We start from the raw sequence: 105805 nt of genomic DNA on the forward strand, positions 1-105805 counted from the left end.
CAGACCCGAGACGCTGCCCCCAGCGAAGCACCCGGCACCCCGCGAAACTAGCGGGGAATTTCTTCTCGGATAGGAAAGGAGCCTGGGGGGAAGCAGGGGATGTGAGGGAAATCCGTTCCCCCTCAGGGCTTTCAGCTGTGAATTTTCTCTGGATGTTTTCCAGCTGGGTTTGGGTGGAAGTTTGAACGTGGGTTCAGCTGGGTTTGGGTGGAAATTTGAGCGTGGGTTCAGCTGGGTTTGGGTGGAAATTTGAGCGTGGGTTCAGCTGGGTTTGGATAAAAATTTGAATGTGGGTTCAGCTGGGTTTGGGTGGAAATTTGAGTGTGGATTCAGGTGGGTTTGGGTGAAAATTTGAACACTAGTTCAGCTGGGTTTTGCTTTAAGTTGGCAAGAGCAAAGCATTTGTTTTGGTGTGGTTGCACCATGGCAGTTTCGTGCTCTGCCTGTTGTGGAAGGTAAGCGCTGTGCTAGGCTGATAAATGCTYGTTACTGTTCGTTTGTTTTAACCAACATCTGGAAGGAGAAATCGGAGGCTCCAAACAAAATAATTAGTCTGGGTTTAAAGCRGAGTGAGGTGAAGCTGTGAGTGAGTTGGTTGGGTCTTAGTGGGCGCTCRTGCTGGGTTGGAGGGTGAAGCCATGGCACTGCTTTCCCTTGCTAAGTCAATCTTCTCTAACAGGAGCCCCTAAGTGCAGCTATGAGGAAGCGAGTTTCTCTGTTGAATAGTGAGGTGAGAAAGTGTCTCAAAATGCCTGGASTTGGGAAACCTTGCTGCCTTCTGGGAAAGGCAGGGCTCGGGTATCCCCCCTCAGGGACAGACCGAACAAAGGAGTTGCTGTTTGGAAGTCCACTTTCATAAAGTATCTTCTCATCACCCAGCTTCTGTGGCTTTGATTTACATGCTGCTTGCTGCAGAGTTTTTTGGGGTCGGTTTGCTTGTGGCATRGGCTGGTCTGTCCTGCTACCGTGTCTGTGTTATCCTCGGTCTCGTACAGAGGCAGGAACCAACACTGCTGTAAATCGGCTCTCAAACTATGCTGCACCCTTGCTGCRCAGTGGCTTGGATTTAGTGAGCACACTGTTATGAACCCACAAGTACAGCAGCTCTTTATTGCTCAGATAGGAACAGATGTGTTTATCTGTGGATATGTCCGTTTAGATGCAGCTTGTACCAGCAGAGTTTTCACTCGTGTTGTTTATTCCATGCAGTCGTTGGCCTCCATGTAAAGCTGGCTCCGAAGGCTGGGTTTTGTCTGAGTAGCTGCTGCTGAATCATACCTCGTTCCTGCGTGATATCACCGCGCTTGCGGAGCCTGCAGAGTAGGCTGGCTGTGGATTTCCTCGCTGGAGCTCAACACTGAGATTTGTCTTGTCGTGGGCTGGAGGAACAGTTTGTTCCCTACCTTTACTGATCTTGCTGTTTGGTGATTAGGAGTATTTCCCCAAAGGGCTGAGTTAAAATACACATTAAAAATGCAGTATGTCAGCTGGAATCTCCTTCCTCTAAGGAGGAAAAAGAAAAATTATTTTCTGTAAAGGAAACTTTAGGTTTGCTGGAAAGTAGCAACAATAAAAATGGAGAAAAGGAAAAGAAAAGAAAAAAATTGAGTAGACTGGACTTGGAGACTTTCTCTTCAAGGCATTTTAAATGCTCAGCCTAGTTTACGCCTCGTGTAATTTCAGGCTTGTCAGAAAGCTAACCCAAGTAAAATACAGTTAAAACTTTTAAAAATCACTTTAAACTTGTGGATATGCTTATTCCATATTAAATTACTTTCCAAAATACATTAAACTGAGCTGAAGTAGAGCCAATATAACTGTGAGTAAAACTATCTGAAGTCAGATTGGTCCTACTGGAAAGCATCTATGTGTAGATCAGCCCTCAGATTTCAGAACTACGTCAGGGATTAATTTGGCACCCCTCTGTCATTCATGGATGGTTTTTCAAGCATTTAGGGAAAGAAAATACTAGCTAAAGAACCCTGCATTTCATAGGTGTCCTATTCTTTTTCAATTGTTCACATGCTTTTTCACATAGCCTGCTTTGAGCAAAGCAGGTACAGTTTTGCAGCCTGAAAAGGACTCAATCATCCTCTTTTGTAACAAAAGTAGATTCATCAACTTATATTTTTTGTCTTTGATAGCTTGAGAAATTTTTAAATTATATTTTTAAGTCATTTCCAAAAAATCATTGGAGTTTTCTTTCTGTTTCTGGAACAGATATCAACAGAAGAGATAAATCTTGCTGTGGGAGCAAGCCTTAGCATTAAGGTAATGATACAGCATCTCAAACATGCTTATTCTTCYGCTGAGTGTTGGGACCAAAACTGTATAGTAAGCTCTAACAAAGAACTGGCATTATTCAAAAGAAAGGTCAAATGTGTCTGTAAATTCAATCTTATCATTCCATCCCCCCCCAGTATTTTGCTGGGTATTTGTTTCCAGTATTTTTCCACTCTGAAGTCTTATCACCTATTTGCTTCTTTTTTGAGTGTTTCATTCTGGCGCTTGCTTGCCGCTGATGAGACTCTATTTCCTTCCTTTGTTATCACAGCATACTGGGTAAACTACGGATATCCAGCGTTATGTTCCATTTTGAATGAGCATTCAGGTTTTCCATTTGCCCCCTACCAAAGTTCAGTTTTAACGAATGTCCTTATCTGGGAGGCCTAGTAACAACCCTCCAGTGATAGTTTTGAATGCCTGCCCGTGTGAGAGTCATTTCAAGTTTGGTTATGGCTTGATAACTCTTCTCGAAGTCAGGAGGCTTTCTTGCTCTGCAGACTACCACCTTCTTCTGGACTTGGGCTGTTTATCTCTAGAGCTGGAAGGCATCAGGAGGCTGGAAGTTACCTGTTGGTACGTTATAGCAGGAGGCTGAGTCTAGAAGAAGTAAGATTTTTTTCTTTTTTTTCCAGCAGTAACTTAAGGGTAATGAGTTGATGTATGGATATGGAAGTTACTGTTCTATCTACTCTGAACTATTATGAACATTCAGTGTGTTCTTAYCTATCAGGATAGATGTCAGTCATTCATAAATTGCTGAGAGAGAGGTAATTTGACTGTAAATCAGTTATAAATTGTTCTCCCCTTTGCACTGTCCCCAGGCYCTTTATAAAAGATTTTATTTTCAGTCAGGAGCAGGGTGAGGGTGTGGCAATAAATGTCATAAGTTTAATAAGTTACTATATTTGTCAGAGATCTGTAAAAAGCTTGCTAAATTAAACCTGCCCACTTACCCCCCAAGATTAAGGTAGAAATTAGCTCTATACRTTTGTTTGTTTGTTTTTATGTGGGGGCCTGAAAATCTGTAGCCATATAACTGTTTGGKTAAATGCCTGCTAGCACAGGGACATCTGTCTTGAATCCATACAGTTCAGCTCCTTATTTTTATGCACTTTGACCTTCCTCCTGACAGGGATGGCTTGGGTTTTGAAGTGGCTCCTTTGCATGTGCTGTTTATAACTCCACTGCTCCGGTGTTGTCTTCGTGCAGAACAGCCCGGATGGCATGGAGTCCCCAGCGTGGGTGCTGGCCCTCCACTGCCTGGTAGTTACAGTGGCAACCTTTCAGGCTCTTGCTGGAATATGTTTCACTGCATAATTACCTACTCAACAAGAGTATGTGACCTGTAACTGGGAATGTGTTGGGAATTACAGTTTTCACTCATCCATCAGTCATGCCTAATTTATCTTTCAGAAAGGATACATTTGGAAACACTAATACAATGCATTGATGGAATGGCATTTAAAGAAGTTGCCATCATACGTTTTGGGCTAAATAAAGACATAGAATATCTTTAAAAATGGATTATCTAAAACATGGAAGTTAATGGTTGTATCGGGAGTGTCCAGCTTATTCTTAAACAATAAGTCAAGATGCAGTGTCTCTGTTAAACATAGCAGCATCTCTCTACAAATGCCCAATAAGCTCAAAGACATCCTTCTGTTATAGGCCAGAATGATGAGCTCCCCTTATTGCTCATTTAAGTAGCAAACACTTGAGTAAGTTCATTTTAAAGCAACATTCATCAAATTTGAAAATATTTCTTGCAGTTTGTTTACCCAGATATTCCAGATGGATGACTGCTYTAAAAGAGTTTTTATTGCACTTGCCTCTAATGTAGCAAGTGTAAAATCCAAAACTCCACTTAATTTTATCACCTGAGAATTAAAATACTTCTATCATTAAAGTAAGGAAAATATTTTTATAGTCCCCTCTCTTTGGACTCATGGTGGGTATGAGAGCTTTCTCTTTCAGCTTAAATTGCYGTTGCAAATATTTTAAACCATGTACCAGTTATTTATATTTTATTTTTACATGAARCTGGGAGAATAATGTAGTTAATTGTAGAGTAGAACAATCAATAAAGTCCTTTTAGACCATTTGTGAGCAGTTTAATAGAGACTTAACATTTAAAAGTAGCTTTAAATAGCAAACTTCATATATGAAGTTGTGGGTTAGCCTTCCTAGTAGTTGCAGTCTTATTAAAAACAGGTTTCAGATTCATTGGCTTGTGTTCTCTGTTTGAAATTAATTTCTTGTGATCTTTCAGCCATAGGTTTGAGCACTGGTTGTTCCCCATACCATTTGTGATTGAAAATGCTCCCTGCAAATGATGCTACTTAAACAGATTCTACATTCTTGTGGGAGCAAAGACTCCCAAGCAGTGGTTCATGGCATTTGTGCAGCTGTAGTTTAATTCACCCTTCTCATAATCGGTGTTTCTCGGAGTATAACTTGTTTTCCTTTCCTACATTCATCAGTAATCCTTGACAGTTTCATCCTACTTTCCATCTCCATTGCCTAAATGAGTATTTTCTRGTGCCTTTCTAATCCCTCTGGGACATTTTCCATATTCAACAGATTTTTGGTGGTTTCAGTTTATTTCTTTGTGTAATGRTTTAAAAAAGGAAATCCCCAAACCCAAGATTCTGTGAAAACATTTAATTTTGAAAGTCATTATTTGGATTAAAGTCCAGGCAAATCAGAACCCCGAGGCAGATTTAACAGCAGGTTTGAAAAAAGATTATTTAATTTAGAGACTCTGCAGAATTTCTCAGATCTGGGTTATTATTTTGGCTTTTGAAAGTTTTCTGGAATGTCCCCAAGTGTCAGAAGCTGTCGTTCTGAATTCTGCTTAATTCACTTGTTTGTCTAAATCCTTTATAAAAATTTATCTTGAGCATCTAAGCTTCCCACAGAAAGAAATCAAGCTGTGATACAAATCATTAGGTTAATGAAAGAAATCTAGTTGATCCAGTAGAATTTCTTACTTTGCAGTCACCTTTGGCTGATGAAGACTGCTGGCTCCTCGGGCTTCAGAGCTCTGCAGGGTTACTACACGGAGATCTGCATGGGAGAAGCAGYAGGGTGCACGGTTACTTCTGCCTTTGATGCTCCTTAATGCTGGGCGGCAGAACCAGATTTGCTGTAAGGGCTGGTAGATCCATGTCACTTTCTTGTCACTTTTAAAGGTGCTTGGARGGTGAAAAACCAGCAGGGCCTGCAAGATGCAAAATGGGGTTTGCTCCTATGCTCTGACAAACCTTACTGAGGTAATATTTGCACGTTATTCTAATCCTAGCTCATCAGACTGTGAGTCACTTACCCAAACTTCTTCTGCTTCGGGTTTTGCAGACCGCTGGGCAGCAGGCTAGCTCCTCACCTCAGAAATCGTATAGACTAAACACGAGATAAGAGCCAACTGACAGATTTTTCCGAAGGAAGCAACGAAACAATATTGCTCAATACTGCTTTACCAGAGCACAACAACAGCTTGTTCTCCACGAAGGACGACCTTGAGGGCAGGCGTGGAGGAAAAGGACAAGGCAGYTCTTGGGGGCCCCTCGCGGAATGTCCTGTTGCACTATTTAAAACCTAAATACTGTTTTTTAATACTAATACTTCACTGCCTTCTATCAATTTTGATGAAAAATGAATTTGCTCCCATGCTGGGAGCAAGAATAGAAGTAACTGTTGCTTGTTTGCTCTTTATATGGCTTGCCTGTCCTTGCAGGCAGTGCTGTGGCCTCTCATGTGACTCTCAAACAACAGTTGAGAAAATAGCAAGAAATATTGGCATAATATTGTAAACTGAAGATGAGATTACAGCGGAGATCTGCTTTTCCTGTAAGGCTAATTGTTCTCATTATAGGATTAAATTGATTGATTTCCTGTCAGAAACAGTGCCTGAAAGAACAAAGTCAAAACCTCTGGCGTAATATGAGTCAGTTAGCTGAGCAGCTGAACACTGAGCTGTCTTTAGATTATTTTCTTGTGAACGATGACAGATATCTGCTGTTAATGCATTCTGCAAACAAATTTGRTGCATTTTTCTTATTACTTCACACAGTTGAAAACCAGCCGCTATACTCATTCAACAGGATATGTTTCTAGCTTTTCCTTGAGATTTTAATGTTTAGTGTTTATCATCCTAATTATTGACTCCRAATAGCGATGCTTCCTTTCTTTGGGTGTAGCACAGCTACAGCATGAGGACAACTGGAGAGGATTAAGCTGAATGTTCCTAATTTATGCAGGTCAAGGAAAGTTTGCCTTTTATCATTCAGAGATAAGTACAGCAAGCTCACTTTTTTTTTGAAAGGCTGAGTTCCATGAGTGCCGTTACTAAGTCTCAGTAATCATAAAGGTTTATGTGGGTGGATTTCYCAGAATCTTTCTAATTTATTTCAGACTATTGCACAGCCTTATACTGATAGGAATAGAGAGGCAAAGGGTATGCTGAGAGAGAGAGAGGTAAGCCTGTATGCTGTCTTATCCATGATGTTCAGTCTGGCAGAACTAGTTTGCCCAATTCATCAGCAACTATTTTGCCCCATGTAAAGACACATCTGTGCAGAGGATACCTGATACACTGCCACAGYGGGGATCTGGAGTTAGCAGTGCTCTGGAGAGATGTTATGCTGTGTAAAATGTGGCATTCTGCAAATTGTAAACTACACTCATGGATAGGGCAAACCAATCTGGATAAAACTGCTTGAGGTGGGAGAATAGAACATAAGATACACAACGTAGTATTTATTGTAGATACTTCTCTCCCCTTAAACTGTTCTTTATCTTTTATAAATATTCATGTTCTTTATATGCACTGTTCTCATACTAAACAGATCAGTGATTTTTAACCTTTTTTATTTGTATATTCCTGTGTTTTTCCAGTGGAAATGGAGATCCTGAATAGCAAATTTAAACCTAGTGAGACATCTGCTTGCTTTCCCTAGCTATCTGTCACAGAAGTTACATACAGAGGCACAAGCATCTTCATACCACAGGTGAAAACCACTAATATGAAGAAAGTCACAATATCCCTTTTTTTCTTTGCCTTGTGTGAACTGAGACAAATAGACCCTAGAATTAGATGCAAAATGCAGAGCATGTTTGACATTGTTTATCCTGGGTATGAAAGGCATGCTTAACAATTCTAATTCTACCTGTTTCCTGAGCACATCAGATTGCTGGAGGAGGATGTTTAAAAAAAAAAAAAAATCTTATGAAAAAAATACTTCACTTAAATTCTGTCTCTGAGGTAAAACTCTAAGAGATGTTCAAGCTAGACTGCAGAATAAGCATCCATTTTCCATTAGCGTTCAATGAAGAAATCACTAACAGTGTCTGCACATGTGTGCTCACAAGACAGTCCCATCCAGCACTGGCACTGGGCTCTGTGCAGGCAATCACCAGTGAAGAAAGACTGGAAGCCTCAGGATAGATGGATTCAGGCGGGGGGAACAGGGTGCATAAGAACAGTTGAGGAAAAGTCAGTCTGATCCAAATTTCAATATATACATAGGAAAATTCCTAATTACTCCAATGGGCTTTTGTTCAGGCCAGAATTTTTGGTTGGTATAAAGAGAAAGATGGTCTAAGCTATTCTCTTGCTATCAGAGCCTGCAGGCTGTAATTAACWGTGTGTAATGTCCAGGTCCTACCATTTCTGGAGGTGAATTCCCTGGATACCACGTCAGACCTAGGCCAATCAAAATGTGTGCAAATAGAATTTTCAAGATGGTCATAAAGAACCAAGATTGTTCTTTTGAATTAATAGGTCCATAGCTTATTTCTCTGTTCCCTAATTCAATTTTCAACTGGAAAGGAATGAAGGCAGTAATAAGACTAACATTAGTAGAATGAGAATTGTTTATAAGCTAGTAGGCAAATTGGAACATCCTGTGTTATCACCAGGCAAATAGGCATGCTAAGATTTGAGAGATTGTCTAAAATTGTTTAAATTATATCTCATTGAATACAATGGAGGAGAAGTTTAGAGTCCTTCAGTTCTGTAATTCTCCCGATGTCTTACATAAATCTTTGTATTTTAAATCCTTTATGCTTTGTGCACACAGACTTTCTAAAGGCTTGGAATGTTACACAAATGAATCAAACTCTAAATACAAGCAGTAATTTTCCTGAGTGGGCAAAAACTAAAGTAATTGCCAATATTTGCATTCTAGCATGAGTGTGATTTCATGAATGCCTGCTGGAACATAACACATCAGCCTCCGTAGACATATCCTATTTCTTTTGTTTCCTTTTCTGCTTTTGCAGGGACTGTTTCTACAAAGCAATCCATCACTGTTCCCTTCATTTGTCAGCCCCTACAACTSCCTGCCTGCAGGTTTGTACCTGTGTTTGTAAAGAGTTAGAGCATAGGTGCCCATCCTTCTCAGCTGCGGCTSTCTGGGCCAAGAAGTTGCTGCCTGCAGTTCCTCACCACTCTTGCCTTGCCTGCTCATCTGGTTATATGAATAGGTTTTGGTCAAAATAAAACATCTTAGTTTTAAGAGGGCTAGTATTGAGTCATTCTTACCTGTAACGGAAATTACAGGTAAGATGGGCATAATGAAGACTGAGACAGCGAATGTGATGGCTACAGTTGGAGGAAAAGGTATGTGACATCCAAGTTCAAACACAGGTTTGTTCATCCCCTTCCTATTGTATCGTTAGGTTCTTGTCACATAACTATGTAGCTGGTAACCTACCAGCTTCTGCCACTGAAGACATTTTGGTCCTCCTCTGATGTAGGCCATTACATTAAGATCCTTTAATTTTATTTTTTCCCCTCATTCTAGTCATGTAGTTACTAAAACTTGGAAAAGCTGAGCCTGAAACAAGCTCTTAAAATACATTGAAGGAATTGTCATTACTCAGAGAAATAGGTCTGAAATTTACTGGCGTGTAAGGAAGTGAAAAAGAAAATTGTTACTCAAACTGTATTTGCCAGACCAAATTTCTGCCTTTGAATGCATCTGGGCAGCTCATTAGATTAAGAGTTCTGTGCAGAATAATTTGGAGTAGAATTTGCCCTCAGAGTTCAACTGGAATAAAAGATATTTAAGAACCTGTAAGGCTGTTAGGTGACATTGTACAAAAACGTCTAACAGCACTGCAAATTTTGATCCAATATTCAGTGACACCAATAGAAAAGCTCCCAGAAAAGATGGTGGGAATGTCATTTTAATGAGCAGCTTAGAGAGTATTTATTTTGAGTGTTAAGTGGTAATTAGGATAATCGGAGATTCTACCTAATAAAGAGGCAAATCATGCTATTTCTTTCTCAACATATGCAGCTCCTTTTGTTTCTCAGCCTTATGGCTTTCCTAAGAGAGGGTATGAACTGACTATGAAGTAAAGATGTGTTATGCTCTGAAGAATTAAAATTCAAGGAGCATGGTAAGCAAATGCTATGAACATATTGTAAATATTTGCTTCGAGCACAATATTATAGTTAAGAATCTATGTCTGATCTTTAATTTATTATTAGGAAAATAGTCCCTGTCTGCTTCTCTGACTGAGGCATTTAAGGGACTTCTACAAACATTGTCTTCAAACTTGTCCTTGCAGATGTGATAATGTCTTTTTACAAATGAATAAGACTGTAGCGTCAAATGGTTAAATATCCAGCTCCAAGGAAAACAGGCAACTTGTGCTAGAAATTGTATCCGATCTAATTTACTCTCTCATGATTTAAGCAAAAGTCATATGTCTGAAAAATGCATTCAGAGCTGAAGGCACTGTTCTGCCTGATCATTGGCTCAAAGATCTATTCGGATAAAACACCAGTTAGCAGGAGAAATTAAAGGTGTTGCATCAAAACGAAACTATTTCACCTTTTAAAGATAACGTACAAAATAACATTTGGTTGCCAGAGAATATGGTATTTTTATGGAAGTTTAGGAATGCAAGGTAAGGTGTTACAAGATCAAACAAATACTGGTAGTTTTGGGGGTCTCATAAAATGTGAAGGAAGAATGAATTGTTCAGGTTTTTTAGTTCCTCTGTGACTCTTTGAAGATTTAATAAGTTTTTTGATTGGCTTTAAACCTAAATGGTGCTCTAAAACTTGTTGTTTTTTCCCAGCAGCACTAATATCAGTCTATTGTTGGCTCGTTTGAGTTTTGCCAATTAACCGTGCTCTGGTCTGGCTGCTCCTGCGATACTGCTGCACTGCTCTTGTTGCACAGGAGTGTCAAATTGCATTTTGTTTCCTGTTTGTCAGGCTCAAGCTGCATAGTTTTTTTTCTAGTTCACCCCAAGAAACTTCCACTGCTTCTTTCAATATTTGAATTTCTGCACTACTTTTAAAGCAATCAATGTAGCTGCAGAGGGAAAGCACACAAATATTTGGCACAGATTGATATTTACTTTTTTGTTTTCATGGACTCGGGTTGATTGTGCCTGTTCAAAATGTCTCAGGAGAAACCTGAATAGTTTAAACATATGTTCAAGGAAATTTTTTAGTTTATGGATCCCCAGGTATTTTTCCAGGTTGTGCTTTTGTAGAATTTCTTAAATAGATGTACTTYCGTTATTTCGAAAGAGACTGAAAAAGTAAATCTTAACAAAAGTAGTATACTTTAGGCAGTACTTTGCAAAGAAAATTAGGTTGTTTAGTTAGTGCCAGGGCTGGCCGAGCAGGGCATGCAGTTCAGCTGCCTGTTCTGGGATGTTCCTGCAGCCCTTGCAGGGAGGTGCAGTTGGGCCCCAGCCTTACGTTCCTGTGTCCTGCTGTAGGACATCTCCTGGAAAACACCACAAGTCTCTTTGTGTCTTTCAGTCGAGTATTATAGCAGACAATATTTCTCACATACCAGTAAGTACAGGACAATCTAACTTCTGAGGAGAAAAAAAGGTCATTTAATTCAGAAGATGGGAGATGTTTAGTGTCCTTGAGCCACTGAAAGGATCTTGATGGCTCCTTTGAAAAAACTAGAGCTGGGATGGACAAGACATGTAGCTGAGGTCAACAGCAGAGAGGTTTCTGTGCATTTAGCAGTTGCCGAACATCGGCCGCTGATGACTCATTTGAAACTGAGTTATTGCCAGCCTGTCYGCAAACAGCATATGAACATCATCCAGCTGCTCACACAGACTTCATCACTGTACATGCCATATTTGTGCTATAGGCAGGGATGAAATCTGTCTGACAACAGCAGATCCCAGGAARAACATCCCTAAGAGCCTCTGATACTGGAAGGGATCTTGCAGAGGAGAGTTCCCCTTAGCTGGACTTGGCAAAGGACTGTGGATTGGAATGTCAGGAAAATATTCTTCACTGAATRAATGAGGTAGTTTATTAGGTCTTTTCTCTGTTTCTGTGACTATGAAGACAGAATTTATGAGTAAGACTGTTATAGCCAGTGTCCAGCTGAGTATTTACAACATGCTTAGGAAAGCATACTTTTTTTTTTTTTTTTGGACAGTCAAACATGTTATTTTTAGTCCTGGATGGTGCTTTCTCCTCTTTAATGGTGTAAGGTTCCTGTTAACTCATCAGATTGGGTCAACCCCTGTAAAAAGCTAGCAAGAGACATAACGGCACCCTTGGTGGAGCCTGAGCTCTGGGCAGAGTGATGAGGAGACTTTCCCCTGCTGAATCGTGCCCAAGCTGTGGAGCAGGTGGGATGCAAAAGCCCAAACAAACTGCAAAGCCTGAGTCTGGTTTGAACTGAACTCTTGTTAATTTATCTCCATTTATGGAATTATTTTATGTTAGACAAAATATTATGCTACTTTATGGCTGCTTCATTTGACACAAAATATGTGATGACCTAAACAAATACTGAACCCACAAATTATACCCAGGTGGCAAGTTTATTTTAAGTTAAAATTTTTTAAAGACCTTTTTATGTAATCCTCCTAGTGGGATAATAAGCAAGGCTGGATCTTCGGCTGGTGCAAGTCTGCTTAGCTATGTCCAARTCTGTTAATCTCATCTGCTTTTTTGCCAGCTAACAACTTGCCTCATATATTTTCATGTTCMTGTATACTGAAAAAAGTCATAACTTTTGTTTCACTGCTGATATTTGCAAAAAGAAGGCTTAGTGAAGCTGGGATATTTGGTGTAAGTGGTAAAGAAATACTTGAATTTTATGAGGCTGTTGAGTCTTGGGGGAGCGGGAGGCTGGCTGAGCCGGCGGGGGCAGTGCAGGCTCTGTCCCTTCCCGTGGCCTTTCGGGGCTAGAGCTGCAGCCCGACCACTCCCCGCTGCCACGGACCGTGATGCACAGTGTAGCTGCGGCTCGTACCAGGCGTTTCAGCTCAGCCTCTGTGCAGCCAGCACCTCAAGAGTTGCATAACTCTGCTACAAAAAGTTTCAAAGAGTTTTTTTTTTTTCCTCATTCTCTCCTGTTTTTTCCTTTTCATAGGCAGTCAAGTGACATTTGCCTAAAGTTTTCCTGTGTAAGAAGCTAAAGCAATTTCCTTTGAAGGTTCATTTGTAGCTTGTTAGTTTATAAAGAAATTTGGTTCTGCTCCATCGCCCTTCCCAGACACTTCCTCTGAATTCCCGAAACCACTTGCCCATAGGAAATAGCGGGTGACTTACTGTTGTGTCTCTGCCATATGTAGTCTTGGGAGAACAAAAGTAYAAATCTGTGTGGCCTGAACCATCAATCTTTGATTCCTAAATCTTTTTAGCACAGAAAGCTCACAGGTCCTAGTCAGAGATGTGCAGTACTCTTCTTAAAAGTCTTCCTATGGATCTATAAAAATATAGGGCCAATTCCTCACATGGTGTGAATCAGCTTAGCTTTGGTGACTTGAACAAGTCACCATTACATTGGCTTGTAATGTGCACTTTCACAGTACTTTGTATTACTTGGGGTTTGCTTGTCCAGCTGAACCACCCATTAAAGCACTGGGAGTCTTTGGGTGTTCGATTCACCTGTAAGACACAGGTGAATTACAGGAGATTATAGGGGAATTACAAGGGATTATATGAAATGTAGGTGTGTACATACAAATGCATCCTCCCTCATATTTATCGTTTTGGCTGGAGGTAAATCAGTTGTACCACAGTAGAGTTTTGAGGAAATGGGATCCCCTTTCACAGCAGATCCCTGCCCGTGAGCTCGCGCTCTCTGACCACACTGGATCATGGGACAAGGCTTGTCCTGGGCGAAGAGCCCCAGCTGCAGCTCACGCGGGAGCCTCTCGCAGCTGCTCCCTGAGGATGCGCCAAGTTGTGGTGGAGCGCTGGGGTGAATGGACTGCGCGAGGAGGAGCACGCGAGTGATTTTGGGGTGTAGAAGAGGCCTCGTGGTGTTGCAGACTGGGCTGAGCCACCATGCCTGGTGCTGTGACCTGCACCCAGGGCACCTCTCGCCTCTGCTGCATAAATGGTGCCTTAATGTGATTTATTTTTGCTGAATTCACTAAGCTGCCCTAAAATTGCATGTGTTGATCTGAACTGAATCATGTGAGCTTTTATACTGATGTGGCTTTTTGGATCAGGCCAGAAAATGGAATAGATTGCTTGTGATGTTTCCCAGGTATTTGCTTTATATACACCAAACATAGTTTCTAATGAAACAGGGATGTTTCTAATCATAATGAAGTTCATGTCTCTGTTTTGCTTTTAATAGCCCAGCATTATATGACATACAAAACCACCCCATTTGTTTTGCATTCCGTGTAAGTAGCTTCTCCTATAAGACCACCCTGGGTGGACTATTGCTAAGGAAGTCAGGGGTGTTGGCAGAGCTGCATGTCCTGGGCTCGGCCGGACACATGGCCCCGGCTCAGCTGGCCATGGGGAGCTACCACAGTGCATTAGCCCTCGGGCTGTGCCCAGTGCACACACGTGTGCTGAGCTTGCAGCGTGCCCCCGTGCAAATACAGCACAGGCTGCCTAAAGCCGTGGCTCACGCRTGAGCACAACACCTTATTGCTACCTTGAGTGTTTCACTGCTGTCCCACAGCCCTGCTGGATGAGCCTTCACAAAAACATACTGATTTCCTAATTTCCATGAGCATTTTTCAGCCAGATACACTCAGGGCAGCTGGAGCAGTAATGCATTTGCCCTTGCAGAGAGTCAGTGTGAATGTGCATGTCTTGTTGGGAATGGTGCTTTGCCTCTCCCAGAAGTGAGRTTCAGCTGCATCACAAAACACGCTTGTAAGAGACTAAAATCACGTGGCGGATGTCAGTAGGATACTGTGGTTTTGGCTTTCTTTTAGTGTGAAGTTTTTGTGGCAATAATTCCTGTTTCCATCGCATCCGCCACACAGTGATCTGCAAGCAGAGCCATAGTGGCTCCAGCCATAGTCTGGGCACCAGAGCAGCCGCCCAGCTCTGCTGGCTGCTCCCATTCCTCCGGGGCAAAGGGGGCTTTTCCCTCTGCCCTGCCTGGCGCTGCCCCCAGCAAAACCAGCCAGCACGATTTGGCACCGAAGAGGAGCAAGGATCCTCCCCTCCTCTTGGTATTCCCGAGCTAATGGCTGCAGACTCGAAATATTTCTGTGCAGGAGGGGGAACAGGTGGCTTTTTCTTGGGTTGGAAAACAGGCRTGTGGAAATGAAGTGACCAAATGGAGGTCTTTGGGAAGAAAGATAAAATCCATGTCTTAAATTGCAATCTGGTGCTTTCGTACAAAATTCTCCTCTCTGTTCCTTTCTGGCAGGGGCTGAGAGTCTGTCTGTGGCATTAGGGTAGCTGACACCGATCCTGAAAGCTCCTTCAAGGGGTCGGAGGGAGAACAGCCGGGGCCTAACCCAGCCTCAGCACAAGGTGACACTAGCATGGCTTCAGGAAGCCCCTTCTTCGTAATTCAGTGCTCTCTAGTTTGCTATTTTGAAGGCATGTGGAAGATCAAGCCTTCTCCGAGGGACTTTCTCCGTGTGAAGTCTACATGCCCGAGCTTTCGTACTGTGCTGGGTCAGCTTCCCTCCGGTGTCTGGAAGTCACATTAGGAGCACCACCTGCTTCTCTGAACGGCACACACCTACCAGGCACTTCTGGCTTGCTTTTGCATTTAATGGAGCAATTACTCCCTAAAGGATTCAGCACAGTTCCTGTGTTGTCAAAGAAGCACCAGCATTTCCTTTGCAAATCTTTGGTTCCCAACAAAGTTAGTGGAACAATATCTCCAAATTTGCTGTAGCTGGAYTGGGGCCCTAAACTGAGTTCACTTTGGGATAATGCAGAGGAAATCTGTTGYTTCTGAACGTGGAAGAAATCGTATATTCCACCTGCTGTGATTGCCAAGGAAGAGAAATATAAGGAATCTTTTTAGCTTTAAGCTTTTTGCTTTTGTGCTCTAGGACCAACTGCTGGGGCAGGAGCTTCRCTGGAATCGGTGCCTCCGGTGGGTTTGCCCCATTTCCGGAGCTGGCTCCATGCTGGTGGTCTCGGTGGTCCTCAAGGTTAGGGGAGAGAACAGGCCCCGCGTCGTAAGGGGAASGGCAGACGTCCAAGAGAGAAAGCGATTGCAGTCAGCCCCTGGAAGAAAAGTTTAAATCTGAGTGATTCTGATATTAATAACATTGTAACCTGCAAAAGAGTTTGATTCTGGTAAGAAAATATGTTTCCATAACTCTTAGTGCATCTAGTGTGTTTTTCTTAGTTTTCTTAGTTGAACTCAGCTGATCAGATACCTCAATTAATTTGAATGGGACTACTAAATACGCTATTGGAACTAAATGCAGGATAATACTGTATGCAGTGATAGTACTCTACAGAATCTGGGTTTCCAATTAATTCAAACAAATGTTTCATTAAAGTGAATGGATCTTCCACTTGTACATAGCAGGTCTTATTTATCRCAGTGCTCAGTGAAGCAGAATATCAAGCTGTTGAAATCCAATGTACATTTGCAATTAGTGCCACAGATTCATTCTCATGAATGTGAGGGTTTTTTTTTCCAGATATTCTCACTGCAATTCGTTTATAAGTGATCTAATTTATAAATTAACTTTCTACTGTTCCAGAGGTCGGTCAGCCCTCTGGATTAGGGATGTCTAATGAATGTCAGCTGCTCTTGTGCTGAGCATCAGCCAATTCCGAATGTAAAGAAAATAAAGACACCCCTCAGRCCTGCCCATTTCTGAACAACCCACGTAATCTGTGAGCCCTGAGTTATTAAAATGAGAGGATGAAAGCCTCGAGCTGTTTAATATCTATGTAGACTGACCTGGCAACCAGTGCAGCCTGGCAGGCTGTGCACGGGGACCCGAGACCACGTGGCTCTTCCCCGGCTCTGCTGCCAGGGGTCTCCTTCCCGCCCGGAGCAGGGGTGCTGCCGCCGGCTTCCTCTGAAAACCGCTTTGAAATCCACAGGTAGTGAGCAGGGTCTTGGACTGTGGTGCTGTTGTTACTTCCTCAGGGCATAAAAACCTCTCTGAAGCAGCTTCGTTCTTTTCTGGATTCCTTCCCCAGGATAACTCTGGATTATTAGCTCATTTAGAAACTCCACAAAGACACTGTGTTTCAGAGAAGTTTTTAAAGAAATTACACTGCCTTTTGTTGTTTAAAAGGCTCTGAGGATCTTAGGGATGTTTCTTTATTTACTCTTTGATCGTAACCTGCAATTTTCTCCCCTTTGTCTATGCAGCTGCAGCCAAAAAGGCCATTACAAGTCTTGGACCGCAGCTTTTGTGAGTCACTGTCTGGTTTTACAGCAGAACGCAAGCTAGAGTTACCGTCGGGGTGGTTTGCATGGAGCGGTGCTCGTTGCCGAATTGCTGCTCTGGGTTTTCGTCGCTCCGCTGCTGCTGGGCTCTGCTCGCCCTGGTGCGGCRCTGTGCCTGGCGGGCAACGAACGGGGGCTTCTCAGCCCCAAATTCCCRTCACGGCCGCCGCGGCTCTCGCAGCTGCGCGTCCGGCTTGGGAGAGCAGCCCAGGGGCGGCTGGAAACACTGGCGCAAASGGCTCTGGCCAGGCCCAGCCTGGCACCCCGGCCGCGCAGGACCCGTCGTTTGGAAAACGAGCAGGTTTCTGAGGCTCCTTCCTGCCCGGCCCCACGGRCGGAGGGCGGTGACAGCTCGGGCACCCCGGCGCGACCGCAGCAGCGCCGTAAAGGGTTTTATTGCAGGATTTCAAGTGTAACGGTGCAAGGTCTCCCGTGTGTTCGGGGTGACGCGTGGAGGTTGCCGCCAGCCGTGAGCGCTGGCGTTTGGGGCTGCTGCAGGCAGGTCTCCCGCCCCGGGGGACCCTGCGGGGACAGCACGGAGCAGCGCTGCGCGGCGAGCCCCTGCCTCGCCGCCTCGGCTCCCCTTCCCTCGGGCAGCCCTTGGCGTCGCCCGTTGCGGACGGAGCTCGGGGGCGCAGCTGCCGGCGCCTCGCGGGCTCCAAAGGGCTCCCCGCTCCTTTGCGTGGAAATGTGCTGCAAAATGCTTCTCTTTAAGGGCAGGAGGGTTTGCAAGCTACCTCCCCGCTGGGTGCTGCGCCGCGCGAAGAGCCCCGGGATGCACTCCGAGGCGCCGGGCGCGCGGCCGCTGCGGCGAGGGGCTGGAACCTCCCTGGTCCCCTGGTGCGGTGACGGCGGTGGCGAGGCCCAGGCTGCCGGCCGGCCGGCGATGGACCTGCAGGGCCTGGCCACGGGCGCCCTGAGAGCCCGAGAGCGGGCTGGCCGGCAGGAGACGCGCTCTGCGTATCTAACGGCCTTAGCGCCTTAGGCGTGTTTATCACCAGCTCTGCTGGCTCCGTTTGCCGGTCTCAGCTGCTCCCTGCTATTTGGCACGTTGTCAGGATGCCGCAGAAATGGGGAATTTTATTGCACCGGTCTTAAGAAAGGGGGTGAAAGAGGGAAAGAAAATCAGCATAGGGTATTTTTTTTATGATGTTTTAATTATGCAAGCAGGCAACTTTGATGGATTTTGTGCAATTTTTTATATTCCCTGGCTACCGAGAGGGGGTGTTTTTTGTGGAGGAAAGTGTTCTTCAAAATCTCTGCTATTTTTCTCTTTGACCTTTRAATTGCCCCAGCTGTAGCCGGGAGGGCAGATGTGTGTACGTGGATTTGGAGCRGTGAGGTTTAAAGCAGAAGTGACTCATCCGGTGTGAAAGCCATGGGGAAARAAAACGCCCTAAGATGGGAAGAGGGGTCAGAGAGCGGCTTAATTTCGGCCGCCTGCTGCCTCCTCGTCGGACTGATCAGCAGCTCGGGCGCTCTGCGGCTGGTTTGTCTGCTCTGGGGCTACCCGCGTCCAACTTCTCGCCTGAACTTGGGTCGCCCAGGAAACAGCCCGTCTCCGSTGCAAGCGGGGAACAGAAGCGGCCTCGGCCTGAGGAGACCAGACGCGGGTTCCTCCCGTGGCTGCTGCCCGCGTGTTCAGCGTGAGGAGCAGACGCCCCGGCTCGGACCCGCAGGTGACCCAAAGCGGGAAGAGGCGGCAGGACCCGACCGCGTCGGACAGGGGAAACTCTGCAATGAGTAAGACCCAACTCGGCGGGAACAGGCGCCAAGTGCCGCGACGGCGCATCGGCGAGGGGAGGAACTGCTCGTCGCGCCCCTCGAGGGTGGGCCGGGGTCGCTGCGCGGGTGCCCCGCGGCTGGGGAGGCGTCCCCCTGCCCGGCCCGCGCCGGGGACCGGGGCTCGCAGCCGGGCGTCCTCGCAGCCTCTCCYGGAGCACGTCCGGGCCGGCTCCGCTTCCCGGCGTGCTGCGCCGGGTCTCGCGAGTTCTGCYGCTTGCAACTGAAGTTAGAGAGCTGACTTGTCCTCGTGCTCTGGGTGTTAAACAAGAYCCGTTCTTATTTACAGATACTTACACGTGTCCGCGTGTCTTTCTGTAGCCACCCTGGAACAGACTTGTCTCTGTGCCGCCGCCTGTGCTGCGGGGGTCACCTAACAGCCCACCTGCAAAGAGCACCGGGGAGGCAGGGGCGGCTCGAGCTGCACGGTCCGCCCCGATCTCGGGGCGCCGCTCGGAGGATTTCCGATGCTGTTCGGGAGCTGACTTAGAGCAGCGGTGTAAGGGCAGGGCAGCGCCGCAGCCCCTTGGGGCTGCTTGGCACCGCTCCGGCTCCGCCGATTTCAGCCCTTCTCCCGCCCCGCGGATGTCCGGCAGCCGGGAGCACCGCGGCCCACGGGCGCTACGAGCGCGGGAAGCCTCCCGGGCTCTGCCGGCTGCCATCGGCGCGTTGGATTTTTCTAGAGCTGAGCCTCAGTAGTTTTTTTTTTTTTTTTTTTCCTGCTTGCTCCAACGCTCTCGCAAATACTTCCCTGCCCACGTGCTTGGATCCCCTCGGAGGTCACGCGGCCCGCTGCTCYCGGGCAGAGGGGAAATTGCATGATCGTATGGAAAATACCAATAATGGTGTTGAGTTTTGTTACCATGGGAACGGCAGCTTGCACCAGAAATACAGCCCATCGAAGAGAGGAAGGCTGCGTGCTGCGGCGGGCGCACGCTGAGCTTCGACCCYGAACAACGCCGCCGCGGAAGAGTTACGCAGGAAAGGCCGAGTGCTGCCGGAGCTGAGGGTCAGACTCTTATTTCTCTCGGACCTTTAACCAGTAAATTGTCCTTCTCACGATCTCATAACGTAGTGCTAGTTYGTTAGCACTTGAGCTATCTGCTTCGAAGCTCGTATACGTAATAATCCTACACTGCGTTAAATAAAAGCTCTGAGAGATCAGCATGGTAGAAGTTGGTATCATGTTAAAGATCGCTGATGTGATGTATAGAGAAATATACTGCTCACGTGTGTAGCCACAACAGGTTGGCAAAGTGCAGATGTAACTGCGTCAGCGTGCTGGGAGGCAGCAAGCACTCGCRCCTCTCCAGTTCTGCTTCCTTGGCCGCTGAGACTCGTCCCTGCAGGGCAGGAACGATTTACCCCGGCCGTGCTGAGCCAGCCCAACGGGCAGCACGGAGACGGGCTTGTTCTGAGCACCTGTAGCAAGACAAATGTTCGTTATTTCAACGCTCAGTTTCAACCATGGAAACGTTTATGTGGGAAATGGATGCACGGAAATGACGGGCTACAAAAGACATCTAGTCTTTCGCTCTGCTTCCCAAGGTGAAAGACTCGGTTGATCCCGCTGTTTTCGAAGATGCCAGCCCAGCCCCTCCGGGAGCTCGTACCGGGGGCCGCGATCTCCGCGGCTGCAGCGCRCGGCCCTCGCCTCGCTCCGAGTCCCACCGTAGCCGCCACGGCCGTTCCTGCGGCTYGGCAGGAGCGGTCCGGTTCCCGGCTCGTCCCCGCTGTGAGATGCTCCCGGCGCCTCTCARAGGGGATCAGCCTCAGTGTTGCTCCGGCTCGGCGGCAGAGAGCCGCGGAGCAGCTCCCCGCCTTGCAGCCTGCAGCCCGGCTGCTGCCGTGCGGAGCAGCCAGGCCGGCGCCGCGCTGGTCTCGCGTGCTCTCTCCTGGCCGCGCCGGTAATCACAGCCCGAAAGCACCGGAGCATCCGGCGAGGCCCCGCTGCCCGCGGGCCCCGGCGCCGCGCCGGGAGCAGCCTGGTGCCCACGCGAGGGCTCCTCTCTCCCGCCCGGGTGCCCCAAACAGCACCGGCGGCCGAAGCRGCAGCTTCCAGCACCGCCTGGGCCGAGCCGTCCCCTCGCTCCCCCCGTCGTGCGCCGCGTCCCCGGGTGCCGCAGCTCTCCGAGGGCGGCCCGCGAGGCAGCTCCTCCRCGGGCACCAAGTGTAACGGGGCCGGGGGGGCAGAGGAGCCCTATTTGCAGCCTGCCCGGGGGAGCGGGAGGGCGACCCGCGCTCCCGGGAAGGGCAGGGAGCTTCCCTGTGCCGGCGGTGCCCTGTGCCGGCGCGGGTATGTTTTCCAGGCTGCAGCGAGCGCTAACGGGCCCCTGAGGAACGCAAAGCTGAGCTGTTTGGTGGCCCTGGGGTGAAGATTAGTGCCGGCTTGCACAGAGGCGCAGCTCCGAGAGGCACAACTAGTGAGGAGCTAATAAAGCATTAGGAGCTGTATTTGATTTTACACCGTGAAAATAGAAAGAGGCGTTTTGCCCTCCGGGAGAGGGGCGAYAGGCTGCGCTGGCCAGCAGCCGGGGCCTGGGGGAAGAGCAGCTCCGACACCCTCCTCGGGGGAGGAAACGCGGTGGGGGCCGCTGGCGCTCGTTTCGGAAAGCCCAGCGCTGCCTTGCGCGGGTAGCGTCGCCGCAGCACAGCGAGGGCGGCTGCTTCGCCCAGCCTAAGGGCTCCGAGGGAGCCCCCCAGCAGCGCAGGGGCACCCTGCGATTCCCCGCGGCGCCGGGGCCCCCGGGGCGAGGAGGACCGCGGCTCGTGGCACGCGAGGTGCTCGCGGAAGCGGGCGGCTGCAGCCGGGCTCCTCTGCCGCGTTTCGCTGCTGCGCGTCCGGCCGGCGGGCCTCGCGCTGCAGCGCGAAACCACAGCTGCTAAACTGTGCYGTGAGTCACACCCACAAAGAAAACCTAGGGCAAGTACTAGTTTTGCCCAGRGTGATTCATTTAATACCTGGCTCCTCAAATCACTTCCAGGAAAGCGTGTCAGGCAATGGTGCCGGGATCTGATCCGCAGGGGATTAAAAAGAGCTGCGCCTCTTGATGCGTAGTGGAGCTCCGCTGGCTAAAGCATTCATTCTCCTAAAACTAATAGGGGTTCACAGTTTGTGCTAGYTGAAAATTTGTCTGTTGGGCCAAACATTTTCTCATTGTAGTTTTTTCCTGTCACATGCATGCATGTAGTAAAAGCAAGATTCTGCAGCCTGGAAAGGTTAATGAAGGCTGTTTTCATGATATTTTAATATGTTTGTTGAATTACAAAAGAGAAAATAGCATTTCATTTTCTTCTGAGTTTCCAAATAGCTCTAGAGAAAGTGAAAAAGCCAAGGGACATTTTAATTTTTACAGCAGATTTTGTTATTTAGCATCTTTGTTATTTTTTTCTACCTATTGGTTGTATTTTCCAAACATACTCTTTTTCTGCATTATGCATGAACCTTTAAACCTTCATTAGTCATAATGCCTCAGCTCAGTGCTTGCTAAATAGAGCTGAAGTAAAGACTGTAAACAACATATAACAAAGAGCAAGCTAAGAAAAAAAACCCCATGCTCATATCACCATAATTATTTCAGGAATTATGAAAATTGCTATAAAATAAAGAACTCTTGAATCTGCTCAAATTTCAGAAATTTTTAAATTTATTTGCTCTTTAYGGATATGGAATTAGGTTTCCTGCAGCAGCAATTTAAACCCTTTGCCTGTCTGCTTTTTTATTTCTTTTTTTTCTTATTCTGATGCTTCTGCAATATAAGGGAAGAACAGCCCCCATCCTGTTTTAAAGCTCTTTGGTTTATTCAGATTTACTTAGGAAATGAGAAGCTGTACGCTGTTTCCACCACACACTATTTACTGTATAAGCAGGTCCTTCAGGAGAAGATTTAGATTTCTACACTTCCACTAGATTACACCAGAAATGAATTGGCTTTGTCCTAACATGGCCAGAGCAAGGAAAAATACTTGCTCTGAAATAACTCTAGCAAGTGCACAGTGTGGATTTACTTGTGGAAGTGGAGCATGGAGCTGTGCAGAAGATGTGCTTTCCCCTTCCAGCAGCTCAACTGAAAGGAATTCACTGCCTTATTTAATACCTCTTTGTGAATGTCCATGCTCAGGCATTCACTGTTTACTTATGCTGAGTATACAGTGCGCACGGTCTTCTACTGCCCAGGAAGGAATAAAGATCTACTGTTCAAGTCAGCCAAATATTCTTAAAATCCAGTGACATGCCAGAAGGGATTTCTGGAACTCTAAAAGTTAGTAATTCCACCACTGCATTTTGCTGTGCCGATGTGACTGCACAGAGGAGGGGCTGAGACCCACGCGGCCAGGGTGGCAGCGCTTCAACACTGAAGAGGGAACTCAGAAAAGGTCCTTCGCGAGAGCAGCTCCTGATCCGCAGGGAGGGGAGGGACCGCTAGGAAAAAACTTACGCGAGCACCTCGCTTCCTAGGAGGCTGTGTGAGAGCTACGAATGATGCGAAACACAAATGAATTCTCACAAATGTGTGAGCATGATGAAAAGCTGAAGGACGAAATGCTCTGCAGACGGAGGAAAGACGTGTTCCCGCTGCTGATGGACCCAGAGGCTATGGGTAAACATTGGTGCATCAGTGTGGAAGTGACACCTGTGGCCAGTCCAGTTGAGGAAGGATGTTGTCATACTGATCTGATTTCTCAGAGCTTGCACAAAGCTAGCGAGTCTTTTGCATGAACATATTTTTGATCAGCTGAGTTTTCCTTCTGGGGCGTCTGTAAAATATGTTGTGTGCAAAGAAGGGGTGTGACAAGACAGCACAGGCTGATGCAGAATGAGTAAGAGTGTGGAGCTAATAGTTAACCCTGTAGCTAGTTGACAAAAAAAYCCAGCAGAGCTGCTAGCAATGCTTGGCTTGGCTAGTCTAGTATAAAAAGAGAGATGCAATGACCCTTCCTTGTTTACGAAATCACTTCTGGAGAAACATGCCTCAGCTCCGTGTAGAAAACCCACGCAGACAAAAAGACTTAAGCCCTAGAGAGAATAGCCACATACCCCACAGCGATTGCAAATTATCCTCTGTCTGGAGAGAAAGGTTTCTTTCTGATCTGACATCAGCCTGGTTCAATATGTTTTGTTAAAGCCTGGGTTTTCTTTTCATCCACTAATCAGAAACCTAAATAAAATGCAGGTTGGGCTTTTTTTGGTTTCTCATGGTCTTGTAATGTCTTTTACCCACATTTCTTAACTACATCTTTCCCTGAACCTAAAAAGAATAGTGTGGCCAAGCAGCCTTTCCTATTTCTGGATTTGATTTATGCTGGAGTCTGCAAAAGAATGACTCACAGAGTCTGTTTTACATTGGCTGCACAGTCATGTATGAAATCTATGTTAAAACCCAGGGTAAGTGGGGAGGGAGGGCTGCACAGCACTGGATTGCAATTCTTTTCCATGCTCCTCCTTGGATTTTCTCTGTTCTGTGTCAAAATGTGCTTCACCTCTCCAAACCCCCAYGTCAAAGGTGCTGCAAGGCTAAACCTATTGCAGGTTGCTTTCCGAGCTTCGGCTGGAGGTGGCCTGGCTGCGCTGCTTCGAGACCTTTGTTTCTGTGAGTTGTTATCAGTGAAAGTCGCTATTACACAGCAAACACACAGCTCAGCCAGACCATGCCCTGCGCTCCGCAGCTGCGGGCCTGCCAGCGGCCCAGGTACRCTTCGTGCCACTTGAAGCCCCGTGTGCAGTGGCACAAGGGGATGGGAAGGAATCTTTCTGCCACAGCTGGGGCTGCTGCGGAACTTTGCTGCAGCGGCTCCCCCCGAGTTCAGATGCCTAGCGGTATTTTCCCCTGAGTTCAGGCAGTGGGAACACAGTGATTCATCATTCCGGCTAGCCAAGTTCACAAAAGAGCTTACTCATTTGCTAAGGAGGAGACTAAACTTTGACTTAAAAAGAAAAATGGGTAAGATTTAGAAAATGTTTCAACCTGGACAGTGCTTGCTGCGCACGTAAACTATCTGCAGTTGCTCAATGCTTCTGCAGTGCAGTCCGCCTCTTTGTGCCTATTTACAGACTTAGAGGCAGAATATTAAGAACATCTTTTATAAAAGCTGCCTTGCTCCCTGCAAGCCTCAGCAGTGCATAGTGAGGGCTATGATTTGCATCCCGAAATCCCTTAGCTCTTTTGGGCATCCCTGGGTAGTTTCAAAAAGATTTTTAAAATATGGCAGTGTCATTTAAAATAACAGAAGAAGGAGAATACATGTGTCTTTCCCTTCCCTGTAGTCAGACACTTCCAATTTTGTATGGTTGCATTTAGACTGTTTAAAATAAGCTGGTCAGGCAATTGCTGGTTATTTCTATGTTTCCAGAAGTTTAAATGACCTTGTAAACGTGCAGCTGGGCACGGTTCAGAGCACTGCCAGCGCAGCCTTGACTGTACCATAATTACATTAAATAGGAACACGAGCCGCCGGATTGCTCCCTTGGCTTGTCCTCCCGCTTCTCCTAGTGAATCCGTCTTCAGTTTTCCAAACCTGGCACAGAGACAGCTGGAGTTATTGCTCTGCATGACAGACCTTTTCCATCTGAACACTGTCCGTTTATCTCAGATTAATTTTCATCTAGTTTATCTGCAGCAGAATTTAACAAATAAAATCCGGCTTTTCTTCTTTTTTTTTGATTGCACTTTGGTGTCCTCAAGGGGTGCAATCCTGAACAACACTGAACGCTGTCTGCAGCATCCCTGCATCCTCAGCTYGGCTGCACACCAGTGTCAGAGAGTTTCAGGACCTCACCGGACTGAGCCTCCAAAGTGGTGTAAGTGCAAATGGTCTTTTGCCCATGCCAGGAATCCCTGGTGCAGATTTGACTTCTTGGAAAAGCTCAGAGCAGGGGGTTTGTTCGCAGCAGAGATCTCTGAGTTCTGTGAGAGAACAAAACCTGACGTATTTGACACATCGTTGTTTCATACACYGTGGGTTTGTTTAGACTATGCAATGCAGCACTGTACATACCTGAGCTCTGTCTGAACTAGCTGTTGGACTCATTTCCTTGCAGCGCAGAGAGCAGCTGCAGAGGGGACGATCAGAGTGTTCACTAGRAGCAGTGTGGCGTTTGGGCTGTAGCACTGCTCCGCGCATGTGCAGGAACCTGGGGTAGCTTTCTGTTGCTGCTGTACACATACATTATTAGAAGAGGAAGTTAAATTAAAGGGTGTTCATAGTAAGGTGTGTATGTCTTGCCATGCAGCCTCTCCTCTGGCCAGCTTTGGATCTTATCCATCCACACACCTTTTCCTAGTGATGGCTCATGTGTCTCTCACGCTCAGGGCTTATGGCTTGGGATGGCTCCCTGACAAATGCCCGCGGAGCAGAGCAGCGCCTGTGATTGCGCTATCAGATGGGTATCAGACAGTGGCTGAATAACACCAGCTGTTAAGCTTGCAGGTGCAGCCAGAGCACAAGGGCAGTTTTCARAGCAGGAGGCTTGTTTGAATACTATTCCAGTGCTCTCCCTCATTTCAGAAAACCTCCTGCTTCACATCATCCACAATGGGATTTGCCTACATTTCCTTTAGTGCACCCAAATCCTCACTCTGCATGCTCTGAAGTAATGCTCTGACCAATAATTAGATGATACTTCAGTGGACACCACTTTCTTGGTGTAGTACAATCCTCAAGTTAAGGTAGTTATAAAGACATTGGTCAGATTTTTGGCTGGGTTTTTGAACAGCAGAGAGATGATGATGGCATGCATTGGCTTCTATTCCCACTCTTCTAAGATGTAATGTGATTTTTTTTATTCATAAAAAACAAAGGAAAAGCAACAGGCACACAGAAAAATTTAGAATTTGTTCTTGTACTAGCCCTTTTTACAAACATGCTTTTTAAACTATGGTTTCAGTGAGAAACCTGAGCTCTACTGAGGTCAGAAAGAGTTCTGTTATTCAGACATGTCCTTGCTTCCTCAATTTTGATTCACCACATTGTTTTATGGGAAACCCTATACCRTACTATGCATGTACTCTTAGGCAGCTTTAATGTTTCCTCTGCTAAGAACTCAGACAAAAGCCTYGTAATATGATAGATAAGGAACGCATCTAAAAATATTTCTGAGTGCATCTGGCAGCTAAGCTCTCTGCAAAGTGATTTTTCACTCTACTTTTAGGGAAAGTAATGCCTTGAAACACTAGCAGGATGTTGATGCGTCTGTTTTAAAACCAGATCTCTGTGTCTCAGCTCTTTAGGTGCCAGCTGGGACTGTACTAAAGGGAGATCAAACTGGATCCAGCCATTACTCCCTCCTCTCCCTAGACCTTGGCTGAGTGGGCAGTGTCTACTCCTCCAGAAATATCTCACACTTGTTCTTGGGGCAGAGGCAAAGGAACTGTTTCTAGCTTGGTGCATGCTCCTGGTCCCAGCCCTGGCCATGCTGCAGGCTCAGGCTAGCTCCTTCAGGGTGGAGTGCTGTTCTCCAATTCAGAAGAGAGCTCACAAAAAAACCTCTAAAATGAACCTGCCTTGCTAGCGCTGAGACTTGTTCCCATGMCTGCCTGTCCCCCTTAACGAGTTCCCTGGCAACTCTCTCCCTGTCTCAGACCCTCATCTTAAACCAAGGCAGAGATACAAAAATTCATGTAGAGAATAAAACTGTAAAAATTTTGAATACTTATTACTAGTCTATCTAACACTATACTCTGGTTTCCCCAGACATGTAAGTCCATCAAGATGAGAATTAATTTGTAACATGCTGTAAAGTACATACTGACTATCAAAGTGCACTGCATATATGGAATGTTAATAAAATAAATCTGGCCGCTCCCACATCCTTAGAGTAGGTCTGGAAATTCACACAACTGCAGACCATCCAACATTGCATATCCATGGTGATTTACCTTGAAAACCCCCAGTTTCCTAAAAGAGTACATTACGTGGATGATAACTAACTAAATTTAACTTTGTTTTGCAAAATTCATTAGAATTCATAAAAAAGAATTACAAGGCAAACATAACTAAAGCAAAACTGGTACTTTGTATGGACAATCTTTCATACAGTGCTTAGAAACACGAAGTAGTCAAGGCTATGCCAATATTACATCATATGGTCTAGACATACAGTTAACTGCACGACTGGTTATTCACATGAGCAAATACTGCAGATTCATGTCCTAATCCCTTTTAAATCCCTAAACCCGCTTTTAGCCCTTTCAACTAAAATAGAGGAGAATACCTATTTCTTTATTAATAATATGAAAGCAAAAAGTCTATCATAAAAATAGGTAAAAAAGAGCATCAGAGCTRTATAAGAATTCTGTCTCTGTACTGTCTTTTAAGATATTGCTATTATTGCCTCTAAAATGTGCTAGTATCTTTAGGGCTGTCACAGACTTACAGATTGTTTATATCATTGACAGTGATATAATCCTTTCTAAACAGGRAATAACCTTATCCAAATGAATTGTGACGTGTAAAGTATACATATGTACGATGTATAGAATTCTGCTGGAAGCTCTGGTGACAGATGACTGGACCCTTTGATTATGGTTCATGATATTCGTAGCTGCTAGAAGCTTCAATGCAATTATATCTGTGGGTTAGATASTTTTCTTTTTTTCCACTTTCTCTGTGAATTCTGATATGACTTATTTCCATAAATCTTGCTCTCTCAGTGCGATATATTGTATATACAGTTTGCTAGATCTCTGTTCAGTGAGTTGCTCTTGTGATGGTGGAGTCTTCAATGTAAGAGATCAGCCGTTCTTCGTGTCTTGCACRGTCTGCTTCAGTTTCTGATCCTACTTCATATTTAAAAGATGTTATTTTTCGGCTGAGAGAATCATTACCATGATGTGTAATGAAGGTGGTCACCGTTAACCTGTGCGTTTAGGGGAAAGAAATCAGAATAGATGAAAGTCCTTGGGGATGGGGGGGCTTATTCATGCCCTCCTCATCGCGTAGGGGTATTTCAGTGTAGAAATAGCCTTTTAATCTACCTTTTAGACATCGGCTTCCTCCCCCCGGCGGCGCTAGCGGCTGCTCGAGGCCTGGGGGGAGGCGGGCAGGGAGTCGCCCCGGGTAACGGGCGGCGGCGGCGGCGGGATCCTCACATGGAAACCGCCGTTAGCGAGCTGAACGGCTCCTGCCAGCCCGAKGGGGCAGCGCGCCGGTTCGCCGTCCCGGCTTTTCCCTCACGCTTCATTTCCCTGTGAAATTCGCTTCCCAGCGGGGAGCCCCGGCGGAGAGCGGCGGCAGCGCTGCCCAACGGCCGCTGCCTCAGAGGGGGCGCCCGGCGCGGCGCTGCAAGAAGAGGGTGGGTAGAAGGGTGTCTGCTTGCGCAGCTACTCGCGGCACTACGGCGTGCCCGGGCGGCGCCTGGCGGGAGGCGGCGCTTCCGACGTGGCGGCGGCTCAATAGGAGCGGGGCCGGGGGGCGGGGCCGGCTCGGCGGCGGCGGCTGGAAGGGCCGGGGCGGTTCTAGAAGCGCGTTGAGAGGGGTCGCGCGCGCCGGTGGTGAGCGGCTGCATGCGCTAGGGCGGGTGGCGGGAGCGGCGCGCGCGGGGGTCTCGCCTCAGGGGCGAGTGGCGGGAGCGGCGCGCGCGCGGGTCTCGCCTCAGGGGCGGGTGGCGGGAGCGGCGCGCGCCGGGGTCTCGCCTCAGGGACGAGTGGCGGGAGCGGCGCGCGCGGGGGGTCTCCCCTCAGGGGCGGGTGGCGGGAGCGGCGCGCGCGGGTCTCCCCTCAGGGGCGGCGCAGCCACCGCCCGGGGTGCCCGGCCGTTAGCGCAGCTCTGTGGCGCGGGAGGAGCCGCCCGGCGCCGCGGCAGTGCACGGGGAAGGAGGGCAGCGGCGGGAGGGAGGAAGCTATGTGGTGCGCTCGGAGCCGGCGGTGCCGCSCGGTGCCCTCAGGGGTTTTCTTACGGGCTCCCTCGCGTCGCAGGCCCGCCCTTTCTGCGCTGAGGGCTGCTGGCGGGTACCACGCAGCGCTGCACGCTGCTGTTTCGGGTGTAGGTGCGCGATAATCCGCAGCCCGCCCTGCTCTGGCAGCCCCCGGTGAGACGGGGCTCGGCCGTGGAGCGGCCCCGGCGTTGCGGCAGGGGGCAGCAGCCGGCAGCTGCTCTCCCGGAGGGCGTTTCACGGAGCAGGGAGACGTAAACGGCAAGTCTGGCCTCTCCCTCGGGAAAAACGCAGGAGGTAGCTGCCAGCTCTCCGTAAGAGAGAAGGTGACCTGCAAGCTCCCGAGGGAGTTGAATATCGGGCCAGAGGGTTGTTTTGACAGCGAAAGCAAAGCTGTAGTTCGAGTTGCCTGAAAACTGAGTTCCAGTTTTAAAAAGTAACTAAATAATCGACCAACTTCCAAAAAGCGCATTCTGCGATTGTGTGTCTGTAAATCACGACCAGCTGCCTCTCTGAGCAACACCCATAATTTAACTGCTAATTACTGGGTTTAGCTCTGGCGTTAGCAAGTGAAAGTCTGACCTCTGTCCTTGTGTGGTTGTCGCTCGCTGTAGCTGCTCCAGTACTTCCTCTGTCTCCTGTGGGGTGGCCTAAGCCAGGAAGAAGTTCAAGTTCCCTGGAGAAAGCCAAACCCACCATTTGTTAATAAAAGTTCGATTTTTCTCCCCCCCAAAAAAAAAAAAAGTAAAGAAAAAAAAGAAAAGAAAAAGGAAAAAGAAAATGCCCTGCAATAAATGAAGGTCCACTCCTAAAAAAATGGAAGAGTAGAATCCTTATTTCCTTGCCTTTGAATTTAACTATGACTGGTATTGTCACAAAACTTAGAAAAATTACTGCGTGTGGGTTGCTTTAACAGGCTGTATGTGTGTTAGCTTTCAGGTAAAGCAACTGTTGACTTAAATGTCGTATGAAGGAGTTCAAAACTCAGTTGTTCTGTTTCCATCTTTGATGGATTAAGAGCGTGCGCACAGACCACTGTAGCAGCTCAGCTGCTGTGCAGTAACTTTTCTGAGCTCTGAATCGTAACAACTGGGTTGTCTGGAAAGTTCCTGAGTCACTTCAGAATTCCCGTTCTTATCCTGAAATAAATCTGCATCGCTAGAGATACTCAGAACCATTGACATTATTTTAAATAACTCCCAATTCATTTTAATGTTTCAGTATAGGTAAACTGTTTTTCACCCTTACCCAACTTATTTTACCTTTTTTCCCTGAAAAATGTTTTACTTTTTTTTCCTATGTAAAACACAGATGTGCAGTTGAATTCTTGCCTATCAGTTGATCTGTGGTGATAAGCTAGAACACAGACAATTGTGAATTTGTGGTACAGTGCAGTTCTAAGCCTTTGTGAAAAAGGCTTGTGCAAATACAGTCTAAGTCAGGTGGGCAATGTGAAACCTAAAAACATTACCTAGAAGGTTACCACAGCTCAACTAGGGGACAACAGTGTGCTATGCTGTGGTAATACAAAACATGCCTTTGAGGCCAGACAGGCATAACTTTGCTTAAAAGAGCACAGAACGTCGTTATCTTAGAAGAAAGACTTTGAGCTGCTTGGCTTTGTAGTATTTAGTATTCATAGCCAGTAATCACAGATGTTCCTGAATAGTAAGCATTCAGAGCAGGTTTCTCACAGAAGACCTTTTACCTAAAGCTTCTTGTCTCTTTATAGGTGCTTTGTAAGGACAAAGCTGAGCTGAAAGGACACCACAGCCATCTTCAGCAGGTTAATACTTTGACTTTCTGACACCAAGAACCTAGGAGATAATCCCTCAGGTATGTAAATACATAGCAGTCGATAACTGCTACCCCTGTATTATAGGTTGGAAATCAGTTAACAGCTGTAAATTAGTGTTGCTCAGACACTAAGAAATGAGAACTTTATTTCTTGTTTGTATACCTTAATTTCTTGTGTGTGTGTGTTTTTAATGTAGCTCTTCAGTGCAGGAATTACATACAGAGTATGATGGTTTATTTCAAAGTCAGTAACTGAAGGAGGAGTGTGATTTGCCCTTTATTAAAGGAGTTTTTCAGTCTAGGTTTAAGTYACAGATCCAGCCTGTTTATTATTTCCATGCTGTTATATTGGCAAACTTCCAAGGGAGCAAGCTATAAACATGTAGATGGATATTTTTCCTATGACTAGTTAAGATTTTTTTTGTATATAGTTTTCCATATGCTTGAGAATATAAGGCGTGTTTGGAGGCACATTCTAGGGTGTTTTTAGAATATATTCAACCCCCAAACCTTTGAGATGGTATCTTAACTTTAACTCAATTTCTGATGTCAATTGAAAGAAATAGTTAATTGACAGTAGACCTGCTTTTGTATAAAAATTATTTCTCAACACGGAGATTGCTTTTAATGTTGCGTGAGCATATGGAAGCTTATCTGAAGCTCTTGATATGCTAAAATTCTAGGCTCTGTGCGGTGAAGTTCAGCCTAAATTTCAATGATGAAGAACATGCTCTAGTAGGAAATGATAAAAACATGTTGTTTCCTACAGGCCTGTCTTCGCTAACAGAAAGGGATTAGATTGCTTCATATGGGATGAGCTTACTGATACTGCAGAGTAAGATGCAGGAAGATTTGCTGTGCCTTAGATTAGCATGAATTTTCTGTCACAGTGCCAAAGTTGGTTTCTTTTTTGGCTGTGCTTTTAGGAGCTAATCCAGATGCTTATAGTTTCTAAGCTTATATAACTAAGGATAATGAGATCCATTTTACATTAGAGGGAACACACCCAACTTTTACTAAAAGTACCGCTTCCTTGTTGATGCGTGCAAGCAAACAGCTTTTCCTTTTGTCTTTTGGCCTGCCTTGAAAAATACAATCATGTTTTATTAGTTGTTAGGCAATTATAATTCTTTTCAGATGCACATCAAGTGCTTTGGCGAGAAAGTTAGTGATGTAGGCATACATTGCTTTAAGCTGTAAATCTGAAATATACTGGAGGAAGGAGCTGAAAAGCAGTTACTTGATTCATAAGGGAGAAGAACTCATGTGCTGAGGCATCTAATATTGAAAGGAAACAATGCCTTGAAATCTTACGTTTGGGGGAATCTTGGAAAGGGGAAGAAGTCAACCATGCAGTCAGTTTGGTACTCCTTGCTGCTTCTGCAAGCAACAAGACAGTAGGTAGAAAGTGCTGGCATTTGGAGAAACCCCTAATAGACTTGGCTCATCCAAGAGCCCAACTTCAAATTGCTGTTTGCATAAGGATAGACCGTTCTTCAGAGCCTGGCGTATGAGCCTCAACTTTGATGTGTACACCACGAGCCAGTCTGTGACCAGAGGTGACTTTGAAATAGTGATTTGTTAGACTATTCTGTAATAGTTTAAATTTAGATTCAATGTGGAAGCAGCTTTCTTAACTGTGGTTTTCTAAGTGGATTTTTAAGCATTGGCAAGCACACAAGGAGAGCCAAATTGTAATCCTTATTTGTGTCATCAGCTTGAAAGTAGTTATGCAGTGCTGATTTACTGTGTAATTCAAAGAAATAGTGTTGATCAGATTTTGACAGCATCTTGTTGCAAGGTATTTTGTTTCACAAACTTTTTCTCTGTAGCAAAGTAGCAAAGTCTGGTTATGGGACTGCTACTGCCTATTTATGTTCCATTCTTCCTCTTGTTCCCTTACAAATTCCCTTATAATGCACTGTTGTACCAACTAACTAAAACTTACTGGGAGTCTCGTGTGTGAAGGAGGAGGAAAAGGGATTCATGCTCCTAAGTAACTCTAGCTTTGGCTTACTGTGAAATCCAGCCTAATGGCTCCAGTACTCCCAGGGGATGGGGGACAAGTATTGTAGGTGGATTTGCTGCCTCCTGTTTGAAGGAAGGCTCCTTCCTGAAGTGTGAGGGTCACACTCTTGTTCTGTGGCCTACAAAGGAGAATGAGGCAAACTATTTGATAAAGGGTAACAGGTAAGTTTCCTTGTCTGACCTGAAGAAAGCTTCCTTTTGGCTCTCATGGAAGCTGGCTTGAACCCCTGTGACTGGATATGAAATATAGGATGGGGAAAAAATGAGAGGCCTGGTAGATATGTAAACAACTTTAGGTCAGATCAATTCTTTTAGTATTACTGAACAAGATTTTTTTTTTTTTTTTTAGAAGGACTATTAAATAAAGAATTTAGTCTTTAACTTTGAAGAAAATTCCATCCTTGTCTTTTTTTCCTTCTGCCAGTGCTCTCTGAAGTCAGACGGCACTCTTTCCAGAGGGAGCAGTGATTCATTGAGGTCTTTCATTCCTAAAGAAGTGAAGTGTCTGTACAATATACATTTGGTTGGCTTTTTAGTCCTGCTAGCTAGGGATATTCAGGAAAGGARCAAAGCAGTTGGCATATGTTATGGTATGCAGCAAAGTTCAGCTCAGTGTTACTAGAGTAGTTTCTTGCCAGAGTGAGAACAGTACTACAGGTAAGGCAGTGGTATAAATGCTCCTCTAAGAGGAACGTGCTATGCTGATCTTTGTGCAGACAGCACTTAACACAGCTGGACAGGCCAGGAGAGAATAATAGTTGTCTGGGACACTTTATAGCCTTAGCATAGAGCAGTGTGTGAACTGTCTGCTCTCAGTTTTTGCATGGGATTTTTCTTATAAGCGCAAGATTGAAACTGAGCCTAATGGAGACTCAAGTTTTTTCCAGTTAGGATTTCCTTTTATTTATGTGTCCAACATGACATGTTCATCTTTTAAAGATGCTATTGAGGAAAAGCCAGGAAGGTAGGCAGTATTTATCCTACATAGATGTATTTTCTGCAGAGTTTAGGCATTTCTATGCAAGTAAGTTCTTTCAGTCTCTGTTTGAATAGAACATATTGGATTTATAATCATTTATTTTAATCTCTGTTATTGAGGTAGGAAGTGTTAATGTCCCTTCTTCCTCTTTCCCCTCTGTTAGCAGATGGTTATCTGTAATGGGGGTGGGCATGCACACGTGTGCTCACACATGCTTACACTCTCCAGAAATGTGGTTATAACATTGTGCTCRCTCTCTTGTAATTCATTATTCATGCTGTTTCTCTGAGTAACAGCTGTGAAAAGAATGTGTATAAACAATCTGAAAACCCTACAGCCAGGTGTCCTGCTTGTTTAAGCAAGAGCTGATTTCTCTGTTTACTGAGAGTTTCTGTTTATTGACTCAAGTAAATCTGAGTAGGATGGCAAAGCTGTTAAAGATCTGCTATAAAGACAAGCTGCTGTAGTAAATGTTCTTCTTGGCAGATTTCCTGAGCCATGAGAGAATACGGTGGGGAGGTGCAGAGGGTGTAGAATCATGGTGTTTCAACTGGAAAATTCCCTTATAGTTATTTTGCCAAGCTTTGCATAGTGCGTCCAAAAAACTGCTTCATGAAACAAGAACAGACTATGCAGATGGACAGTGGTGGCTTAATATCCTTAAATCTATGTACTACTTGAATGTTCTTGACATGCTGTGCTTTCTGCTATATCACTTATTGTAGCTTTTAGCGTTGGCAGACCTCTGTGTGGTAGTATTCATTCAGCTTTACTCATTTCTCAGGTTACCCTTGTACAGCTTTGAACCAACTTAAACGAGCAGTTTGGGAATACATGGTTTGAAGGGTGAGAAGAAGAAGAGGGGAGGAGAAGGCATTATGATACTATGAGTTTTTCTTGCTTATTTGTGCTTGTATACTGTTGCAGTAAATGTTTCTGATTTCTCATGTAGACTTCTTAAAGCAAGCAAAACCAATAATTTGAAGTTTATCTCACAATGTGATATAGCAAAAAATAGAGCTATCTGTAACTCTTACTGGTGGTCTTGTGGACAGTTTTTGCTGTTTATTTTCATGGCACCTAGGAGCTCATTAAAGGGTCATAGTGCCTGTCATGCTATATGCTTGAAAAACCCAGAAAGAAAAAGCAGCATCTACCTGCCAACTTCTGTTTCACACTGTGCAAGAAGATGTGTGGAGGACAATACGTTGGGACAATGTGTTTTGAATAAGTAGAGTTGGTAACTTTCTACTTTTTCAACCTTTGCTGTCAGTTCTACTCTGAAAAATGCTATTTTTTCTTCACTTGTTTTTCATTATTTCTATTCCTAGAAAGTTTTTATGTAACTGAATTTCCTAGCATGCTGAGTCTAACTCATCATAATTTAGGATTTTTATTATTATTATTGGAAGATAGAACAACTTTGTATACTCTTATTTTCCAGCTATAACTATGTGAAGTGGAAGGTATTGGGCCGCACCCAAGGAAAGGCTAAGTGGAAGACTATTTTTGAGGGCTCAGTACTTCTGTRTTGGCTATGTGAAATGAAATTCGTTGAAGTTATTAGAGAAAATGTACACTATCTTTATAAAACCAAAGAAGGCAAAGTTGTGCTATGTTTTGTTCTATTTTAGCATTAATTTTGAAGAGACCAATCTTTTTCTTTCTTTTTTCTTTTTTCTTTTTTTTTTTAAGGGGGGGGGAAACTCCCACAGTAGAGGGATTTTCTTCTAAGTGTTACAGGAACACATTTTTGAGCATAATTCTTCCTCTGACATTCTCCCTTATGTKTTTTACTTCTACTTTGTTGTAAAACATGTTACAATTGCAGTAGTACTTCAGATGCTTCGTTAATGTTCTAGGAGAGRCTTGTATGTGCTCTTTGTTTGAACCTTCTAGTCCTCATCGCTTGCTGCATATTGGCTTATTTTTTGGGGTGTGCAGGAAGAAACTGGTGAGGAAACTAACCCAGAGTCTCTGCTCCGAGCGCTTGCTGAATTCACTGAAGGAAAACGCTGAGCCAGTGATTGGACCTACATACAATTCCAAACCATGTGCATGGGTGGGGATGTTCAGTCCAGGGAACTAACTAAATGAGGTCTTGAGTAATCCCCTCTCTGCCAAGCCACAGATCTTGTAGACGTAAGTGTCTCCATATAAAAAGTGCTGGTCTGCTGTTACGACACCAGAATGCTTGCCAGTGTTGATAAGACATAGTTACCTCTTACTTTCTCTGTTCCACTGCCTTGAGCTGAGTAATGAGGAGTTAAGTGCATGTGGCTACAAACTTCCAAAGTGTTAAATGTGCCAGTGAATTTTTTTCACTGCATGCTGTTGTAACAAATGACAGTGGCATCCATCTAGTTCTCCTCTTTCTCCAAAGAGAGCAAWACCAAGCGTTTCCAGCTAGTTGTAGCTGCTTGCATCAGAATACTGAGTGGAGAGATCTAATGAAATTTGCAGACTGGATTTTATGATAGGAAAGGTTGTCTTTGTTTCTGATCTCTTGGGTGTGTTTTATTTATTTATTTATTATTATTATCATTTTTTTTTTTGAGATCCTGATGTAACTGGTCCATGGAACTGGACCTCAGCACAACACTTGGTCCTGAATCTGTTCCAGGCTTTGTTAAACTTTGCTCCTGGCCACATACTTGTTAATGTTTGTTTAAAACTTTGAGAGATGCAATTTTCTTGAAATACCTCCTTCCTACTATGTCTCACTACTGGGGAAATCTGTTTAACTTATTGATTGGAAACAACTTTCAGTTGCTGTATGTGTCTTAAATATTGCATGATACTGAGGCATCTGTAATGTAGTTTCTGGGCCTTAGTGTGTGCACTTGTCACATGGAGTAGCACCTGTAGTGCGCAGATAAGCGTTAAGAGGATAAGAAGCCAAGACACCTTATGGGGTAAGCTGAGTGCTGGCATTTGTGAAACTGTAAGTGTTGATCCTATCATGCTGAATGAACAGAAGTCTTTAACTACTACCAACTGTAACACCCTTGTTATCTGTCTAGGGTCTCATTAAGCTCCCTTTACTGAAACTTGCACAACTAGATATCATCAGGTGGCACAGTTCTAAATAAAACTCCTAATTTTACAAAAGAAATTACTTAGATTTTTTTCCACTGTCTTAGAGTTCAGTATTTCAAGGACCTAATTCATTTTTCGCCTAATTTAGGTTCAATTTGACTGAAGATGGTGATTAGTGCCTTGTTGGTGTGGTGTGTATATGYGATTCTCCCCTTGCTATACACAAATTGGTTAACCCTGTTGACTTTTCCTCTTCCTCTTGTAATATRTTACAGGTTAGAGCCGTCTTGAAGATGAAGCCCTGGCTGCAATTGGTGCTCTTGACCTGTTTTTGCTTGTTCTGGCAAACAGAAGCCGAGTTTTTCACCTCTATAGGTAATACACAACATTGTAATAATGCAGCTAATACAGTTGCCAAAACTCTTTAAGTTTCAGTTGAARCATGTGAGTTTGTTCATATAGCCCTATCAAATACTATCCTCATTAGAAAAAGTTACTCTTCTTCCTTCTCAATGTTACTCTGTGTTGCAGATCACAGAATCACAGAATGGTTGAGGTTGGCAGGGACCTCTGGAGATCATCTAGTCCACCCCCCTTGCTCAAGCAGGGTTACCTAGAGCATGTTAGACAGGATCATGTCAGGCAGGTTTTGAACATTTCCAGAGAAGGAGACTCTATAACCTCTCTGGGCAACCTGTTCCAGCGCTCTGTCACCCTCACAGGAAAGAAATTCCTCCTCATATTCAGGTGGAACTTCCTGCGGTTCAGTTTGTGCCTGTTGCATCTTGTCCTGGGCACCACTGAAAAGAGTCTGGCCCCATCCTCTTTACACCCTCCTTTAAGGTATCTATAGATGTTGATAAGATTTCTGCCCTTCCCCCTCCTCCCCCCCTTTTTGACAGTTCGATATCTTAACGTATTATGATCAACATAATGCAAACTTCTCTGTGGGCTCTGTGAATAAAGATGCACAATTCCTGATTTTATTAAAAATTGTGCACCTGATTTGTTTTGAGCACAGCAGAGATTTTGTGCAAAACTTATTAAAAGCAATATCCAAAACTGCTGACTCATGGAGAAAACCTACTGATAAAAATGTGAAGTACTTTCTTTCACAAAAGCTGAAATCCCTAATCCTCAATAAAAGCTAGGGTTAGGAATGGTAAAGGAAAATTAATATCCCCTTTACCCTGTGGGTGTTATATAAGACTTCAGTAAATCCCAGAGAATTCTCATAGAATTATTTTAAATCCTGAAAGTTATTTTGATGTTTTAGTTCTTGAGTTCTAACAGCTGTGAYGCAATCATTTGATTGTGGTACACCATAAACATTTAAAGACAAACTGAACTCTGCTGTGACTTCAGATCTAGTGCTTTCCYTTGGAACAGTGTTGGGAATGCCCCTCATATATAAAAAGAAAAATRCAGATTCATTAAGTACTTCTGCCTGTTCTCCAGAGCTTAGTGGAGCTATATTTTTATAACGGCAAAACTCAAACTTTTAGCGGTTTACTTTGCGCCTCTCGGTGGAAAGGTACCTCAGTGTATCTGCATCCCTGTGGAACTTTGCAGTCAGGACGAAGAATGTTGTTTGCTACTGACCCCCAGCATGACCTCCAGAGGGTAGTTTGCTACTACCCTCGCTCTAGAGCTGGCTAGCTAACATTTACCTGGACATTCATTACTTGATTCTCTCTTTTCTGTAAGTTAAAAGTAGGATTTTGTACTCACTTGGCCATGAATCATCATCTTTACATTTACCCATTCCTGTAACTTACCTTAGGGGGTAGACTGAAAATAGAACTGCCTGCTGACTTCCATCTGCTTCATTATGCTTCATTAATAATTACTTTGGAATGCTGAAAATAAAATCTGTTGCTGTATTTCTAAATCTCTATTTTTCACAGGCTAAACACTGAATGACCCAAAGTTTTGTATAATAATTTGGATAGATATGCTAGCAGTTTCTGCTAAAGTTAATTGGGAGAGATTTTGCATGTTAGTCTATAAAATTAATCTGAAATTCCTCTGCACTTTAATATTAGGTTGTGTTTCCACAGTTACCCATATTGAAAAGATGTAATTTTGTGTGATGCCAGTGGTTAGACTAATAAATTACTGGTATGACCTAATCTGTATCCACATGTGGAACAGATACTATGGCAACTATTTGGATTGTTCATTGCTTTGACTCTAGCTGTATTGATGTCAAACCTTTCCATTGATTGCATTTTATGTAACTGCAGTATTAAAAATAATTCAGARATGGTAAAAAGGTCATAGCAAATCCTTAGCCATAGCAAATGAGCCATTAAGGTTGAGATTTTTTAAAGCTATGTGAAGCTTTTGCGTGCCAGATCTGCTTATATAATAGCTTTTGTGGCTTGCAAACATCAAAAAACACCCATACWCTGAACCTTAGTTTGTCTGTTCTTKGTGGTGGCTTTAACAGCCCTAGAGCACCCGAGGTCAGCCTTCTGTGCTGTTGGAAAGTGATTTCTTGTTTTAGTTCTGATTAACTTTTCCTCATTTTCCATTTTTAGGTCAAATGACGGATCTGATTTATGCAGAGAAAGACTTGGTGCAATCTTTAAAGGAATATATCCGAGCAGAAGAATCCAAGCTTGCTCAGATTAAAAGGTAGGAGGAAAGGATTGCGTTAACCAAGATGCCTAATAAAATGGCTAATCCACTGTGCTGATTTATGTAAGACCTTCTTGTCGCAGTCTCTGTCACTGGATCTAGTTAATGCTTCCTCATAGACAATTGCAAAGTAGGACTATAGGTAACAATAACATGGTTGTAATTCTCTCTAGTAGAACTAGAGAAAGGTGTGCCTGYTTTAGAAATGTATTTAAATTCTCTACTTCTTTAGTAATTGTCACTTGCTGGGCTTTTTCCACTTCTTTCCCTGTTCTTGTACTACCAGAAACACTCTGTGTAGAGTGACCTTGTGAACACTCTATGTAGCACTCTACATAGGAGACCTTTTCTGATAAGGGATGGAGGGGAACAGAAATTATTACTGTAGTATTAGTAGCATAAATGGCAGTTCAGATACCCTATAATGCAGAGCGTAAAGTTTCCTAATGTTAATTTGAAGTTGAAAGAATGTGTTCTCGTCAGTGGACAGCACTGCTATTCTGTTACCACAGAGCATTTTTCAGTCTGAAAAAAAAAATCAAAGCTTTGGGTTTGGTTTCCATAAAGCTAACAAGTTATTGGGGGTACATAAAGGTTTGTGGTGTTACTCCAAGATGAATAAATAACACTTGCAGTGATTGTGTGTTGTATATCGTTATCTTTATTTTCGAAACTGCAATAAGCTGAAAATTGGTGGCTAAGACTCATTGCAAGTGAGACTTATTTCGTTATCAGTAGATAAGTAGTAAGTTTAAAACTTACTACAACAGAAATACATTTAAGTTGTGATTAAAAAATTGGTTGTRCTTCACTTCATCCCTGTGAAGTTGAATGCTCAGCAACGGGTTATAATGGCAAGAGGAGCGGTAAACTGGTTCTAGCCGTGTAATTAGGATGACTTAATAAGGAAGATATGCATTCATAAATCTGGTCTCAGACTGAGACATGTACTTCTTTTTCCAGCTGGGCTGAAAAAATGGATGTACTGACTAGCAAATCAACCTCCGATCCTGAAGGATATCTGGCACATCCTGTAAACGCATATAAACTGGTGAAGCGTTTAAATACTGATTGGCTGGAATTAGAAAACCTAGTTCTTCAGGATACAACAAATGGTAAGGAGTTTTAGAGGAGAAAATATTGGTAGGGGGTAGCCTTACAATACAGTTACTTCTCTTCCTTGTATTCTGAAAAGGTGCAAACTCAATAGTGATTTAAATGCTGTTGCCAAGKCCGTTTGAAACTTAGGGTAATGACTGGCCTCTTGTTACTGGCTACCTAGGAGTGGCAGTTGCCATTCAAATGCTTCTGAGTAAAGACTCAAAGTTGTCACATGACTAAGATGGGTAACATTTTGTCTTGTGCTGCATGGGAGGGGAGACTAGGATATCCCCCAAACTTTCAGTTTTGTTGGCAACTATTGTTTTATGCTTTATCTTGAGTTTTATGTTCCTTTAATTAAAATTTATCCTTCTGCCTTCATGATCTACTTCCTCCCTCAGCAGTTGTTTTTGATCACTTTGATCAGACACTGTACTGTATTGGTAAAGGAATTTCTGTCAGCTCCAGCATTAACAGTTGGTGAATGCTGTAGTCTGTCTATTGATGCAAGTGCTGTATTATCCTATTATCTATCAAAATGTCAAATATGTCAAAAAGTCTGTATGCCTAAATCTTGCTTCCTTAAGCTTATTCTTAATGTACATTTATTTTTACTGGGCTCTATGAAAGTAAGGGGGAAGAGGGAGTATTTCATGCGGAACACCCGGCATGATTTCAAGGCTTTTTCCAGCCAAGATTTTTTGGATGGAAAAATCATCTTAGGTGAAAAGAAAATAGACAATTGTATGAAGTACCTTTCTTTTAATTCTTTTTCTAAAGACTTTCTTTGAGAAGTCTGCTTGCCACGTGACTAGAAATAAATACTTTCTTCCTTCAGCTGYTCTCTCCCTTGCCCCTCAACCTGCTATACAACCTTGATTTATTTGCATAGCGCATTTAATCTTATTTCTTCATGTGTCCTGCCCTTTTAGTTGCTAGGTTTAAAGCCTCTTACCAGATAGCAAGCCCTTTAAAATCCTATGTAGGGGATCCTGGTTCAGGGTCTGTGTTGCCTGAGCTGAGACCCAGATCTCTTACGTCTTAACAGATTGGTGGAGTGCAAAGTAGAAATCATTGTGGAATGCCATGATCTGCAGTTGTCTTTATGGATATTGCAAAAGAACTGAGGGAAGCTACTAAGCTTTCATACTGGAAAGTGATGTTGCAGGAAACTGAAGATTTAGATGTACATTATACCTCAGTAACTGCAGCACAAGAAATTGCTTTTTTAGTTTTTTCTTGCCTTTTTCTTTTGTCTCAGCTGTAATTCTTTAAAATGGGGCAGAAAACAATGTTTATATAAATCGAGCCTGATATGAGGCTCTGATTCTTACAGAATTCTAAAAACAAACCAGATGTGATCTCTCATGTTAGTAGTGTGTGTCTGTGTTCTTAATTCATTCAGACTCCGGCAGTAACAACTTCTTTCCCTTTTGTTGCAAAGGCTTTATTGCAAATCTCACAATTCAGCGTCAGTTTTTTCCAACTGAGGAAGACGAGACTGGAGCTGCAAAGGCTCTGATGCGCCTGCAGGACACATACAAGCTAGATCCTGAGACTCTCTCTCGAGGTAACTTACCAGGTAATTGCACTGGGGTCCCTTCTGCCCTTCAGAAAAGGAGGTGGCAACATCTTAGCACTTTTGAGATTTTTATCTATTCTCCTTCAGTGATGGAATATTTAAGAGCCATGGAATTAAAAATTTGAGATATACGCTTGGATGCATCTATTTGAATATTTGAGAACAACCTCAAAGTTGTTTCCCCTCAGGCCAAACAGCCATGATATGCAGTGACCTTTTCAAGTAGCATGTTTTTTTTCTCATTACTCTAAAAAGCAAATGCTTKTTTCACTAATTACTAATACTAAAAATAAAAGCTTTCTTGTGCTGGCTGATGTAGTCTTCACTGTGCCAGTTACAGTGTAGGCAAGTAAAAGGGGCGCTTCCATGTCCCAGAGAACTTGCAGTCCAAGAGGGGGAAAAAAAGTGCTTCACAACACATTGCTGTGCTGGCTCTTAGGAYGCATGGCTCTGTTTCTTCCCTCTGGTCTTCCAGTGGGGCTTTGCTACTGTTGTCATCTGTGAAATGAGGGTTAACAGCATATGCCACAGAAAGGTGTTTTGGAATCTATATAGATATTTTGTAATGCTTCAGTGTTTTGGCAGTTGAGCCCAGATAACTGTTCATAGTTTCTGCTTATAAGAGACTTGTTAGCAATAAATAGTAGTGTGGGTAGATGACTTCACAACATACAGTTCTAGTTGTTACCTGCAGGTGATTAACAGCAAACTCCTTAATTCTTAAAACTCATTTACCTATGCATCTGCTTAGCTGGAGCAAACAGGAATCTGCACAGTGAAAGTCAGTTGGATAGTTAGTTTGTCTGTAAATAACAATCAGTAGGAAGCTTATGCATAAACATGTTCCTTATTAAAATCTCCTGTAAAAAGCAAAAGGTATTTTTAGCTAGCTCTGTGTATGGCTGGGCTTCTCTGATCATCTAACTCCATTAATTCTTGGATTCAGCAAAATCAGCTAAGCTGTTATTTGCTCTGCTTTTGTCTACAGCAGAATAACTTAATGCTAACTTATGTTAAATTTCTCTTGGTTTGCATAGGAATTAATGTCATAGAATTATGACAGAATGTAGCCTTTAATTCTTGAAGGTGATCTCTTTGGTGTAGAACTTCAGACAATGTTTTGACAATATTTTAGAAACCTTTTTAGATGATCAGTGTTTGTTTACAGCTGCTTCTCCTAGGTTTTGAAGACAAGGATGTGTTTGTAGATCACTTAATTTTCTTTTTGTTACCAGGAACAAAATATAGATCCTCTTTGACAGTGGGAGACTGCTTTGGCATGGGCAAAACTGCTTATAATGATGGAGACTATTATCATACAGTACTCTGGATGGAACAAGCCTTAAAACAGCATGATGAAGGGGAGGATACCACAGTCAGCAAAGTGGAGATCCTAGATTATCTCAGCTATGCTGTTTTCCAGTTTGGGGATTTACATAGAGCCACGGAACTCACCAGACGTCTGATATCTCTTGGTAAGAACAAAAGATCCACTATGCCACTAAAGCAACAGAGCCAAGAACGCTCACAGTCAACACAATAGTGAGTTAACAGGAAGAATGTTTTACAATAAGCATAGCTCCTGGGGGAGAAAGTCTGCTTTTGCTTGAAGTGTCTTCAGCGATGTATCCTGTAGTCCATGCTGTTATTACCTGAAGACTAAATTAGTCTGACTGAAGTGCTGAGACATTGTGTTTAGTAATTGTTAAAASCTGGGTTATCTCGTTCTCAAACTGGAATTCTTAGATTAAAGTTTACAGGTATATGAACATGTATTGAATCCAGCTCATTTTGCAATGGGGCAGTGCACTGATAGCAGTACACAAATCCTTATCAGCACTGTACAGTGGAATAGATTTGGCATTCTCTTTTGGAAGCAGCAGCTTCCTCTGCTCTGGTTTAACCTTCCTTATCTAGCTAATACCAGCCTATGTTCTATTGAGTTGTTACTTCTATGGCCTTCTGGATTAATTACATAAGATAAACACAGTAAGTTTGGTAGGGTGAAAGAAGAAAACTGTTCTAGGTACTAATAACTAAAAATACTTAGTAGTGAACAGGGAATTATTCTTTAGTTATGCTGGCTAAAAAAAAGAGATCTAGTGTTTATTGATTCATACAAATATCCAGTAATAAATCAGTAATGGTAGGTCTAATAATGCATAGTGATCCATGATACCTTTATAAAAACTTATTATAAACCTCTAGAAATGGATGTTAGAGCTAGGCTGCTAAGTGGTAGCCCTCACCTCTGAGCTTTCTAACTTTAGAGGAAGCCTTTGGGATTGAAGTCTGCCTCAGGGCTCCACTACAGTCCTTGTGCAATATCAATGAGAAGCAGTGGAGGAATGGGGAGGATGGGAGGTGCAACAACTAGATTGATCTCTATGTACGAGTGCTAAGGTCTGCTTATCTTAGGCAGAATTGGACAGATGAAGSTTGGAGAAAAGGAGGGATGTGAAGATCCCAAAATTCTTTTTCCCCCTGAAATTCAAATTTTTGTCATAGATTCATCCAGAAACTTCTCTTGCAGGATTATACCTAGCTTCCCTTTGCAAAGAAAAGGAGAAGCTTGCCCAGTGCTGGTTTTCAGTGCARGCTGGAGCTGATGTCTTTGGCTGCCTCATGATGCTTTTTGAAGGGGAGAATTATTATTATTGTAGTGTCTTGATGAAGACTTGTATTATGCAGTCTCAGTAACTGCTTAAGTCACTAGTTCTGTCATTTTTGTTTTATTTTTTGTTTTTTTCCCCTCCTAACCAAGACAGTACTCATGAGAGAGCAGGTAGTAATCTCCGTTACTTTGAGAAATTGCTGGAGAAGGAGAGAGAAGATAAGTCATTAAATAAGACAATAACTACAACAGAACCTGTGGTGCAAGGTGGGGCCTACGAGAGACCTCTTGACTACTTACCGGAGCGTGATATCTATGAGGCCCTCTGCAGAGGTGAAGGGGTGAAAATGGTAAGAGACTGTCTGTATTGCTGCTGCTTAAGGGTAGGGTGATCAAGCTTGATAAAGCATGTTAAGTTAACTGGTTATTTTTTGGAAAAAGGTGTAGTTCTATCTATGCTGAGATTTGTACCTAGTTATATCTTGGCCTCTGTATTGTTAGCTCTTAACCCAAATGGAAAAACAGTTCTCAACTGTTCTTCTTAGTGGTTGCTGAAAATTAATTCTCCTGACTGTCTATTCAGCCATTTTAAATGCTACTGTATCAATATACTACAGGCTTTCTCTGAGAGTGAACTTTGCAGCTGTTACAGAATCACTTTAATCCTTTCCCGTTTGCAGGTCTTAAAGACATCCCTCTGGGTGGCCATTTTGATCAAACARTTTCTAGTACCTCTCTTCAATTATGGCTTTAATTCTCAGTTCAGGGAGAGGAATTGGTGATTGTTCCATCTGCATAGTCTTACTTAAAAGATACAAAGTTTTTACAGCTGGATGCTTACATAGTTGCTGAGTTTCTCTAATCTGTAACAGATTATGATTCTATTCTAGAGGTTAGTAGTCCAGGTGTTGGTCAGTGGCATCTTTTAGAGAGTAATATACGCTAGTTTTTATTCACAGAATTAATTGCATGCTTAATTCTTAAATTTGATAGTCAACTGACACGGTTGCTTTTCCAGTGTGTTTGTACAGTGGTATAAGACATCTTTTTTACGCTTGTGAAAAGTGGTTGAGCAAACAATGCATCTTGCTTGGCACTTTCCATTTCAGACACCTCGAAGACAGAAAAGGCTGTTTTGTAGGTACCATGATGGAAACAGGAACCCTCATCTGCTAATAGCTCCCTTTAAAGAGGAAGATGAATGGGATAGCCCTCATATTGTACGATACTATGATGTCATGTCTGATGAAGAAATTGAGAAAATCAAACAACTAGCTAAGCCAAGGGTAGGTTTTCACCCTTTTATCTCAATGTGAGTTGCAATTCAGTGTTGTAGTCTCTATTAGCAAAGACTGGGCAAAGGATTTGAGAGATTTGGTTTGATTCTACAGATGATGCACTGCAGCTGTGAGCCTAAGGGAATGATTTTGAAGTTGCTTGGTGATATACAACCATAAATATCTTCAGGAGCCTGGGCTTTATGCAGTATTGCACTTAATTAAGTGAAGTTTTCAGTATATAGTTTAAGAACTTTTAGGAGACTAGGGACCAGACCTGACAAGGTAGATTGGTGCCTGACTGGCTTATAGTGGTAGGAGTTAGCTGTCTAAATATTTTCAGTTTCATTTCAGCAGGTAAACTTAACTTTAAAACAAAATCAAGAAGACCTCAGATATCAACAATACCTGATGTGTGKATTTCTCTCAAAGCCTGTAGAAGAATATCTAGATGTTTGTGGGTTTTGCTTATTGTAAACTGAAATCTACCACTTGTGTGTTAAACTATAGTCTAGACCTGCTTAGAGCCAGACATTTTAGATGCCATGGTTGCATGCAGGAATGGAACTGCAGTGTTCTCCTRAAGCCACGCGTTGTGTTCATTGGCACTAATGCAGTATAGGTGATGTACAGTGGAGCATTCTTTTGTGCTCTCTAGTAGTTGACAGTTTTGGACACTTAGGAATGGCAGAGTACTTCCAAGGATGAATGCATAATGCAGTCTTTTTCCCTAGAGCACTTTGGATCTGACTTTTCCACCTAGATAGTTGCTTAGTGGGCAGCAGAGAAGCAGGTTCAACAGCTTGTCTCCTACATGTAGATCCAACTCAAAAGGCAACAGCTTTGAATGAGAATTTCATTTTTGATGCAATAGCTCTTTACCAGTGCTGTGAATTGTAATTGCTCTGTACACAATAGGAAAGCACCTAGCTAATGGAAAATTTGGAGATTGTATTTTGTMGCTGTTTGTTGTGTGCATGTGTATAGGGGTTCTTCCCCCTCCTGGAAGTAATCGGTGTTACTCTGGCTTTCCTTACCAGTGGAAAAAAAAATTATGGCAGCTCAGGGTCAGTAATAATGTTATGCCTTGCTCACTACTACTTGTCAGATTAGATAAATTAAAACTAAAAGCATATATAGTTATGAATGGTTCAGTAGCATTTTTCATCTAGCTACTGCTATAAGCCACGGTACTAAAAGTCCAGGCAACAGATAYGTGCAGAAGGGTAATTCTTAATGTAAACATAAAGATCTAGTTAGAAATGGATTGAGAAACTCATACTTCCTAAGCACAGGAATTTATTTGGTGTGCTTATGAAGTTGGACTTTCGTGCATATCAGCTATGAGGAGTGCTGGCAGAACACTCCTCTCTGCATGAGGACTCTCACTTCCATAAACAGATTTTTTTTCCGATTATGTCATACTGTAAAACTATTCCTGGAACTTTAGGAGCTTCAGATAAAATGGAAGCATCCAAATGGAACGTGTCATTTAATCTAGTTTATCAAATTAAGCACRCTCTAATTTTTTGATGTGCTGTGATCAAAATTTTATTTGTGGAGTTAACTTTGCTCACTGTGAATATTGATTATTATGTCATTAATGTTAGAGAAGTTCTTGTTCATGTGACCTGTGTAGTAGAAGATGCGGATAAGTCCTGGTGAAAGCATGTAAATACTGTAGTCTTTGATCTCTTGCCYTTCCTGCTTCTCTTCCTCCATCCCACCACTTCCCCAATTGATCTATAGCTCAGTTGCAGGAGTAGCTCTGAATTCAGCAGTACCACTGAAAGAATGGAAAATAAAATCCTGTGATGAGATGGTACTTGATAAATGTAGCTTAATTTCATCCAGGAAATTTTAGTTGGTAATCATGGAAGCTTTCAGACAAGACTCAAAGTAGTTTGTTAGTTTTGGGCTTGGAAAGATGAAGACGTCCTTTGTACAAAAATGTAGTTACAAGAAATCTCTACTTCTGGGCCCAAACACTTTAACATTATCTGCAGTTTACATTTGCCAGTATTTTTGTTTTGCTGAAAAGTAACATCTGTACATGATTGAGAGTAACTGTATTCAACTTTGGTTTCATGCTTGTTTTTCAAAATGCATTTACTTTTACATTTCAAAAGAGCAGTTCCAACTTTACAGGCTTCACAGCTTTTTCAAGGCTGACTTGTCAGCTGCTAGCAATTGGGAGGGTCAAGAAAATTGCTAATTTTATTGGTGTGGTTAGCATTAGGACAGGTCTACCATGAAATTATGGAAACATCCAGAATTTCAGCAGTGAGGTTGCATGTGATATGGGCATGCCTGAACAGAAAAAGATAGAGCATGGAAGGACTCTTGGAGTTCTGAACATTGTTATAGGTTTTCAGCAATACAGAATTTTATAAGGAAAAGGTAGTTTTAATGGACTATGCTAAACTGAAGTAAACTAASAGGAAGAAAGGATGAAGCTTTTGACCAGTGTGGTGTTTCATAATGATTCTTCACAGCCCAGTAAACATCTATAAGGCTCCCTGAGAGAGGAAACCACACCAAGGAGCTTTTTTTAAATCGGTGTGTATTAGCATGTGAGCTGTAGTTTGGATACTTAAAATATGTTTGTGTTAGTAAGTGGAGAGTACTACATCTCAGAAATGAGACGTGTTCTGTTGTCAGACCAAGGAGCTAATATATGAATGCTCTTGTATTGAACATATTGTAGTTTTGATTTATTTAGATCAACAGCTAGGTACAGAAAGCCAGCAAGCATATACTAGCTCAAAAAATGGCTTCATAACAAAAAGTTTGGAAAGACAGACTTTATCCCCAAGAGCTATGCTTCATTGTACGAATGAAATACTTCCAGTCAGCCTGGCCTCTCCTTTGATTTATACAGGAGAAATTTGGAACAAAATACCAGATTGAATGAGAAGTATGAGAATAGTTGTGCCAAGAACTCTTGTACAGGGAGAAGTTAAAATGAATTGTAAAGCTGATTGGAAAGGAGACTCACTTGAGGAAATGTGAAGGAAATAACGATAGCATACTGTGATGAAACTATGAAAACGAAAAAAGGATTGTTTGTGACCTGTAATTAAGTGGAAGGAAGCAGGCATGACTTGGAGTGTTAGTAGTTTGCAAAAGCGAACTTAAAGATGGTCTGAGCTGGTGCAGTCAGAAGATTGCATGATTCTTGTTCTCAGTTGCAAGTGTAAATACAAAGTGACCTATTATCTTGTGCTAGCATTAATCTATCACTTTGACACTGCAGCAAACCTAATCAATCTTCTAATCAAGTTTCAGACTTCTGCCACAAATAGTGATGTGGCAGAACAGTGGTGATTTTTAAATACTGATCAGTAAGCATAAGCAATGTACTTTTGCATTGTGTCTTTGTAATGTTATAATACTACCTCAGACTGTCTCTGTGAATTAGCTGTTCCAGATATCTTGCAACTGGAAAATCTGAGCACAGTGATGTTAAGACTTGTCCTAAGGAGCCTCCTACTGATGCAGATTTGTGGCCCTGTAACTTAATTCATTTCATAAGTTATCATCTGTTTTTCATCTCTGAGGATGAGGATGAGCATGAGGCTCAGGCTGGYTGTATTTATGGAGTATCCAACCACTTACTTTCTGCCAAGGATTTAGGATTCATATATTGTTAATTTTTGTTGCAGTTTCCTTTTGCTAATATTGACTCTGGTTGTCTGAAAACTACCTTCAAAACCTGTTCAGCAAGCTGTGTCCGCTTGTGGATTTAAAGACTATCGTAGCTTATGCAGTCAGTCATACTCTTTTTCCAGGATCTACTAGAGGTGATGGATTGCACTTGCATTTCTGCGTGCACCATTCTAGAACAAAATCCAACTCTAGATTGGAGCTGTGACTTTCTACTAGTGATAGGTTTAAATTGGATAAACCTCAAGTGCTGATTTTGGTTAGGATGAAAAATAAATTTAAGAAAAAATAATTTTTAACCTGTAGTTGATGGGTTTTTCCCCATTGGGATTTTTTGTTTTTGACACAGCTGGCACGAGCCACAGTACGTGATCCCAAAACCGGTGTCCTTACAGTGGCTAGCTACAGGGTATCAAAAAGGTAAGCATACAGAAAAGTTAAGCGTTAAGCTTTTTGTACCAACCAGTCCTTATCTACTACCTAGAACTTAAAACTTTAAATACTTTACTGGTAGCAAAAGCCTGCAGACCAAATGCATGTTAAATGGCTTTTTTTAGCCATGTGATTGAGGGCAGAAGTAATCCTTCTCTTTTGGGAAATGAGTAGTTCTGGCTAATATTCCAAAATTACATATTAAAATCCATTTTCCTTTTCTTTATCCTACCTAGCTCATGGTTGGAAGAAGATGATGATCCTGTTGTGGCCAAGGTAAATCACCGAATGCAGCAGATCACTGGCTTAACAGTAAAAACAGCTGAACTATTGCAGGTTGGTATGGATATTTCTTMTCAGGATGAAATCTGCTCATTAGCTGTCTGTCTGGATGTTGTTTGTACAGAAGTAACTACAGGCATGGCTTTTATCCGGTCCCTCTTAGGGATTCTGTCTGCTGACCAAACACCTATGTTCCCATGAGTAGGTGAGGAAGGTGGTCATGAAAAGTGCAGAGATGTTTTCGGCTGTATTTAGCCCTAATGACCTGACAGATGCGTGTTTTGCAATTCTGTGGCATACAGAGAAGGATGAGGCCATATAAAGGGCAGGAGATAACTGTGCAGGGATCTGAGGTTTACAAAAAAAACCCAAACTTTCTAAACTGTAGCTTGTTTTGAGCAACATGCTCACCGTTTATTTTAGTCTGTTAAAGTTGAGCCTTCTTCATAGACCAACCTTTCGAAGACAAATGTTTTTCATAGTCCTGCTATATTCTAATGAGTCTGATCCTTAGCATACTGTTGGAGTGAGAGGAGAGAGCAAGTGAAACAACTTTACCAAAATAGTTATGACATGTTCTCCTTCTCCATGCTCCTTGAATTCCAGCTTCAGAGTATGACTGAAGTGCTGTTGAATTCTGGCTGTTGTCAAGAGCCAGGTAACTGTGCTTACCTGGGAAGCGTATTAAGTGCAGCCTGAGAGTTGTTCTAAATTATGAAGTATGTGATCCTCAAATAGCTTAAGTGAGCAAAGAGGCAGTTTTAAACTATCTTGTACCTTCTGTGTTCTAGATTGGCACATGTATGTGACAGATCATGTGTGTAATATGGAATCTAATTCTAGGCTGTTCATCTCCTAGACTGGATGCATGCACTAGAGAAACACTTGTATTTTGCCTTACAAGAAAGCAAGCAAGTGTGAAAGACTTTCTGCTTTTCCTTTCCATTTCTTTTCTGCTTATTCATATTGTGAGAGATCATTTAAGATGATGCTTCTTGTCTGTGTACCTTGTTGCTGGCATTTTTAAGAAAAATGAAGTGAAACATGCTGTAGTGGATGAAAACCTTGCCACAAAATGCTGTTTCTTAAGGAATGTTCTGAGTCTTTGAGAGAAAAATGTCTGATTTGCAGTTCAATGTTTGTTTATGCTCCCTTCTTCAACAGGTTGCTAATTATGGAATGGGAGGGCAGTATGAACCACATTTTGACTTTTCTAGGGTAAGATCACACTTTCAGTTACTCTTTGGGGGGGAAAAGGGATTTCTTTAGGAGAAAACGGTGTGAGAAACCTTTTGTATTGAAATGTATTTTCTGTTAAAACAGTAATCTAGAGCCCAGTTGCRTGAGGTAGATGGTGACCTTTGGAAAGCCTTCATAATACCTTGTCTGATGCTTAAAGTTCAGAACAATGAACAAATCAGACTGCCCACTTATTTTTGTCATCTTGGTTCCTTGCACAGTATAGAGATATTGAGTGCAGCAGTTGCATATGTTTTTTCCATTACCTTACCAGGAAATTGAGGTYTGGGAGCCCTGGACTGCAAGTGTACTGAGTTGTTCCATTAAGTACTTGAGTTCAGCAAGGCTGTCGGAATTCTCCCTTGTTCATTTGGCTACTTGATGCTTTGCTGGAGACTACGAAGCATTTAGCAGGAGGTGCCTGAGTTGTCTTCCTCCTCCCCTCCCCCAGCCTTTGAGTCYCGGAGCCATGCTGGCAAAGCCCTTAGGATGCTCGCAGCCCTACAGGGTGAAGGGAGCTGTCTCAGCTCCCTGTTCAGGAAGGCAGTGCTACAATGAGAGCATGAAAACTGTTGATCTACACTAGGGGGCTCTACCTAGCTAGCCACCACTCTGGTTAGCTGCAGCAGAGGGGAAAGTACAGGGACAAATTCTTATTTGTTGTTTTAAACACTTTGTGAATGCAGTAATAGTACTGAAGAGCTATAGCAACTGGCAATTTAAAATATAGAATCTATTTATGATAGATTCCTGCACCCAGAGAGCAACCCAGTAACTTTGAGCGCATGTCAGAATGGAAGCCACCATACTTAACAGTGTATTTAAGGGGGTTGGGTGGAGGAGAACCCCTGAACTTCAACACTGTGGAACCTCATATTCACAGCTTTGGCCTGTTGAAAGCAGTTTCTTAACTTTAAGAATGCCTGATATCCTGAGTCAAGCAAATACTCCTAGATTTTTTTTTTCTTCAAAGCTTTTGAACACAAGGAGCTCAGCTGTCAAGTTGGCCAGCATAGTCTTTACTTTTGGATTAGGCAACTGGGGCAGAGCTCACTTGGAACATAACCTTGGCTACAGTCATCAGTTAAGGCAAGGCAATCATAAGATTTGCTGTGGATTTGCACTGGTCCTCCAGGCTCTGTGTGCATTGCAGATTTCACTAATGAAATCAAGAGATGTCTGTCTTGCCGTCTCTTGATCAGCCTTGCAGGTTTTTATTCTCCTGCAGGTCTCAAACAGACACTTTATGTTACAATATTGCTCAATGTTGTAGGAAGTCTTTTCAGTTGAGGTCTAGAGATGTATGGCTGAACCTGAGTTTTGCAGTGGTTTAGAGAGGCCAGGGAGTCTCCTATATTTCAGTGCTTTTATGGTAGACTGAATTTACATATACAAAAGCAAATCCATTTGAGGGAAGACCTTTTAATAAAACTTACTCTTCAAGCAGATTAAACCACAACACTTTAGAGGTGGTGGCTGCAGGGTTTTTCTTGCTGTTCCTGTTTTTCCCTAATCCTGATTTCTGATGTTCAGCTTGAAGTTAACTACTGCTAGCATATAAACAAACACTCCCTTGCATCTTTTGAAGGGAACAGGGACATACTAAGATTCCAGATGTTTCCCCTCCACCTCTCCCCTTCAAGCTGGCTCTTGCCTTTCAACAAATGAAGCTGAAAGCTTCTTAAAGCAGAATAAAGACAATTGTATCTTTTTGATGTGATCCTTAATCCCAGACAGGCACCTAAGTCCATTATTGCTTTTCTAATTCATCGCTGTTGGCCCAAAATACATGTGGTGTTCCCCCCCCCCAACATTGACACTGTTTCTAATGAGCATCAGTATTGTATGGACACTTTATGAGAACGTAATTTTATCTAAAGCATGCTGAAGTTAATAGGAGTTTTCATATTGACTTCGGTTGTCTTTGCATCAGTGTTCAGTGCAATAAGCCTGTTGATAATGTCATAAGACTACTCAGATACCAGCTATGCTGCAGGCTCTGAAAGCATTGCTTCTGATCTAAGAACTGCTTTAGGACTACTTTTCCTTATAGCATCCAAATGCAGTGTGCATGCATTTGTGCATTTTGTTTGGCTGCAATATGTAATGGCTTTAATACTGCCCTATATGAATTGTCCGCTTTTTTAAAATTCAAGCCTAAATCAAGCTTGAGGCTCTTTTTGCAGAGAGCTACACAAATGTAACGCTAGTGTGAGCCTGTTTGGAACTTGGGTTAAAGTTGTTGTCTGTTACAGCGACCCTTTGACAGCACACTCAAATCGGAAGGAAATAGGCTAGCGACGTTTCTTAACTATGTAAGTACCTCTTTGTCTGCTGTCTGTGAGCTTGAAGTTTGCAGTTATTCTCATTTAATTTTATAGAAAGATGAACCAGATGCTTTCAAGCGGTTAGGGACTGGAAATCGTGTGGCCACTTTTTTAAACTATGTAAGTATGATGATCCTTTTTGCATTGAGTGCAACTTCTAGTAGTACCTTGTTTACAGCTTGTGTAGTTGTTTTTGTAGAGACTTCCTGGCATCTGGAAGTAGGGACTTCATTGTTTTTGCAGCATCAGGTGCTGTCCCATTTGAATTATTAGGAATCTGATGTTCTTTAACCTCAGTACTGAAAGTCTAATTTGAATAGAGCTCAGTTGCTTGTTCTGGTGTCACTACTGTGAAGTCTTTGACTTTATTGGATTTCCATTGGTGAGAGAGGAGAATTTGGCTTATTTCTCAAAGGTGAGTGCTTGGAGCGCTCCTCATACTGTACTATGTTCACAGTATTGACTATTGTTYAATTACTGTGGGATAGTCATGTTTTCTACCATGGTTTGGCAGCACTTGATGTTGTGATCTGCTGGCAGTCTCCATTTTAACAGTTTGAAGAAAGCTAGAATTACTCTGGCATAGCTGTCACTAGGAAATGAAGACAAAGCTAACAAATTCAGTGCAACTGGGGAATGGGGTCCAAATGCAGAACTGAAAACATTAATTAGTGCCTGCATTTTACAGCCTACAGACGATGTACACTGGAATCATAGACAAATACCAGTGATAATAGTGGCATAACATTCTGACAACCATTTTGTTCTTACAACACTTTGTCAGCCAGTAATTGGGATCACCTAATCTGGTATGTCTAACTTCTGAGTGGAAACAACTTCAAATTTAAAATTTCATGAAGTAGTATTTTGCTGAACTGGCATTTAGAGTGAAATGTAGCTCAAAACATAACCATTCTCAGCATATGAGTGAAAAATATCTTATTCTGACTCTTGTTTTAGGTAGGTAATAGCAAAATGGACTACTGCAAAGAGGCTTTGTAACATGATATTGCCACAATCTGTATTTTGCTTATCAGACTTTCAGACAAGCCTTGATTGAGATTGCTCTGCATCTTTTTCTCCACCAGTTGTACATGGTCAAAGGCAGCTTATCATTAATATGCCCCATGTAGAACATATCACACATCCCTACTAAAAAAGTGGTTTGTTGCTAAGATACAGGAATTAACTTGCAAAGTTGCATGCACATGCTTTCTAGTTGGAAGAGGGGGGAAAAAACTGTGGCTCTGGCATCTTATACCCTCTTATTGTAGGTACCAAGCAGAAGGACACCAAAGTGGTAATAAAATCTGCTTTAAACACAAATCCAAGTTAAGATAGAAAATATGAAGACTTGGCATGTATTAATGGTAGTTCTGCTGTTAAATTTGGTGGGAGTAGGATCTTGATACATTTGTTTCTTTTTAATTAGAACCTGATCAAAAACGAATTGAAATCAGGGCAAGAAGTTCTATTTCAGTGGGAGTATTTCTGGGAACTTCAGGGGTCTTTGGATCAAGCCTGTAGAATTTATAGTGAATCCATCAATAATGAATTAAAGTAAAATTCCTTCCAATAGAAAGGAGCAAAGCAGAGAGGCATTCCTTTAGAGGCATGAAGTCCTTGAAGTAGCATAATGCTGTTGAACTTACAGGAAACACTGCAGAAAAGTGAGGTTTTCTACTAGTTTGTATAGTGACTGAAGTGGTTGAAAGAGATGCATAAACCAAATCAGGAAAGTCTRTTCTAAAGACATGGTTTTAATTTGTGAGGAAATGTGTAGTTTAAGACACTTACGTTTTTCTAATTGGATCATAAGAAATTGGAATGAAATTCCAATGAAGTCTTCTCCCTTGTTCTAGAGGAGCTACGTTATTAACACTGCAGGTACACAACTGATTTTGGCTCTTTCTGTAATAAGTTAAACTAGATGAAGTGCTGAACAGAAGTCTTCAGTTGAAATAAGACTTCAAAAGTGGTTTCTGTTCTGCCTTTACGGTTCACATTGCTTGCAATGCATCCTCTTCTCATTAGTGCCTATCAGAGGTGTGGGTAGAAATCCATCTCTGTTAGGGTTTGGGGCACTTGGGAGACTGCATGCACAAAAAGCACTGTAAATGTATGGAGTGTATTGACCTTGTTTTCTCAGATGAGTGATGTAGAAGCTGGAGGTGCTACAGTTTTCCCAGACTTTGGGGCAGCAATATGGCCTAAGAAGGTAAAATTTTTTGATACTTATTCCAGTTGCTTTCCACTCATTTCCCATGTAACAGGCATCTAAAAGTAACCTCATATAGCCTTACATACATTTAAAAAGTCAACTAATGTGGCAAGTGTTTTCCTTCCCCTTACCTCCACCAATGACAACTTGATCATGTATCAAGGCAATTGTATCTGATTTTGTAGACTGCGAGGGAGTTTACCTTGTTTTGTGATGTATAATCTGAACAATTTCTTCTATGGAGTTCTTAACAAAAGACTTGTTCAAGTAAGGCAACTCTTTACTCTGAACATGACTGAGTTAATAAATTTGGACGAAGTTTTTCACGGACTGTCAATAGGTGACCTATATTCACCTATTCACTCTGTTACTGAGTTTGTAAGTATTTATGACCTATCTTAACTATAACTTGAATAGTTAGGTTGACTAAGTTCTGACTAATCTGACTTCACTTTTCAGGGTACAGCAGTGTTTTGGTACAACCTTTTCAGAAGCGGTGAGGGTGACTATAGAACGAGGCATGCAGCTTGTCCAGTCCTAGTAGGGTGTAAATGGGGTAAGTAATACTTATTCCTAAATAAGTCCTGAAGGTTTGCATGTATGCAGAGGTGCTGATGTACTGAATCCTTAATAACCTGGATGTTGCCACTTTAACTACTAGAGTTCTTTGGCCGTAGTGAAAAATAACACTGTCAGTATCGTGTTATATTAAGCTGGTACATTGTTCAACTGTGATGTTTGGTAGTGAATTTTTTTCTTTGTGTTAGTGACAATGCAGAGCATGCAAGAATGTCACTAGTTCAGTGTAGTATATCTGCATCTGAGTGACTTGAAGTATCATTTGATTAGAATTGTCTGTTTCCACAGAAACTGCTACGTAGCCTTAACTGTAAGGGGAAGAAGTCCTTGTAAGAAACATTCATGTTGCACACCCTACAGTTTAAAGGCATGTGCGTTTTATGAGTGGGGCCTGAATACTTTCGGAGAGAGCCCTTAATGACCAAGTGCAGAGGGAGCCCTTTCAACCATGATAGTAAGGTGTGCCTGTTGCTGTAAATAAATTTTTGGTTAAACATTGACACTGAAGAGCATAATGAAGTTGAACTGCGGATAAATTTGAAAGATCTAAGAAATACTATGCAGAATAGAAGAAAAATTTTACACACACACACACGCGCGCACGCACACACACACACATATATATGTATGTATGTGTGTGTGTATGTGTGTGTGTATATATATATATATATATATGTATGTAAAAGGGATAATACTATTGATGTGTCTTCAGGTTCCTCCCTTTAGCACTTCTCTTCTAGTTTGCCCTGGAAATATCTCTTTTCTGATCATGTTATCTGACCAGATGAATGTTACTATGTTTCCTAGAAGCAAGCAGTCTGATATTGTACAGCAAACAGGAAATAACTGTCTTGTTGTTTACACTGAATATCCATAGTCTGTGAACAAGGGATGATGTTTCCCACTTTATTCAACTGGTTTTGGACAGTGAAGAAATTCTGCTGACTGCTGAAAGTAACTTATGTCTCAAGCTTCATGTCATCTACTCATATGTCCACCACCCTCAAGCTTTATGGCATTCCACTGAAGTTCCAGAGCACACAGATCTATAGTGATGATAGACTAGAATACACTGTTCTAGTCACTGTTGGTCCTGGAATTGAGCAGTTGGAAAGATCTTATCTTCATCTATTTGAATCATATGTCTTTTACATTGAGTGGGAAGACGAGCAGTATAAGCAAGGATCCTCAGATTATTTCAAGTAAAATCTTACCCTTAGCCTGGGTGGCAGTGATATACACAGACTGGGTACGCAGTGATAACTAATTTGATGTCCTTATTTCACAGTTTCAAACAAATGGTTTCATGAAAGAGGAAATGAATTCTTAAGACCTTGTGGGAGAACAGAGGTCGATTGAAATCCAACCTGCCGTGGACGATCATTTTTTCTTTTCCTTCCATCTCCTTTTCTACTGTTTGTTCTTCCAGTTCATTTCTAAGAAATGATCCATCTTTTATTCTCTAAGAGTCCTAGCACTTTATCCAAAAAGGACAACAAAATGTAACACCTGTGAGTGAAAGCAAATGGTATGTTACACATCCTTGTGTTTTGGTTACTGTTAATTCTCCATCACTGTTCATCCCCCAGCCATCTTTCTCATTTTACCCTTCAATCCTTACAACTTCCAGCAGAAGTGGTGCAAACAGTGCTGTGGGTGATTCACATGTTTGGGTGCCTGGTCTTGTGCCTTTGTACCTCAGAAGTTTTAGATGTTAAATATTTCTTTGAACCAAAGTTTGTGTACATGTTGATTTTATTGTATTTCTGTGGATCACAAGTTTTGAAACAAAAATAAAAGCTCTTTACAAAAAGCAGTTCTTTACTGTGTGCCCTTAATGGCTATACTACTGCTTCATTTTAAGGGACAGTGGACCTTTGCTTTGCCCTTTATACCCTTTGACCATTTACTTTGTTGCCCTTTACTTTTAGAAGTATGTTACGGTTTTGGACAATGCTTTACTTAAGGCTCCAGCACACGATACCAAACTCTTCCAGTTCCTACTGAAGCTGAAATTTTGTGTGTTGAAACTACAATATTTTCTGAGTTGTTAATTCTTGTATTGTGAGGTACTATCTAGATCTGATGCAAGAGCTTACAAAAATCCACTCCAAAATGGAAGGCCTCCACAGTGAGTGTAATTTTTTACTCTAAAAGTTGATATCTTTACTGATGAATAAGTCTTAGCTACCAGATCACCTGATCTGGCAAAGAGCTTAATTAACATATATTGAACTTGAAGTCAGTAAGAAGATTGCAAGCAAATTTAATAGACTATGTAGACCAAAGCAGGGTTTTGTCTTGCCTTGCAGACAGGAGAATAATCATGCCCTTTGGATGCAAGTATCTGGATTCTTTGATATGCCACTGTGTGTGGTGTAGGTTGTCTTCAGAAAAATCTCTTTCTGGGTGCTACTAGTATGGGCATAATTCATGGTAATAGTAGTGATTTGAAGTGAACCCCACAAAAGAGGGAGTAATTATAATGCCTTTACAAACAAGTCATTGCTTGAAGATTGGCCTGGACTACCAGTCGTATCCTGATGTATGAAACTGGCTTGAATAAGCAAAGAAAACACAGCTGTTAATGTCCAATTGCAGTCATAATGTGGTGAACATATGAGGAATATTGATTACTTTATTCTCCTGCATGGTCATGTGCTGTAGAAAGACAGAGTGAGCTGATGCTTAAAAGAACTATAAAGCAGAATTCTTTGTTAGAAGCAATGCACCTCTGTCCACCTAGGAGAACACTTACAGAACAGAGGGTTTCTTTTACAAGATAAGTATAACAGACATCAGTTTAGTTTACTGGTAATGTAACCTACATTGATAATATGGAATATGTGGAAATGATACCTGTTGCTTGGTAGTAAACTTGTATGCCCTGAATTTTGAGGGTTTTATGAATTTTTGCTGTGCTTAGGTGCAGAGTACCTTGTGCCAAGGTACTCACTAAAGCTTTTTTCCACCCCTGTGGCATATCAAAGAATCCAGATCCTTGCATCCTTGCTCTATTAAACATCTGCACATGACTGAAGAGAAAGCTGTTAGATTGTCCAGGCAAAGGTCTATTCAGCTGCAGTTGTGAACAAAATTAAGTGAGGAGCATCTGATTTTATGAACAGGCTTTGTGCAGAGTTATGGTAGGGAGCAATAGAAATTGCAAGATTTTCTTTGACTCTTATTAGACTCATTTAAACTTTGTTTCTCTTTTTGAAGATGATCAAGTTGTAGTCTCCTAAGTCTGAGCTGAGCACTTGAGAAATAATTTTGTGTAGTTTCCTTTAATCATGCAGAAAAAAATTTCAAAATTACCAGACTTAGGGCAGTTCAATAAGTTTTGTTTCTGCACAGCATAACTTAATAGCTGCTCCCTGTTTGAGGGGCAGGTTTAGCTCAGTTGGTTGGAGTGTGGTGCTGCTAATGCCAAGGTTGCGGGTTCAATCCCCATGCGGGCTACACTGAGGGTTGGACTAGAGCAACCTTACCATTCTATGATTCTAACTCTCACAGCACTCCTCCTTCACTTGCCATGAATGTTGTGGTTGTTGGCTGGCTGCTCAGAATATTTCACTGTGACCTCCAGTTTTCTTAGCAAAATCTCTCGGCATAACATAAACTTGGACAATAAAGAGTTTTGCTTTGTAACAAAGCATTCAACATATGACAGCCTCACAGATGTTGAGAAGCTAGTGATGAGCCAAAACCACAATCTCCACTTGGAACGCTTCRAATCCCAGGCAGAGGGAGAGGAATCTACTTAGACTTTCTGTCAACGTGGTATGTTGACAGATAAAGTTCACATAGGGACTCTGGCCAAAAATCTGTACATCTGACCTCTGAAATCATGTAATTGGCTGGGAAATGCCATTAGTAACTGTGTTTATGATACTAAACAGTTGTACCTGGTTTGATTCTCTTTAGCTAAAAGCCTATCCTATTCTATAAGTTGTCTTCCACCTTGATTCAGCCTCTCCTGAAAACAGGATGCAATGATTGTGCAAATGGAGTTGCTTGAATTACTCTTGATTACTTTTTTTGTGCTGTAAACAACATTCTTATTATTAATCTGGTCTCTAGAAGGGCTGCTATTTTTCAGAAAATTTCAGCATATATGAAACTCCTGGGCATTCAGTAATCTCCCAGGCATGTTTGTGTAGTTTGTTAGATTGTGTCCCCTCTTCTGCTTTGTATTGTTCTAAATACTGGACAGAATATAACAATAAGCCTAAAATTAAGCTTATGGGATGGTGTTTTGAYCTAAAAGAAAAAAGGTTCATAGGCTAGAACTAACAAAGCCTCCCTCTCTACCCCCTACCCCCAAATATTTGGTCAGTTTGCATTGAATTTGCCAATAGTTTCAGCATATCAAAATATTACCATTGTTTGTYAGTGAATAAACTGTTGGAAAAAATTCAGGTGTATCATCATCAGAAATAGCACAATCTCTTCTGCTGTCCAGATAGAAGCTGTGTGACAATACTGCTGTGTGCATGGGTCCAATGTCACTTCTATAGTGTTGGAAGAAAACACGCTGTGTTAAAGATGTCAACAAGGCTGCAGTGACATAAGTATTGTAGATCAGATTCCAGTTTTTCAAGATGTTATTGTAAGCAGCACTTGATGGCTGGAGGCCTGTCTCTGTAAGTGCTAGATCAAAGCAATGTGATGTGGTTTCTCAAAAATACTCCAAAATTACATATAGCTTTAGAACTTTAATCCGAGGCCCTCTAACCTGTGTAATTAAAAGAGAAAGTATGCACACTGGTGCCAGTACTCTTGTCCTTGGGGGACTGTTTTTATGATTAACTCTTCCGATAGCAGAGGCTACAGCTGACTGGACCTGGAGCATTCCCTTGGCCCTTTGCCAAGTACAGGGACAGGTCCATCTTTACAGTACCATGTACAGTCAGAAGAAAGGGGGAAGGAGGGCCACTGCCTACTGTCTGCGTGGTCCCTGCCAGAGTTGGCCAGGCAGAGGGAAATGGGTTGAGCTCTTCCAAGGAGGGCATGTGTTAAGCCAGTCCTTAACTAATGAAGAAACCCTGGAGGGAGGTGCAGCTCCTGGGAAGTCTCCCAGGAGTGGCAAGAATCCACACTTTTAATATGGGCAGATGGCTACCAGGCACAGTGAAGTGCTTTGGGAGTGTTGGGGGAGATCTTCAGGTAATATCATTCTGCATAGTAGGCACTGATGAAAGCTGATACCATGTGAACTCTCTGTTATGAAAAGATAGTCTCTTATCTTGGCCTATGTAGTCATAAGAAGAACAACCACCCCCAGCCCATGCCAGTAATCCACATCCAGTTCAAGCATGTGGTTTCTTGTCACCTGGCCTGAATACTACTGTGTGGACATATGCTGTGTCACTGAATGATTATGCAGCCCTCTAAGTGGGTTAGGAAATCACCTAAACTGTAGATGTTCATGTATGTATAGCCAATGAAATATTTGGTCTTTTTTCTTCAGCATGTGAAGTTACTTACTGCTATTTTCTGTTCCTGTTAGCAGCAAAAAACACAGGAAGGTCACCTATTGAATTGCCATAGAGCAGAAAACTAACATTCAGGCTAAAATAAATGGCGTGTGACTGGAGAAAGGGTCTAACTTTGTAGAAAGGAAGCTGTGCAAGTCCACTAAACTTCTACTTTTTATGGGAGAGATTAATTTTGATTTCCTATTAAGGAAAGCTGTTCACATTATGCAAGCTAGCCGGGTACCTCAGCTGAGCTATACAATCTCTAGCAATGGGAAGAGGAGTGGTTCTTACAATGATGCTAGGTTTGATTTGAAGTGGGGATTAAGTGTGTGTGAAAGAGTCTAGGATATAGCTTTCCCCTCAAGCCTTTGCCTTCTGTTTCTCCTGTAACTGGTGAAGATACTAGAGGTACGGTTCCAGGTAATGTATGTTCCTTTGGTCCAAATAAGAGGTTCCTCTCTGTTAGGGACTGTAAAGATGGCCAGAACCTGACACCTGTGAACTCTGGATTTTAGAAGATCACGTTTAATCCTGTATCCAGTCCATGCTCTGATGAAAAGACTGCAGTGAGAATCTCCATGTTGAGAAGGTATTTAACCGGTATTTAACCAGTATTTAGCGATTGTTCTCTGTCATCATTCAGGTAATCCTTTCCTAAATACTTGCATGATTATTAGCTCTTTGTGTCACCCTTTTGGGATTGTCTCCTCTCCCTCTGAGGTGGAGGTGAAACAGAAAAGGACAGCTTTTAGCCTTTCCAGTTAACTGCCTCCAGACCAGTGCTGTCCCAGGAGCCCTTACGTCTGATCTGATTCCAGCTTCCCTGACTCCTGTCTTGGCCTCATTTCTCGCTCTTGGTTTCAACATTCCCTGAATTCAAAAGAGGCATCTATGTGGCTCTGCCAATTTTATACTGCTAGGAGCATTTTGAAAGTAAAGCTAATACCTAGTCTTCCAGATGGTTGGCAGTGATACACGATACACAGATCAAGAGCTGTCTGGGGACTGTCCTTTTGTAGTTGTATGTGCTGCCCAGCAAAATAGCRTGCTAATTGGGTGTGAGCTCTTTGGCCCACAATATAAAAACCATACAAAGTATCAGTAACTGTAAGGTATGATTAACCTGCATGCGCCTTAGACTTTAGCTTTGCACTTAGGTAGTTAGCTGATGGCTCTTCCATCCCATAAAACAGGTTTTTGGTAATTAGAGTATAACCAAAACTTTGATAGGCGTTTTGGTCGTATTCACAGCTGGGAAGCATTCAGCACAGTGTTCATGTGTTTACCTGCTGTGTAAGAAGAGCGAATAAAACATACTAAGGAAAGGATTTTGAAAGTGTGAATTTTCATAATGATTGCATGAGAAAGGCTGGTTTTCTTGCAATGCCTGAAGACGTGATGCTAACCGTAAGGCTTTGTCTGTGCACACTATCTGCTGTTCTCCAAGAGCTCACAACTAAATCAGTACCTTATACGGGAAATTACATTTCTGGTGATCTGAGCTCTCTCCAGAGCATTTTGCCATGTGTGTGGGCAGGCATAACCGGTGTACATAACAGCACACAACTTTTTTCATAAGATAAAGATATGTAGTAACATTTTAAAAGTTTCTAGCTGTCAGGGCAGTAGCTGCAACAGAGATGCTGGTAGCTGGCCAGGGGGAGGGGGTGAGCAGCCCCATGGCTGCAGTTTGTATCWCTGGTTAAATTCTTGCCTACTGTGTACACTCTTGTGAATATTCGTACAACCGTTACATCTCTGAAGCAAAACCACGTGAGGCTATTTGCTGGCAAATGAGAGCATATATGGAAACTGTTTTGCAACATGTTTCTTGGCTAAAAATATATTTTGCCAGGTTTTGGATGAAGATGTGGGTCAGCAGTAGCAGACCCTGAATGTGCCCTTAGTGTCATTTGGACGTTTCAAAGTCGCTCTTGTTTATTCTGTAGCAGCACTGAGAAGGTTCTACTAAATGATCACTTCGTGTGTAAACGTACTCTCATTTTTTCCTCATGCAACCTGAAAATTTTAGAATGCACACCATTTTTTCATCCTATGACCTGGGACAGGTTTCAAGTAGAGCTATGGTAGCAGCTTTGCTGCAGTTACAGCTGTCAGGGTGTTGTGACTGTTGCTTCCTGCTACTTCTGTTGGAAGATGAAGAAGGACAGAAGAAACTTCAATGCAGYGATATTTGGTTGCACTTTTCTTGAAAAACTGATTAACTAAATCTACGAGGAGATGGTTCTTTGACCCCAACGGGAACATGGCCTCTCCTTCAAAACACGGTGCTTCAGGCCCCTCCTCTGTAAGACAGGGCCTGGATTTGAAGATACCTTTTTAGAATTGTACACTACCGTGGAGATAAGAGTCTTGTTATCCTTCTTCAATCTTAGTCGACATCGTGATGGTGATGTAAATTGAGACAGAAGTGAGCTGAGCAAGAAACAATGGACAAGGCTAATCTTCTAGGCCCTTAGGGCTTTTCACCATTCCTTACAGCTGCAGATGATATTGTCATCAGTGTCCTTAGTGTCATATCTATATCTGCAAAGATCTTAGAAAATTAGACATCTCATATTGCACATCCAGAATACCAGCCTGGGAGAAACAAAGCTGAAAGGACCTGATGAACTTTCAGAATCTTCTCTGCTTTTCCGGGCCAAGGATGGAGTGATTCAGCTAGCTGTTGTCTCTCCAGTTTAGCAATACTTTTCCCCTCATCCATCTGTAGACCAGGGTAGAGAGTTTCCAAGTGACTCATCACTTTGGAAGAGGAGTTAGAGTAGTGGCTCGGTTACCCTATTAGCAAAGATTAATTGAACCTGTGGGACTGCTTGTTCCTCTGGCCACAGTAGTATGTGATTTCTTTTGAAGGCAGCAGCTATACTTAGCTAGTAAATATCAAACACCTGTGTTCCAGATGCACAACTGCACATGTGGCATTGCTGATTCCTGTATAAAATGTGACGTGGTTGCTTAATCTGAGATGTTCTGGCAGTACGATCTCTCTCAGATCCTACAGCAATTAACTTGCAATACAGTGTTTTCTCTTGGTTCTACACTGATTTCCTTCTCCTTATGTTAGTTCTGAATGTGAGGAAAGAAATGAAACATTTCTGACTCAGAGAAGTATATGAACTCGTAGGTCTTAATACCACATCTGGCCTTAGTCTGTCACTTCCTAAAGAGTGTTAATTTATTGACAGTGTTCAGTTTCGTTTCATCTTTTTGTGTGTATTTGTGTGTATTGCAATGGGACGTACATTGCTAAGGCTTGGTGTGTGTCCGAAATGCTCACCCTTGTCTGTTTGGACAGGGCAGGGGAAATAACTGAAGGATCTGATTTGCCTTGGAACTGCATGCCACAAAGCAGGAGAGCCAGGATTGAGCTGGGATTCRTGTGGTGCAGGAAAGGTCTGTACTGGGCTGTGTCTGACAAGAGAGGCAGTGCTCTCATGCCTAATTGCTGTAWTAGTTTGGGTGCTCTGTTCCTGGAAGAAAGGAAGGATCTTTGCATGTATTAGTAGGATAAAGAAGAAAACCCTGACTGTTCTAGGAGTCCTCCTTTATCATGTAAAGTTTTCATGTTCTTTCAGTGTGGCATTTCCCAGTRTCTCTAGCAGCCAGGAACATATGCTCTTTCTCTTGACAAGCAGATCACAGTTGGCTCCAATCTTCTTTCCACTGTCCCTCTCACATGAATTGTTCTGGATCTGTATTAGAAGGGAATGAGCTGTTTCTAATTAGCAAACAAAGAGAATGAGGTCATTGAGCTCTTATCCACGTAGTTTTACCCTTGCCAAAGCAAATGGTAGAAATCTCTTACTGAGTCCATCACTGCAGCTGTGGCTCAGCTTACTGACCAACCTCCCACAAGAGTTCTCTTCTAAACATACTCACGGTCCTGCATAACTGGGTTCTGCACCCTCACTTGGAAGAAGTGTCCCTTGGAGTTGCAGAGCTACCCTGCCACCCCCCTTGTGTTCAAGGCAGGGGAACAAGCTCTGTGCCTGGTCGTACAATATCGTAATTCCAGCCGTGGGACAGAGTTGGAAAAGCACAGGGACTGCACTGTAACTGGTTGAGAACAGAGCAGATGAAAATGAACAGTGTGGGAATAGCTAAAGCTGGTCGCTCCATGCATAATCTGTTGCAGGAGATGGTATATAGGATCCTATTGGATAAATGCAATCCTACTGGATTTATCTGAAGAAATAAATAACTTATTGAGAAGTGCTCATGCAAATAAGGAGAGAGGCTGAGAAAGCTTTAACACAAATGCACAGAACATTTTTTATTTGACTAGGTCTTTTAATAGTGGTGAAAATGAGTTTCTGTTAGTGCTTTATGGGTAACTGATTCTGTTTAACTTGTAATGAAACATCTGTCTCTTTGGCATACATTTTATATTCAGAAGGTCTGAGATTTCTAACTACTTGATAAATACAGTTTTAATATTTTTTGCATCCTGCAGAATTTTACTTACCATGTTATTGTCCTGGGGACTGGGAGGATGCAGAGTAAGTTCAGAAACACCCAAGTTTTTGCAGAAGAACCGTGTATTTATAGCAGCCTTGTCTAGTATGTTTTCAGGGCATGGTTGCTGGATAGGAGGGTACTAATAATTCACTAAAGGGTTTGTGCATGTAAATCATTAAAAAGAGACCAAAATATCTGTATTAGCATGTTGCATAGTCTTATTCAATTATAATCTTGAGTCACTGAGAAATTCAGATTTCTCAGTGACTCAAGATTATAACTGAATAAGACTTGAGCATCTGAACTGTTCCATGTTCACATCTTCAGATATTCCTTSCCAGAATGGTTCACTTCTAATTGCATTGCTTATGATGGAAAAACAGCAGCCCTCTCAGTATTTTTAGTAAGAAGCTTTGCACAGGCTATATCATTGTGGTTTATCGTCTGTGTGTTTTGCTCTGAGTAAATTGTAACTTGGATTCTCTAGATAAGTAGCATGGTTTTACTAACAGGAAATAGGAAATGGCAAGTTGTATTTGGTTTTGAAATAGTACATAAGAAACAYTTTTATAAGCTCAGGTGCATTCAAACTCAGAGGAAAGTGTCAGAAGGTAGTAGATAGTGCTCTTTTAACGTGCTTTTTACAGAGCACAGAACAGAGATCACATCTTGCAGCACTTAGCGAAATAACAGCAGAGAATAATTCTTGCTCAGTCCCTTAGTTTCTACAGATTGACAAGATCTGCCTCAGCTGGTTRCTGAAGATATCTCTGATCTTCCAAGTGAGAAAGCTGATGCCATGGATGGTTTAACRTGATTTCAAAGTAATATTTCAATCCTTGTTCAATTTTGCCCTAAATGGCCCCTGGCAGCAAGAGTGAAACCAAACRTTTAATCGGTGTGCTGATTTCTAGCTATGAAGGAGCAAGTGCTGAACAAGCATGCTGGGGTGAAGGTGTCATTCTGCTGGTCATGGATGCACGGTGGGGATTTGTTAATTCATTAATCATTGGTATATTACTGTGTGTTGGGAGAAATGMAAGAGCAACATTAAATGACAACATTGTGATGGTCTGCATCTGTGATGTAGACTTATACTTTATGTCATGAGATATTACTGTCTAATCTTTTTTATATGTAAAAAYCATGTACAATGAGTAAAATTGTGGATAGCTGACTCTGCACAGTGATTAGAATTGCTAGACAAAAGTACTTTGAGTTTCTTTAAAACTTTGAAGACTTTACTGTATAACAAAATGGTAATAGTTGTCTTTGTGATATCAGTCCAAAAATACTGATAAACCATGTTATAACTTTCAAAAACAAATGAAAACATCAGGAAGTAAATGTAAATACTGGGTAAGATTTAAGAACATTGGACCTTACGATACTGATTTTTTCATATCAGTTATGAGAATAACTTTTTCTTTGAAAGTAGTGTTACTGTGTTTCCTAACTTAGAAGAAGTTAATCCCTTGGACACCTGTAGCATATCCTCATCAAACTCATGTTTCCATGCTGTTTGTGCATGCCTTGGTGGCTGTTCCGGTTGTTCACAAAAAAGCAGGCAGCGTCTAGGTCGCATTTGTATCTCCTTACAGATTCTGAGCTCCTGGAGGTGAGCTTTGTTTCTAGGAAGAGGAATTTGTATTTGTAAGCCTCTTATAAAAGCAGGGGGGACATTTAGATTATTACATCAATTCTGAAAAAAAAAAGAGCACGCAAACCAACAATGTGGAGTGCAACGAGAGTGAGTGTTTCCTTTCTCACTTGACTTCCCTCTGCTCTTTTGAAAATGCATGGAAAGGAATTCCAGAGTGGCCTTTTTGAATATTACATCAGCTTCATTTATTGGTGTTGTTTGTTATGATAAATAAAGTCAATATTACACAGAATGAAAATATGTTGGATTAATGTGTCGAACTTTCTTTTTACTGTCTTGAAATTCATTATATATTACATCTCTGAACAGTTATTTCAGTCAAATTGCGGGAGCTGAAAGATTTTACTTTCTAAGTCAAAGTTTGCCACTTCTGCCCAATGTCATCCCTGTCTTTGGAGAACCTTTTTTGGGAACACAGAAGAGAAAATCTGCAAGTTATGGTCTTTGTGTGCAAATACTCTGAACAGCATCTCTCTTTGCCCAGGCTTACCAGAAACGTGCAGGCAGTCCATTAAAGTGGAATGACGCTGACCATTGAAATGTTACAGAATCAGTAATCAAACTCCATCAAATTCTTACCAGGTGTCTCTGAAACACTGAAGATCGTTGTTCTGGGACGCAGAGCGCAGAACAATGCCTGCAACAATGGGATTTCTGTTGTTGGAAATTTCATGTTGTTTTTGTCCTGTTCAGTCTTTAACCTGTAAATCCTTACGTATCTGCTAAACCTATGAGCAGATCCAAGATCTGTGTGAATGTCTGCATGATGAAGTTTTGCCTGTGTTCTGAAATATTAATTAATAAAAGAATTGGAAAGCAGTTAGGAGGAAGTGATAATAATTGAAAGCCATTTTTAGATCTTACTTGGGAAACCACAAACTCATAGCTTCACATAGATCAGAAATTGCTTACTAATCACCTTTTCAGTCAGTGTCTCTCTTTCTGCACTTGACATTCTTTTCTCCCAGCAATGTTCTGTTCTCAGTCTGYGGTTGCATTTGGTGTTTGATGTGTTTCATAAACAGCAGCTCCAAGTTCAGAAAGTCAGAAGTGTGTCKTCCAGACTACCAAGCTAGGAGATGCCATTCCAAACAGCCTGTCAAAACCCAATTCCCTGCTATTTGAAGTGGGGATAGTGCACGCAGAAGCCTTCTTTTCCCCTCTACTCTCAGTTGTTCAGGTAAAAGGTATCACTTCCCTCTCTAACACTGTCTGGCTTGTTCGTGTCAAACTTGTTTGAAGCTGGCAGGGTGGGATTCGTTTCACCTAGTGCCAGGTGYCTGCAGCTCTCTATTCTCTTTACAGTCGGGGGAGACAAACAGGCACTTCTGGGCATGGCAGGTCTGATTGCTGTGCATGTCTCCTGTAGCAGGAGACGATCCATGCCCTGCAAGTGTCTGTTTCTCTCCGTTGACTAGAAAGGCGTTTAGGCGGCTAGTTCAGAAGTTGGCGTGTTGGGTGGATGAAGAGAAATTTCTGTGGATACATAGAAATTCAAAATTGAGATGGAACAGAGCTCTTGACTTCCTTGGTAGGCCTAGCGTCCCTCTGGGTTTCAACGCACGATGCCAGCAACCCTGGTCAAAGGAGGAGCCCGCTCTCGGGGAGCCACCCGTTGGTAGGTCGCAGATGTGGAATCCAGCTGCAACAGCTGCTGCCTCGCAGGGGCCTTTTAGCAACTTGTGCAAAACAAACAGCCCTCGCTCACTGTAATCAACATCACGTGAAGGACAAAACATGACCCTTTTCTGTGATACTGAAGTTGTAGGGGACAGCAAATAGCTTGTGAGATACTCTTCCATCTGTTCCTTTAAAACAGAAATGACAGCAGCAGGACGGTGTGAGGAGGTAAAGGATGATTCTGCCTAACCTGTGACTAAATCATTTCTGTGATTTCTAGGGTGACTGAATGACAACTCTGTGTTTATGAAAGTGAACTAGCACAAAATTATCACAGGAACTGACAGCAGATAAAACAGGTGAGGAAGCTTTTTGTCTCTAAGAAATGTTTCATAAAGCCAGCTCAGCATGGGGTGTTTTTATTCAGGGCAGCCACTAATAGAGACTAAACGTTCTCAAAGGCGCACGACAGCGTGACTGTCCGTCTTGGTACACGGATATAGGCAACCCGCCTCCCACTGCTGTTGGCTGAAGCTGGGCAAACTCCGCACTTCTTAATAGCAAGATCCAGGTACATAGAGCAGAGTACACAAAGCGAATGATTCTGAAGTTAGGTAATTTTTGTAGCCTGCCAGTGAGTTTATCAAGGTTGGAGGAATGAAGCTGCTTCAGCTGATTACCCAGTCCGGTAAATACACCCAGAGCTGCTGATCAGCGATCCATTAATTTCGCTCCTCTTCTGAATATTTGCAAGATCAAATCCCTCCTATATCTTAGACCAATCTGGCAAGTCCYAATGCAGGGATTGATACAAGTTTGGATAGCTGTACTGAAACAGATGAGGTGAACTGAGTGATTTACCTCAGTATGAATGAAAGTAGAATACACCCCCTTGTTCTAACACCATTCTGCACAGTATTTCCAAGGACTARCGGGAGAAATTAACACTGAAGAAACTGCCTGTCTGCTTTCCAGTGTTTTTACTTTCAACAAGTAGAAGGAAGCATTGCATAGATACCTTGCAAAAAATAAATGGCTAAGAAATCTATTTGCTCTAAATAAGGATTTAGGAAACCATGCTAGATACTCTGGAGCTAAATTATTAAATGCAAAGTATATCAGAAAAAACTTCCTGAGCTTCTAATAGATACACACCATTGCCTGTTAGCTGAATACTTGACCCATCTATTTTCAGTGTTTAAAGTCACAACTGGTCTRCAACTTGGGGATTATTTTTGCCATGTCATTATTTACTGTTAGAACAGTAAATTTTGCACATTTGCAGATACACAGCCACTCAGCTGTGCCATGACGGACTTGCAGCAGAGGGAGAAAGGGAATGAAATGGGTGAGAGGAAAGAGCTAGAGTCCTTGTGTCAGCTGGGAACAGGAGGAAAGCATCTCRGAAAAGGAGCCTGCTGCGAACCTTGCAGGGGGWATTTCTGTCTGTAACTGTCCTGTAAAAGGAGGTTGGATGCAAGAGAACCTGGTGTGGAGAGTGAACTAGAGTTAYTAGTTCTTTTCAGGTTAAAATTAGTTATTTTCCAATGTTAAAATTTATTTAGTTCTTTTCCAGTGTTCAAATTTTTCATTTCTACTGTAGCAGGCCTGATTTTGAAAAAAAAAACATTTGAATAATTAATAGGAACTGACACAGAGGCTCTATGAACTAAATAACACAAGTGTGTTTTCATGCTGAAGAAGAAAGTTTTGCACTGCTGCTTCAAACATCTCTGCAAAAAATAGACTCTAGTAATGAGAGTGGACTAGTGGCTGAATATATATGGAGTTTATTTGTACTCCTGCATATTTATGCTTGGACAAATGTTGAGAGAGCTGTACAGCCTTGTGGCTTCCTCCAGYGATGCATTTCTGCACCAATGATTTTCAGCTGGAGGAATCTAGAAGTATTGAGCTGGAGGTGAGGACTAGGGGACTCAGTATTTTTAAGTCTACTAATTGCAGCTGTATTTCTCTTAGGTACACTARACATAGTCTGGAGAGCATCTCTGCTTCTGCTGTTGTCTGTAACAGAAAGCCATTGGTTCGTTGCCTTTGTGTGATGACCAGCAGCTATGCCACGAAAAGGAAGAATGAAATGCTTCAAAGCTGGGACTGTCGAGTGACTTCCCCTGCCTAGACTTGATTTCAGCTGTCTTGAAGTCTTATGGTAGAGGTGAAAGTGAACCTTGCTGAGGTTCTCACCAGCAAGGTAGAATATCCTCTGCTAGAGGTTCTCTGTAGGTGCAAGTGCCACTGAAACGCGTTCAGTGTGCCACGTAAACTGAAAATGCATCTGGAAAATACCATGGTCTGTGGTGACCATGAGTGACYGGAGTGTTGTGTTTGATCACATCCAGCTGGACTAGCTGTTAGCCAAAGCATCAGTTGCAACTTGAATAGTTTGAAAAAGTGTGCAGTACTTGGAGGGGAGGAATTATTTCCTAGAAGTCAGCTTTTTTCTAAATAAAGGACTTCTGTTTTGAGCAAAACTCTTAAAATATCTCAAGTGATATTAGAAACAAGTTCTTGGTAATAAAATACTGACTACTCTTACCTGTGACTGATTCTAGTGCCTTAACTGTCTTAAAATAATTGGTGTGTTATTACAGAGAAGAAACAGTGGGTAAATAAGTCATGCTGCCCCTCAAGGGCACTACATCATTTCAATCTAAGGCTGCTTGTTGCAAGCAGAGGGCATAGCTGGTGCTGCTGCGTGGGAGGCAGGAGCAAGGAGGGCCCCACAGTCACAGAGCTCAAGGGACATCTCCAGAGACTCCCCCCAAAAAGGGAGAAAAAAAAGTCTGAAGGCGTTCTTCAGGTGTAGGGAAAAAATAGAGGTCCTCTCTGAACTGGCAATAGCTCCAAAGAACATGAGAAAACAGTGTCCCTAATGGGGAGGAGACCTTTTTTTTGCATCTAGCAGCAGCCTCAGCACATGTGGAAACAMTTTGGGCCATTTGCAGATACGCAGCCACTCAGYTGTGCCATGACGGACTTGCAGCAGAGGGAGAAAGGGAATGAAATGGGTGAGAGGAAAGAGCTAGAGTCCTTGTGTCAGCTGGGAACAGGAGGAAAGCATCTCGGAAAAGGAGCCTGCTGCGAACCTTGCAGGGGGTATTTCTGTCTGTAACTGTCCTGTAAAAGGAGGTTGGATGCAAGAGAACCTGGTGTGGAGAGTGACAAGCTTTGGAGGGAGGGCAGACAGAGCAGGAAAGAGAGCCAGCGAGGAGGGAGATGCTCAGAAGGGCCAGAGATATTCCCTCCTCCCAGCCCTGATGGGAGSGGAGCATAGGAAGAGAGAGGCAGGAGAATGAGCACGGGCAACCAGAGAGAGAGCTTCAAAGGTGCAGAGAGGATGCCGGGAAGCAGTGAAGGAGCCGGGATAACTTCCTGGGATGCCAGGGAGCACAGAGGGAAATGTGCACTGGCACGGTGYGGGGAGATGGGCAGAACATCAACTGAAAAGCAAACGGTGAATAAAACTGAGAGAGCAGTGGAAAATGAGAAAATCGTGGTAAAAGGTCATTGAGGACCAAAGAAAAGAGATGCTTGTTATTGGTCTTGTTTGTGCAGCAGCAAGCTATGGCAGCTGTGTTGCAGAAAGCACTGAGGACCAGGCACTTAGTCAGGGGCAACTGCAGTCCAAAGCGGACAAGAGAAGAAAGGACCGATGGACACCAAGAGCAACAAACGCAGCTCAAGGAGGGAYGAGAAGGTGTGAGATGTGATTCGTGTATTTTTTTAAGACTTTGGTGATTTAATGTTTTTGTACGATTCCTGGTGCTAAATCCTTATTCTGATCCATAGATACTTTGCTTGATTTTTGGTGGCAGGGTCCCTCGGCTGAAGTGATTGTAGGCTGTGGTTTGAGTCATCCTGTGGTGGGAGCATGCTTGAAACTGATGAGTAGGTCAGCTTATCAAAGGAAGGCTTTAAACTTTTAAAAACCTTTCTCACTTCAAAGATGCCAGCATCACTCTCTTTAAACACCAGATACGTGTTTCTGTGTTCCTGGAATACCTGGACTTTACKATTTCATGGAATTTACTGAAAWAACCTTTCAGAGATGCAACATACCRTAACAAAATATTGCTTAGCCCCTCTGATAAAACCAAGCTGGTAAGAGGCAAGTTAGTCCAATGTGGATGCGGTAAAGACGAGGTGGGTTGTGCAGGTGCCTTCAGTGAGGATTTTTTCTGTGTGTCTGGACGAGAAGGTTACAGAGGCTGCTCTGTGCCCTTTTTCAAGGATTTAGTCGTATTCTTTTCCAACAGCTGAGTTCCTGCTGTTTGGTGCAGGCCCACAACTTAATTTCTAAGCGTGGCCGTGATTTACGTGTAGCGGCTGCCTGGGGAAGTGTAGCTGCAGCAGCCACCTCTAGCCAGGGTGAAGCAGCCCCGTAGCGCTGTCGGGCTCCGCTCGCGCGGCAGGAGCAGAYGAGCCCCGTAGGAACGGTTAGCTGAACGTGGTGCCCTGGCGCGCGCTTGGGGCGCTGCGTGCATCCTTCTTGGTACGGAATTTCAGTATCAAGAGCTCTGGTTAACTACTAGAAAAATTAAAAAGCAGCGTTTGTAGAAAGGCTTTGGAACTTGCTGCAATATTTTTAAAATGGTGTTTTGTGATAGCGGTGTGTCATAACAGAAGAGCCATTAGTTCTGCAAGTGTCAGCTGTGACCAAAAGTTTTCACGTAATGTTGAATGTAAGTACCTGGTATGTCACAGTCATTGATAAAAATCATTGAATTGATAAACTGTAATTYTAAACTGTTTTGCAAATGAATAATAATGGTGGTAGTGCAAATAGTTAGTGCCTAGCATTACATTTTAATGCATTTTAACATAACTAAAGAAATGCCCTCTTAGCTAGAAAGCTGCAGAAACGGAACGGTTCCTGAGTAAAGATGAGTTCTGCAGAACCGAGAAGCTCCGCTGACTAACAATTGTCTATAGGATGTTTCTGATGATTGATTTGGATCCCGGCTAGATCATAGGACAAAAAAGTCATTTGAACTTCTGGAAACTGTATTATAGTTTCTGGWGGATTACCAGTCTGCAGAGCAAAACGAGCTTTACAAGACACACCACTTCCTTTGCAGCCCAGCAGAGAAAGAAGTACTGGGTGGACTCTGCAGCGAGACTCTTTGGGTTAGAAGTGAGGTGATTTGAGGAAGGCGATCACGTTAGTGTCCTGTTCCAGGAATGCAGAATTCCTTGTCCGGCGTAATCAGTCTTGCACCTTTCAGCAACATTGCATTCATCTGAAAAACTACGGTAAGATGTATTTAATTTTATCAGGCTTTTCTGGGAATTATGACTGGACTGCACAGGAAGCTGAGGCAAAGCAATGACCACTGTATGTGTTTTTTYTCTCTTGTTGCTCTTCAACCACAATTTTATCTCACACTTTTATCTGAGGGAGGTCTCTGTCAGAGTGTCACATCTCTTTCTTTTTTTATTTTCTGGCTAATAGCCTTCCTTTATAGCTTCTCAAAAGCTAAAATATTTCTTAAAGTTTTTCCATCATGGGCCCTGTTTTTAAGTAGATGATCACAAATGACTGTTYTATATAGCGTCTTGGCAGGAAAAATGAAGCAAAAAAGGTATGTGTGTTTCCGTGATGTAATTCCGACTTTGCTAGGTGGGAACTAGTGGGAAAACAATTTGCATTGATAGTTGTTGAATTAAAAACAAATCATTTTAAATATGCGATTATTTGAACATAATATTTAAGCTGAGGGGGAAGAACTATTATTTTCTTATATTTGAAATTAAAAACAGCTTTGGAGGGACTTGAAGTTTTCGAGGATAGTATGTCAGGATTTGCAGACAGTAGATGCTTGTTATCAGTGCACAAAAGATGTGACTTAGTACTGGCCTTCCAGCAGATTCAGTGCGAAGTGTCTTGTGTGTATCTGAAAGAGCGCAATGACTGGATGGAAATCTAGATGGGTTACTGAGATGATGCATTTACAGATAATTGAGGGAGGGGGAGGACAAGGAGAGGGATTTCCATTTATTTCTATTTTATTTATTTGTTGATGGTAGGYGGTTAAAACTGTACTCAGCAGGATATTCTGATCAAAGAGGCCCTTACTGAGTTTTCTGTAATACGTACAAAATTATTACAAAATAGGAACATTTAATTGCAAAAAATAATTAAATTAAAAGTTAATTTAAAATTAATYTAAATTAAAGAATAAAACCTTGCATGCAAAATTTATCAGAGATGAGACACRCTTTAAGATATGAGAGTCTAGTACTTATGGAAGCTATTAAAATGAAGACTGTGCTTCTGCTGAGAAAATTAGACCCAGACTTCATTTATTTTCCATAGTCTTTGAGGATACTCTGAGTATTTGAACTTAAAAAGTTCAAAGTCTGAAAGAAGATTCGAATAACTTAGGAAATTGGATATGGAGAATGGATTTTGGTTCAGGATTGTTTCTGACCAGAATTAGATTGTATTTCTGTAGATCTCAAGTCTTTGGGAAATAAATTCTTTTACCTTCTATATAAGGTTTAAGTTACTGGAAATGGTAACTGCAGTTCAGTCTGTGGGTTATTGATGAGCCATTAGCTCAAACAAATAATATATTCCATGTTATTTCTTCCCTTGACTTTTTTTTTAATCTTAGTCTTTATCATGGTATTTTTCATGATCATACCTCACAAAAGAAGCAGAAAATCATATACATAGTTGTATTTTAAAGGATCATTCATTAGATTAAAAGTCTTCTGCAGAAAATGAAGGGCAGATCTGATTAAGCCTAATGCAGGAGGTTTGTGGGATGCTTGGTATATTGTTTTTTGAATTAGTTTAATTCCACCCTGTCTTTAGCTCTATTATTACTGGAGAAAGACGTGACAGCTTTTAATAAATCTGTACTTTTAGCCCACTGCAGCTCATGACATCCATCGTTCAAGGAAGTGGCCAGCAGCTCTATGCATCTTTTTTAAAAAATCAGACAAGATAAGTAGATACTGTAACCTCAGTACCTGCAGTATTTCTTTACCCTTTGATATATTATTGGGAAGAAATAATTTAAATGCTGTAGTTCTCTGACTGTATCTCCATTGGGTTAAATCCTGTAGGCCACTAGGCTGAGATCAGATTAAACTCCTTTGCAGTTCTGACAAGGACTTTATTAGTTTGCAAGTTGAGATTAAGTTACTGAGTGTTTTATTCATAAGCCTTGTGTAGTGAGCTGAGATTTCACTGTTTTCCGTATGGCAGCTAAGCTCTTCTGTGCTTTGAAGCCTTTGAGGCTTATGAATGATAGCAAGATTGGGTTCAGAGAGAAATAATATCTTTTAATAAACAAATTAGTTGTTTGTGGAGGAAGAAGATGCAGACTTTCCAAATGGCAGCTGGTCCTCAACAGCGTGCCCTTTGGTTGGGCTAGGAGAAAGTACTGTCTTTCTCTACAAAACTYGCAGTTTTGATCATGTGTGCTTGGGATAGGGCCGCTCTGATTTCCCACGGAGATCAGCAAGGAGGTGCTGTTTATGAAAGATTCCCATTTTCAGAATTAGATTTTGGAGCACTTTGCATTTGTTCTGTTTGTTTACGTGAACTTTTTGTGAATTGAGAGGTTTGCAGTAAGGGTCACTGAAAGGACGAGCCAGCTGTTTCATTTGCTTGCTCTTCTATTGAATGTTTTTAATAGTGTGAAATTTTTTCTCTATGTCCTGTTATTTAAATAAATGTATATATCCTGGCTTTTTTTTTTTTTTTTTTTTTTTTNTTTTTTCTGGAAAAAAAAAATGTATTCCAAATATTCATTGTTACCTCCTATACCTTGTGGAATGAATTACTTAATGTTTTTAGTGTTTCCATATATAGGAAACTAAGGTGCTTGTGTGATTGCATAGCTATTGCAGTTCTTATATCATGGAGAATATCTATAATTGGATAAGCAAAGACTGAATATCATGATCTGAAGTTATCTTATGTCRTGTCAGTGATGGCAGAGGCGGCCTGGCCCTGTCAGAGGCAGTACCTGGTACATGGAAGGCAGATGTTTTGTGTACAGGAAATGCATTTGAAAAATGTTGTACCTTCAAAGTAAATGCGTTCCTAAAGTGAATAAATTGCTGCTAGATACCTAATTTGAATAGTTAAAATTTAATTTTGAGTTTATTCCCTTTCCTGAATTTATTTGATATACAGGTTGCAAGCAGATGTGTAGAAAAGTAAATACCTATACAAGAATTAAAGTTAAGAGAGGACACAGTAGGAGTGAGCATAAGTGATATTTTTTCCCCTTTATGGGCTTAACAAAATAAATATGAGTCATCATGGGGGTGATACGGGGCTTTTTGACAAAATGGAATATTGTAACTTTGAAGGTAAGCCCAAGTGTCATGTTCAGAATTTTAAAAATTAATATAATGGAGAAGCTGCTAGCACAGGCTGAATGCTTGGTAGGAAAACCCAAACTTGTCTCACCAAACCTGACCACAAGAGGTACTGGAAGGACGTTCTCAGCTATGAGCTCTTAAAAATCTTCTCTTTCAGAAAGAATCTTTTTCTGATWATAACATTACTCTTGTATTTGTCTATTTTTGACATATGTGATTTTTTAGGAAATTGATGTGAAAGTAATACCAACAGATTCTGCTAATACTGATTAGCCTTTAACAAGTATGTTGGTGAACAGACCAGCTTCAGAAATTCTTGTGATCTTACTCTGTTTTCCTCWTGAGATTGGATAGAAGGACTTGGTTTGTGGTTTTGTGACTAACCTAAGTCGAAGTTTTGCAAAGCTAACCTAAGTCCTCTTCATTTCAGTTGCTTTTTCTCTTTTAGACAATTATTCTCTGAAGTGATGGGACTGGGTGGGTGAGGAAGATTCATCTAAAAACTCAGGGTAGAGCACTAAGACTGTGGTTTCAAGAATGAAAAATAATGGAAGATATTCGGTCTAAAAGTAATATGTTTTCAGCCTGATGGTCTTAATGCCTTCTGGAAGATGAGATGGAGCTGAGTGTATGAACAAATTCAAATATTACTCATCAGCTGCTGAGTGGAAGGCTGGTAGCTGGCTGCAGTTATTGTGCACACCGTGAGTAACTCGGTTGCAGTAACTCAGCGGGTTTGTTTCTTTCTGTAGGTTCCGGTCTGCCATGTGTGGTGGCAGRAACTTGTCCTTTACTTGGTTTGTGGAATAGAGCACTTCAGAATACTGCTGCAATTCAAGTTACATTTGTCCTTTTAATATAAATGTTTTCTTAGGCTTTGAGCTTTGATTAATTAATCATTTCATTTCGATTTTCAAAAGTCACTGTGATGTTGGTGTTTCCAGAGTGGTCACCTTGGTTGGGTGTGGAAAGATGCGGACAGCTGAACTGAAAACCCTGAGAGCCCATTTTGGCCTCTGTTTTAGCCTGAGGATGCCTGATTATTCTGGGTCTTTACAGCATCCTAGAAGGACTTATGTTTGGACTCAAGCATGACAATACAACGGGTTTTCTTTATGCTCCACTTGGCTTTTATAAATGCTCTCTCTTTCTCCATCTTGCCATCTATTAGCGAGCTGCAAAAATCGGTTCTCGCATCCAGCTCTAGACTTGCTGTTGCTTAATGTTAAAGATATTACAAGCAGCCGTATAAACCTTCTGGGGTTTTTTTTTTGTATATATAAATTTTATATAAATTACATTTGTGATAAATTCTATGTTCATAATAAGCAGTTTCCGTTACTGTTAATGATTTTAACACACTTTCCTTRTCCTACAAATTCATAGAACGAAGGTATTCTACGAGTACAAGAGTGGTGAAGCTCATTCAGTGGTAGCAAATGTCTGAGCACCAAGATAAATCTTATCTTGCAAATTGATGTCTGTGCTGTTTCTGAGTTAAAGAACATTTGATGACTCTGTCATGTTTTACCACAATAGGTTTGAATTCCTGTCTAAGCCTTCTGTTAGGCTGAGAAGAATCATGGATTTTTTTTATCTAACTGATACTAGTCAGATTCCTTTATGATATATGCCTACTGTCTTTTGAATCAACTTTATGGCAAACTGTATTTCTTTCTGTATTTAGAGATGCTAGCTCTGTAGCATGAGACCTTCAGTTTGGATTCCTCCATCTTCTTTATGTCTTGAGGACTAAATTCTTGAAATCTCTGTGGTGCCTGGGAGTCCTACTCCTTCGCTGTGGCCTGTACACGCAGAAGTGGTGCTCTCAAGGAAGCAGCCTTTGGGAAAGCCATTGTCACGCTCCTCTGGCGCTGGGAAAACTAAGCGATCCCTTCAGAAATGCGAGTCCCACTAAAAGGAAATCTTGTCAGAGTCAACGGTTTCACCTTCCAGGTAACCTCAGAACTGCTAAGATTGCTTCACTAAATCCAAAGTTTGCAAAGTCCTCCCTGCTCCTTAGTGGATTGCTCTCAAGGGCTGTGTTGGGTCCTTTAAGTTTATGCTGAATTTTGTTAGGCTTGAGCTGCCTGGCAGCACGTGGCCTATGGAAACTGCTTTCGTAGCCCCAGTTAACAAAATATTTGAAAGGTCTTGTGATCTATGGGTAAAGGTTATATATTCTTTCCCCACATGCAAAATAACACAACCTTCATGCCTGTSTATGCGTCTCTGCTGACATAACTAACTTGCTCTTTCAATGACTGTGAATGATATAAATCATGACGCTTGGCCACACTTGTTATATAAAGTTTTAATTACAGTTTACAGTATTAATTTTCCTATTTGCTTTAACATTTGGCAAATATTCTGGTTTAAAAAACCCATCTCCCTTTTTTCCCCATCCCACCCACCCTTATCATTGCAAAGATGACTTCTTCTTAGAGTGATCCTTTCTGATATTTTCGCAGGTCAGGACAGGTGCATTTACCCTCTGTGTACAAATCCGGTTCACTTATCACAATGCTGCTGCATTCCTTACTCTGGTTGACCCATTTCAAGAAGTCTTCTAGACTCTTTTTAAATCGTTGGAAATTTGTAGTCACCACCTCTGAGCACTTTTTGTCATGGGGTAAGGATTTCTAAGGGAAAAGAATAGATTTTTTTTCTGATACATAAAGTATGAAAGAATTCCATCCAAACGTTACATTTTCTTTATTGCTCCCATAACATAACTAGTGCAGAGCATAAAGGCAAACAGTTAGCCTTGGAACACGTAACTCCTACAAATCATCAGTGAAAGAAAACCATGCTATTTGTCTTCAGTTGGCACAGTACTGCAAATTCTTTTTCTTTGTTGTGGGGAGCTGAACGGAAAGACAGGAAGTCAAGTCAAAAMACCTTTCCTATAGTGTGCAAATCCTGGGTTCTCAAAGCACGTCCTGGGATGCACTGCGTGATCCCAGCAACATCATATTGTGTTTGTTCTTAATGCTAACGTGTTGTTGCTTTCTGCAAGCAGAAAGACCATTCGTTTGCAGTAGGATGGTGTTCAATGTGAATTTGAGTGACACTGATTGTGAATAGGTTTAGACTTGCATTCTTCTGCAGCTTGCTATAGATAGCAACCTAGTGCATATCTGCTTTTCCCTCTACAGCCCATTTCTCTGTTTCAGGAAAATATTGTTTAAGCACAGTCATTGTTGCAAGAACAACTGCTTGTAGAATATATACAAAAACTACTTTCTAATACCGTGTTTTCTCTGTCGCTTTTTCTCCCTTTTGTATTCCAAAGGTAGATTCTTTGGTCTGTGGTATTCCTGGTCTGTAGTATTCCTGGTCTATATCTTTTATGATATTCGTTGCACTTGTTCTTCCTCAAGGACAARCTGTACTGAGTCTTTTGCTCATTTTTAATCGCATCTAGTAAAACAATTATCACTACTGCAGGTCTAACTAGGTGGTACTAATGTAGCTTTTATAAGAATGAATTTGTGCATGACAGATAAACCTTGATAGTCTTCCTTATGGCTAAAACTGATCAAAATTAAAAAGGATGAACAATTTGTTTGTTTCCAAATCTCAAAACTTTGGGTTAAAATTTACCAAGAGATGAGTATGAAGTTATGTGACAGGCAAGGTGTTATTGAACAACTTCCACTAATGTTTCTTTAATTCCTTTGGGGAAATTAACTTTAGCGGAAGTGTTACTGATTTCTTTTAAATCATAAGGACAGCTGTGTACGTATTCTTAGTGTACATATAGATTCCAGATAGAAGATATGCCTTATTCTCCATCATCTGCGAAGATGAAGATATTGGTGCAACCTGCTGGCTGCAGCAACATTACTTAGCTAGGGAAAGGTCCGTCAGCTTGCAGTTGCTGGGATTGGGCTCCCAGAAAGAACTGCCAAGAAGCTGACCAAACAAAATCAACAAGCAGAAAAAAAATGGATATGTTGATACGTGCAATAAAATACTTGAAACTAAAATCAAATGAATAGTAAAAGCTTACCTTCAAAATYGGACAGTTTTGTCGTAGCCTTTCCATATCTGCTTTAACTCTTTTCATACACATACAACTGGGTATCTTTTCTAGTTCCTTAATAAATTCCTCAGTGTCTCTCTCTGCACAATTTTTACTCTGGGGGAAATAGGGAAAGTAAAAGATGTTTTATCTTACAACCAGATAGCTTTCTGTTTTCTTAAAAGAATTGTTGATAAACCATTCTGAATGTTGAGTGTTATTTTTTCCCTGGTAATCTTAACTTCTTCATTATGATTATCTTTTTAACACTTTCTTTTAAGAAGTCATATTATAAYACTTAGCCATGAATATTGTATTATAACTGCAAATTTTGCCATAAAAATACTCTAGTTTCTATCAGTTGTGAATTTAATAACATTTGGGATTTGATTCAATTCCATCTACATCCAAAGAAAATCACTCTCTGATTTTGGATCTTTGCAGATCATTGCTTCAAGCATTTTTTTCTTTATGTAGCTTGTCATTTGGTGACCAGACCTTACAAATACCAACAGAAACTCCTTGTGTAAAACATTAAAACAACTTTAAAAAATCGAGTAAAGACATACTACTTGTCCTTGTTAGCAATTAGGATGGGGTATTACTCATATTCTAGCAAGCTTCTTAAAATGTGATATTGYATAGGTATTTGGAAAAGCAACAGAAATGCAATTCACAATGCAAGTAAAACACCTCTCCTCTGAGCCGTTCTTTGATCTTCTCTTTAATGGTGTGTCTGTGCTGTTCTTAGGAATGGGGAAAATTTCTGGGATCAGATTCTCTCCCTCTTTTCACCCGTGGTTGCTAACAGACCCACAGTTCTTCTTCAGTCCGATCAGATTCTGCCCAAAGCTGCTCAGCACCTCTCCACTGGACTGCTCGTTCAAGGTTCGGTGCAAGCTGGTGGTGTTCTTTTATCATCAATGAGGTCTGGCTGGGCTTACTTATTTGAGCTCCCGCCCTGCCTTACCAGTAAGCTTGTACTCACCGACTGGTACTCCCTAACTCGGATGTTATTTTATGTGTTGCTGTTAAATGTGCTCAGACCTGCTATATRGGAGGTCACTATACAATAGTCCTTTTTAAGTTTATAAACCGTGAATCCCTTGGGATACTCTGGTTGATAATAGGTAATAGAATAGYAAGCAATAGCTTCTTACCTTTATGTGCGTCGGTGTGGTGAACTCCATCTACRAATGATAGCAATCAGTTAGTCACAAATTTTAAATTGTCTCAAAACTTAGGGAAGAGAAGTGGAAATGATTTACCTTTAAATTCTCATTTTCAGCTTGAAGTAAACAGAGCATTTCATCGATTATTGCAGATATAGTCTTGTTTTGCAAAAATGGTGTTTTCTTCGGAGGAAGAAAGCAGCTGGATGCCCTAGAACTAAGTAGGAACAAGAAAATGTAAAGATACATTTTAAAGRTGTTTGGGAGCTCAAACCTTGTTATCTGGAAAGTGCCTTGTTTTCAAGCTCATCTCTAGTGGCAGATATTAAGTTCACTTATATAGAGAAGCTGGTAAGTGCAGGATGTGATTACTATCTTATCTCCTTTCTAGATCATTAAAAATAGGAAATAAACTCCAACCTAAGCAGTAGAATTAGCAGCATATCTGATTTTAGAAGCATTTGTGATTGATCTAGTTAAATTCTTAAAGCTTCTAGCTCCAGGACAACACTTCAATGCAAGTACTAGCAGTGTACAAGGGCACTAATGAGGTGYAGACAATGTAAAAGAATAACATATTAATACCTGAGAAAATTATTCCACTTGGAGTAACACAGTAATGAAGCTCACTGCTTCCCATCAGATGAGACTAGATCCTATATTGTTGTAAATTCTCATGACTTTAATGGTTTCAATGCCTATGTGGTCAACATCAGCTGAAGGTGGAGCCCGTAGGACCTAAACGTCTCTGTGTTTCTATGACATTACTTTAGCAGGAAGTGTGGGAGCGGTGGTGAACAGTGATGTACAAAAGCCTTTCAAAACTATATTGATTRCTTCTTTTTCCTCTCTATATATGACAAATAACTTTTCTTTGACCTGCAAATAAAGCAAAATATTTTTTTCCTCATTATTAGTAAGCATAAAGACTGGATCTTATCCTGACATAATTAATTTTTCTGACAGTGCTGCATAAATCTTTAATCTCAGCTGTCAACTGCAACTTATCATTCTGAAGGGAAAAGTCTGTCACTTCATTAATCATTTTGGGTCCTTATGTAGCACTAATTAATTGTTTGGTTTTGTATGCACATGTGAACATGTAYGTGCATGTAAAAAGGACTGAAACGACAGTGGAAATACTCGTTTAGTARCACAGCCGATGGATGCTTTTAACAGCAAGTGCTTGAGGGTGGGATTCTGATGTACGGGAAAAAGAAGAGACAGCTTTGCCTGGTTTTCCAAGACTGCCTCCTCCAAACCAGCGAAGGTGGTCTGTCTCCTTTACCGTCGCTCACTTTTTGTCTGGATCAACATTTGCCCCAAGGGACGTTACTGGCAACTGGTTCAACACAGTTTTAGTCCATACAAGGATTTAACAGCTAGAACAGCAATGTGAAAATAACTTYTAGGCTATTTGTCCATCTAAGCCATTAGATATATACTGACACTAATTAAATCGACTTATCAAATGATTTTCATGCTAATTGCCATTTGGGACAACGTTACTCCTTTTAATGCTCAGCCACTTGGAAAACATGTCATGGCTTAATGTCAAAATGCTTTAAAACTGTTGGAGAAGACTGGCAAGATGTTATCAATACAATGAAACCGAAGAAAGCAGCTCCATAAGCTCTGCACAGCCTGCATTTTTCGGTAGTGTTGTGAGGACTGGAAGTATATACTAGATCATCATCAGGTGTTTAATAACTTGTTTTGCTCACATCCAGTTTATGCAAGTATTTGGTCTGGGATTCTTGTTAGGTGCTTTAGGCTTGATATGGTTGCAGCAATGCTGTTTTTTCTCTTAACTTTTGCCCTGATGAGAGTCAAAAATCTGCTATGTGTTATTAAGCCTTTTGATCTGTACTTTTTGGTGACATTGGTGTTATAAGCAGAACTGTTCAGCTTTTTTGAACAGCTAAGGAATTTCTGTGATTGTTGACAGAGGGAGTTTTGAGAAGCCAGGCTAAGCGAGCGAGCCCGCAGGATTCCCCGGGATACGCAATACGGAAGAATCATGAACGTTTCGAGCTTGGGGTTCGTGCAGAGAGGTGGTACTTCGTCTGCTGCAATAGCTGGGCACTGACGGGGCACCAGAGCCCTTTTTTCAGGTCTGTTCAGAAAACAGCCTATCTGAAGTCTTTCTTCACTTTCTGTTACAATTCTGAGCTCTTTGTAGTAATAGCCAGAAAAAGATGATTAAAAGCCCATGTTCATGATAAACTCGTAAGCTTTCTTGCTTTCCTCCCCGTTTTTCTGTCATTCTTACCATCAGTCCTGCGAGAGTTAGAGTGATGTTCTGCAGTGAAGGAGTGCCATCTAGAGTGCAGCAAGCGTCGGTTTAAGCCAGCCCTYTGTTTTCTTGTTTTTGGAGAAGAAATGCATGCCAAATCTTAGGACGTGTTATTTGCGTGAGTTAACTGAAACAACAGGCAAGCTGCAACAGGCTGGCTCGTCCTCCTGAGAGCTGGGATGAAATGACAAAGGAAAACGCGTTGGGTTTATAGTGGTAGTAATTTTTTTCTTTACAAAGAGAGTTCTTTAAAAAGTTACGTGAAAGACACTGTCTGGGTGCGTGCCTACCCGCGGTTCTCCAAGCCCACGGCGGCGATGGTGGCTTCGAGCACGTTCACCGCCAGAAGCTGGCGGGAAGGAGGAACAGCTCTCCAGCTGCCGTTTGTCTGACCAGCAGTGACCTACTGGAGACAGGTTTCTCCTGAAATGATGGCAGTCTAGAGGTTTGGAAGAGGTGAAGTTCAGCTTTGCCAGTGCACTGGGGTTTCAAGAGGTCACAGCGTGAAATGTTTAACCAGGGCAAAATGCCTCTGATCCCTTCTTAACCACCAAGTGGTGTGTGCTGAAGTTTGCACCTCTRCAAGTCCTCTTTGCCGTCACTGGAAATTCATACTTTCTTTCCAGCTGTGCAAACCCCTGTAAAACCCCGTTGGTCTGTTTATTTGCRGGCTGTAGGTGTGCTTTCTGTTGAATAGCTAATGAGTTGAAATCAGCTCTCAGAAGGGAAAGTCTTCTTACTTAAAATGGAAACAATACAAGAGAACYTTCATTAAAATAAGCCATTTATATGACAATTTAATATCTTCCTCGGAGCCTTCTGTTTGGTGCAGTCCTGAGGATTATTTATTCTTTCATAGCGCTGGGATGAGGGAGTGGTCTTTACAATATTTTTATTGTTTCACAGTGAATCGAGATGTGCTGTTTCTTCTGGGGGAAAAAATTCTTCAGACTTGCTGTGTGCATTATCTTCCAGATAGTAAATATCCTCCAGAATCTTTGGTTTCTATTAGATTATCCTGCAGTGATTACAATTAAAATCTCTTGCCAGCCTAATAGRGTATTGGCTGGTCCACCCAAATAGAAGTCATCTGCAAATTTGATGAGCAAGCGCTTCCTTGGCCTCCTCCAGGTCTTTGATAAAGATGTTAAACAGGACAGGTCCCAGGCTGGACCCTGCAGTGCTCCACTTGCTACTGGCCTCCAGGTAGAGTTTGACCCATTAACCACTGTCCTCGGAGCCCTGTCATCCTACCCGCTTTTAACCCTCTCTGGTTGTCAGCCYATCCACACCAGATGTTCTGTTGTTTTCATTCCTCTAGTTAATGCACATGTGTAAGTAGGAAAAAAACTGCCATTTACTGGGGTCCAGAAAGGGCATATTAATTTGCTGGAAATAAAGACAAACTAAAATACTGATTACTAAAGAAGAGTGTAGTAGACCATCCCCCTATTAACGGAGGGTCATACAAGGAAAGTAGATTTTTTTTTTTTTTACTTGAAGAGAATATAACCTTTCAATGAAGATAAGAAATCAATATGAAATTGCTACTGTGGTTCCTCTGTTTTGGAGTAGATGGTTGCAAGCTTTGTCTCATAAGTCATGAAGAGTTTACTATTCACTAAAACAGGAAAAAGCATAGAAAGGACGGGTGGGAGTCCCCCATTATTTAGCTGAACGACCTTCTTTGCAGAAGGTGGCTGTCTAACCTGCTCTAAGCGGACCATTCCCAACCTCCTCTCCCCTCTGCGAGGAATGGGCGGCAGCAGCTCCTGGCAGACCTGGCCCAGTGCTGCACCTCCCTCTCGGGAGGTTTGTGCTAGCAAGCGCAGAACTTCTGGAAGCAAACCGAGCCATTTGGTATGCTCTCCCCTTGCGGCGCGCAGACACTTGGCCCCTTTCATAGCAGTGTTTCCTTTGCTGGAAGGTTGCAGTAGTTCCTCTCCTTTGCTCCCAATTCCATGCTCAGATGTTCCTTTAAAATATCTGTTTATTCCTGTTGCTTCCTCCAGGTAATCTTTAATTTATCTGTATCTTAAAATGCTGTGGCCAAAGCTGGGTTACAGCTGCGGTAAGAGCCCACTAGCCAGCAGAAGACCCTGCTTAGATTATTCTAGTTCTGCTTAAACAGAATATTCTTTAAATCACCACAATATGTCACAAGAAAGATGATAGATATATATTTGTGCAAGATGTTTATTTTGCATAGTCTCCACTAGAGTTTGATCACATCTCATAATTTTGCATCAAAGTTTCACAAATCTTTTATTCTTAAAAACAAAAATGAAATTTTATATGCAATGTAGTGGCATCACATAGATCTTTAAGAAAAAGCTATGTTTTCACAGTTTACACTTCCCCTTTTTTTACATTTTAAAATGATTGTCACTGAAATCATAAAACAGTAACAGTCGATTTTGCTTCAGGTAATATAGATACTTAAGCATAATTTTAAAAGTAACAATTGCATCCTTTTACAACGTTCCTCTTTGAAAATTATTCTGACCTTCTCCAAAAARATTTAAAACTCTGCACTGAAGGCATCCAGCTGCAAGAACCCTGTGCTGAAATAGCTGGAGTGTGACAGCATTAAAACCGACTGTAGGAAGACTTCATTTGGTTAAAATAAGTAGAATAGGGTATTATCAGGCTTTTAGGTATCRGTGGGTCCAGGCAGGTCGCRGACCCACCGGGCTGCTTCTCCGGCYGCCCGCAAGCCGCCTCGRCGTGTGCAGGGACRCCCCGACTTCGGGAGGACGCAGGCACTGGGGAGTCGAGCCTTGAAAAAGTTGCTTTGAATAGCGTGATAGAGAAAATAGTGTGATAGGAATAAGGAACTGGGATCCACGTAGCTCCTCATCACTCATTATTAAATAGTGACCTCCTAAAGTAATTTCRGGGGGTATCTTTTCATTATAAAGATGAATAAATAATTCAAAATATCTACAAATAAATAGAATAAATTAATAATTAATATAAACATATATATGAATAAATAATGGCTTTCAGTAGCGTTGCTCATCCAAATGAGGATACATAAACAAAGACCAGGTCTTCTGGCAGACTGGAACACGGTGCTTCAGACTTCTTTGAAGACTACACCGTTTTCTCCGAATAGGCATTCTGGTTTAGGAACCTTAATAAATAGTCCAAATTTTCTAAAAAATTCTTCCTTTCCATCAGCTCCCAGTCATGTTTCTAGGGGGTCCACAGGAAAAAAAAAAAAAAAAAGTGTTAGAAGGCCATAATTTGGACATGTACATTGCGCTCCATTTTTTGACTGTAGTTATTTTTTTATACAAAGAATACTAACGAATCTGCTCTAGTGCTTGGGTGTTTCTGTGTAGGTCTGCCAGATTTTGTTCTTTCAAAAGTCAAATCTGCTTAAGATCCTCATTTAATACAGCCTTTCCCCCTTAATCTTAAGATCACAAAGGCTCTGGGTAAAATACTCAGTGTGATAAGAAAGCATAAGCAATGGGTTCAGTTTAAATTTGCAGGCTACAGGGGCTCTCCCATAGGGTGAGCAATGCCCCTGACCAGGGCACCTGGGACAGGCGTTTCCATACCAGATGGCAGCTGCTCCCACCCATCCGTCCACCCACCGGGAGCTGCGTGCTTTTGCTATGCATACRTTTCCATTGTAATCTGGAGAAACACTTGCGTATCTTTTCATAGTAATCTAAACCACGTATAACAGCAAGGAGGAAATCCGTCCCAAACATACCATCCAGCCGTCGCATGAATTTCTAGCAGCGTAGATGCTCTGCAGCTTSTGGGTAATTCCCTCCACTGACAGTTTGCTGTTTTCCAGGACTTGAATACATCTTTCCAGATACGCGAATGCGTTATCCTCCGGCTCTGCCACGTCATTCTGGAATAACAATAACACTTCTGGATCTGTGTGCAGGGTGAGACTGTCTGGGTGCAATCAAACAGATCAGAGGCTTTTTTTTTATTATTATCTCCTTAACAATGTTTAGACAGAGGAAGGCAATAATATTTAAGATCATATTACCTGCTATTCATCTCTGTTGAGCTTACTCATGAAACTCATTGCTGATGCTATTGCTGGAATTGGTCTGTTAATAACGTGTATGTTTTTTCCCCCCAAAGCAAAGGGGACTAACCTGTTCCCCTCCATTCCCTTTCAATGGCAGTAGGGTATCTGCCTCTCACCTGACTTGGGAAGATCTTCTTTTCTGACAACCTACTCCATAAAAAGAGAGATTACTAGAACTGGCTGGAAGCAAGCTTTTACGCACTTACTTTTCCTAAGACATAGTCCCGAAAACTGATTTTTCAGGGAAATAATTTTGCATTGATAACTATTCGWCAGGGAGCATTTATCTCACTGAAATCTATAGGTCACTGTGGGGATACCAGTCGTAAGGATCTGACCCTGTTGACTTTGAGCTATACAAGCAAAACTCTTATACAGTGCGTTTCTGCCGAGTTCTCCCACGAAGCCTGTGAACCACTTACATGCCACGAAAGACTTATTTTGAGGGTGTAAGAAGCTGCAGATGACCTAAGAGGGCTTTTGAGAATGCCACATCTTTCCCTTTTGTCCCAGAAAGCATATTAACCATACCACGAGCATAAAACATTGCAGTTTGAGACAGAAAGTGATCTTACCAGAGATGTCATTTCGGGGATCCCCTGAAACAGAATGGTAAAAATGAAGTTAGCAAATATTTCACTGGAACAGTAAGTCAGACACAAGAACCTGATGTTACAGAAAYGGAACAAACTTAACGTTTAGTTTTTGAATGTCGCTCAGTGCTTCCTGAATCAGGGAGCTTGCGGAGCAGTCCACTACAGCAGTGCGGAGGGTGTCGGTGGCTGGCGGCAGAGGGGACGAGCTGCAGAGCGCTGCCGAGGACAGCAAAGCCGAAACCAGGAGCAGCATCGTGGCAAAGGCCCTGCACTTCCACCTCTTGAACTGTGTGTGGCTGGGTCTTTGCTTCCCTTTATATAGGCAGTGCTCAAGGAAATGATTCGTATCTCACCACAAATAGGTGTAAACTGAAGGCGAGAAGTCACCTGTAAAATGGAACCTCTTAGTTTCTTATCTAATTTAGGAATCTATGTGTTTCTAAAATAAGGATTCCCCCTTAAATTTAGTAGGATCTACATAATTCAGGTGTTTAAGCCTATTTTTTTGTTTTTAAATGTTCAGATATTTTTATGAACCAGTGTAGTGTAAAGAATTGATACAAGATAAACCAGGGATACCTAAAYGTCACTAAAATCTTGCTTTGTTCTCTATATAAATGACAAATTCAAGAACTCTTCTGAGATAGTGCATTGCATTTTATGAACCCAGCTGCAGGCCGGGAGGAGGTACCAGCAYGCCCAGGAAAGGGCCCTGTGACTGAGGGGCTCTGCTGAGAGCCACTTCGCAGCTCTGGCTGGAGAAGGTTCTCCTTAGGTGCTGTTTAAGGACCWTTGGAGCAGTTTCAGTAAATGCTGCCAGGCAAGGTGAACAGTGCTCACTCCAACAAATGGGACATGGGAGTCCTGCGCTGTGCGCTCCGGAGGAGACGCCTTTGAGTTTTGCCGACTTGATGTGGTGCCCTGGACATCCCTAACACTGCCCCAAAGGGTGACAGCTCCTTCCTTGGCCTCGGAGGTAGCAGGAGCAGGGTAAGGTCAGCATGCTCCCCGAGAAGGCTGAAACTGTTTAGACAGTTTTCCATATACTTATGGAAACTCCATACACTTATGGGAAATTTCCRTATACTTACGCAACAACTTTTGATTACTAGGATGTGTCCCACTGCTGATGTTTCAGGTCGAATTTCATACCGAGCTCAGTGTACGCCTTTAGGTACAGAGCAGCCCCCCTTGGGATCTCTGGGGATAAGCTGTAACGGGGCCTGCAGGGCTGTGCAGAGCCCACCTTCCTCCCTGGACCACCGCGAGAGCCTGCGGGGAGGAGGACAGMGCTGCTGCTGGCCTTTCCCCTCGCGGACCGCTTTGTCTGGACTTGCACCAGGAGCCAGAATGGAGAAAAACGAGCAGCACGTAGGTGTAGGTTTAGCTGCCGTGTTTGAGGTGCTTTTCCTCCCCCTAAAGTAAGGCACTAAAGCTACACACGTGTGCCAGGTGAGCTGATAGAAGTTGCTGCCTGTAGCACAGATGCTGCCTTTCCTATACTAATGCTGTATTTTGCTGCTTGTCCTTGCACTGATGTTTTCACAGAGCATTTGTTACAACTCCAGCATCTTCCCTGTGTGATATTACTTACATCAGAACCCATCGTGGTGTTATCTGTAAAACCGTGTTTGCTTTTCATGTGTTTACATTTGTCTGTGATGAATGTCATCTGCCATTTTATCATCAAGACTTTGAAAGTCCTGAGGTTCCTCTGCAGCGCTTCCTAGTCACCTTTTGGTTTTGCTGCCATCAGGGGTGTAGTTTCATCGATAGATGATCTCTCTCTCCTTCAGGTTCTCTTTTTCGGGTTGTTTATGAGTATTGAAGAGCACCAGCTGCTTTAGGACAGTAGACACAGCTGCTTTGCCATGTGCTATCAGYAGATTTCCATCAATTCAGCCAGATTTCAGGCTGAATAATAGTGAATAGTAGTTACCATGGTGTATAGCTGACCTCTTATAAGAAAATCCTGTTCTTCCTCTGTTTTCGGTGAGTTCAGAAATAGCGTGAACCATTACGGTGAGTAACACGCTGCCCGCTGTGCATGTCGGACAGCAGAGCCGCTCCTGAGATTCAGACACTTGCCCCAGTCTCTGCTGCCTTCAGATAGTGAGTGGACTGGTTCAAAACRTCACACATCCGTGGCACTGCTGTCGCTGGTGGAGATAAAACTGAAAGGAGTGTGATTTAAAGGGAAGTAGTGGACCATACATATTGCTTGGACCAAGTGTGCGTTCTGGTACAATACGTTGTAGCTAGGTTCAAATAATGTGGAAGAATTCCTTCCCTGGGAAGGGGCRGTCAGAATTTGGAGCGCAGCTGCCCTTCAGATAGGTGAGCGTCCGGGATTTTGTGCTATCTCGAAGCTGGCTGAAGAAATGACGGTCCCTGCTCGGCGGGCAGAAGGGAAGTGTGGGCAGTGCAGACTTTTACTGCTGGAAAAAAAAGAACTATTAAATTAGGACTCCACCTTGTTCTCTTTATTCTTTTTATAGCCTGACATGCAGATACGTTCTTAGATTGCAGCCAGGGTGGAAAAAAAAAAGGGCAGATAAAATCAGAGAAGAGGATGGAACTTGTGGTGTATTCATGTACGTACACTAATAAGTTGGTCTCTAAGCACTGACTCATTTGCAAATATTCATTCAGAAATGAAGCCACTGTGACCACTCTGCTCTTCTCTCATACTTGGATCACTGCTGACCTTTCTGTCCCTTTCCGCGGCTAGGGGATAACTGCTGTGGGATGTTGAGTGATGGTAGGAGGGAATTTCCAGTGCGGGCTCATGCAAATAGCACCTTCTTCCAACTCCACCTCCACCAGAAAATCCRATGAGGATTTGCACTAATGACATATAAATCTCTGGTATGATTTTAGTCTTAAGCAAAGCCATCTGAAATACCTGTGTCATAGTCAGATACAGAATTAAATTAATGACCAGAAAATGGCCTAGCCCATTAGGAATTAACTGAAAACTAACAGAAATTATCACTTTTCTAAGCCTAGAGAGATGAAGGGCTTCATTTTTATGAGCTGTACTCTATATAACAAAATTTAAAATCCTGTTGGAAAATCTGAGTGAGGTGATGCTGCTGAGAAAAGCTGGGGCTGCTCCTTCTGAGTGAAATTCCCTCTCTGTGAAAAGTTAAAATTGTCTTCTTGTTCTCATTCCTCTGTGGAGAGATTGATCAGCATTCCCTTTCACTGCTTTGAATGTTATAGACTTTCCCCTTATTTCCTCCTGACAGTTGTGTCAAGTTTTGTATCTATGCAGTCTCGTGCAACATTGGCCTTAATTGAAAACTTTTTATTTCTTCTCATCTGTTTGCCCCAGTCATATTTACAGAAGACACTTACACAGATCTGCCCTTTATTTTGGTCAGCTAAGTCAGCCAAACTGTTAGGCTCCTCAGGCACGATTGGCTCTCTGTTCCCCTCGTTAGTCCTCTTTAGCCCTGTATCTCTTCTCGTTTGGATTAATCTTGAATGTGAGAGACTGGAGTGCTCTATGACATTCTTTGTACAATGCAATTAATACTTCTTTGTCTTAGTTCTGGAAGGAGTTAAAGAGTATTATATCTCTGTGGTCTACATCTGCAGAAGGAAGGAAACCATTGTTCTTCACGCAGCTCAAGGAAGCTTTAAAATGCTGTTTAGAAGCTGAGCTAAAATCATCCTCGCTGATTACTGTGCTGAAGTTGATGTATCTGTCGCAGTTGTGCAGCTCTCCTCCACCCAGCCCGAGGACATTCCTTTCACATTTCGTATTTTGGCGGTGATYGCTGGTTCTTGGCCAGCAGTCTGGCCAAGTCTAGTGTGTTGTCTTCTTTGGAAATAGGCCCTTTGAACATGAGTCCAAATGGAGTTAATCAAAGAGCATGGACTGTGCATTTTGGAATAGTCTCTGAGCATGGGAAGACTTTTTATTTTCTTTAATTAAAAGATATTCCCCATGGTTTGTATTATTTCCTCTGCAGTTACTCAAAAACATACTTCTGAGTCACAGAGGCATGTCCTTCCTTTATAGGGATAGAGGGGAGTATTGTAGAGACTAATAAAATAATCAGAAATTAGCCCAAGCCTAACTCATCCTGGGCCTCTTGACATCCTGACCGCCTGCCTGCCCTTTTATCCCCTATTTTTTAAGAGTCTACTGATGTTCTCTGTATCTAATAGGGGATTCAGCAGGGTCCATATACTTTAAGAATTGTAGACTTCTTGAAAACTTTAGGGAAGCAAGGAAAATCTCCTTGCTCATTTGGAGGAATGTTGTCCTGGAGAATCACAGTGTGTTTCTTGCCTTTCAAAAAAAAAGTAGAGAGGGGATAAATTCTGGATTTGTGTGTTAAATTCTAAAAAATATGATGTCTATTTTGGCACAAGAGGTTTCAAAGAAAGCCTCTATATCTGTCCGGTCCATTCCAAGTCATGGTAGGGCTGTTGTGTAGGTTGGCATACGTTATTATCTCAGCCTTGACAACACAGAGGCCATGATATGCATCAGGGCATATTTCTACCCTTCTTGAGTAAGTCAAAATCAAAATAGTTTGGTCATAAAAATAAAATCATCTTCACCATTTGTTTGAAACAAGTTATGTCTAGAATATTTCCAAATCTCGAGAATATTTTCAAATCCTCCTGTCCACGGAGAGTAGTTAGAAGACTTGTCTGGGGTCCTAGTTCTCTGTAGTCCTTGATGTGTCGCATTTTGGCTCTGCTCTAGCATAAATGAAGAGCCTTTGGCAGGGGATCGTGCATGTGGACTAGAAGATACTGTGTGCTGGGATCTGGTCCTAGACCAGAGTTTACAGTTAAATCACATTCAAGCTCCCTGAGCATCCTCCGTGCTCTCTGGGAGCAGCCATGGCCCCACATCTCTGRCATCTTTAAACTACTGTTTATCAACTGTGTGCAGTGGCTTTGGCAGTTGTTGGCATGTGCACAAACAACTTGGCAATATTTAGCAGTAATGATTCATTACCTTCTCATTCACTTGTCTGAAACTAAGCGAGTCTGTGAGAAACACAGACGATGAATCCAAGCAATTTGTAACGGGTGTTTTCAAGCTTGGTGCCTCACCCACTGACCATCTGAAATTTGACTCTGGAAAGGTGRCCAGAAAGGGACACTTAATTCTTCATTGCAAAGCCACCTCATATTAATGAGGAAAAAAAAGCACATTCCAAACTTTGTAAACATAGGATCACGTTCTACAGAAAATAAAATTAGTTCCTGAAGCCTGAAAAGTGACTAATGAAAAGTGAAGATCAGAAAGGAAGTAAAATAAGAAGAGAAAATGAGTAATATGCCAAATATTTCAGTAAAATGAAACAGTGGAATTGCCTGTGCGGTGTATTAATCCAGATTTAGCTACTGATTGTAACTGCTGGAGTTGAGGCTACCCTCACCTGGCCATGATGTCACCACTCCCGCTATGCACAGCTGCTTGGGAGAGTGGTGTCATTGTTTATCTCCAGTCGTCCGCAGAAACAATGTCAGCAAAAGTGATGCTTAAACAGGAAAGAAGAGAGGAGAAGAAAGGAGCAGCCTCTGCRTTTCTGCGTCTGAGCTGCCGTTTGACAGCAGAGTTTCCTTTCTCTGATGCTTGCTGGAGTATGGGAAGGCCATACCCTTTAAAAAGCTAGATTTGCTGTTTCTCTCAGTGCCTGAAGATGCAGTTTATACAAGAGGCCAATAGTTCATCTATTCTTCGTTAACTAGTTGATATTTGGTGGTAGCTCAACACTGGCTTTCCCGGTTTGGAGAATGATTTGATTTGGTAGTGTAATAATTGTACCTCTAAACTGTCATGTTGGCGGGCTTCTGTTTTGCTCTGGGGTCCTAGTTCTCTGTAGTTCTTGACCACTGTGTTGCATTCTGGTTCTGCTCTGGTATAAATTAAGAAGAGCCTTTGGCAGGGTAGCGTGCATGTGGACTAGAAGGTATTGTGTGCTGGGGTCTGGTCCTTATTTAGGCAGTGGATAAATTGTGCAGTATCTTTTCCCCTCATCATACTTCACTTCCTCGAAGGCATCCCAGTAGACCTCATGGCCTCATACCTGCATGCCATCCCCTCGGCCCCTTAGCACCTTAATGGCACACTACAATGGCCAGCAGCAGTGGGGTGCCAGACTGCTCCTTGGTACATCTGCATTTTTGAGCGGCTACGTGAGTGCATGCAGGTGACCAAGACAAGAACGTGAAGACAAAGTGAAGAGATTTCTCTGGAAGGGAGGCTGAGAAGATGCACTCTGTGCTATCAGCTGGTGCCTAGACTCCCATCCTGAACTTGCTGCGAAGGTGCTGGTACCCAAGACTGGTACATCACCCCCTTCTTCCTCTTCTGCTCTTTTCAGGAGCTCAGGGGGGAACATTTGCTGAAGAAGACCACTCCAGCACAACTTGTGGGTATCTGTGTTGATGGTGAAAGAGGCTATTCAGGTGAGGCTATATGCTGGCTCACATAGCACACTGCTGGGATGGACATCAGCAGCATGTGGTATCACGGCAGGAGGAACCTTTCAGAAGTAACCACCTCTACCACACACTCCTACACAAATATACCTTAATTTCTCTAAGTGCAGAAACTGTGAGCAGTGTCTGTTGGCAACAGGCCATATCAGACATGAGCTTGCTGTGAGCCGGCACAGACACGCTTGTCACAGGACCGGTGTGGGAGCATGGGTGCTGGGGAACGTCCTCCCTGCCAAGCATCTGCACCCAGCTGCACAAGCAAAGCTGCTCCCTCCTTCCTTTGAGTCTCTGAAGGAACATACATCTTGTTCATCTCTCCCGAGAAAATTATTCAGGATAAGGGGGCAGTCAAACCTCCCCTTTAACACCAGCAGCAACAGCCCGTAGGGACTGTTCCCCTTGAACAGGTTAATAGGAAAGTGCTGCTAGTGTGGTGCTCTGCGGAGAGCAGAGATTGGCTGCCTCCTCACCTCCTCTCCCCTCCAGCATCCTCCCTCTGCAATCTAAGCTWCAGGCCTTTGCTAGGTCCTGGCTTCTCCTGCTGTCTCACGGCTGCTTACTAGGAGCTGATTTGCAGCTCTGTCCAAAACTATTCTGCAGCCAGTCTTCTTGGGCTATGGCCTGGAAAACAGTCATCTAAGATAGGCGCACCCATGTATTCATTTGCAGAATTTGGTCTTGAAATGTAGGTGTCTGAGCAAGTTTGGTGTGTCCTGTCCCCAGATGCACCCAGAGATGGCAGGAAACCTTCCCAGTGACCCTGGATGTGGTGGTGGTGCAGAGCAATTGTCACAGTAAGGGTTTGGAGGGCAGCCCAGAAGGCGATGGCTGGTCTAGACTGGGGTGGACAGGCTTTGCCCAGCCTTGGAGGGCTCGTTGCTGAGGCCTTGGGGACCCAGCAGGTGCCCAAGGGTGAGGGAAGCTCTTTGGCATRGGGCTCGTGCTTTGAACACACTGAGCAGGTATGGTGGGACAGACTGCGGATGCCTGCTGTGCACCTCTTCCTCCAGGCACGCGAGGTCCACTCTCCCCCTGCTACCCCAGCTGCTCCGCAGGGGAGAGCCTGGGTCCGGCCAGCACTGACTCACACGCCGTGGGAGGGAGGAAGGGCAAGGAAGGATGAGGAAAGGCAGGGAGGAATGGATCTGCTTGGCTGCATTTTGTAGGCTGATGGAGGGGGCAGTGACTCTCAGCTCTGCCCAGGTCCCCCACGTGGTGCGCTGATGTGCTCCATCTCCATGGATGCTGACGGGCCTGAGCTGCTCCACATCACTTGAGCTTGCAGCTCCCTGGCCGCTCACTGCTGCGGGGCCCTGGGACTGTCTTGATCGTCGACCAAACTGCAGGCAGAAAAAGTYTGTAAAATCTGGTGATGTTACTCAGCCAAGCATCCCAGAGTCTTTGGAAGAAATGCCTTTACTCGGAGTAATTTCTTGCTTATTCAATCAGAGAGCTAAATATAGCTCACACCTACAACTTCTTAAAGTAGAATATGCACTTACCAAAAAACCCCCTCCAGTGCTGTGTCACTGTCTACCACATCTAGTCCAAACCTAGAGCTTTGAGAACTGCATGATGCTCTGCACCATGCACATTGGCTAACTTGTATTTACAGSAAGAAATATAACAATAAATTTTTAATAAAAAATTACTTTCTATACTAGCAAGTAAGCTCGGAACTACAGCAACTCCTGAGACACGTGGCTACCGACAAAGTCCTAACTTAAGATAGATATTCTATTGTGTTATGATGATGCAGGTGTCTTATCAGTGATATTAAAACAATTAGGATGATGTATTTGTGGTAATCATGTTCAGACAACCGTGCTCAATATGTCAGTTTAGTCATGACAGTGATATGACTGTACTCACCCGCGTGAAACCAGGCATTCGTTTCACTCTTATTTGCAGTGCAGTTCCCTGAGTGTCTTAATGACATTTGGATTATTTACGAATCCACGTGGGATCAGAGATAACTGGAGGCCACATGGAAACGTAGGCAAAATTGACTTTTCACCCTGGGCTAGTCAGAGGGTGGAGCGCTCCTGGCCCCGGATGGGGAAGGGAAGAGGAAGGGCAGGGCTTGCGGGCGAGCAGGTGCATCGCCGGGCGCGGGCTCTGCGCCGCAGGCGGGAATGCTGAGGGGGCCCGCAGCAGATGTGGGCACATCTGGACAGCCCAGGGCACAGCTGGCCGCCCCAGACATGACTGGAATGACCCTGGTGTGTCAGGCAGTCCTGGGCAAAACTTGGCAGACCTGGGCACAGCTGGAGTGACCTGGGCACATCTGGCAGCTCCGTACACAGATGAACAGACCTGGGCACAGCTGGAAGGACCCAGACACATCTGGCAGCTCTGTGCACAGCTGGCCGCCCCCTGCCTGCCCCCTGCAAAGCACCAGAACCACCAGCCCATGACTATTTTGCCTCCCTAACAGTCTGCTGCCCTGGGCAACAGCTCACTTTGCATTTGTCTAGACCAAGCCCTGCCTCTTACTGTTGACTTTAAATTATTAATGCTTCACTTTTCCCTCTACTTTCCTATTTCTCAGAATTTCCTGAACTGCTATGTTGACAATCTGGAGTTTTATTAATATTTTCTACTTAAAACCCTGATATTTTCCTCTTTTTTCATATACGTGCAATTTGATGACTATACATTTATCTAAAAGGTGAATTTAGAATGCCAAAATATAATTTAAAATAATAGATAGGAGAATTAAGATACTTCCTTGTTCATGAAAACTTTGGAATTCAATAGTAGGAAATTTTCCAGGGGTGCTTCTTATCATTCCTTCTGCTATTGTAGCACTGAGACCACTCAAGATCAGAGACTCTGTTGATTCCGTAAAACCTGTGAGAGTGCATGTAAACATTTGTTCTCTGTCTTTCCAATTTTTAAAAATGAATATATGTTTTGGTTTTATTTATAGGTTTTCTGGTTTATATGAAATTCAACATAAATCATAAAATCCAGAGGCACTAATGATACTGCCTGCAGAGTGCGAGCAGTTTGCAAAATCAGGTTATGGGTAGAGGAATTTCCTCCAGGGCTTGCTTCTGTCTTCCAGATCACAGGGGCTTTCTGGGGTAGTTCCTCCTGAGCTTGTTTGGAACGCAGTGCCTTGAAAACAGCTGTTGAAGGATGAAATCCATCTGCTCTGTGCTACTCAGCTGCTCAGGAAGCGTAACTGTTTTCCGTCTCTGGAAAACCTGAAGAGAGATTGCTAAACCCTCAGAGGACTCACTGTCTGAAGAAGAATCTGTCTGAGCTCCAAGGAGAATGGCCAAGAGCTCTGTGGGCAAAGCTGGCAACGAGGCACTGCCCGTGCTGGACTAATGTCAGGACTGAGATCTGGTGGAGCGGATTCTGCCTGCAGAAGTGCGTCTCTGTCTCGTGGCAGTTTGCAAGGTGGACATGCACCATAAATGCAAGATGCAGTCACTTTTCTTTCAGTGTATGGTCTGGCTGTTTTGTTTGAGTGGTGTGTGGTCCACACCCTGGGAGGAAACTGGTCACCCGTGGGGTCAGGGAGAGGCAGCAGCACAGGGGAGTGAAGGGTCCCCRTGCCACCCCGCAGTCCTGAGTGCATGGCCTTGGGCCACGCAGAGCTTTCAAGGTGGAAAAACTCACATTTCTTGGGTATTTTTTTACAGCATTCTGCATTTTTTCTGACTTTTACAACTGTAGCATTTAGTTGAGGTGCCGAGGAGAAGGCATGACCCTGCATCTGAGGTGTGTGAGATGCAGGCTGAAAAGCAAAGTAAGCAGACAGCACTGCCGTACCCGGTCTGGGGTGCTGGCTTCGGCGCTGTGGCTCCTTCGGCGGCTCTGCGACCCGGCGCGGCGCTCGGGAGCCGTTCAGTAGCAAACGCAGCTCGAAGGCTTGACACCGCGCTTGGACGCGGCGCTGGCCAGCGGTGATTAAAAGTGGCTTTTTGCATTGTTTCCCACGGCGCGTGGGTTCGCCGTGCTGGTTGGGGAGCTCGCTGCTGCCTCCCGGCAGAGCTGCCAGGCTCCGGCTCTCTCCTTGCACGCTTGCCTTCCTCCCGGGGCCGGCTTTGCACACTCTGTGTTTCCCATGCTGGGGAAAGGTGAGGGGAAGCTTCAGAGCTGCGACAAGTGAAAGCTCTTCTGGTCTAGCCGGGCCGTGAACGTAACAGGCGCGTGTTATAAACAGGAATTAATCACTGTGGTTGGTGATAAGGAAGCCTGTCTTCTTTTGAAAGAGAACCACAATATGACTTGCTAAAGTCGAAATCAGGGCTGGACTTCAGCTAAGGGCTGCAGGCTCTTCAGGAACACCCAGGGGCGAAGGGGAATATGTGATAAAATCGGGAGGAGGAGTGCTGAGGCCAGGCTCAACAGCAAGGGGATGAAGGAGCGATGCATCTTACTGGCGAGACTGGTCACAAAGCAAGCGCGCGGAAGGCACTGGTGCAGAGCCGCCTGGACTTGGGTGACCGCGGCGCCACGTGGCCACCCTCCGCCCGGGGGCTCGCCTCGGTCTGCCTGCCCGGGGGCGGCCGTGGGCGCCGGGCGGGCGCCGGTGGACGGCTCTGCTCGTGGCGCTTGGAAGCGGGTCCGGTCTCGAGACTGCTCAGCCTTCCAGGAAAAAAAACGCAAGGACAGAGACGCTTGAKTTTGGAAGATTCATTTATTTTTTTWAAAAGATTTCATTTGCTTTCCTGAAGGTTTTACAAACACTCGATACGGAAGAAGTCAACATGTGTGAGACATGGCATTGCAGAGCAGCAACAGTCCTACTGAGTGCTGCGTTAGGAAATACCAGCTTTTGCAACCTGAATTAATAGCGTTACAGGTGCACGCACCTTTGGAGCAGCTATGGGTGCCGTGGAGGCCCACGGCTGTGGATACTCAACGTAAAGCCGGCGCACTCCCTAGTTCGGGTCGGCGAAGCCCAGCGGGAAACGCGGGAACGCCTCCGAGCAGCCGCGCGGGCTTCGAGCGAGGGCGGCCCGCGCCGGCGCCGGCGCGCGGGCTTTCGCTGCTCTCCAGAGCTCGGCTGCTTTAGGTGACGCTGCTCGCCTCAGAGGAGTCGGAATAAAACGTGCAGCGGTGGGAGTTACCGTGCCTTTTCCTCATTTAACCGATCAAAAAGCCTCGGGGACGAGCGGAGATCGGAGCTCAGGCTGGAGGCAAATCTGCTCGGGGGAGCAGCACGTCTATCACGCGCTGGCGAGAGCAGCTAGGGACCCGAGGGTTATTAAATAGCGACCGCCTGAGGAGCATACTTAAATACAGCGTTAGCCAAATAAATATTGTTAAATATCCATAAATTAAATAAATAAATAAATAAATAAATAAGTACGGCTTTCTTTACGGATCGTTACAGCTATTAAAACTATTTAAAATATTTGAATCTTTTTAAAAACACTTCAGTCTTTCGAGTGAACAGCAGGGTTTAGTCGTTATAGGAAACACGCCTGCTGTCGTAACATTGCTTTATATATATAAATATATATTCATATGTAAAAAAATAAACGTATAAATATATACAAAATATAGCTATATATATAAATATCCCCTAATCGTATTCCTGAGAATAAGTTAACGGCAGAATCCCCTCTTCAGACGGAGCAGGACTGGAGCTCTTCGTTTCGTCTCGGCTTTGGCGTGATCGCTCTGGCTGGGCACGCTTTAAAGCTCCTCGTACAGGAAGCTCAAGAATTTATCGATTTTTTCCCTGAATACGTTCTCATTCACTATTTCTGCAGTCTTACACTCCTCGTCGGATCCCTTAAAAAAGCGGAGGACATAATTCAGTCGGGTACCCTGGAAGCCACACCTAACGCCCTGTTACTTGGTAGACGCGTTTTTGGCGAATGCTGCCGAAACCTCGAAGGCGGCGTTGCAAAGCRCAGACCGCGTTTACGATGCGCCGCACCAGGCGCAGTGCGGAGGATGTCCTGAGGGCAGATTCTGCCCCSGTTTCCGTTTACATCTGCTCTTTTTCATGCAGTTATCTCTCTCGGAGTTGAGATTACGGCGCTAAAAGGAAGCAGCCCTCGGCTCTCTGAGGGAGCGCGCTCCGGAGAGGAAACCAGAAGAGGTGTTTAACCTTTCTGCGTGACATGAGCTCTGAAGCAAGGAGATTTCCAGCGCCCACGTCATAGGAAAGTGCAAGTGGAAGAGCCGCCGGGACGGCCCGAGCGGTCGGCAGAGGCGCCCGCGCGGGCTGCCGCCCTCCCCGCGGCGCTGCCTGCTGCCGCGGTCCGGAGGAAGCCCCGAGTCGGCCTTACCTGCGGGAAGAGCTGGTCGCAGGCGTAGACCTTCGCCAGCTTCTCGGCGGTCGCTCCGTCGAGAGCGGTCAGGGAGTCCAAGAACGTTCTCAGGTGGTTGCGGATGCATTTTTTCACCTGCAAGAGCGGTCTCGGTTATTCTGGACGGCCGGGTGATCCGCTAGTAACGCACACGTAAYGCATCATATCACGGGAATTTAAATATTGAAAGCTACAGGAATTAAGAGCTGCGTCTTCAGATGCAGCCCCTGATCTCGTACYCGCCAACGCGCCGGACACCGAGTTTAGAAGACCACAGCACGATCTGTAATTCTTCAGAAAAATGTGCTGGGGAGGAAAYGTTCCCGCTGCTTTCGGAGGAAGCTGCAGGTGCCAGTGTAAACTGGACGTGTGTAATTYGGAAGTGCCCACGACCCGAGGCCGATACTTCCGAAGGAAAGGGAAGGCAGAGCCTTCACCACAAGCCTTTCAGGCGTCAGTGCTTGCTATCATATCTCTGTTGAAACTAGATCAGAATTGYCTCCATAAAACACAATTAACTAGCGGTACGAATTTTCATTACTGTAGCTCAAACAGCAGCTTTGAACTCTCCATAGAAAATGGTCCGGAACGGGTGTGAGTCTGCCAAGAGAGGCCAGTGCACACCTAAGGGCTGTGCCCAGCGAGAGACCGTCCGGAGGTGCGAGCGCTGGCAGAAGCCATCGGGGGCTCTTGCGATGACTTTGCGTTTCCCTGGGTTTCTGGAGTCAACTTCATGCTGTTGAAGTTGTGAAGTGGCAAAGAAATCTGGGCATTTGAGACAGTATTTTTAAATAAAAGAAATGTATACAGTTTCTTACCGTAACGTTCACGGGTATGACGGTGCTTCCCTGAACCTGATCAAGAGAAAAGCAAGTTAGCAAAGCCGAAACAGAACTTAGGGCAGCAAGCTTTCCAGGGGAAATTCGTGAAAAATGAATTTACTGAACTCATGAAATTTGAGAAGAATAAAATTACTTACCGTTAGGCTCTTAACGTCCTCCAGAACTTCCCGAATCACACTCTCGACGGAGGACGCGCTGGAGCAGAGGTCCTGCGCCGGGCGCGGCGCGGCGGTGAGGGGCGCCGCGCGGCAGAGCGCTCCCAGAGCCAGCAGAGCCAGAGCCTGGGGCAGCATCGCGGAGGCAGCTGTGCGCTTGGGCCGGGGAGCTGCAGTGCATGCCTCTGCCTCGGGTTCCTCTTATATACACAGTGCTAAAGGAAATGATTAATATCTCACCACAAACATGCTCATGCTAAAGGGGAGGCGGGGAGGGTTTACCTGAAGAGTGGAATCTGCTGGTTGTTCGAATGATTAAGAGCCCATGTGCCATCTAACCCGGGAGCAGACTCCCCGCGTCTGCCGCGGGGCCCCCTTCTACCGGGCGCTTCCAGGAGGCGCCGGCAGCCCCGGCGCGGGGATGGCGGGCGCTGCGTACGCGTGAGGATGTGCACGGCTATCAGAGCGCGCGTGCGGGGTTATGTGCAGACATGCAGGGATGCAAGCGCACGTGCTGGAGAGCTGCACGTTGCACGTTAGTTCTTCAGCACTTTGGGCAGTTTGGAGGCCGTGTAGAGAAAAGGTACCGACACCCCSGAACAGCCGGGCTGTAATGCTCGGCGCTGCAGCGGGTGCGTTTTTAAAAATTTGATATAAACTACCATATTGTGYGATGCAGTTTCTACAGCGAAACCTGCGAGTAAATTCGGGAAGGGCATCGCAGCGCGGCTCAGAGCGAGCCCGCGGGCCAGGCCGAGGCGCCGGCTGCTCGGGCTCCCGGGGAGCCCCGTGGGGTGGCGAGGAAAAGCAAGCGGGACCGTTCGGGTGACCGAGAACTGTCGAGAGGAATCCCCGGGTCCGGAGGCCGCTGCGCGGCGCGCGGGACCGGCCGCGC

The 105805-nt window shown here is 43.0% G+C and overlaps 1 protein-coding gene and 1 long non-coding RNA gene across 9 annotated transcripts; both read left to right on the forward strand.

Moving 5' to 3' along the window:
• The first annotated feature begins 680 nt into the window (after nucleotides 1-680).
• Nucleotides 681-16154, forward strand: LOC146591496 (uncharacterized). Of its 3 annotated transcripts, none has more exons than XR_014896785.1 (8): nucleotides 681-730; nucleotides 1210-1320; nucleotides 2221-2271; nucleotides 2784-2892; nucleotides 3419-3549; nucleotides 7180-7292; nucleotides 8566-8639; nucleotides 14932-16154. It is a non-coding gene; the product is annotated as an uncharacterized LOC146591496 (long non-coding RNA). The 3 variants fall into 3 exon arrangements; XR_014896784.1 differs by having other exon boundaries at nucleotides 8566-8635; nucleotides 14922-16154; XR_014896783.1 differs by lacking the exon at nucleotides 14932-16154 and having other exon boundaries at nucleotides 8566-8783.
• A 12987-nt stretch (nucleotides 16155-29141) lies between these two features.
• Nucleotides 29142-59202, forward strand: P4HA2 (prolyl 4-hydroxylase subunit alpha 2). Of its 6 annotated transcripts, none has more exons than XR_014896786.1 (17): nucleotides 29142-29200; nucleotides 31313-31416; nucleotides 37699-37798; nucleotides 39967-40063; nucleotides 41030-41181; nucleotides 42612-42749; nucleotides 43985-44224; nucleotides 45514-45713; nucleotides 46473-46649; nucleotides 50656-50726; nucleotides 50975-51074; nucleotides 52185-52238; nucleotides 54515-54574; nucleotides 54641-54706; nucleotides 55861-55886; nucleotides 56736-56804; nucleotides 57267-57278. XR_014896786.1 is itself a non-coding variant. In XM_085312763.1 (17 exons), exons 3-17 carry the CDS (start codon nucleotides 37717-37719, stop codon nucleotides 58743-58745), a joined length of 1674 nt encoding a protein of 557 aa, XP_085168889.1. In that variant the 5' UTR covers nucleotides 29142-29200; nucleotides 31313-31416; nucleotides 37699-37716; the 3' UTR covers nucleotides 58746-59202. The 6 variants fall into 6 exon arrangements, 5 of the variants coding, with proteins under 5 accessions (XP_085168889.1, XP_085168891.1, XP_085168893.1 ...); XM_085312763.1 differs by lacking the exon at nucleotides 55861-55886 and adding an exon at nucleotides 58675-59202 and having other exon boundaries at nucleotides 57267-57363; XM_085312765.1 differs by lacking the exon at nucleotides 55861-55886 and adding an exon at nucleotides 58675-59202 and having other exon boundaries at nucleotides 42612-42737; nucleotides 57267-57363.
• The last annotated feature ends 46603 nt before the right edge of the window (nucleotides 59203-105805 follow it).

The sequence above is a fragment of the Rhea americana genome, unplaced genomic scaffold, assembly GCF_003343005.1.
Source record: "Rhea americana isolate MKP2758 unplaced genomic scaffold, rheAme1 scaffold_37, whole genome shotgun sequence".
Taxonomy (NCBI): domain Eukaryota; kingdom Metazoa; phylum Chordata; class Aves; order Rheiformes; family Rheidae; genus Rhea; species Rhea americana.

Bases quoted from the DNA above. Each gene is read 5' to 3' on its own strand.
- P4HA2 (XM_085312763.1), top strand. From the start codon at position 37,717: ATGAAGCCCTGGCTGCAATTGGTGCTCTTGACCTGTTTTTGCTTGTTC. The intron at 46,650-50,655 runs GTAGGTTTTCAC...TTTTTGACACAG, and splicing joins AACAACTAGCTAAGCCAAGG to CTGGCACGAGCCACAGTACG. The intron at 52,239-54,514 runs GTAAGATCACAC...TGTCTGTTACAG, and splicing joins CACATTTTGACTTTTCTAGG to CGACCCTTTGACAGCACACT.